Source organism: Schistocerca nitens, chromosome 7 (assembly GCF_023898315.1).
Source record: "Schistocerca nitens isolate TAMUIC-IGC-003100 chromosome 7, iqSchNite1.1, whole genome shotgun sequence".
Taxonomy (NCBI): domain Eukaryota; kingdom Metazoa; phylum Arthropoda; class Insecta; order Orthoptera; family Acrididae; genus Schistocerca; species Schistocerca nitens.
Window position 1 is genome coordinate 361235958 of NC_064620.1, and position 144179 is coordinate 361380136.

General features: G+C 41.9%; 1 protein-coding gene and 1 non-coding gene across 2 annotated transcripts; one reads left to right on the forward strand and one right to left on the reverse strand.

The window, feature by feature from the left end:
* Positions 1-26901: 26901 nt before the first annotated feature.
* LOC126195372 (odorant receptor Or2-like) lies at positions 26902-115771 on the reverse strand. Its single transcript, XM_049933946.1, has 7 exons — positions 115723-115771; positions 96823-97179; positions 80956-81419; positions 65442-65541; positions 59026-59130; positions 42400-42561; positions 26902-27034 (listed from the first exon to the last, which is right to left on the reverse strand). The coding sequence occupies exons 2-7, from the start codon at positions 97156-97158 to the stop codon at positions 26978-26980; spliced, it is 1224 nt and encodes a 407-aa protein (XP_049789903.1). The 5' UTR covers positions 97159-97179; positions 115723-115771; the 3' UTR covers positions 26902-26977.
* On the forward strand, positions 71602-71676 carry Trnas-cga (transfer RNA serine (anticodon CGA)). Its single transcript has one exon. It is a non-coding gene; the product is annotated as a tRNA-Ser (tRNA).
* Positions 115772-144179: the final 28408 nt, after the last annotated feature.

The following is a 144179-nucleotide window of genomic DNA, read 5'->3' on the forward strand; positions in this document are numbered from 1 at the left end:
TATTATTTGCTATCATTTATTATTATTTATTATTATTGAACTGCTTCCACTAGAAAATTCCCTCCAAATTCAAATTCCAACATGATAATGGCTGCAAAACCACATTTTTGTTTATTATTCATTATCATTTATTATCATTTATTAACATTCATCATCATTCATTGTCATTTATTATCATTCATTATTATTTATTATTATTTATTTGTCATTTGTTATTATTTATTATTATTGAGCTGCCCCCACTAGAAAATTCCCTCCAAATTTCCTACACGATAATGGCTGCAAAACCTTACTTTTGTTTATTATTATTCATTATCATTTATTAACATTCATTATCAATCACTCTCATTTATGATCATTCATTATCATTTATTATCATTCATTATCATTTATTATTATAGGCCTACCTCCACTAGAAAATTGCGCCAAATTCAAATTCCAACATGATATTCTCTCGAAAACTGTACTTCTATGTATTATTATCATTTATTATTTATTCAAGATGTCCTATTTTCTCGGTGAGAAAGCCATTCTCCTTACATCCATAACAAAAATCTATCACAAGTTCAAATCCCCAACACCATAATTGATCACATGTACGAGCTTTCTCCATCACTTATCTTTTTTCACTGGTAGCCTATCATAATCGCGTCAAATAATAAACTGCACTTATAGTAACGTAATTCACATCCTTTGATTTTACAGGGACTGAAAACATTATTTCAGGCAGTATGGTCATCACTTGTTCTCGAACACAGTCAGCACACACACCTTTGATATCGCAGTGCAGTCACCACGACGTCCGCACTCCAACTGAATCAGTTCAAATCCTCGCCACCCCCTGGCCAGCGCGCAGAGACACTACCTACGCCTGTCACGTGAGGCGGCCGGGCACTAGCGCGGGGGGAGAGCGCAGCCATCGCTCCCACATCGTAAACATGTTTTCGCTGGACACGCTGGAACTTGTCGAGTTTGATGTCACAGCGGCCCCTTGTCCGCTCACCACATGTATTCGTCGCATCCACACGTTGCCCGCCAACATTGTCTCCCTGGTACCTGAATCGCACAACGGTCGGCCGTTTCCCTGCAATACTTTCGGCGCCACGTTCAAGCCTGTCGATGCCGACCGCTCACCGTCCACCACGTGTCCCTGTGCGAGCGAGACGCAGTGCTACACTTTTGTCGGCTAAGTTTGCTCGACAGTGGAATCCGCCATGACTATATAACAGCACGTTTGGACTGCACTAGAACGCCCGCTAATTGACTCGGTCTCGCGCGCGCGTAATAACTGTACAATCGCTGCGCCGCCGTCCCGCTTACGTCACACACCCTCCATACACGCGACGGACATAGCCTTCTGTAAATACCTGGAAAATGACTCTTTATTTCAGACATTACGGTCATGCAGGTGTGTTCCAACTGACTTCTCCATGCTCACTCAGCGAAACTCCAGAGCGCAGCTGACGTACGTGTGGCCGGCTGTGCCCGCTCCATCAGCAGCTCCCTGGTCAGCTGACGTCAAGCACACCCCCACGGAGAGCGCGCCAGGTAGGCGGGGAGCGGCGCCTCAGGGCCCAGCCACAAACGGTCGGCCGCGCCCGCGAGCACTTAACGTGGACACGAGTGTACCTGTCGACTGCGTGCCGGACAAAGGATACGTATGGCGCCAGAGTTTCACCGACATTGGAATCCACCATGACCGTATAACAGCGCGTTTGCTCATCGCCAGAACGCTCAGTAATTCACTCTCACCTCCCCGCTACATTAAACAATTCAATTTACAATTTCATATACGTATGGAGACGTGCTCAATTCCCTAATTTCAACTACTTTTTGAGGATAAGACCGCCACCTCCTCCTCCTCCTAGGGACCAGCGCCAAGTTTCAAATCTCCCAGTAAACAAAGCTCACTTGCTCTTCCGCCACCAAACTAAGAAAATTCTTTCAAACTAAGCCACCAGCACTCAACCTCTTCCTTCACGTTTCTGGCAAACGGACTCACCCTGCACTAGGTCCATGGACCGAGGAACGAATTTACTTTATTTAGGAATGGAGTATATCTATCACACCGACATGTCCCACATCATACAGACATGGAAAACACTCCTACATAACTCATTCATGATGTTCTAGACACACACTTGCTAATTGAAAACAGTTAAAAATAGCTCATAGCACAGCCTACAGGCATGCAAACCGCTCATAAATAATGCAAAACATTTACCTCCAAATAGCCAAACAACTGCTAATTTTCGAAAATAATTTCAGTTCATAGGCTGATGCAAGGAGGAATAAGTGTACTTTATTTATTTGCAACATATCTTTTTGAAACTTTTACTTCTCATAGGTTTCGATATGTAAGGCTGACATAAGGCAGTTTCTGAACTCCAGTAGTGCACTACACTTGGCAACGCAACCACACCCATCAAGATATTCATTCCAATCCAGACCTGTAACTCCTCTACAGATAACTTTGTCCAGTTACTTCTCTACTCACTCACATTCTGACCAGATTTCCGTTATTGCTCAAAAACAGCTCAGACTGCGCTGTGCTGCTCGGGGAAGTAAGGAAGGGCTGCACTCTATTTATTTGTAGCCCTTTTATTTAGTCGTGGAGTATATTTGTCACAAAACACCCGCACTGATCCCACTGTGGTCATCTGACACAGGCCACAAACACGTAAACAACTACTAGTTTCACCACACAATACCAAACAGCTCTTAAATAATGCAGTACACAATATCAACAGACGAGCTTTGTACTCTTAAAGTCTCCAAATAAAGCACCGCACATTTCACAGACATGCTCACAAAATAGTGCAACATATGCGCCCAAACACCACCAGCTGCCAAACCGACCAAAAGTCTCTGCTCCCCCCCCCCCCCCCCCCCCCCTCAAACATGACCTCAACACAGTCGCATTCGCACCTATCACCGAAGAAATTGATATCGCCTATGCGCCTTAGATTACGCTCCAAGGCAGGCCTCGCGCGCGTGCAGACGGTGGGGAAGGGGATTCCAGTGTCTCCAGCCAAGTTCAGCTTCCGAGCGCTCGTGACAGCCGAAACATGTGAAAGCTGCCTTCTTCTTCTTATGTGTACCGCCGGCGTCTCAAGTCTGGACCTGCCTTCACGTCTATTCTCAGAATAGCTGATAGCTCGTTGACACACTCGATTAACGCAGCCGGGAAAACATTTACTACTTGCATGCAACCGAGATGGTGATGGAAAACCAATCACTCGGATTTGCGCTGCAGGTGCGTGTAATTATTGAGAACACTCTATTTATTTTTTCGAACAACTTATTTAACCATACAGTGTATCTATCACGCTATCACAATACACCAATCCCAGATGTGCCCTGAGCCATGTTGCACAGCCCACAGACCCGCACCCAATCATAATTTCAGTAAACAATATAACAAACTGCTACTAAATAATAAATCACACAGATGTGTTGGTACGCTCAGTACTCGTAAAGTATCCTAATAACGCATAACAGAGCCCGCAGATAGGCTCGCAAAATAACTCAGTAGACGTGCGCAGGTACCCCCACTCTTCACCCTGCCCACAGGATCATGAAGTCACCAACCGTCTGATTTCAGACCCCGCACAGCCCCTGCTCGGCTTCCGCAAGCGTGAGTTGGCGCGGTCAACGCGCTCGTCAGCGGTCAAAGCGCACACATACGTCCGTCCAGGACCGCGATTCCGAGCCGCGACCACCGAATGTGGGTGAAAGTCAACCTTATATCAACGTAGCATAATTCCAAAGCGCAGCCTCCATACGCTGGACACATCATAGCAGCACATGTCTTTACCTCCTGTGACATGTAGCACACTACACATTGCTCCTCACACGAAATTACACGGCCCTTTAACCAAACATAACTACACATCCCTGTTGTTGCCTCGTCGCGTGACCGGCCATCTATAAACCTTCTCAATATTATTCTCACTTTACAACATTTCTTTTTTTAAATAAGATCTAATTTACACCTCCCACCGCACCTAACCTCACACCCGTCCCACCATCAACATAGGCAAACGTACTCAACCCTATCTTGACACTCATATATTACCCCACAAAGCATGCCTATCAATCAATTTACCATTCTCATCCTCTCTTTTCAAATTACGAACCTAGCCTCTATCTAAACACCAATCAACTCATCTTTCTCGCACTTTCAACAGTTAAATTAATTTTACACACATGCAGAAATACCAAACGCAATTAAAGAGTCAAACTTTTATACAGAGCACCAAGCACATACGGCAATATTCAAAGCCTGGTCCATATTTACCACCTCCACCTTCAATTAAATATTATTACCATTGCCGCAACATTCTGCCAGCGCTCGATTTGCACCTATTGTTGCGCTCTTAACTGTTGTCACTAGTGGTCGAATATCACAATCTATAGATTGCATAAATTTCCACATAAAAAAGGATCTCGCCCGCCGTTTGGAGACTCCTATATCAGAAAACATAGCATCATTTAACTATCACTTGCTCTTATCTAATAACTCATCCATCAGGTCTGGGGGCAAGGTCATCCCTTTCTTTCTTTCTTTCTTTCTTTCTTTCAGCAGCAGACAGCTATTTTTTTTACAGTGGTAGCTAAACTGCGCCATCAACTTAACATCACCAATCGCGAAACATATCTTGAAATACGTAAACACACTAACTCAATTACACAGCGGTCCCGCTGAGGATATGACCTTCAATATTACAGTTCTTAATCCAATAACCACCGAAAGAAGTACTAAATGCTCAAACTAATCCCATAGCGCCTTACAAAGGGAGTGTCCGAGCGCCGCCGGCGGCATGTCAAAGCCACATAACTGTCCATCTAAACAGCCGTCCACTCAGCCCCAAGACCAGAATGCTGAAGTGGGCTATCCCTATACCTGCTCTCCAGCTATTGTCTAACGACATACAGTGCACAAATGGATTCCTGAATAGCGCATATCTCTATCTCCCCCTTGTGTCTCCAACAGGACATGTAAACAGTGTCTCCCCCAGCCAGCGAACCCGACGTCATTCCCCCTGCGCTGATAATTTCCACTTGCATATATAAAACCATATTCCATCCTACCAAAACTCAATAATAAAAAAGCATTCTCCCTTTCTAAGCTTAGACGAGTATGCATTTATCTTCACCCATCTGATCTCTGCAATTTAAGTCGGAGAGATACATAGCTGTTACCTTATGCAACCGGTCTACAAACAGAACGATCTCAGTTACTACAACAGGACCTTGTTTTGACCATTCGCCGGAAATGCGCGCAATGTTGTATGCCTCAAACTAGGTACAAGTACAACAGACACTCAAAACCGTATCATCTTTATCCTCTACCATCAAAGAGTGAAAAAGTCACGAAGACACCAATGCGATCCACTTCCAGTGCGGACAAACGGAATTCACAATACTCCCCCCGAATAAGTCAGTGTGCAACCATCCAAGAATTCCTAACAGCTCACCAAATCCAACACCTCAAACTGCAACTGCCTATATGAACAAGATCATATTAAATAAACTTACAGGCTGCACAGTGCCCTTTAAAGTTTGATCACCCATACTCTAAGTGAATGAGAAGCTGCCTCTGGCCCTTGTTAAAACAGTGTTTTCTAACACGCTTTTGCACACTGCCGGGCATTTCGTCTTTCTGCCGCGACTTGGAAGTCATTGTCTGATTCTAAACAGACATTAACATGGACTGATGCACGGTCTCTCACAGGAAACTATACCTGGGCAGAATGGGGGTACCTGCGCATTTCTGTTGAGTTATTTTGCGAGCAGATCTGCAGGCTCTGCTATGCGTTATTAGGATAGTTTACGAGTACTGAGCGTACCTACACGTCTGTGTGATGTATTATTTAGGAGCAGTTTCCTATAGTGTGTACTGAAATTATGATTGGGTGCGTGTCTGTGGGCTGTGCAACATGGCTCAAGGAGGAGGAGGAGGAGGGAATTAGTGTTTAACGTCCTGTCGACATCGAGGTCATTAGAGACGGAGCGCAAGCTCGGGTGAGGGAAGGATGGGGAAGGAAATCGGCCATGCCCTTTCAAAGGAACCATCCCGGCATTTGCCTGAAGCGATTTAGGGAAATCACGGAAAACCTAAATCAGGATGGCCGGAGACAGGATTCAACCGTCGTCCTCCCGAATGCGAGTCCAGTGAATATGGCTCAGGGCACATCTGGGATTGGTGTTTTGTGATAGCGTGATAGATACACTGTATGGTTAAATAAGTTGTTCGAAAAAATAAATAGAGTGTTCTCAATGATTACACGCGCCTGCAGCGCAGATCAGATTGATTGGTTTTCCGTCACCATCTCGGTTGCATGCAACTAGTAAATGTATTCCCGGCCGCGTTAATCGAGTGTGTCAACGAGCTATGAGCTATTCTGAGAATATACGTGAAGGCAGGTCCAGATATACGTGAGAAGAACAATGCAGCTTTCACATGTGTCGCCTGTCACGAGCGCTCCGAAGCTGAACTTAGCTGGAGACTCTGGAATTCCCTTCCCCGCCGACCGCATGCGCGCGAGTCCTAACTTGAGCGTAATCTAAGGCGCATAGTCGATATCAATTTCTCCGGTGATAGGTGAGAATGCGACTGTGTTGAGGTCATGTTTGGGGGGGGGGGGGGGGGGAAAGCTGAGACCTTTGGTCGGTTTGGCAGCCGGCGGTGTTTGGGCGCATATGTTGCACTATTTTGTCAGCATGTCTGTGAAATATGCGGTGCTTTATTTGGAGACTTAAGAGTACGGAGCTCGTCTGCTGATACTGTGTACTGCATTATTTAAGAGCTGTTTGGTATTGTGTGGTGAAACTAGGAGTTGTTTAGGTGTTTGTGGCCTGTGTCAGATGACCACAGTGGGATCAGTGCGGGTGTTTTGTGACAAATATACTCCACGACTAAATAAAAGGGCTACAAATAAATAGAATGCAGCCCTTCCTTGCTTCCCCGAGCAGCACAGCGCAGTCTGAGCTGTTTTTGCGCAATAACGGCAATCTGGTCAGAATGTGAGTGAGTAGAGAACTAACAGGACAAATATATCTGTAGAGGAGTTACAGGTCTGGATTGGAATGAATATCTTGATGGGTATGGTTGCGTTGCCAAGTGTAGTGCACTACTGGAGTTCAGAAACTGCCTTATGTCAGCCTTACATATCGAAACCTATGAGAAGTAAAAGTTTCAAAAAGATATGTTGCAACTAAGTAAAGTACACTCATTCCACCTTGCATCAGCCTATGAACTGAAATTATTTCCGAAAATTAGCAGTTGATTGGCTATTTGGAGGTAAATGTTTTGCATTATTTATGAGCGGTTTGCATGCCTGTAGGCTGTGCTATGAGCTATTTTTAACTGTTTTCAATTAGCAAGTGTGTGTCTAGAACATCATGAATGAGTTATGTAGGAGTGTTTTCCATGTCTGTATGATGTGGGACATGTCGGTGTGATAGATATACTCCATTCCTAAATAAAGTAAGTTCGTTCCTCGGTCCATGGACCTAGTGCAGGGTGAGTCCGTTTGCCAGAAACGTGAAGGAAGAGGTTGAGTGCTGGTGGCTTAGTTTGAAAGAATTTTCTTAGTTTGGTGGCGGAAGAGCAAGTGAGCTTTGTTTACTGGGAGATTTGAAACTTGGCGCTGGTCCCTAGGAGGAGGAGGAGGTGGCGGTCTTATCCTCAAAAAGTAGTTGAAATTAGGGAATAGAACACGTTTCCATACGTATATGAAATTGTAAATTGAATTATTTAATATAGCGGGGTGGTGAGAGTGAATTAGCGAGCGTTCTGGCGATGAGCAAACGCGCTGTTATACGGTCATGGTGGATTCCACTGTCGGTGAAACTCTGGCGCCATACGTATCCTTTGTCCGGCACGCAGTCGACAGGTACACTCGTGTCCACGTTAAGTGCTCGCGGGCGCGGCCGACCGTTTGTGGCTGGGCCCTGAGGCGCCGCTCCCCGCCTACCTGGCGCGCTCTCCGTGGGGGTGTGCTTGACGTCAGCTGACCAGGGAGCTGCTGATGGAGCGGGCACAGCCGGCCACAGGTACGTCAGCTGCGCTCTGGAGTTTCGCTGAGTGAGCATGGAGAAGTCAGTTGGAACACACCTGCATGACCGTAATGTCTGAAATAAAGAGTCATTTTCCAGGTATTTACAGAAGGCTATGTCCGTCGCGTGTAAGGACGGTGTGTGACGTAAGCGGGACGGCGGCGCAGCGATTGTACAGTTATTACGCGTGCGCGAGAGCAAGTCAATTAGCAATCGTTCTAGTGGGTTACAAACGAGCTGTTATATAGTCATGGCGGATTCCACTGTTGGGCAAACTTAGCCGACAAAAGTGTAGCACTGCGTTCTCGCTCGCACAGGGACACGTGGTAAACGGTGAGCGGTCGGCATCGACAGGTTTGAACTTGGCGCCGAAAGTATTGCAGGGAAACAGGCGACCGTTGTGCGATTCAGCTACGAGGGAGACAACGTTGGCGGGAAACGTGTGGAGGCGACGAATACATGTGGTGAGCGGACAAGGGGCCGCTGTGACATCAAACTCGACAAGTTCCAGCGTGTCCAGCGAAAACATGTTTACGATGTGGGAGCAATCGCTGGGCTCTCCCCCAGCGCTAGTGGCCGGCCGCCTCACGTGACATGCGTAGGCAGTGTCTCCGCGTGCTGGCCAGGGGGTGGTGAGGATTTGAACTGAAACAGTTGGAGTGCGGACGTCATGGTGACAGCACTGCGATATCAAAGATGTGTGGGCTGACTGTGTTTGAGAACAAGTGATGTCTGTAGTGCTTGAAATAAAGTCTTCAGTCCCTTCCCCCCTGCAAAATCAAAGGACGTGAAATATGTTACTGTAAGTGCAGTTTATTATTTGACGCGATTATGATAGGCTACCAGTGAAAAAAGATAAGTGATGGAGAAAGCTCGTACATGTGATCAATTATGGAGTTGGGGATTTGAACTTGTGATAGATTTTTGTTATGGATGTAAGGAGAATGGCTTTCTCACAGAGAAAATAGGACATCTTGAATAAATAATAAATGATAATAATACATAGCAGTACAGTTTTCGACAGAATATTGTGTTGGAATTTGAATTTGGCGCAATTTTCTAGTGGAGGTAGGCCTATAATAATAAATGATAATGAATGATAATAAATGATAATGAATGATCATAAATGAGAGTGAATGATAATGAATGTTAATAAATGATCATGAATAATAATAAACAAAAGTAAAATTTTGCAACCAATTTTGCGTAGAAATTTGAATTTGGAGGGAATATTCTAGTGGGGGCAGCTCAATAATAATAAATAATAACAAATGACAATAAATAATAATAAATGATAATGAATGATAATAAATGACAATGAATGATGATGAATGTTAATAAATGATAATGAATGATAATGAATAATAAACAAAAATGCGATTTTGCAGCCATAATAATGTTGGAATTTGAATTTGGAGGGAATTTTCTAGTGGAAGCAGGTCAATAATAATAAATAATAATAAAAGATAGCAAATAATAATAAATGATAATAAATAATAATAAATGATAATGAATGTTAATAAATGATAATCAATAATAATGAATAATAATAATAAAGATAAGCATGGTTTTGCATTCATTATCATGTTGGAATTCAAACTTGCCGCCATTTTTTCTTCTGGAGGCTTAGGTTAGTAGACGTAGCACAATTGGCCTATTTTCCCGCCAAAATTCAAACTTCCCGCCACTTTTTCTTGAGGTTAGGTTAGTGGACAGAGTACAATTGGACTATCCTCCCGCCAAAATCCGCCATCTTGGATGACGTCATGTACTGTTGCCAAGTCTACATTCCGCCATCTTGGATGAAGTCATTGCCGCCATCTTCAATAAATTTGGCAACAATGGAGAGTGGGGTTGTTTCCTCTTTGTTCCACTACTTACATTGACCCATATTGTTTCTACAGGCATGCGGTTGTTGGTTGAGGATGAGATTATTTCAGAGTTAATTTTTTACATAAATGATGGATATAATTCTGATTTTTGTATATCAGGTTGTATGAAAATTTGTCTCTGCACTAATTTCAATCATGTAACGTCACCACATACTTGTAGAAACAAAAATGGTTCGGGATTATTCTTCCGATAAAGGGGTAATCCCATACACATTTTTAGAAAAGTTTCTCTTTTTAAATAGTTGTGGTCACAGAATGGGCATTACAATCAGCCTTGTGTCATACCATGGTTCTACAAATACTGTCAAATAGCCCTCAGATGAGGTTAAATTTCCAAAATGTAAGAATGCCTCTTGTGAGACGGAAATATCATTATTATATGTTCGTTTACAAATAAGAATTTGCCACCAAAGCGTTTTAAAACGAATAATACGAACATAGTTTCGGAAATACCCCTCTAAAGAAGTCTCAATACCACAATTAACAAAACGTGTTACAAATTATTTATCTAATTCTGTCAATATTTATCATAAAGCCAAATTGAACTAAAACCTAGAAGAGACGAAACTCACAGTGTACCACCACTGAGGTATAATATATTGAAATGCATAATAACAGGTGGAATAAAAGTTAAAAATCTAATATTTTGTGCCATATCTTGCTGTGGCATGGTCCCCTACCCTTATTTTGAGCTAACTATGACTCATACCACACATAAAACACAACCTACTTTTGTTACAACCAATAAAAAAATATGACAATTCTTCCTCTCTTGTGAGGATCATTTTGCCCACAATTATAAAGTATTTGTATACCTCCTGTGAGGTTAAGACAACACCATAAAAGAAAAATTCTTATCCTAACACGAAACTGTTTTAAAGTCATACATCCTAAAATAATGTCAGACCACTGTCTCTGAATACCCTTCAATAACATATTGGGAACATCTCATTACGTAGTTAATGTCAGTCACAGATCTTTCTGAGACAAAAATATCAAACACTTGTGATGATTGCTGTGACATGTTTACATAAAATGCACTTTATCCACCTAACTACAAAATTGGTGATACTAGTTTAAAGAGCTCCATGTGACTGACCTACATTCACAAAAACAAGAGAACAAGTATGTAAACAGTAGCCAAACACTTAACCTTGTGATGGCTATGTAGTCCATGTAACAGAGGCAGAAAAAAAACATAAATGAGACAGAAAATGTTACTAGAATTCTCTCTGGAGGTAACCACATGAAAAATGACAACAATGCAAACTAATCAACACTTGAAACACAAGAAAACCAAAAATACAATATACAACAATTAAATATGCGCAAAGTATGATCACATGACTATTCCCATGACGTAGGCATGACATAAAACATGACACTCAGAAATACACTGAAATTTTTTTTGAAGAGAAATCCGACACAAATAACAACATAGGACAAATCTTGAGTGTACTATTTGGAGGGTAGACTACAAGGAACCACTTCTCCTAGTTTCATAGTATTTATAATGGCGATCCCCTGCAGTTGCCCTCTCGTCCACAGTCTCCCCACAGTTTTTGTGAGCACACTTTGCACAGTTTGTGAAGTCTCAGGCTGTCTTGTCTACCTCTGACAAGCAAATCGAAATACAACGGTATTTTGTTATGCTGTTTCAGAACTTTTGCTTTAACTCAAGCCGGCAGTAATACTTGTGTGACGTACGTAGAACCTGTAATGCCTCTATATCTCTGGATTATATTCACCACCCTACAGTTGCCAGTGTACAGTCTAACGTTACCGAATTGTCTAGCTAGTGGCATTTATTGGGATGCACCCACCTTAATCGCTGCATGACCCTAGCTGATGCTGTGGCACGCCTATGGTGTACAGGCAGTCCATCAGTCCATTAGTCCGTGTTCCCGAGCGTGCAGATGCCTGGTATGACTCTACTAGTTGAAAGAGTTGTACTGGGTCACGCAGAATGTGCAGGTGGCGCAGTTGGATCTGTTGACATATAGCTTTAGTTGGTGGCCGCGCCATCCATATCGAGTGTACGCCGCCTATTGTAGCGTGGAGCCAGCATCGGGACGCGCAGCACAAGTGGACAGCACCCAGTGATGTGTGGCACTGGAGGCACGTCGTTTGCGTTTGTCGCGGTGGCAGCCGCTCCCACTCGTTGCTTCCTCCACGACAGCGGCAGGAGGGCGTGATTTCAGCGGCCGGCTGGCGGGAGCCCTCTCTACCATAAGGCAGGCTCAATCAGCTGCGCGTACAGGTGTGTGTGTGTGTGTGTGTGTGTGTGTGTGTGTGTGTGTGTGTGCGTGGTGGGGGCGGTCGCGCTCACTCGTACCTCCCTTTGGGACAGCGGCTGGGGGCGTCGTTTCACCGGCCGGCCGGCAGGAGCACTTTCTCCTGCAGCCAAGCTAATCAGCTGTGCGTGTTAGATGTGGGGGGGGGGGGGCTGTTCCCTCCCTTTCTAGAGCACCCAGCGCTGCCGTGTCATCAAGTGTGGCTAGGAGGGCAGCTCGGCACAGATGGCCTTGAGAGTACACTGCTGTGCTTTTGTCCGTGTGTTTGCCAGTTCTCACCCTCGGACAGCTGGCTGAGGTCTCGCCACCAGTACGAACTTCTGTCAAGGCGTTGTCTGCCTCGTGATTCTATTTTCAACAGAGTACACCAAATATTAGTTTCATATTTTTGTACAACTTCCCTACCAATGAAAGGAAGCTTGATCTGTCAAGTATGAAACAAAGGGATTCCAACACTATTACATTAACCTATGAGCATTCGATACTATTTGCCAAGTTAACTGAAAATGGGGCAATTGATTTACAAAAGAGCTACTCTGCTAACCTATTAGTATACGAATCAAAAGTTGCCATAATAACTTTATAATTGGTACTTGATTTTCTTAACATATTACGTTTTGTAAGATGGTAATCTGTTCTTATTTTAATGTGACATTTCTGACAGTCAATTTTTTTAAATTTTCTTATACAGGACAGTCTTTTCTTTCAAAGGATAAATAGACAATGGGTGTATGGTTCATTGTTTGTTGTTGGACAAGGGGTTGGTTGGAAGGTTCCCACCTTTATGTTATCCCCTCATCAGTTATGCTCTTCCAGTTATGTTGGTTAATCATTTAATTTTGTCCAAACTACACTAACTCTGACCGTGCATGCAACTATCTACTTTAGTGTTGTTAGATGCTTTAGAGTCGTCTGAGTGACGAACTCTCGCTTTCTTTTACACTCTTGTTAATGCATTTCTGCAACTCAGGGATTATTTGCAACAATATAAAAGGAACCCAAGTAACCTGCACTCGGATTTCGGTCATCAATCAGTTTCATGTGTGTTTGTTCATTCACTCTTACTCAAAAACTGTCTATTCATTCAGCTTGAGTATGAAATTTTGTTACAGTCACACTGCACAGTTATAATAAAAATGAAAACTGTTACCAATACCGTTACCACTTACCGCTTCTTTTCCTGTTCATTTGGCTTTGAACCCTCATTCTTCTTTTTTTTTTTTTTTTTTTTTTTTTTTTTTTTTTTTTTTTTTTACCTGTGCATCACAAAAGCTCGGGCTGCCCCTAGTATCTGGGTCCCCTAAAATGACTTGCATGATCTTCATTGTCATGTGCTCCATTACAGCTCATGAAACGTCTCTGTACAATGTGTCTGGTGCATTTCGCTATACCAAGACAATAACGCGTTCCTTTATTGGCGCGAATTACTTCACCCCTACCCATCGATACGTGCTTGGCAGCTGCTTTCCCGTCAATCAGAAATATGCATCGAGGCCTGCCTCAATCACCCCTGCACATTGCACAGACCTGACAGAGAAACACAACATTTTAGCCATATTGTTTACAAAGTTGCTCCACTAAACTTCTTTAACGACAGGTGTGTAGAAGATTACTGTCTACACTTAACATCTATACAAGATATTGCGACAAGAAAAAGGATATAATATATCAGTTTGTTGTTAGATTACTTTTAGCATTAAGAGTTACAATCTATGTTTCCCATAGCTTAAGTTATACTTTCCACGGCTTTAAGTTTGAGATTTGGTGTAGACTTCCTTGTGCGAGGGGTTTCCAATACAAATGGATTTTAATGAGCGATTCTGCATGCACGAAATGGTCCGTCAAGGATGTAAAAGAATTTGCTGCAGAGGTAGCTCGGTTTCTCGGAGAGGCGGTGGAAGCGGACAAATACTTTATCCCCTGTCCGTAGTTTTAGTAGACGCGGAGGACATTTCTTATGCCGCTTCTTTCTTAATTTGCTTTAGAGCATTCTCAACTACTTCTGAGTGTCTTAATTTTGCAATTCTTGGAAAGTCTACCGTCTCTCTGGTTTTGTCTGGCACTGGCTCAGTTTTTAATACCGTTATTGGGCTAATTCCCGTGGATCCATGAGGCGAAGTGTTGAGTACATCTTGGAATTGCTGAAGGTAAAGACGTCAATTTCTGTGTCTTTTATGGCAGTAAATCCTACAGATCTTCCCCGGTTCTTTAATGGCCCAGCTGAGGGATTTGCACGAGCACTATATCTTGATATAAAAATAGGGATTGATACCTTGCCTGAGTAGGAGTGATGTCCACTCTCTGGACCGAAATTATAGCCCTTTATCGGAAATTACTTTTTTTCAATATATCCGACCACAGCGAGAAAACCGCGTACAAAACCGGCGCCGACAGGTTTCAGCCGTGTTGCGGCTCGCGTTGGTGCTGTTTGTAGGTTTGGAGGCCAGACGGCATCGTTGATTGGTGCCACTCGCTTTTGCAAGCGTTGCCTGTCCGCTAGTGGCCGCAGCGGCGGTTGTCGATATGTAGTAACTGTCGCCCAATCTTTGGGGTGACGTCGTTGTTTTCCTGGATCGTTTTAGTGCGCCAGTTTGGTTGGGGTCTCAGGAGGAGCCAGGTCCGCGCAGTGATAGAACGCACCGGAACGCTGGCGGCACGCATGGACTGCTGGATGGAGGGCCTGTGGTCGCGAGGGTGCATGACCTCACTGTAAACCGAATCCAGAAAGTTTAATTGAGTGCATTTCAATTCAAGTAGATAAACCTCCACCATTGTGATATCTCGCGATTCTCCGGTGACTTGGGTTCGTGTTGCTGTTCGTAGTGTCGCCGAGAAGAAGAGGTGCTAGTGGAGTGCTTGGGGAAGGCGGATCTGATTAGCTTTCCTCGATTTCCTGTTATTATTTACTGTGTTCAGCTTCTTACAATTTGTTGAGTTCAACCAACGGCATTTTTCCTGCTTGGTGGCAACTAACGCCCCAGTTATCTGGCCTGGGTGTTAGTGTATGTAACGGCAGTGTACGTTTCCTCGCCTAGCCGCTGCTGTCCGTTAAGGCGTGTAGTTTTGACAGAGTTCTTCATTGTAGGCCGGTTTGTGATTTTTCTACTCTGGTGGTAGTGATTCCTTTCTCGTTCCGGGCGCTCTAAGCACAGTATTCTGGTGACGTAATGCAGACCGCAGGTTTCGGCTTTGGTGTATTGTTCCATCGTCGCATTTGATTTATCGGATGTCAGGTTGCTTCGGCAAGATCATCATTAGTCATTCGTTAGACTGCCACTAGTATGAGCTACCATCTTGTGAAGTGAATGCAACTCTTGGCTGCCTATCTCATGGCTCGCGAAAGTATTTGTTGCCGGACCTTCTCACAGGTCTATTCCTGGAGCACCATCTGTGACTGGTCCTTGTGTTTTATTAACGTATTATTTATTGCAATACCTTTTAATGCCTACATTAAAGGTTATGTATGTCTAGTTAATAGTTCTGGTCGCCTTCTGGAATTAATCTAGCAGTGTAGTGTTCAGTGGATGTTAATGGTTGTATTACAAAGTCTACTATCATTTTATTTCACCCATCTGGTGATCAGTTGCTTGATTTTTTTTAATTAACCTGTACTATCGTATTTGCTGTTTTACAGTAGATTTCTAAAGTTTTTATGTAATTGCCGTTCCTGGTGTGCAAGGCCATCAGCTATGATTGTGGTCATTGGACCTAAAATTCTAATTTTTTATTTGTATTTTGGCAGTAAGCCTTAAAACCTTATTTACTGCCATTCCTGGCGAATGATGCTTTCTGCTGTGTTTGTGGCGACTTTCCTTTAATATTGCAATACCTGTAATTTGTAAGTTGCAGCAAGTTTTAGACAATTTTTAATTCGTTGCCATTCCTGGCGTGTGAGGCCTTCTGCCCAGATCACATTAGCTCGTTTTTGAAACATTTTCTGCTGTATCTGTCTTTTATGGTGATTTGCTAAACTGTAACCCATTGAAAGCACTGTTATTTACACAGTTGTTTAATCGTTCATTAATAATGTGTGGTGTTTTTTTATTTATTGTTCAGTCTGGAATTACTGTTTTAAAATAAATGTGTGTAACTGCAAAAGGGAACCTATAGTAACTGATTGCGGCCCCATCCACAATCATAACCGAATCCTGCCTTCCCTTGACTACCAGGTTTCATCTGTTAGCAGAGCGTGGTTACGATTGTAATATTGCCATTTCAGGTACTATTGATTTGATTTGTTAAACTCTGTTAGTGGTGTATGATATCTGCCTTTGGTATTGTGTTCTGTTTTAGCTGATCAACTCGGTAATGGTGGTCAGGCAGTGCCCCAGGACCGTCCTATTGAGGAAGGACCACCTCACTTATGAGCTGGTGATAAGGTGCCAGTCTATTGAGGGTAGTGGTCCAGACTTAGCAGCCCACTTGCATGCTACCGTTCTTCAGCCAGTTGACGTCACACTGTATGTTGTTGGTGTTTGTTTAAAGCTGTTACGAGTCTTGAGGACAACATCGGCTTTCTAGAGGACACTCCACCTAGTGGCAGTCAGTTAGACTGGGTGCGGGCAGAATTTATATATTTAACCAACCGGATACCTGATTTAAGTGCCTTAAGGTTAGAGGATAGTGATAAGTAATCAACCGCTGAATTGGGGTACTTGGTTAATAAATTGCAGTTTCAGGCTACATGTGCAGAGCTTGATGGGAAGAGGATGGGGGCGCAGGATTTGTTATCTTCCGGGCGGTGCGCTAGCGAGCAAGGGGTTAGCCGGGGCGTTTTCTAAATTGCCTAATCCCCTGGTGCATCTGTTTCGAGACATCACAGAATTGGCTGTTGAATGACTCAAGCAAATTGAAGGGATGTTATGGTTTTTGGTTCGCTTTGAGCAACATGCTGGTGCGTTTGTTGTTTCACATCAGGTAATTTTGTCTCTATTGTATCCTTTAGCTAGAGGCCGATTGAGGACTCAGGTATCCAGAGCCATGGCAGAAGGGTTTTCACTGCAGCAGTTGAGGGAGCTTGTGATCAGCGAAAGATGGACCAAGGGAGTTCGTAAACAGCTCGAGTGTCGTTATAATTGGCAGATGCAGCATGATAGGGAGGAGTTGCATCAATACGTGGAAAGGGTTAAGACGGCCTGTTTGGCTTTGTTAGTCGACTTGCAGGAACGGGAGCTAGTTTCAATTATCCTGAGGGGAATGCCAGCGGCGGATAAGCCACATTTTGTTTTCTGCTTGGGAAGAAATTCGTGCCGCCATTGTAGCGATATCGGCGTTGCCGCTCTCGGACAATAGACTCCGTGAAGTTAAGGTTCGGCCCGTGGGCGTCTCTAAGGGGAACTCTGAATTACCAACATCAGCTGAGGCTGCTACAGAAAAAATCACAGCGTTGTTTCAGATGTAATCGAACAGGGCATTTAATTCGTACTTGCATTCAGCCGTGGACACCCAGAGTCAATAAAAGGTGCCCGGCTGGGCAGTGACTCTGAGGTCGAGCTTTTAAACCCTGGTGTGCCCGTGTCTCTGCTCGATAATCAAGCCCCCCCCCCCACCCTCTCCCTCCTGCCGCGAGTATGTGGCGACCCTATTTGTGCCCTTTTGGATTCTGGTAGCTGCTTTTCATTGTTCAGCTTGGAATGGTTTTTTGAATTTGGTCATCTTGCAAGACTTAGGCCGGTCCCTACTACAGTGCAATGATTTCGGGTTGCCAATGGGCAGGTGTTGCCTCTGCATGGTTTGGTTCGAGGGAGTCTGGGGATTTCTTGTGGCCCTTGTCTTTGGCCTTGGTTAAGGAGCTACCGGTCGATTTGATTTTGAGATGTGATTTCATCGGTAAAACTGGTCACGTCTTGGATTATTCGGGGTACACCATTTTCTTTATGTTCTCTTCTGCTCAGAAATTTGGGTTCTGTGAGTGTACTAGACGTAAGGTGCATCGAGATGCGAGAGTGCTGGTTGTTGATGCTAAGATTAGGAAGTTCGATCTCACCCATCTTTCTTCCCAGCAGGCATCAGAACTAAGGTGTCTGTCGGAGAGGTTCCCAGAGGTTCTCAGCGACAGACTGGGAGTTACTAACGTTTTTGACTACGATATTCGTGTGTCGACCATATTTCCGTCAGGCAGTACCCATTTCATCTCTCACCACCTAAGATGAAAATACTAAAGGAAAAGATCTCCAAAATGCTTGAGCAGGGAGTTATTGGGCCGTCTACATCCGCTTATGCCTCCGCTATATTCCTCGTCCCTAAGGTCCAGAGTGGGACTTTCGGCCCGTGGTTGACTACCGTCGCTTAAATAAGAAGATTATCCTCGAGTTGGTTCCTTTACCTGATCTTCTTAACACTTTTACTTGGTTTCCCTGGGCTAATTGGTTTACTGTGCTCGAACTGAATCAAGCCTATTATCAGATTCCCTTATCCAAAGAAAGTAAACACGTTACAGCATTTTGTACTAACTGGAATCAGTTTGCGTTTAATAGGGTCCCCTTTAGTTTGGCTACTGGCGCAGTCGTCCTTACTCGTTTGCTGGATAATATTCTTGGAGACTTGAAATTAGTCTGTGTTTATAGTTACCTGGACGATTTGGTAATTTATAGTCTTTCGTTTCAAGAGCATTTGGAACGTATCCAGCAAGTTGTTGCCATCTTTCAGGGGCCGGTTTGACTGTCAAACCCAATAAGGTGACATTAGCGAGGCAGCAGGTATCCTTCTTCTAGGTCACCCAGTATCAGGCGAAAGTATTCGCACTGACCAGGAGCGGAATAAGGCCTTGAGAGCTCTTCTGGCGCCCATTGATAAACGAGGGTTTGCCAAGTTCATAGGGACGGCCAATTATTATAGGCGTTTTGTCACGAATTTTGCTAATTTGGCGGCTCCTTTAAATGAACTGCGCCGAAAAGGGTTGCATTTTGAGTGGGGACCTGGTCAAGAGGCCGCGTTTGAGCACATTAAGGCGACTATAGCCAAGCCTCCGGTTCTCAGAGTGCCTGATTTTAACAAGAAATTTATTGTCCAAAGGGACGCATCTAATGCGGGAATTTCGACAGTCCTCCTCCAGGAGTTCGGGGGTCAAAGGCAGCCGTCAGCATATGTGTTTCGTCGGTTAACCAATGCCGAGCTTAAATATTCTGTTTACGAATACGACGCATAGGCCGTCTAGTTTGCGCTGGATAAGTACTGGTTTTATCTCGAACATAGAATATTTCAGCTAGAGACTGATAATCAAGCCTTAAGCTGGGTGGTAGCCAGGCCGCGGAAAACGGACCGTATCGTGAGGTGAGTGGTACGCATTTCGCCGCTTCAGTTCGAGGTTAAGCACATTAGAGGCACTGGAAGTGAGTTCGCGGACGTCCTCAGCCGTATGTTCACTGAACAACCATCTAGTGAGGGCACCCAAGAAGCTTCGCAAGGCAATCTTAGTTGTGTCATGCTAGGTGGTATTCCTCATTTGTTTAGTGACATTACCGACCATCAGGATCAGGACCCCACTTGGGGACCCTTTAAGAAACGACTTTCGGTGGGCGAGCATTTGGTTGAATACATTATCAGGAAAGGCATTTTGTGTAAAAGGGTGGGACGTACCAAGGAGATTAACATCTGTCTACCAGGCACCCTTGTATTCCCCGTTTTCCATTATTTTCACAACTCGTTGATTGGCGGTCATTTAGAAACCTATAAGACGTTGTAGAAGATTAAGGAGCATCGGCCGTCTATTGACCGAGACGCTAGAAAAATTGTTTCTCGGTGTCAGGTGTGTCATGTGACCAAACTTAATAACTCTCTTCAACAGTGGTTCCTTAGTTCTGAGCGTGAATCTTGCCCCATGGACAAACTCTATATCGATTATGTGGGACCCTTACCTCACACCAAAAGCGTCCATCGGTATGTGTTAGTTATTTCTTACCCCTTATCGAGGTTTACCTGGTTTCTCACGAGTCGCAATGTGAGTGCTGCCATCACCATTGCGCATTTAACTAACGTATTTAGTGCTTTTGGGCCTCCTAAGAAAATCTTTAGTGATAGTGCGCAGGCCTTTCTTTCGGCTCCCTTTAAGGCCTTCTATTTTCAAAGCGGTGTTAAGCGTGTAACTACCACTGTATTATCCGCAGCGTCCTTTGCGGAAAGGGTCAATCGTAACCTTAAATTTGCACTGATTACCTTTCATCAGACGTCTCCCAGGAAGTGGGATTCTAGTCTGCCCTGGCTTATCTCTGCCTTCAAAACCGCCAGCCATGAGGCTACGATAGTTACTCTGGTTTCCTTGATGTTTGCTAATCTTTAATTCCCCCTTTCGAACTTATGGGGGATTCAGGATCTAATTCCTGTGGAGATAAACCCTCAGGTCATCAAAGAAAACTGCAATCGTGCGAGACGCAATATTCTCAGGGCCCACAAGAGACAAGATGGTCGTTATAACAGTAACCGACGAGCCTTCAGTGGTAAGCCGGGAGATCAGGTGTATCTCCGTAATTTTCCCGGGAGGGAGGTGTGTGTTGGCAACCTTGGTAAGTTAACTCCCAATTTCCTGGGCCCGTGTACGATTATGCGGATTTTAGGCCCAGTTAACGTTCTGGTGAACGACAACCTTAATCACATTAAGTTTACTTATATCGCTAGTTGGGTCTCCTAACACACCCCCAACAATTTAAAATTACCTAATCTATAACCCCTCCAGAATTGCACAATAAACACGAACAACAAGAACAACGCCGTATCTCAGCATCGCTGGGCATGAACCAAATTGTGCGTGGCTGAAAGAAATGTTAGATTAGTACATCCTAAGTATCTAAGATCTGGCTACTTTAGCAGAAGGTTACCGGAATTCGGAATATCCTGATACATGGTCGACCACATGCAATACACCTGTGTTGAATATTATAGAATTCATATTCGCAGGCTATGAAGGGGTTGCTTATTTTTGCCAACAGGAATTTCTTTTATTCTTATTGTTCCGGCCTGCTGTGATACATCTTGGACACATTCTTATTTTTGGTGATGTAACCTTCTCTGGCTATTTTGCCCGTTATTTGATTAAGGTTTAAGCCTACCTAAGTATTCAGAACAATCTTTATGCCGATTGAATTTATTATTTCCGGTTGTTCCGTTTCAAAAATGATTCAAATGGCTCTGAGCACTATGGGACTTAATTTCTGAGGTCATCAGTCCCCTACAACCTAGGTCTACTTAAACCTAACCAACCTAAGGACATCACACACATCCATGCCCGAGGCAGGATTCGAACCTGCGACCGTAGCGGTTCGCGCGGTTCCAGACTGTAGCGCCTAGAACCGCTCGGCCACCCCGGCCGGCTGTTCCTTTTCACCTACTGATATTATAAGATCACAACAGAAAACGCAATAATATTTTGGGGGCAGTCAGAGAAAACTACGTGTTGTGAACTAATTTTGTGCCAAGAACTTCAGATTTTGGGAGCGTATTCATCAAATGCTACTAATATGACACTCTTTTCCGACATGTTGAGAAATAAATTAGCGATAATGGAAATTGGCTTCAAATGACAAAATCTTTATTTTCAATTAATCTTTTTGCATTTAACAGATGGACAAACATTCATGGTATTTCTATAAGGGATCCCATGTTTTTCTCACTTGAGAATTACAAGCCGCGTTGCCTTTAATCTGGACGGGAAGATCTGGGGAGCACGTGGTCACTGCTCTATTTTAAAACACAGATATTCCCATGTACTAAATCCATACGGACAAGCGAATGTCGACAGAATTTTTAGTCAGAAGGAATGTATACAAATCGTGGCTGGCATCTAGCCTGATTTGGTTTTGCCGTATTTTTAGCGTGAAGCGCTTGGAAGCCAATCGACTCATCTTGCAAAATACACACTCGATACAGTTTATCTATCATTAAAAAATGTTCGCCACAAACAAAAATAAGAAGACAAACTGTAACCCTGAGGGTTTGGGTTGAGATTTTAATTTATATACCGCGTAGTCGCGCCTAATGGAAATTACATTATTCTGCACCCGCTTAATTGAACTAAGAATTATAACAGGTACTCAAATGGTACCGAGACCAAATATTTGAGTTCAACAAATAAGTAACATATTCAAATACCTTTTATCCCGTGTTGGACGTAGCCATTCTGAGGGAACGTCTGCTCTCTTACATGTCTTCAAACAACCCTCCCATTAACCGTCGTGCTGACCTCTCCCCGAGCAGCCCGAGGTGGTGGGGGAGGCCCAAGACCAACCTCTGCTAGGAAAATGTTTAGCTTTACACATCTTTGGGCAAACCCTCATGTTACTGCTCTCTGTCTTCCACTGACACTTTTTAGGTTGGTGGAACGTTAGGAAACCCACCACTTTTCTTGTTCGTCTGCTGCTACATTCAAATCACTCACACATGACCACACACTTTAAGGAAGGGCGAGAAAACGGAAATAAGGACAGAGGAGGTGGACATAAGAACGAAAAAGAAAATACGTCAACCCATATTGTTTGTACAGGCATGCGATTGTTGGTTGGGGCTGAGATTATTTCACAGTTCACTACTTGCACAAAAGATCGATTTAATTCGCATTTTTGTATATCAGATAGTATGAAAATTTGTTTTACCAGTAATTTTAATCATGTAACAACTCTTATTGTGACGTTACAATAAATATGACTAGACGAATAAAGGATTTAACTACACAAACACAACAATGACATTATATGGATCTTTCAATGGAATCATACGGAATGATTCAATTGCGTATGTGATTAGGTGTGGTAAAAGGATTTTAACTTACTATTCACAACACAAAATATTAACTGACATTTTTTAAGCTGGAATATTTAAATTTAATTTTTCAATGTCCACTTTTTTTGTATACAGGGTGTTACAAAAAGGTACGGCCAAACGTTCAGGAAACATTGCTCACACACAAATAAAGAAAAGATGTTATGTGGACACGTGTCCGGAAACGCTTAATTTCCATGTTAGAGCTCATTTTAGTTTCGTCAGTATGTTCTTCCACCTACGCTCAATGGAGCACATTATCATGATTTCATACGGGATACTCTACCTGTGCTGCTAGAACATGTGCCTTTACAAGTACGACACAACATGAGGTTCATGCACGATGGAGCTCCTGCACATTTCAGTCGAAGCGTTCGAATGCTTCTCAACAACAGATTCGGTGACCGATGGATTGATAGAGGCGGACCAGTTCCATAGCCTCCACGCTCTCCTGACCACAACCCTCTTGACTTTCATTTATGGGGGCATTTGAAAGCTCTTGTCTGCGCAACCCCGGTACCAAATGTAGATAGATACTCTTCGTGCTCGTATTGTGGATGGCTGTGATACAATACGCCATTCTCTAGGGCTGCATCAGCGCATCAGGGATTCCATGCGACGGAGTGTGGATGCATGTATCCTCGCTAACGGAGGACATTTTGAACATTTCCTGTAACAAAGTGTTTGAAGTCACGCTGGTACGTTCTGTTGCTGTGTGTTTCCATTCCATGATTAATGTGATTTGAAGAGAAATAATAAAATGAGCTGAAACATGGAAAGTAAGCGTTTCCGGACACATGTCCACATAACATATTTTCCTTCTTTATGTGTGAGGAATGTTTCCTGAACGTTTGGCCGTACCTTTTTGTAACACCCTGTATAAATGAAAGCAAAACAAAATGAATATTATCGATAGCGTTGAAAAGCTAGTAAGTCAACTTAGTAGTTATAGTAAGGGCAACGCAGAACTGTTCACGAAGTTGTTGTACCTGGAAAACAATCTCACAGTATTCAAAAAGATAAATATGATCAAAATTTTTTATTATTTTTGGAAAATAAATATAAATTTATTCTTCCATACTGTTACACAGAAACCTTTTCGGAAGACCAAGATAAATTAGAGAAAATTACTGGATTAAATTTTGTATGTCATGGTAACAAACAAAATATGCTAATATATCGTTACATTTTTTTTAATGTGTACTTTGTCACAGAAATGTCATAGACCATCTACTCTGATGGTAGGTTTCGAGTATGTCATAGATCCCATGAAGCCGTATCCAAGTTGTCAACAATGCACGGTGCAAGATGTCAGTGACTCCATAATCGTGTGGTCTGTGTTTACATGCAATTGAGAGGGTCCTCTGGTCCAATTACACCTATAATTGATCAATGATTGGTTACTTGCATACCTTTTGCAGCCATTCATGAACTCCATGTTCCCAAACAATGATTAAACTTATATGGATGACATTATTCAAGTCACCGAGCCCCAATTGTTCCCAATTAGTTTGAAGTACTTTCTGGACAGTTCGATAGAATGATTTGGGCACCCAGTTCGCCTGGCATAAACCCAATCGAACATTTATGTGCCATAACGAGGAGGTTAGTTCGTGCACAGCATCCGGCACCGGCAACACCTTTCAGCTCTGGACGATTACAGCGGAAGCATGACTCAGTGTTTCTGCAAGAAACTTCCAGCGACTTTTTGAGTAGATGTCATGTAGAGTTGCTGCGCTGCTCAGGGCAAAAGGACGTCCGACATAATATTAGCGGGTTTTTCATGTAATGTCTTCTTCTTCTCGACAGATAGAAAGAGTGTTGTCGACGAATGCCAGGTGATGCAAGTGTTTTCTAAAGCTACTGTGATTCAGTTTTATTTGTGCTTTGGTTGTCTACAATGACACCGTGTGTTTCATATAGCAATGCGTTGACAGGATCACGAAACGTACCACTCTGTCATGTTTTCCTTTGTCGTTAGTTCGTCTGCACCATTCCTCGTTCCTATTAATTCGTGTCGTCGTTTTAAGTTGTTGCATGAAGTCTGTGTGCCGTACCTCCGGATGACATGGCATTCCTGAAGCTGTGCCCCGTCCAGCCAGTTAGTCAACATCCTCGTTGCCGCGCATGCCGCTGTGGTCTTTAACCCCGACAAATGCGACTTACGCTGACTTTGTAGCCTACTGACTTGCTGCATAATTTCGTAAACGAGTGGGTTGTTGTGTAAAATGGTTAGTCAACATCATAACTGCTGTTCAGGAGTCGAATAGGATAATAACATTTCCCACGATGCAGTTTCATGCATACTTCATTGCTTCTAAAATGGGTACTACCTCTGCCATACCGCTTCCACAGGTAATTAATAAGATTCCCAGGATGGCTTTTTCCAGTCTACAAACGCACATCCGGAGCCATTTCCGTTCTTGGTACCACCTGTATCAAGTATTTTCGCTTATGCTATGTGTCTTAAACATCCTCGTATCGCCATCACATGTATCTTAGGTATCATCCTGCATCACGCTGTCTCATCTGATTTGGGCGAGAGATTTATGATAACCGTTAACGTAACACGGTAGAGTTGCAGTGAGCGCCACTCTGAGCTGATTTTCTTCTACTTCACAGTAATCCGGGCCATATGTCGGGACCTGTTCGTTGATCCAATAGTATCCGGTGAAATAGTCGAATCGGATATTGCGTATATCCACCGATCTCGTGAACTGAATAGGTTGTAGCAAGAACTTCGATGCGAGATACCACTGTGTCTAATGTAAGAGCACATTTGTTGGTCTCGATCTCACAGCATCGCACAGATGTGGAGCGTTTTATACTGTATTTTTTCCGGCCGGGGTGGCCGAGCGGTTCTAGGCGCTACAGTCTGGAACCGCGCTACCGCTACGGTCGCAGGTTCGAATCCTGCCTCGGACATGGATGTGTGTGATGTCCTTAGGTTAGTTAGGTTTAAGTAGTTCTAAGTTCTAGGGGACCGATGACCTCAGAAGCTGAGTCCCACAGTGCTCAGAGCCATTTGAACCATACTGTATTCTGTCCAGTTGAAGTAGGGTGGAATTGCTTCCTAATCCTTAGAAGATTCCTGCACAGTCCTGCCGTAGATTTATAACTGCTCGGTAAATGGTTAGAGTCAGATGGGGGTAAGCCCCGAGGCAATACCCAGAACGCCTCATAGGATATTTACTGCTCTTTCGCTTTCTTGTGCTCATCTTCCAATATGTGTGCAACACGTCAGTTCATTGCCTACTTCCACGCGTAGGTAATTGACAGATATCTTGATTCGAAACGCTTATGGGCCTAGATTATTTTATTGAAGCCTCGAAATCTGCGTCTAGTGGATAAACAGATACAACGCTTTCTAGGACATATATCAGTTATTTAGCATACTAGACTGGAAATTCTTGATCAGTTGATTTGACGTCTGAATGCACTGGTTTAAACTCTCTCCGGTTGCGTATATTCAGAGGACATCAGTAAATTTCAAAATTTTAGTACTATCCCCACAGCAACAGTTGTCATGAGACTCTGTGCAAGCATTCCTTGCACTACAATATTCCACAGAACCTCTTAATGTTTAAAAAGACAGTGCATCGGACACAATGCCCAGATTATATTTTAGTTCTTCGATTAACTCTACCGTTCGCAAACTGTGTTTAATTTCGTCGATGATTTGTCCATGGACAAGTCGCCCAGTCTCTGAGCTACGTTATATAACATATTTGAAGAAACTTCTGGACTTTCATTTGGATGTGCTTGTGTGTGTGTGCGTGTGTGTGTGTGTGTGTGTGTGTGTGTGTGTGTGTGTGTTTATGAATAGGAATTCGTTCATTGACATTAACATTATGATGCAATTGCTAAAACATTTTATTGATCAATGTGACTCGTAACACAGCTGATTCATTGTAATCCTAGAGCGAGACAAGTAGTTAATTCCGTCGGGAGAGGCAACGCAACCAGAAGTAGGCACTTCTAATCATCCTTGAAATTACGAAGAATGGTGAAGAATGAATATGAGACATTCAAAACCTGTAAGAAAAGAAAAGACGTGTCAGGAGCAACATATTTTATAATTCTGATTAGTTACAAAATGCAGTGGATATGTAGATCTCACACATTACGCTACTACACAATGTTTAATATAGATATTTAGCAGATACTTCTTAATTAAACTTCATGGTATCAGATAATGCATATGAAAAATTAACTGTACTTCTATTACTGTAAAAGGGATACAATCATCTTAACGTCGATGCATTTTCGAATGCTTATTACCTAACACCACAACATCTGTAAATGTTCACCATAAAATTTCTATTAGGCTGTAATTATTTGACATTCTTGCCTCTTGTTTTTCTGTACCTTATAAATTTAAGTAGATCTCAAAATGCCTGTGACAGATTATATTGCTGTAATACAGTTCGGACTATCAGCATTTCGTATTTCGTCGATACATTAGGTATAGTTGGGTGTTAAAGGTACATAAAAGTTGCATTTTAACACCGCCACAACATGCAAGCTATATCATCGATCAAAGACTACTAAAGCCACTCTCTAAATATTACGGGATGTCAGAGATAAGAGCTTACTTGAAGTACGATCCTAGCATTTTCCTGAAATGATTTTGCTCAGTTGCTAAATAAAGATGTACGTTTAGAGTTTCGAGCTTTCTGTTCCTCAGCAAGCATCCGATAAGCAATCACCGTCGTCTCAATTGGTATTAATTTGTACTCATCGAAAAAATGAAAAGGAATTTATGTATGCCTGGTATGACAATACTAACACGAAGTTGTTCGTGGGACCAAACACCGTTGTTTATATATGCCTGTTTTATGAAGAAAAATTCGAAGGGTAGGAATTTGAACAGGTTACCTTCCTGATCAAAAGCCGTGAATGTGTGGATTGAAAAGATTTTACTGGTATACAATTTTTCCGTTACGTAAATCTGCATTCATTGTCTTATTCACAGCCATATTCTATCCTTTGCTACGTGAAGGACATATCGCACAATCATCGATCACACACTCCTGTGTAACGCATGCACACACTAAGATACCCAACTAATGCGTACAAAACTTTTCAGTTTGTGTCTGGGACTATTATTACCAGGAGTAAATGAGAATCTCCCCGCCTCATAAAATGTATTTAGTACAATATGGATACCGTCTATACCATGCTTAGCCCGAATCTCGTGGTCGTGCGGTAGCGTTCTCGCTTCCCCCGCCCGGGTTCCCGGGTTCGATTCCCGGCGGGGTCAGGGATTTTCTCTGCCTCGTGATGGCTGGGTGTTTTGTGATGTCCTTAGGGTAGTTAGGTTTAAGTAGTTCTAAGTTCTAGGGGACTGATGACCATAGCTGTTAAGTCCCATAGTGCTCAGAGCCATTTTAACCCATTATACCATGCTTAACCAGCTAGGATATCTAGCCTGGAGAAAACCAAAACTCTTCAGTGGGCCTGATCTGAAACAACTCACTCAGCTCCTTGGAGCAGAGAATGAAGACAGAGGAAAGGAAAAGGAAGAGCCGTCGATTGTCACTCATTACACTAGACATGGCCTGCGAGTCATCGGCATCATAAATGCTGCAGTCTGACCTTGGGACAAACTACCTTGCACTCTCCACACAATGAAACGCCCTTTAGATACTTAGAAGAATCTGAAACATTTCTTCCTTACGTCCTCAAAACGGGTACCCAGATATTAACGTGCATGGCCAGTTTTCCCTCCGTCAGTAGTAAAGCAGACGCACCCAACGTCTCCCATCGGGCCTTCTTGCTCTTTCCGTCTATCAATCAGTTCCGTCATTGTCTTATCCCCTATCTTCATAACATCATAATTTCTTAAGATCCTTTCTTTCTCAGCATTCGGTCCCTTGTTCCACGCAGATCTCACCCTGATGAAGAAGAAACACCAAACCAAAACATTATCAGTGTAGAGTAATGAAATTTCTGGAATACATTTGTATAGGTAACATATTTAAGCAAGACGGGTTAATTGAAGTGTGAGATAAACCATTTCAAATGTGACATGTACCAACATTTCATCTTTGAAATGGTTCATCTCGCACTTACCGTTGTAACTGACAGAATGTTAAGTGCAAGCATACAAACTTGCATCCATTGCGTTGTATGTCTGCAGTATGCCAATTTGCGCGATGGAGTTCTATGTCTGTTGCACTTGATCGGTCAATACAGGAACACTAAATGCTGTTTATGGACGATGCTGGAGTTGCGCTCAAATGACGTTCCATAGGTGCCCGGTTGTAGCCAAATCAGGCGATCCACACTCTGTAGAGCATGTTGGATTGCAACAGCGGAATGTGAGAGAGAATTATACTCTTGTAAAACACCCCCTAGAATGTGGTACATGATTGCCAGAACAACAGGTCGAAGCGATCTAAAATTTTCCTGTCAGGGTTCATGGAAAAACCACGAAAGTGCTTCTCTCATTCGAAATTACATCCCCGGCCATAACTCAGATGTAGGTTCTGTGTGTCTCGCACACAGACATTTTGGTTGCAGGTAATCAGCTGGCCTCATTCTAAGCAATATTTGTCCCTCACTGGCTCTGAGGCAAATCCAGCTTTCGGCAGAAAACACAACAGTCCTCCACCCTGCTTCCGATGAGGTCAGTGGCATGCAGGCTACAGGGAGTTTAACTCGATGCGTACTTGAAGTACCTGATTTCGAACAGTTCTTTCTGTCACGTGGTGCCCACTGCTCCTCAGATTGCTGCTGCAGATGCTGTAAGATGAGGTCTTCTTGCGACTGTATACTCTGATGACAATCGCAGCCAACAGCAATGTACATTGGCTACATGCCGGGCAAGTATTTTGAAGTATAGCAGAAGGAACATCCAGCTTCTTGTAGCACTATAATACGACCTCGTTCAAGCTCATGGAGGTGCTGATAATGGTGTGTGTGTCACCTTAAAGGCATTCTTGGCTATAATCAACTCAACACGTCCAAGGTCACTAACATTCACGACCTTTATAGCGTGTACTTGAAGCAAACCTAATTTGCATCCTCATAGTGCAGCTACTAGCGCCACTATTACGGTACTGGCGCGAAATCCGAACAGACGTCATCTTTCAGATGCAGAAAGACGCCTACGAACATTCGCATACGTCGCACAACTCCTCTTTACTGCGGCGATTTTTTTTCCGTCAGTGCAGTTTACAACTACCACAGCGTGTCTTGTCTCAACTCTTGTAGTCATCAACGAATGTAAGGAAAGTCTCTTTCTACCAATTACGAAATGAAGCACTGAAAAACAGGTATAATGCCTAGTGTAAGAGAAGACCTGTGTAAGTAGGCTGTTCATGTGTTTATATGTTGGTAGCAGTATGCAGCGCTCAGCCTTAAATCTCTGACTGCGCTGTGCGCACTCTCTAAGAGACTCTGTTGCTAGTCGTACTAGCTGTTGTTAGTTAATCGCCAGTAGTGATGGAAGATTGAGGTGAACAGCCAGCAGTGATGGAGGTAGGGAGTGAATAGCCAGCGGTGATGGAGGTTAGAGGTTTGAAGTGTCAGCGCGAGCGGACGATCTGGACGTGTGTCAGTCATGAATAAGTCTGTTTTGTCGATGATTATATATTTCTTCGAACTGGATGTCGCGGACGATTAAATATATTTTTTGAACAGGATGTCACATTATTGAGGTAAAAATACATTGTTAGCTTTGCAACAAAATCTTTCCTTTACTAACTACATTCCTATTAGTAGTTATAGGCTTCAGTAGTTAGAACTTTTTATTTAGCTCGCTTATTGACGCTTACTGTATTGCAGTAGTTCGTGCAATGAAGATTTTTGTGAGGTAAGTGACTTATGAAATGTATAGGTTATTGATAGGATTTGTTCTTATTCAGAGCTATTCTTTTGCTTTAATTATTTGAAGTTAGGTTATCATTTTTGAGCAGTCGGATTGCGTTGCGCTGCGATGTTGTGGGTCAGTGCTAAGATGATAAGTAAAGAGAAGTAAGCTCAGTAAACGAAATCCTGCAAATGTCATAGATTTACGTTTTGTGTTTTTACCCGTTTCTAAATTTACTAAAGACTCACTTTCTGTTTTTCGATATATAAGTATTGACGGTGTGGATGCACTGCCGAAAAGCGCAATGGGACATGTTTCAGTCACTTATGCATTGTTGTTGCTATTAATTCAAAAGCAAAAACAAATAAACCACAAGCTTCAAAAGTTAAACACAATGGGACAAAATCTTCAAAAGTTAGACACAAACATTGCAACGACTTCTAAAATTAGACACAATTGAAAAACCACTTGAACAAACACGTGAAGATTTAACCAATGAGACATCCGAAATCGAATCCAAAAATCAAAAGTATTCTAAAGATGTAAAAATGCAAATTTGTGAACGTTTTCAGCCCATCATTTTGCGATTTTCGATATATAAGTATTGACGGTGTGGATGCACTGCCGAAAAGCGCAATGGGACATGTTTCAGTCACTCATGCATTGTTATTGCTATTAATTCAAAAGCAAAAACAAATAAACCACAAGCTTCAAAAGTTAAACACAATGGGTCAATATCTTCAAAAGTTAGACACAAACATTGCAACGACTTCTAAAATTAGACACAATTGAAAAACCACTTGAACAAACACGTGAAGATTTAACCAATGAGACATCCGAAATCGAATCCAAAAATCAAAAATATTCTAAAGATGTAAAAATGCAAATTTGTGAACGTTTTCAGCCCATCATTTTGCGATATGAAGACGCATTACAGAATCATGAAGCTGACATGAAAGAAGTGCAGATTATTGTACATGATTATCACGACACCTTGCAGGCTAAAACTGACTCAGTTCCATCTACCGACACGGTTACGTAAAATATAAAAGATCAGTAAAACTTAAAGGATGCAGTAGATACGATTACTAAACAAATGGACTCACTAAAACTTGATTCAGGAAAACACATGGAGGATATCAGCACATTATCGGAAAAAGTAGCCGTACTTTCGGATCAGCTAACTAATTTATCTACGAAGGTAGATAATGATTTGAATGTTACAAGACCGGTAGCCTTTACAACAAAAAAGAACAAGAGGAAATTAGGAAACTCAAACAAAATCAGATTAATACGGAACACAAAAGAGAAATGCGGGAAGTACAAGATTTTCGGATCAGCTAACTAATTTATCTACGAAGGTAGATAATGATTTGAATGTTAAAAGACCGGTAGCCTTTACAACAAAAAAGAATAAGAGGAAATTAGGAAACTCAAACAAAATCAGATTAATACGGAACACAGAAGAGAAATGCGGGAAGTACAAGATAGGTGGCACACGTGATACAAGAGTTACATACTTCAGAGGATAGTCGCGCTCCGACACGAGGATTTAGAAATACGGAAAAGTCAGAAAGCAGTAACACAGGCTATTTCGGAGATTTTAAAAGTAGTTGGCAAGGTGCAGTGAGCCTTGAGAAGAAACCGCTGACACGACGTAAGACTTGCAACTCGGAGTCACGACGACTTTGACTATAAACTCTTTACCACTACACATAAATTTAAAACATTTAAGAAATCTGGTAATGATATACACCCACAGGTTTGGCTTCATTAATTTTCTTACTGTTTGCTCCTAACTGGTCATCAAAAAAAACATTTCAACAAAATATTATACCACATTTCTCGTGTAAAATCGTTTATTGAGAAATAATTTGTGCTCACTTAGTCATTGTTATCAAGTTTTTCACTTCACATTACTTTTACGCCATATCACATTTCGCATGCAGCGATATTTTGAAGTCAGCTATCTAGTTAACAACCTATGTAATTTATTAAGACAGTAATTTTACGAGATCACTTTCATAGGGAACAGAAAACACAGTCGTATTGTGTGTGCATTTTTGCTTGTTAGTTGCACGATTACGTCACGACTATTAAGTCCACGTTCTTGGAACATATACTGCTAATGAGATTTTACTGCAACATTTTGGTTTACTTGGAAAAAAAACATTTTTTATTTAAAGTTCTTTCTGACCGATTACAGATGACACAGTACTCGCTTTGTTTGAAGGCTGCACGATTATTGTATGACGCTACTTAGGAGTGACACAATCTTCATTATTACTTATGTGCTGTGTCTGTTTTATGTCTGCAAAGCTTTACTGCGTTTTTCTGAAAAGTAAAACATGTTTCAGTAGCGACTTCTGTGGCATAGCCACAGTGAGACAGTTATTTTCGTGACATAGCAATACGTTACAGTACAGTACTTTCAAGGTCACAGCAGTGGGTGTAATAACTACGATATCTATCTATACATATAGCACTTTACTTTTGTATATGACAAGGTAAGTACATGGACTTCTGGAGAACTTTGCTTATAGACGACGATAACTACGACACTTGGCACATTTTTACTGTTAGTCAATGACAGCAATTATCTTATAGCAAGAACTATAGTTTAGCGGCTATATGTACGCATTTGAGTGATTACCTATTGTACTTGGAACATTTTAAAGAAATATTTTTGAACTACTGTAATACAGAGAAGCTTTTCGGCGATACATTTCATTCGGTAGTTTTAATCTGTAACGTCTGAGGGTATAATTACATTACCCCTAATGGGGTTACCCTTACTTTGTGTACTATGCGTGTGGCAAGCACTAGGTGCCCTAGCTAATATGGTATTAGTTTATACAATTCTACACATTTGTACCATATTGGTGGTCTCGCGGTTCTAGGCGCGCAGTCAGGAACCGTGCGACAGCTACGGTCGCAGGTTCGAATCCTGCCTCGGGCATGGATGTGTGTGATGTCCTTAGGTTAGTTAGGTTTAAGTAGTTCTAAGTTCTAGGGGACTAATGACCACAGCAGTTGAGTCCCATAGTGCTCAGAGCCATTTGTACCATATTTCTCTAACACAGAATTACACAGCTAAGTGATCATTTAACTGAGAGAGACAAACATTTTCTATTCTACGTCGGCGACACGTATTTACGTAATGACACAGCTGAATTACTCACGTTTATGAATTTGAATAGACGTTCCCTTATCTGCATTGCTGTCTTTACTGTAATAGTTTTCCTGCTTGTGCTTTCTCATATTTAGGTATAAGTTATTGCATTTGCTGCTGAAATTTGTCAGGCATTGTACTACTGAATTTCACTTTGTACTACTCTGATAAGCCAGATTTACCACTGATTTTTTTGTTTGCTGCATATTGCCTTATATTAGTTGTAATGTTACATTTGCTTTGCTAATTTAGATATACTGCTGCTTGCTTTGCCACTTCGCATTACTTTGTCATTCTTGTTTGTGTTAATGTTTGTACTGCTGCATTGCCTCGTTTTCTAGTTTATGTATCTGAGCTGAGTAGATTTGATTTAGCTTAATAGGGGGTATGCTATATAAGAAAATGAGTTGTGATGAGTTGGGAAGAAATACACTGAGAAGCTATAGAAAAAGGTTTGGCCAAAGAGCATTGTACAATGAGGAACAATTATTCTGAAAGAGGAAATGAACAGATGTAAGTAGGGAATAGTGACAACAGGTTTAGGTAGGACTTTCTTGGGAACAAATGATGAGGTAAGAAAGATACGAAAGTATAAATACAGAAAAATAGGATTTTTTTGTGGGAACAAATGTTGAAATAAGAAGAAAGATCTGTTGAAAAAGGAAGTTTTGATTAGAAATGAAGTACCACAAGTACTGCAGTACTAAAAGTTACACTGAGACCAAACACTGTCCTTTCCTTTTGTGTTATTCCACTACGAGTCTATGTGTACCCTCATGTGTCTGTGTTCTTCCTGTGTCTGTGTTCTTCCTGTCTCTGTGTGTTTACCTGATAAGATTAATTTGGTAGAATTTTTTTTCTTCTAAGACTAATCTGTATTCACTATGATGAGTAATAGTTGTCCTCAAATCTAATTTGCATTCGTCATATATTTTTTACTTTGGAAGGACTTTTAAAGGTTATTTATTGTGCTATGTTTTCTTTTAATTCTCATATGTCAAGTTAATATTTCGATGGATACTCTCATTTTTATTTATTTTCTTATGTCACTAGTCCTGTAATACACATGTATATGTTTATTTCTATTCTTTTGTAAAGCAAATGTTATCTGTTTTATCAGGTTCTTGACTGTAACGATGTTTTCTGCACCTTTGTAGTTGTATTCTTATGTTGTGAAATTGTAATTTTATAGACACCAGTTCATCAAATTAAGTAAATAGTAGCGATTCATTTTACTGCACATACTGTTAGTGACACTATATGTAAAAATCTCAGAGGCTATATCACTGTGTTAATGCTTGCATGTGTGTTGGTAATTCGGCATTGCATGTGCTTGATCATTGTCCTGAAAAATGATGTTCAGGTCCTGCACAAAGTTTCATCACTTCTGTCTCTAAGCTGGTCGTAGGTTCCAAAAATTAATAGCATAGAGAAAGAAGTGGTAACTCTTTCTGCAGGATCTGAACATCATTTTGCAGGACAATGCTCAAGCACGTACAATGCAAACTGTCCCTGATTTGTTTGACTCATGGGGCTGCTAAGTTCTATACCACCTACTGCACTCCCCAGACTTAAGCCCTCGATAGTTGAACTCGTTTTCTAAACTAAAGGACACACTTCACGACTCTCGCTTCAGAACTGCTACAAATTCGTCAGGCAATAGACCGCACCGCTCAAACTGTCAACCCAACTGTCACTGCTAAGAGTATCCTACGACTTCCACATCGCTGGCAACGGGTTACACACAATGCTGACGACTACTTTGAAGGTCAGGAAAACTTTGAAACACGTATCTATTTTTTACGAGCCGTAAATAAATAGTTGCCACTATTAAAGTTCCAACCCTCATATTTTTTATATATTATGCACTTTAGTTTTACTCGTCTGGAAATTCTCAGTGTTTCTGAGTGTTTCTGATTCACTCTCCTTGTCGACTCCTCTTTTTTCTTGTATCACGTAATAATTCCTCCCCTCGTAGATGCACTCAATGTAATATTTTCACCTATCCGCTCTCTCCTCTGCATTAAACAGCCGAATTCCCATTTTACTCATAGGTTTATAAACCTTAGTTTTAATTTTATCGAAGATTGTTTCGACTTTTCTCTCAGAATTCCCGACAATTAATTCATTTTCGATTTCTTCTCATTTTAATATTACCACTTCGCCTTAGTTTCCCTGCACTTCCTATTTCTTTCACTCCCAAGCCGCTTGTATTTCTGCATTCCAGAATTTCCCTGAATATTCTTGTATTTCCTTCTTTCGTCAATCAGCTAAAGTATTTCTTTCTTATCCATGGTTCTTTAGTAGTTACCTTCCATGTACCTACGTGTTACTCTGTTCTTTCTGAAACTGAACCTTCTAGATATGTCCATTCCTCTTCAATTGAACTGCCTACTGAGCTGTTCATTACAGCTTTATCTATAGCCTCGGAGAAATTCAGGTGTACCTCTTCATACCTAAGTACTTTAGTATTCCACATTTGTGCGAATTGTTTCTTCTAGACCCGTGGTCTATGGGCAGTAACCAAAAGGTTCTCGGCTCCGTGTTCGAACCTCGCTACTGCTTATATTTTCAATGAAAATTACCAGCAATGGCGGTCAATGACTTCCGTTATAAGAACTCATCCTAGTTCCATTAACGGCCTTGTCAAAGAGATTGGAAGATCGGACAAAGGTTCAGGACACTATCTTGCACTTAGGGTGATAAACTGCCCCTGAAGGCAGAAGAATCAATGTGGTGTCACCGCCAGACACCACACTTGCTAGGTGGTACCCTTTAAATCGGCCACGGTCCGTTAGTATACGTCGGACCCGCGTGTCGCCGCTATCAATGATAGCAGACCGAGCGTCACCACACAACAGGTCTAGTCTAGAGAGTCTCCCTAGCACTCGCCCCTGTTGTACAGCCGACTTTGCTAGCGATGGTTCACTGACTACATACGCTCTCATTTGCAGAGACGACAGTAGCATAGCCTTCAGCTACGTCATTTGCTACGACCTAGCAAGGCGCCATATTCAGTTACTATTCTGAACAGATAATATTGTGAATCATGTACCGTCAAGAGCGACGTTCATCATTAATGGATTAAAGTTAAGTATCAAAGTAATTGCGTCCGCTTTCTGAATTCTAATTCCTTGTAATGTTCCACACCTCAAGTCAGTATAGTTCTTCCCTCCTCACGCTAGCCTGCGTGAGCTAAAACGCGTGCGTTTCGGCCTCCTCTAGTAAAACGGTGTTGGCTCTTCTGCCAACACAACAATCAGCAATTATTAACGGCATGTGGATGCAGAAGGCAATGGGAAATCTGTATTAAAGATACATATTCAGTATAAAAAGAACATGTGGCCTGTAATTGAAAGACGTGTAATGATGATCTCTCCATTGGCAATACATTCCAGATTAATCCGCTAACGGATTTCCGGGAGAGGACTCCGAAGTTGGAGGTGACCACGGGAAAGGAAAACATTTTACGAGTTTGGGCACTGAATGTCGGAAATTTGAACGTGTTAGGTATAGTTGAAGTGGAAAGAAAATAAGAATTTCTGGTCAGGCAAGTATAGGATAATATCAACATAAGCAAAAAATTGTATAACGGAGTAAGACTTGCTATAAATAGGAAGGGAAGACAGAGAGTGAGTTACGGTGAACAGTTCTGTAATATGCTTGGTCTCACATGAATCGACAACAAACCAACACCGAAAACAATAGCTGAGGTATACATTCCGATGTCCCAAGCAGAAGATGAAGAGACAGAGAAAGTATATACGATATTCAACAGGTATTTCGTTAAATGAAAATCTAATAATCAAGGTGGACTGAAAAGCGACTGTAGGGGAGAGAGAGTAGCAGGAAATTATTATCCAGATGATGATGATGATGATGATGTTTGGTTTGTGGGGCGCTCAACTGCGCGGTTATTAGCGCCCGTGCAAATTCCCAACATTTTCGCAGTCCAGTCTCGCCAATGTCATGAAAGATGATGAAATTATGAGGACAACACAAACACCCAGTCGTCCCAAGGTGGGTGAAAACCCCTGACCCCGCCGGGAATCAAACCTGGGATCCAGGATTACCAGAGGATACGGGCTTGGTAGTATGAAGGAGTTAGGAGAAAGACAAATTAAATTCTGCAATAAATATCGGTTAGTAATAGCGAATAGTCTGTTCAAGACTTAAGTGTATGTGGAAAAGGTCGGGGGATACAAGAAGACTTCAGTTAGATTACATCATGATAATGCAGAGATTCCGAATTAAGAAATTGGATTTTAACCCTTATCCAGGAGCAGATATAGACTCAGATTAAAATTTAATAATGATGAAGAGTAGGCTGTAGTTTAAGAGACTGATCGGGATGAATCAATCCGCAAGAAAGTAGTATACGGAAATACCAAACAATGAAGAGACACGAAGTTCTCTGAGGCTATAGCTCCTACGACAGTGAAGAGTTGAGCAGACAGCTCACTTGAACAGAAAAGGACATCTCTAAAACAGGCAATGAAAAATGTTGGACAGGAACCCGTAGATACAAGCAACGTAACTGCAAAGAAAATATCTATAAAAGAAGAAATACTTTAGAAGATGAAAGAAGGAATTACAAAAGCGTTCACGGAAATTCGGCAATCCAGAAATACAAGTGCTTAAGAGCGAAATAAATAAGAAGTTCAAGGAAGCTAAGCGAAAAGGCTGCATGTAGAATGTGAAAAAATCAAAAAAGGAATGATTGTTGGTAGGATGGATGCAGTACATAGAAAACTAAAAATGACCTTCTACGAAATTAAAAGTAAAGACTGTGATTTTAACAGTGCAATAGGTATTCTACTGTTAAATGTAAAGGAGAGAGCGGATAATTGCAATTAGTGCACTGAAAACCTCTGTGAGCGAAAGACTTGATCGAAGAAGAAAAAGGGTCGACAGGGAAGAGATAGAAGTCCCGTTTTAAAACCAGACTTTAAAAGAACTTTGGGGGACTTAGGATCAAATAAGGCAGAAGGAACAAAAACCATTCCATAGAAATTTATAAAATTACGGGGGGAAGTGGCAACAAGTCGAGTTTTCACGTTGGTATGTAAGATGCTTGAGACTGGTGACATACCATCAGACTTTCGGAAAAAACGTATTCCACACAATGCCAAAGATAGTAAGAGCCGACAATGAGGGTATTATCACACAATCTGCTTAACAGTTCTCGCATCCATATTGCTGACAGGAGTAATGTACAGAAGAACAGAAAGAAAATTGAGGATCCTTTAGATGACAATCAGTTTGGCTCTGGCAAAGGTAAAGGTACAAGAGAAGCAGTTCTCATGTTGCGATTGATAATAGAAGCAAGATTGAAGAAAAATCAAGACACGTTCACAGATTTAATTGGTGTGGAAAAAGAGTCCGACAGTGTAAAGTGGATCAAGGCCTTCGAAATGAAAAGAAAAAAAGAGGTAATCTATAGGAAAAATGTGAGTAATTACGATATGTACAAAAACGAAGAGGGAAAATTAAGACTGGAAGACCAAGAACGAAGTGCACGGATTACTGTTCTACCCATACATTGAGGAAGCAATAACGCAAATAAAAGACAAATTTCAAGAGCGGGATTAATATTAAGGGGAAAAGATATCGACAGTAACATTCGTTGTTGACATTGCTATCCTCAGTTCAAGACAGGAAAAATTAACGGTCCTTCTGAATGGAATGAACAGTCTAATGAGTAACTAAATATGAAATGAGAGTATGTCGAAGAAAGGCCAAAGTAATGACAAGCAACAGAAACGAGAAGAGTGAGAACAAATTAGAATTGCGGATGATGAACTGGACGTAGTTAAGAAATTCTGCGACTAGGCACCAAACTAACCCATGATGGAAGTATGGTGCATCGGCCGGGAAAGGTCCCAGTTCTCTCCAGGCGCTGATTAGCGCACCACCTGTGCCGGGAGTCGCATCGCGTTGGTATCGTTGATATAAACAGCCTCGGATGCAGTAATAAGTTACTCGGGATACGCGTAACCATGAAATCGTTTTCGAGTGAAGTGTTAATTTTGGGATGACGTTAATGATCTATCTTTAGTTTGCGTATGTCGTATTTTCACGTACCGCCGCAGGACAGACATTCTACCATTATTAGCATGACGTTTGACGAACATTATCATCAAACTATGTCGAGCATTCACTTAAACATTTAATTTGAACAGTTATAGTTGCATGAGCGCATTAGACTCTGAACTGCTCTGGTAGTTGGATTGTGTGGATACTTTTTTATCTGTGACTTTCAGAATATTGTGAACATTTTAGAGAGAATGGTTTTTGATTATGAATCCTAGACAATCTCCTGATTCCTCAGAGCTATAAGCTGTAGCTATAAATGTATTTCTCAGATGAAGTGGGCACTAGGAATTCTAATTACAGGCTTCACGTTTTGCTAATCACTTTCTGGTTGCCAATATTGTAGTTAGAGAGCCAGTGTTGAGAACAGCATTAAATAAATAATAGGAACATCTAACAATTATTCCACCCGCCGCCCCACAGAAGGAGCAACGAGGACATAAAAAGTAGACTCTCATTGGCAGTAACGGGCTTCCTGGCCAAGGGAAGTCTGCTGGTATCAAACAGAGATTTTAATCTGGGAAGGATATTTCGGAGAATGTATATCTAGAGCACGGCTTTATATGGCAGTGAGGTATGGGCTTTGGGAAGTGTAGAACAGAAGAAACTAAAAGCTTTTGAGATGTGGTGATTCAAAAGAACGTTGAAAATTCTGTGGATTGATATGGTAAGGAATGATGAGGCTGTTCGCAGAATCGGTGAGGACAGGAGTACATGGAAATAACTGAACAGAAAAAGGGACAGAGCGATAGGACATATATTAAGACATAAGACAATAACTTCCTTTGTACTAGACGGAGCTGTAGTGGATGAAAAGTGTAGAAGAAAACAGAGATTGGGCTACACCCAGCATGTAACTGAGGACCTTGGTTGCAAGTGCTACTCTCAGACAGAAAGGTTGACACAGGAGAGTAATTTGGCGCGTCTACATTAAATCAGTAATAAGTCTCTTAAACTTCAGCCTACTCTTCATCTTACCAAATTATGGTCAGAGTCTGTATCTGCCCCTGGGTACGCCTTAACATCTGACTTCGAATTTTCTGCCGGATAATGATGTAATTTATCTCCATTTTAACTCTCGCTCTTTTCCATGTATATTTCCTCGTCTTGTGATTCTTGAACAGAGTATTCGCTATTATCATCTAAAATTTATTGCAGAACTCACTTGGTCTTTCTCCCCTCTCGTTCCTATTACCAAGTATATATTCTCGGGTAATCTTTTCTTCTTGTTCACTCCCCAAGAACCACATTCCAATTCCCCATGACTATTATATTTTCACTACCCTTTAGTACTGTATTACCCGTCCAATATCCTCATATACTTTCTCCATCTCTTCATCGCCTGCTTGAAACATCGGCATGCATACTCGGTATGTATAAATGAACTTCTATTGTTGGTGTTGGTTTGCCGTCGATACTGAGAACAAATTTATCCTGAATTGCTCAGAGTAAATTCCTCTCTGTCATACCTTCCTATTTATACTCACCTTATGCTATTTTTGGCTCCTGTTGATAATACTCTATACTCCTCTGACCAGACGCCCTGATTCGTAGAGTGTTAGGCTTTCGTTATTTACTCCGTCTTATTCTCATGGTCACCCTCTTGGCAGTCCCCTCCCAAGGATGAGAATGGGGAACTAGTCCAGAATTTTTTGCCAATGGAGAGATCATCATGGCACTTTTTCTATTACATATTATGATATTTTACCAATTTCTCATGTCACTTAATATTTTTTAAGTTTATGTAATGCCTCATTTATAAAATTATTAAATAAGGAAATAAATTAGTATAAGAAGGCAGAACATAGTGCGCGTTGTTCAGGGCTACGTTCTCAATCGCATGTGCGACAGAATGGCGGAATATTGGTCTAATGTTTTTAGGGTTACAAGTTCACATGCTAATTAAATTATAATTTTATTCGAAGATCGATTATGATTTTGTCACGAGAGCGTTTCATTTGAAGAAACATGCATTAAACAGTTGTGGGAGTACCAAGGATTTCCGGGAGTGGTAATTCCTTCATTTCACTCAACCATCTCAACGTGAAGGAGATTACGTGAAGAAATCTACCCGAACGTATGATAGCAGAGCAGACGAATGTCAGCTGCGATAGCAGCGCAGGGTGGACCCAAACCGTGTTGTCATCGTGGAAAGAGTTTTCTCTTATGTTTCATTTATTAGCGGCAGAGTTGGGGTCAGTATCTGGTCAACCAGCAGCTTGTGGAAACATCAGCGCACAGACGGACGTTGCTCTCCTTTGGCATTACAGCTAACCTGTGCAGATGATTGTAAAACCTTATGCTTGAAGAATTCCTCACCGACACGAAGGACTCCCTGCAGAGGGCAAAGAATCCACCGGCAGTGATGCGTAGCGGCCTCTGGGCTCGGAGCATCAGAAGCAGCAGCGACCGTTTGATGCCCGTGGAGCATTCCTGCACTGACGGCACTGCGCCGTAGGCCGACGAAGCCACGTTTTCGCTCTGCAATAAACGACTAGTATCACCAATAAATCAGTGAACGACATCGGCTTTTCATTATGTAAATTTCGTACGTGACAAAATACTGTTTTAATGAAAGAGCTGGAGGTTTGGAAATTTGTGGTGATGTCTTATGGAACCAGACTGCTGAGGTCATCGGTCTCTAAGCTTACATACTACTTAATCTACCTTAAACTAACTTACGCTAAGGACAACACACACACTCATGCCCGAGGGAGGACTGGAAACTCCGACGGGGGGAGCCGCGCGGACCGTGACAAGACGCCACAAACTACGCGGGTACACCGTGCGGCAATCAAAGAGATGTTTCTGTTTTAAAAGACAGTAGAATTCAAAAGTGATGTATGAAAAGCTTCATTAACGCCAGTTAAAAGCTGCCATTTACGCACATGCAACCCATTGCATCATTTCAGACTGGCACTAGCGTTAGCATTTGCTTTTCAATACTGCCGACAACGAGGAAATGCTCAACCGTAGTCCTATGTAAGGGAATGTGTGCGTGCGTGCGTGTGTGTGTATGTGTGTGTGTGTGTGTGTGTGTGTGTGTGTGTGTGTGAGCTTGCTTGGAGTTTATGAGCGCTCAGCGACAACGTTATCAGTGTCCTTACAAATATTCCAAGAAACGAATGTGGTGAGAATTGCTAAAAATGTAATCACACAGTCGGTATTTAACCAACAAAATGAACTCACTGACTCACTTCCACCTCACTCGTGTGGAACCAGTCAGCCACTCTTACACGCGTTGAGACAGTGGAGAATGGGTGAAAGGCGCTATACCTGGGATTAAAACATTAGTGAAACGATAGAGCAGCTTCAATAACAGATAAAATAGCGGCTCACCTGGATGACCACATACCAAAAACGGGGGTGCGACAGTGATTCCTTTAACACATTAACAACATTTCCCTTAACTTTCAGGATAGAAGTCTGACACATCAGAAAAATTTAAAACCCTCACCATATTCATCTGAATGTCACTTAAGGTAGACGAGAGGCCTGCTGGCCAGTTTGCCGCAGCTCTCTGTTCTGAAAAGAAAACGTAATCTGATAGACTGTGGCGAACAGTGAACTGTACACCACAAGCACCACGCGCTGCAGGTTCCTTGCCCAAGCCAAGTGTCGTGGGGCTGTGGCCCGAGGCCCAAGAGAAAGACAGGCCGTTGCGTTCACGTCACACCACGTGACCTTGCAGATCTTTCTAGTGCCAGCGAGTAACTAGTTCACACGAGTTTATTAATTTTTAATTGACCGCTTAAATGCATACAAATTCGCCATAGCACACGACAAAATTAAGACCTTTAGTGAGTATCTTTTCTATTAAATATTGATTGCCCATGGCCCTGCATTGAGCCGAGCTTTCCCGATGTGTGGCGTATAAGCCTACTAGTGTGACGTCACAGGGTCGTTGCAGGGCCCGTATATATCGTTGGCCCCAGATGTGGCCTATGAGAAGACGAATAAGTGTGACCTCATTCAGCCTGCGCGGCTGGGAGGAGGCCACGGGCGCGGTATAGACTTTACTAGACTCACGTTATTGTATGTTACTTCCAGTCACATTTTCTCCCATCGACGCATGACTATGTACAGTCGTGGACAAAACGAGCGAGAATCCTCGACTTTTCGTTATACTGATCAGCACAGCTTTAAAGTCTGCTACACAGCATAACAGGCAAGGCGATGAAGTGCCACCAACATACTATGCGCAGGCGTGAAATTGAAAATCCATCTGAACATTATCAGACTGTTAGCAATCATGTGTAAGACTATATTAATGCTGATTGGTGTGTTAAACACAACAGGTAAATATAAGATATAAATGAAATAAGAAACGCTAGTTAGTATGAACTGTACAATTAAAAATGAATTTCCGCTTACCGAGATAACATAAGTGTTTTAGCAAGACAGATGATTACGAATTAGCAAAATATTATGGGCATTCGGCCACAAAACGGTCTGTGTCAACGTTCAGACCAGTCATACTGAATTACCGTTGCTGGCATACCATGAAAGCGTGCTAATTTAGCAATGCATGAAAATTCAAAACGAAATTCAATTAAAAATCGTTCAGTGCCACACTTAAGTCAATTTATTTATTGACAGAGGCGGAAAAAGTAGGCAGTAACAAGTATGAAATACTACAAGCTTTTCATGTTTACATCCACAGGGCGCCGGTACACAATAAAGGTAGCAGTAAAACGTATTGTGGGCGCGAGATTTACTGATAGTCTCTCTGCCTCCATCGAGATTAGAATCGAAAACAAACCTGACCTCCCTTGCAGTAGCAAACAGCTTTCACTACGCTAGCAGACAACCCAGGCAAACAGCCCCACACATGAATAAGCCGGCAATTTCGCAATGAAAATGGCCAAATGATCTGCAGTTTCTGTTGCATAGAGCTTTCTGGACTCAAAAACATGTGACAGCTTATGTGACAATCATTCGGGATGTTTATCGAAATAAAAACATATTGTTATTAGCGAGTACATTTAGTAGGATAATTCTGCACCACCCCAGGAAAAAAACGGCGACATACCCGCCAAACGTATTCTACAATGTCTCCAGTTCTCCATTAGACTCGCCACAGCCAGAAAACGTTCATTAGCGAACTGTTTCTTAAGCTAGCTAGCAAAGGGAATGTTCGCACTTCTAAAACGCGGTGGCATTAATACTGGGATCTGAATTACCAAGTATATAGGCAAATGGATCTTATTTCACATTCCTGTAAACGTGATTTGGATCGAAAGCGTAGCTAGGATTAATATATTGATGTATCGACTGCAAATAGAACATTACGAATAAAGAGTAGGGCGAATTATTTATGCGACCCTCATCTTGAGTAAGTGTTGTAACTATTTTCGTTCTTACGATTTCGTCACCTTACTCGGTAAAAATGGAACCCTACTAGTCTCATTTTTGACTGTCTATTTGTCTACCCAACTCTTAAAACCCGTTTACCTCGAGTACAGGTAGACCTAATAAGCGGAAATGTATTGCACTTCCTGACGTATACGGTCCCTTGGTAGTATTAAATATTCATTTTTATAAGTACAGTTCATGCTAATTAGCGTTTCTTCTTTCACTTAATCTTATATTTACGTGTTGTTTAACACACTAATGAGCATTAATACAATCTTACACGTGACTGAAAACAGTCTGACAAAGTTCGGATAATTTTTCAATTTCACGCCTGTGCATAGTATGTTGGTAGCACTTCGTCGCCTTGCCTTGTATGCTGTGTGGCAGATTTTAAAGCTGTGTGGATTAGCATAACGAAAAGGTGTGGGGTCTCGCTCGTTTTGTCCACGACTGTACCTCAACAGCGAGGCGGTAGCACGTCGGATTATGACACACTGACGCCTCTAAAGATCTCGACACGCCTCCTTGGATGTTACATCCAGCCTTTCATTCCTGGGAATATCAACGTGCGCTTAAATTCAGCAAAAAGTCTCCTCCTTGCCCAGTCATTGTATTCGGAGGAGGGTGTCCTGAATATTCTGGATTACTTTCTCTGCTGGACCCTAGCCTTGCGAAGAGTGAACGGCAATTAGGCAATCAGAACAGTCGTGGAATTTAGCACCCATAAAACCTATAGTTCCGAGTCAAATACCGTAAACTAGTGAGGAAATCGGAGGATAGGGAAAACAGTAGAGCAACGAACGGGGTCCCCCTATTTACACCCATCCGCAAATGCAGTTACATAGTTGCGGTGCCCAGTCAAAATGTCATAGAACAATCTTCTTACACACAATCACTTTTATCAAAAATACAAGAACCATACACATGTAACTATAATAATTAGCACAGGTTAAGTACAAAGCTATGCACAAATGGTTATCATTACGGAACTGTATCTAATGTCAAATCCTGGGAGAGCTGTCTGGTGTCTGGTACACGTCAAGCAAACACAAAATCTCTTTCAAAGTACAAATATTGAAAACCAAGAAAGTAAAATAGCGAATACAAAGACATGTTACAGGAAGAAGACGTGCCGATCTGACGATGTAATTGAGTTTCGAAGGAATGCAAGAACTGATGAAAAGAATAGAAAACCAGAAATGAGAACCATGCATTTAGGCTCAAGTAAGATTCTAAGTTCGAATACGTAAATTATTATTATTTTTTATTTTTATCCTTTCTATGCTTATAGTTAGTAGCTCTGACTAACATGTCCTATTAATTGTGAGTCATATCGACTAAAATTCAAATTTTAACTGATCTGTGCAAAGATAGGAGACTGAAAGCAAAATATAAAACCAGAAATCATCAACAAAGGGAATTGTCCACCTATGTGTGCTCCTTCACCCTTTCACCAACACTAGTTTTTGTAATAACTCTCATCAGGACTACAGTCACCCATGTTAATACTACTTTATAAGTCCACTATCTTCGTTTTTAATACTTCACTTCCTTCATCAAATTACATCGTACCTGTAGAATACTGTTTTCTTACTGCACTGTAGGTTTCAGTCTTCCAATGTTACACGATTCTTTTTTTCTTACGGCGGTTGTGTGTTTTATCGATTTTATAATGTCTTGTTCTTATTTTCACCAATGATGACATGATGATGTTTGAGCTTCCTCTTTGACTGATTGGGCTGTCAGTTGTTAGAGGTGCGGAAGGTCCACGTCGACCGTGGGAATACGTGATCTCACAAGACCATCTCATAAGATGATTCCTTTTTCTTTGCGTTCGTAATTTTTAAGGCAAGGTTTGTATGAAAGAAAAGTTTCGGGAAGTCGCCTAGAAAATTAGAAATTTTTCTATAGGTTTCTCACGATTTTCGTTATTCACGATTGAAGCGATCGATATGAATAATTCTTTTTTGTTTTGTTCATTATTGTGTTGGACTTGAAGCATCCGGTCTGTGTTTCTCAGTACACTGCGCCTATACTTGCACTGTACTCGACAACACATTGCAATTTCATTACATTCTCGCCCGTCTTCGTGACTGTCTTTCCCGTGTCACGCATTTCTGTAGTGTTACAGGTAGTCAGCATCAACACTTCTCCCTTGTCGCACCACTTGATGGCAAGCATTGTGTCACTCGGCATAAAGTCAAATTCTCCTCGTTTCAGTTGCGCCTGTTGCTGCGTACAGTACCGCGTGCTGCTGTTCTTTGGTCGTGAAGCCAGAGTAACAAGTCTGCACTTTTATACCAACTGTCGACATACATGGTATGTGCCCGTTCACAGTATGGTTTCATTAGTGTTCCTACTGTTCCGTGAGAATTTCTAATATTATGGACTTCAATTTCTATTGGTGTGCCTGTGTATGTAATGAAATGCAAGGCGTATCCAGTTTTTTAGTCGTATAACACGAAAATACTTCGTTTCGAAAGAATGAATTGTTTGAAAGGTAAGCGACCTTTTGAACAATTACAGACTTTCATCGACACAGAGATTTTTGTGTGCATTAAATGCACTGCGGAATGCCATACAAGCTGTATCAACTATTTTCCTAACTTTAAACAAATTGTCATCTTCAAGAGTGGCAGAGTTGTCACTAAAATGCAACATTCTCAAAAGTAACATAAAACGGTCATGGGAAATAAATGCACCGAAAATTGGAGTGCTTACAAGTACATCTCTAGACAAATATTTCCTTCCTCTCAACTTTTTAACCATGGGACACGAGAAGCCAAATACCAGTGAAGCAATATAGTGGCTCAAAACCATTATCTTCCCGGGTGGACCATCGAGAATGAACGTATTTGCCATGGTGAAAGTGTAAAATCGCTTTCCTACAAGTGCTATAAATTTCATCAGATTTTCTGACTGAAATAGCGTGCAAAAGGATAGACACTTAAATCAGGCGGTAGTTGGCAATTATGCCCTGAAGATAAGTCATCAAATGCATGAACTACTGGACTTTCGCCCATTAAATTTGTCACTAAGGCTTGGCCTCTTTATGGATCGATTCGTCTTCACTTTCAGAATCTGAAGAACTCTCCCAATGAGTTCTACTAGGTGAAGGACAGGGACGCGTGCTACTACCAAACTTTCCTGAAGAATCGACATCATTGCTATAGTCATTGAAGATGCCACACTCACGGTCAGTGTCACTCCTTGCGAGTACCTCCAGTATTTCTTCGTCAATGCAACCACTCCGACGTGCCATTTGTTTGTGGAACACAAAGTGACAGCACTCTAATAGTAATGATGAGTAGTCAGAAAGCTGAACGACACTAAAGAAGCAGAATGCAAACGATCACAAGAACCAACTAGCATGAATGTCGAACAGAAACTGTAAAATCCGGCGGATATACCGCTGAGCGACTATAGACGTCCGCAGGACCACAGGTAGAGGAACCAGCTGATGGTAAATGACGTCATTAGGACTGAGGTACCAGGCAGGCTACGACGGTGAATGCAGTCTGCAGCGCCCATGGGAAATACTACTGCAGTGGCTAACGGCGTCCGTAGCCCCTACGGAAAGACGGAGCGCGACCGGATTTCACTTCTGCAGAACTCATAGGGTTAAACAAAATACATTAGAAAAATTTACAATCAGAGAAAATTACTATATTGCGGTATTTAGAAAAATATTCATTGAAAATAAGGCTAAATGATGTCGTACAAACAAAGGTATCACAGACAGGGACCATACTGCAAACGAAACGTCAAGAAGACAAAAAATCTGTCTCAAACTAAGCAACAAAACAAAATAATGACTGCAAAAATATGGTAAAGGTAGGTGAGCCGACTCAAATGGTGTAATTCAGTTGTGAAGGAATGCAAGAACCACTGAAAAGAATAGAAAACCAGAAATGAAAACCATGCATTTAGGACAAAGTAAGAGCCTAAGTTCAAGAACGTTAATTATTACTTATTTTTTATTTTTATTAAATTTCTTATTCTTATCCGTTTTTGTTTGTAATATATAGTTGTGACTAACATGTACTATTATTACTCGTGTGTCATATCCACCAAAAACCTAATTTCAAATAATGTAACCAAATATATAACGCAGAAAAGAAAATATAAAACCAGAAGTCACCAACAAACTAAGCTGTTGACCTGTGTATGCTCCTTCACGCTTCTACCCACACTGCTTTTATTACTAACACCTTTCAAGAGCACGATCACGTTTATTAACAGTACTTTACACATGCATGATCTTCGTTTTGATTACTTCTCGTCTTTATTATACTACATCGTAACGGTATGTTACGCTGTACTTCTTCGTTTAACAGTGGATGTGTGTTTTATCCATGTAATCGAGTAATGTCTTCTTCTAACGTGACATGGTCATCTTTGACCTTCCTCTTTGACGGATTGAGCTGACAGTTGTTAGAGGTGAGGAAGGTCCACGTCGACCAGAAGATACGTGATCTAGCAAGCCCATTCTTGTTCTTGTGTTATACGTGCGTTACTTATGCTGTGTTTTACCTCAAAGTTTTTAGAAGTCTATGGAAAGCGCAGGAAATAGTGGTACCTATAACGGCACAAACGACTAGGTGACTTACGTAGTTTCGTGTATACGTGAGTGCACTGTATGTGGTTTTTACTATTTCTCTGATTACTGGACGTTTATCGTATCAAACTAGTTGACTCGGGAACTTTGACATGTTAAGAGATTATGTAACTTCAACATTGTACGATATGAGATAATTTCTCTATTTTAGAAATAGTTTTACGTGCATTACACGTCATGAGGTTATATAAGCAGTTATTTTTACAGCTACTTTGACTTCATACTTATGTTCTTAAAAGCCTTGGCACTACCGCTTTTCTGCGTAGTAAAACCCCTGATTTCATTATGTGAGATTATTTTCTGGTCTTTCATGACGAGTACTTTAACCTTCGTGTTCAGTAGTCTATTATTTTTTTATTATTTGTTATTACATTTATTTATTGGTGTGTGGTACTTAGCTGTCACTAACATTATTACTCGTGTATCATATATCTCAAATAATTTAACCAAATATATAAAAAAAGAAAAGGTATAAAATCAGAAGTTATAAACAAAGTATACTCTCGAGCTATGTATGCTAGATTCTATTTGGAGGGGCACAGAGAAGAGTGAACAATAGTCAACCTCTAAAGTAGGTATCACTACATAAAACAATCCGAGATTTACTGTAAATAAAAACCTTGTGAGTCGTTCTAAATAAGTGTTTTAAAAGAATATGAACTGATCCTTAACAAAACATGAGTTTTCGAACAAATGAATAAGAAGTACTGAACAATAATAATAATAATAATTATTATTATTATTATAACAAGACAGTATGTAAACCAATATGCGTTAAATCGTAGAACCACCGCATAGAAATGGAAGATGAGATAAGAACTATAACTTAAGAAATTAGCGGAACATTTATGGTGTGCTAGATTAGACAATGTTCAGGGACAACTCATACCACAAACACCAATAAAAGAAAAAGAAACTCCCGACAATAGGCCACAAGGGTACATGACATTGAAGATGAAAATATCATAATGATAAAAAGATTGGCAGAGAGAAGAGATTATTACAGTTGTGTTCAAAATTAAAGCAACAAACAGAAATTTTGCAAGGTTTCGTTTATTTAGCCACACAACTGTAGAAACAGATGATAGTAAAGTAGGAACAATGCGAAGAATACAAAACGTAAGCAACTGTAACATCTATAGCGGTAGACAAAAATTTTCTACGTTTTTCTTCCAACTTAAAGGATTTGCACACACTTGCCGACAATTGTTTAATGTGCTCAGTGTGGGGTGTGATCACCTCTTGCAGCAATACAAGCGTGACAACGACGGGACACTCTGTGTATAATGTCATCAATTTCACGTTGAGGCAATAACACCCATTCTTCCTGCAGAGTTACTCGGAAATCTTGAGGATTGGTTGGTGGATGCTCATGTGATGCCGTCAGTCCGTAGTGCATCCCAGACTCAATATGCGTTATGGGACACAAATCGGAAGAGCGAACAGGCTATGCCATGCGTGCAATATCTTACTTTTCCAAAAACAACATCAACCACCCGTGCACTATGAAGTCGAGCATTATCGTCCATCAGTACGAAGTCTGGGCCCACAGCTCCTCGCAACAACCGCACATTAGCTGTTAATACCTCGTCACGATACCTGCCAGCAGTTAAATCTTGCCGATTCACGTGCACCGTTTGATGAAGAGTTGTTCAAGTGGTCAGCACAACCCTTGCCCCAATATTAAAGATCCTTCTCGATATCGGTCTCGTTTCACAATGTTTGGCTCCCGAAATCGTGTTCCACGTTCGCTCCAGATGTGAATTCGTCGAGAGTCTCTCATTCTCCAGGCCAATTCAGTACACATCTATGAAAAGAACATTGGCCCACTGTTCGACCGTCCAGGTGGCATATTGACGATTCCACTCTAGACGTTCCCTCCTGTGAGGACGCGTCGGAGGTGCAAATACAGTAAGTCTCCGATAATAAAGACCGCTCTGCTGAAGCCTTCTGTTCACCGTTTGCCTCGATACAACACGTCCAGTGGATGCTACGAGGTTAGATCGCAGTTGCTGCGCAATAATAATGCGGTACCATTGTATCCTTACATCCAAAGAACGGTATTATCTTTCTGCTATCACACGTGGTCAGTACTGTCCTGATATTCGGGATACAGTTTCGGCCTTGTCCTGGTTCAGTTCTTCCTAGGCCAACCATCACAGAGATTCTGGTAGGTGTCATCTCTGTGCCATACTGCACAGTTAGTGACTGTGTATGTAGCGACTCTGGATGTGTGACTACCCGAAAAATACTACACCGTTTGATGTGTGCCATGACGCCATCGAGCCGGCCGGAGTGGCCGAGCGGTTCTAGGCGCTTCAGTCTGGAACCGCGCGACCGCTACGGTCGCAGGTTCGAATCCTGCCTCGGGCATGGATGTGTGTGATGTCCTTGGGTTAGTGAGGTTTAAGTAGTTCTAGGGGACTGATGACCGCAGATGTTAAGTCCCATAGTGCTCAGACCCATTTGAACCATTTGACGCCATCGCTGACATGGATGTCCGTTGACCGGAATGCCATCTTCCGTGCAGAACACTATCGAACGGTTATCGTGACTTAGTCGCAGGACGGGTGCTTTAATTTCGGACACCAATGTGAAATCTAAAAACTGGAGCGACGTACAGACAGCATGCAGACCCGTATCACTGGATCCATTTGGAAGCCAAGCAAAACCATAAGAATGAATGATCTATCGGTTGGGAATAGAACTTATTGTCCGCTAACTGCTACGCTACATATACAATAATTGACAATTAAGTATCAGTACGTCAAATAAATCTTAGATGTATACAGAAATCTTATGATGATTCTCAAGAACTACTTGCAAATGAAAGAAAGCCTTTGATGCGGAATTGGCGTAATTGTCAGCGTACTTTATGTCTGTCGAGTAATTCATTTCCAAAAGCTTTGAAGTATCCAGATGCACTGTGTTTATTTGTAACGTTGTAGATCACACTCAGACTGCCACACACACTTGAACGCCCTGGCTCCAGAAATACTCAGAGCAGGGCGAGGTCAGCCTAGCGAAGAACTCAGACAGCAGTCTGCGGAGATGGATATCAGCGCAGGTGAACGGTTCAGGACACCTCAAGGGCGGGCTCGACGCGGCCAGTCGCACACGCAACTGCAACAGCCAAAAGGTTAAGCTGTTCTTATTAATGCAGTGAATGGGCATGCGACTATTCAGTGACAAACGTTTGTGCCTCGTCCATTTATTTTACAGTTTTTATATTTTTGACATCTCGTTCTAAACTTTCTACTAAAAATTTATTTTATGACGATAGATGATGCATAACAGATCAGATTTCTTTTCTAAACTTGATGATTTTGTCGATTTGTAAAGGCGCCTGAAGATGGTGCCAATGAGGCACAGAATGTAAAAAAACTACTAAAGAAAATTACGGCTGTTGGTATCTATTTTCTTCAAATGTCAGCCTGCTTAGCTGGGTGGTAACGTGCTTGCCTCCCACACAAGCGAGCCAGGGTTCAATTTCCGGCGGGGCAGCGGATTTTTTCCGCTCGTGGACTGGGTATTACGTTGTCCTCATCATCATTTATCCTCATCACCGGCGCTCAAGTCGCCCACTGTGGCGTCGAATTAAATAACACTTGCACTTAGCCGCCGAACTTCCCCGAATGGGGCCTCCTGGCCAACGATGCCATACGCTCATTTCCATTTTTTCCTTCAGATCTTCGAGTGGCCGCAGTCTCATTCCATTTACTCACGCAAGCCGGATTTACAGAAACTTTCTCGGCCGCTTTTGTATATTTCATCTTGCTGGTGATCAGTCTGGTACAGATTTCCAACCAATCGTACTCCAGGAGCGTTTCAGTTGTGGAAATATCACATCAAGTGCTTATCACGAAATCAGTGGCATCCGCCGTTGTTTAAAGTGTGTCATGTCCATTTGAAAAACTGTATTCCTTGGCGCCACTCACATGGTTCGTGACTGTACGAGGTTACTGGTACCTCCTCAGGACCGCAGAAGCGCTGTCGTGGCCTTGCTGGAGAGGTTCAAACGCAAGTGGGCTGTCAGCCAGACTCAAGTAGAACGGACGCGTTTTCACGAAGGAAGCGTCCATTCTGTGTTGAGGTGCGTGGAGTTGGGTTTTAGCGGCCTATGCTTAGAGATCGGCAGACAGTGTTGACGATTTCCTGGAGAGACACCAGGAAAAGTAATTCTGATTAATTCTGGGGGAAGCCACGTGCAAGACCCTCACGGGAATGGGGTGCGCTCTGACTTCGGCGAACACGGACAGCATGTTGTGGCTTGTTGTGGCTACTACTCGTGGTGCTATGCTAAATGAATATTGAGCGTTGCACGTGATGAATGCTAAACAGAATACTGTCTCATAAAACAATGTGGTTCATATAAGAATCTGCAGTGTGCACGATTGCGCTAAGCATAAATGTAATTTAAAATCTTGTTACAACTCTAGACCAGTTCCATATTCTTCTGTTGATTCACTATATACCCTTAAGTGAATCTGGGGTTGCTTCATGTGTATTGTGAATTCCTATATTCTCTCACATGTATTAATTTTTCATGTATGTTCAAATGGTTCAAATGACTCTGAGCACTATGGGACTCAACTGCTGTGGTCATCAGTCCCCTAGAACTTAGAACTACTTAAACCTAACTAACCTAAGGACATCACACACATCCGTGCCCGAGGCAGGATTCGAACCTGCGACCGTAGCAGTGGCACGGTTCCGGACTGCGCGCCTAGAACCACGAGACCACCGCGGCCGGCTTTTCATGTATGTAACTGTCGTACTGGTCACTTAGACATAAGTGACAGTTGGTGTCTTAAAGATTGGCGGTATTAGTAGTAGCTAGGGAAGGACTGGTTGGTAGTGATTTTACTCAATTTTCTGTAACAGATAAGTACGTATTTTATAGTGACTATCGCCATACATATTGAATGCCGAACACTATATACTGCAAAATATGTGGGCAAACCTCGTGGGGGCGCGTTTAATATTTTTCTACACTCCTGGAAATGGAAAAAAGAACACATTGACACCGGTGTGTCAGACCCACCATACTTGCTCCGGACACTGCGAGGGGGCTGTACAAGCAATGATCACACGCACGGCACAGCGGACACACCAGGAACCGCGGTGTTAGCCGTCGAATGGCGCTAGCTGCGCAGCATTTGTGCACCGCCGCCGTCAGTGTCAGCCAGTTTGCCGTGGCATACGGAGCTCCATCGCAGTCTTTTGGTAGCATGCCGCGACAGCGTGGACGTGAACCGTATGTGCAGTTGACGGACTTTGAGCGAGGGCGTATAGTGGGCATGCGGGAGGCCGGGTGGACGTACCGCCGAATTGCTCAACACGTGGGGCGTGAGGTCTCCACAGTACATCGATGTTGTCGCCAGTGGTCGGCGGAAGGTGCACGTGCCCGTCGACCTGGGACCGGACCGCAGCGACGCACGGATGCACGCCAAGACCGTAGGATCCTACGCAGTGCCGTAGGGGACCGCACCGCCACTTCCCAGCAAATTAGGGACACTGTTGCTCCTGGGGTATCGGCGAGGACCATTCGCAACCGTCTCCATGAAGCTGGGCTACGGTCCCGCACACCGTTAGGCCGTCTTCCTCTCACGCCCCAACATCGTGCAGCCCGCCTCCAGTGGTGTCGCGACAGGCGTGAATGGAGGGACGAATGGAGACGTGTCGTCTTCAGCGATGAGAGTCGCTTCTGCCTTGGTGCCAATGATGGTCGTATGCGTGTTTGGCGCCGTGCAAGTGAGCGCCACAATCAGGACTGCATACGACCGAGGCACACAGGGCCAACACCCGGCATCATGGTGTGGGGAGCGATCTCCTACATTTGCCGTACAACACTGGTGATCGTCGAGGGGACACTGAATAGTGCACGGTACATCCAAACCGTCATCGAACCCATCGTTCTACCATTCCTAGACCGGCAAGGGAACTTGCTGTTCCAACAGGACAATGCACATCCGCATGTATCCCGTGCCACCCAACATGCTCTAGAAGGTGTAAGTCAACTACCCTGGCCAGCAAGATCTCCGGATCTGTCCCCCATTGAGCATGTTTGGGACTGGATGAAGCGTCGTCTCACGCGGTCTGCACGTCCAGCACGAACGCTGGTCCAACTGAGGCGCCAGGTGGAAATGGCATGGCAAGCCGTTCCACAGGACTACATCCAGCATCTCTACGATCGTCTCCATGGGAGAATAGCAGCCTGCATTGCTGCGAAAGGTGGATATACACTGTACTAGTGCCGACATTGTGCATGCTCTGTTGCCTGTGTCTATGTGCCTGTGGTTCTGTCAGTGTGATCATGTGATGTATCTGACCCCAGGAATGTGTCAATAAAGTTTCCCCTTCCTGGGACAATGAATTCACGGTGTTCTTATTTCAATTTCCAGGAGTGTATTAATGACTGTTATTATTTCAGGAACAAATTTTGTGTCGTTCAAGCACTGCCGCAGTTGTTCGGCTGTCAAGAAACCTTTTCTTTATATTAGTGTTTTCCATCTTACTGAATTGATATTTGCGTGGTAAGTAAAGCAGCTGTACAAATACTGAACCGCCCCATGTGGCCGAGAGGTTCTAGGGGCTTCAGTCCTGAACCGCGAAGCTGCTACGGTCGCAGGTTCGAATCCTGCCTCGGGCATGGATGTGTGTGATGTCGTTATGTCAGTTAGGTTTAAGTAGTGCTAAGTTCTACGGGACTGATGACCTCAGATGCTAAGTCCCATAGTGCTCAGAGCCATTTGGACAATTTGAACAAATATTGATCTCAGGTCTTCACAATCTTCAGCAAGAATTCCACTCCAGCTTAATCACATGCCGCACAAGTCTACAATACTACTTGGTATCTGAACACCTCCACGATGTAACTACTCATATCACGGTTATTTTTAATTTGTACGTGTCGTGATCATATTTCGCAAGAAATTGGGTTTAAAGCTATCGTATTTGTTGTTTGTCCGCTAGGTTTCTTAAAAATGCCAAGTATTGGATCCTGGCACCACTGTATCGTGAGGAGTAGTACAGGTCGAAGGGCGCCTCTTTCTAAAACATTGTATCTTAATATTCACACTATCATTCAAGATTTTCTTAGGCTCACTGCAGTCTAAGGTGGGAGTATTTTACGTAGAGAAGAAGGTGCCGCAACAGTATGCGTGCCATTAGTTGTGCCTAGAGAAGGCGGCGTTGACCCATTAACGTCGACAGGTGCGCATCCGTTGCAGTTCTCCAACATCTGTCCAATAATTTTGACGAAGTTGTACGACTTGTGACGAGCATGCGGAGATAGTCTCGTTCAGTACTAGCGTTTTGTGCAATAGTGTCTGCTCGTCGCTTCCTATCTGATGTCTAAAATCTGTAGTCTGTGACATTAATATCAATAATAACAGGTTTGCATGTGTCTTTTCTTCTATGTAGTCTAGCTAATGTAAAAAAAAAATGTTTCCTCTCTGAGCAAATGTTGAAATGTGCATGTATGTTTTGAAAAGTAGAGAAGCATTGAGTACTGGCTTAGGTAACGAGAAATAAGCTCTGATATTCTGACGACATGCAGAATTAAATATTTAATGCCTATGGAAATAGCATCTCGATCTGTCTGCATATGGTGTATAAAATAATAAAACTCCACATACTATCATAAATTAATAACGACGGAAGGAAATGAGGTCCTGGTTTTCAATATATTGCATGTAGTACATGCATGAACTACTTTGTATGTTGCATTGAATATTTAACAGCTTTTAGCCTTCCGCTTCCAGTATCATGCTGTGTAATACGCAGTCAATTCAACTCTGTACACATAAATACGAAATGGCAAACAGTTAACTAAAAGAATGATCGTTTAACAAAACCCTAATTTCCTGTCGTGCATGTTATTGTAACAGGTCAGTGAGGTAGCGCAACAACAAGTCCCAAAAAGCATCCAGCAGCCCAGCATACGTAACTTTACCTTACTCAGTTCGTGTAACCTAATTACCAATCACAGAATTTCTGGTGATTATCATTGTGCCTCAATTATGGTCAGTAGACGTCAATTTAATCACCAGAGTGACTCTCATTTCTATAGATAATTTACTTGAAACGAAACAATGTTTCCAACCAGCCTTTACGGTATACTGAAACTGATTGTATACAAAGAATTATGGGCCTCTCGGCAAAATAAAACAGAATTGAGTTTAACTAAGACTACATAGAAACATGCAAAAACAAATTATACAACGTACAGCTCCAAGTGTTTGGTTCACAAGCAGACATAAAACCATTAAAGGAATACCCATTTGCAGATCTCTAAGAAAATTAAGTTTTACAGTTCAGGAGAGGTTACAGCTAGAATTTAATACCAGATCACTTAATCTGTTCAACTGTTTAGTGCTGCTTTTATGGTTGACTCCCTGTTTGAAACCTAATTAATGTGGCGCTGATTCTCTATGCTGCCAAAATTGAGTATCTAATTTGTGTTAAATAAGTGTATGAATAAAAACAAATCAAAAATATAATAATATATAATTAAGAAGGGCCTACTTTTTTTAGAAGCCCCACTTATCAATCTAGCGTTGAATTTCCTGCTAACTTATAAGTCCTCTCTTCTCTTTCTTCCACGCTTCGTTGTATCTCGAATGTTTGTGGATGACAATCGTTTGTTAGTCAATGGACACCTTCAACTGATTGACCCACTTGGGGCTATTCGTCAGGGACGTGTTGGAGAAGGATAATAGGCTTCAACCTATCTGTTTTCCCTATAACACACATAACAACACAGAGTGAACATGACTCTAGAGAAGCAGTAGTCACAGCCACTGACGCTATATAGCGTCACATCTACCTGTAAGAATTAAAAGTGATGTCATCTGAAGAACTTCAACCAATCTAGGATGAAAAAGAAGAAATATATTCTATTATGCGGAAAATTCATCTAGGAAATTATTCCATTTCTGTCTTTATCGTTGCTGAAAACTGTTACATACCTCCGAAATGAGGTCGTCCCCGAACCAGCAGTATACGAAGAGGTCAAAAAGTGTGTTGAGCAGGTAGCTGCTTGTTTTACCAAGTTCTCGCACACCCTTAGCCCTCTGAAAGAAATGCAAATTCTTTATTACCAACTGCATTTCCTAAGTCAACAACAACACAGACTCATCGCTACACTGTTCAGACGTTCGTTAGTCAGCCACATGACACATACATTCTTGACACATTATTACAGATATGACGACCTTTCAAGATATCATTCCTGCAGCTATTCGTCATTGTTCATCTCCTGAGTATTGGATCAACAACAAAGCAATGCACTTCGGTGATATGAAACTGAAACCTAAAGCACTCAATTTTTTTTATTCTTCTTAAGAGTGCAGATCAGCTGTTATAACTGACAAATTATTTACTCATTCAGAAACAGTACTGGGGTCGTAATTTACTGCATCTTGAACAATCCAACTAAGTGCATTGAAATGTAAGGTTGCCATGTTACTGGAAACTGTTTCATTTCAAATATATTTTACTATGTTAGAAAAATTGCAAAAATGGTAGTTCTAAAATTTATAGTGTAACATTAAAAGAAAAATGTCCAGAATCTATTAGCGTACTGGTAGTGGAAGACAACGTGAAAGGAAAAGGTGAATATTTATGAGATGCTTGACACAGGTCACAGGTAAAAACAGGTTTCAGCATAATGCAGAACCTTTAATCCTTGAAGCTGGTACTCCTCTACGAACAAATGGTTCAGTATACGAATCTAGGAATAATAATAAATATAAGAGTGGCGGCATTTAATCAGTAGTTCACAAACATTTCGCTTAAAAATCCTAAGTGAAATGTTTGTGAATTACTGAGTTAATGATCGTCAAAGTAGTAAAGTAAAATTCATATGCGTTGGGTGTCAATGAAAAGTACAGCTGGAAACACTAAAGCATGTTAGTATATGTACAGTCATACAAGGTTCCTCAAGTGTCAAGAGAACCAGCTATGTTTCATACACGGTTAAAAATATTTATCAGTTCAGTTTCGATTTTCTTTGAAACATTTAGTGTAAATTTTGAAATTTCTGTATGTTCATATACAAGTGTGGACAGCATATGGAAGTTACTTCATTGTAACGCTATAAAGAACGTAAATTAGCAACATTTTCTAACATATTATAAATTTTAATAAACTTTGTATGTATTCTTCTGTGAACATTGAAAATTTCATTTTAGACTGTACAACGTTCTCCTGCAGATAATCATGTCTAGGATCTTGATACATCAATAAAGGTCGCTCAACAACCAACTGAACCCACTATGACGTAGCTGTACTTAGAGAGGTACAGTGGGAATTAAATACTCCACTGACACGTGGGAGATAGTCAAGAACACAAATGAAAGTTACAAATTATACACAATTTTCTGAAATGTGGTGTTCGAAAATTTTCCTCCTATGTTGGGTGTACTGATGTGATAGTGACAGCAGAACGACAAGGTTACGTGGGTAAATGAGTGTTGCAGCCATTCTAAGTCAGTGTGCATGGGACTGATGTTCCACAAAATAAGAGTAAAGGAAAAGCAGGAGAAAACTGTCAAGTTGTGGCTGATAATAATTTCGTGATTTCACTTTAGCCATCCTGTGAAGTAGTACGGCTACAGGGGCTTTGGAGCACTTTTCAAGCACCTGCCGCTAGTCAGCTCTGGAGTCAATCAAATCCAACGCGATTGTGGTTGGAAGTTTAAAAATGAAAGATGGCAGTGGTGGCATATTAAAAATTGCCAGACGGCATTGGCAGGAAAATGAAAAGATACAATACGGCGAGGCTAGCCCAGCTGTGAAAATGGGATACCAACAAAAATTCGGTGTGACAGAATTACCCAACTCATGGAAGTCGACACTATGGCATCTCGTTGAAAGCTATTAACACGATATGGATTTCACATCATGTTGAAAAGCACTTGAATGCTCGGAATTATTTATCAAAAACGGTGAAGGCTGTAATGTGATGTGCTTCGACATCTATGTTTTTTATCCAAATACGTAAGTCTCAGCTTCATTGCTTAGAATGATGCTATTTTCGAAAGTAGTTGAATGACTTGAATTATTTATGAAACATTCATCACATACCCACCCACCCGCAAATCCACACACACACACACACACACACACACACACACACACACACACACACGCACGCACACACACACACTCACAACCACATGCACTCATGCACACATATGCACGCGTACAATGGTTATGTGACTTAGAATGTTTAATCCACATTTAAATATCTGTTAAAATATGTAAAGAGGGTAACAGTATTTCCACATCTAAAGATATGTGAAAAACATAAGTAAGCATCCACACACAATATTTCTGTCATGTGACACATAGTTACCACAATATCTTACTTCAAACCTGAAATTGAGCTGGAGTTCTGCTGCAGCCTATCCTTGTATGGAGCAATTTGTTGCAATTTTCCTCTATTGTTGTGCTATTTGCTATAATTTTGCTGTAACATAACTCAGTATGGATCAGTTCATTACAATTTGGTAGGTGCTTATTTGTAACTGAGAGTACCATTTGTGATACAGTAAGTGATACAGAATGGGGCAATCTGTAGCAATTTTCTGGTAAGAGGTTGATGTGTGTGGAAAAATATTATATAGCCTCCACTATGCAGCAGCAGAGAAAGTATTTTGCACTGCAAGGTAGAGTTTTTATACTAGTATGGGGTCACTGTAGTGTATGGCGGAATTTGATATCAGTTTAGCTGAACTAAAACGACTTTTAAGGAGTAATGCAGATAGTACAGAAGTGAGAATCACATTCTTTCTTTGATAAGAAAATCAAAAATTCTGACAAGAGTACTTTAAACAACAAGTTAGATCAGCAGTAGTGTCATGTGACTTTTGTAATGTTGTAGAAAAAAGTTTATGTCTTTTCGTAAATAATGCTGATAAATTTAGGTTACTTCAGAGTGAGGCACAATAATATAGAACTACACTCACTGAAAAGTGCTCATTAACCTGCAAATTATATCAGTAGTTATGCTGTGTGTTGCATTATATAATAGAAATACTTTTATTTTTTTATAAATGACACAGGTTATTATTTATTGAACTGTATTACAAAGATAAAAGTAGTCTTCATAAAAATGCAGCTTAACCTAAAAGCTATGTCAGTGGCAGTGTGATACATATATCTCTAACGTTATGGGTTTTTGATTGAATTTTCTCATGTTGAGAATCTAGAAGGAGTGGCTTGTTTCATTTGGTAGAAAGATAAAATAAAATAAAACAAACTTTCTACATAAAGAATCGCAGAAATGCTTCTTTATTTTCGACAACTGATTTCAACATACTTTAAAGACCATACAGAAAATGAGAGCAAAGTCTGTCAAAAGTAGTAGTCGAAAATAAGGAATTTATGTTATCTTGCCTGCAGAAGGGTTTTTTGTGTTTTTGTTTCACCAAGAACGCATTTTTCCATAATTTGACAAATACTATAAATAAATTTTGGTTTCTGTAAGTCTGGTACAGTTATCGAACTATGCTCATGGAAAAGTGCAGTTTAACTTTTCTAGTGCTACTAGGGTCAATATCACCTTATAACCATATTGGTAATACATATCTCTCTTGGTTTCAAACCTATATGATTTACTTCCTCTGAGTCAACTGCATCCAATATTGTATTGCACTGTTTAATATTTAGAGCACACTAATATTTCTTCATGTCTTTTAGCACTGAATACCGCTTGCAGTCAGTATGAGCCAAATGTAAATGAGCTGTTAGTTTAAACAGCTGTAATTTATTTTTCTAGGTCAGTTCATTAAAATACTGTCAATATATTCCAAGTAAAATACTCGGGCTGTCATTCACCTGAGGAAACACAGTGAAACAAAAAAATCCTAGTACTAAGAGGGTTAAATAGTAGCTTGCGACAGTAGGCTAATATGCAAGCCGCGTGTACTTCAGTTTTGAGCGTTATATATCAATTCAGTTGCAAAAATAGGGTAATATCTGTTTTGTGCGCAATGTATTTATATATTTTGATATATAATACACATAATTTTATTTTGGTTCTAAACAGAATATTTGTGCCAGAATGAGATTTTCACACTGCAGCGGAGTGTGCGCTGATATGAAACTTCCTGGCAGATTAAAACTGTGTGCCCGACCGAGACTCGAACTCGGGACCTTTGCCTTTCGCGGGCAAGTGCTCTACCAACTGAGCTACCGAAGCACGACTCACGCCCGGTACTCACAGCCTTACTTCTGGCAGTACCTCGTCTCCTACCTTCCAAACTTTACAGAAGCTCTCCTGCGAACCATGCAGAACTAGCACTCCTGAAAGAAAGGATATTGCGGAGACATGGCTTAGCCACAGCCGGGGGGATGTTTCCAGAATGAGAAACATCCCAAAGGCTGTGGCTAAGCCATGTCTCCGCAATATCCTTTCTTTCAGGAGTGCTAGTTCTGCAAGGTTCGCAGGAGAGCTTCTGTAAAGTTTGGAAGGTAGGAGACGAGGTACTGGCAGAAGTAAGGCTGTGAGTACCGGGCGTCAGTCGTGCTTCGGTAGCTCAGTTGGTAGAGCACTTGCCCGTGAAAGGCAAAGGTCACGAGTTCTAGTCTCGGTCGGGCACACAGTTTTAATCTGCCAGGAAGTTTCATATGAGCGCACACTCCGCTGCAGAGTGAAAATCTCATTCTGCAAACATCCCCCAGGCTGTGGCTAAGCCATGTCTCCGCAATATCCTTTCTTTCAGGAGTGCTAGTTCTGCAAGGTTCGCTGGAGAGCTTTTGTAAAATTTGGAAGGTAGGAGACGAGGTATTGGCAGAAGTAAGGCTTTTAGTACCGGGCGTTAGTCGTGCTTCGGTAGCTCAGTTGGTAGAGCACTTGCTCGCGAAAGGCAAAGGTCCCGAGTTCGAGTCTCGGTCGGCAACACAGTTTTAATCTGCCAGGAAGTTTCAGAATGTTTGTGATCATAGATTTGTAGTTATAATTGTGTTATATAATAATAAGCTGCATGTTTTCTGTACTTGATACTATGATTCTTTTTGATATATAAACTTAGTTTAGTGCAAAGAACTATCCTCTCTTTATGGAAACCTGTCCATCATTGATTTCGTGTGCATTGTGTTGTGCTTACTATCTGTAATGTCTGCATTATGAAGTTATTTTTGCGTATTTCGTAAATGTGCATTTTAAGTGATACTATGTATTAAATCTCGTCAAAATGCCATATTTCTAGCATCGTTTGTTGTGCGAAAGTGTACGAAAATTTATTTTCAGCTCATAAACCAGATTCCAGACGTGTGTCAAGATCGAGAGCATAGATCGAAATGCCGATTTTTTACGTATTTTGATAAACATTACACTCAGTTTAGGTACAGAAATAGCATGGTGACACTTAATTTGAGAGTTCACAGTGATGTTCTAGGCAATATGTGAAACATGGTAATAACTGCGTGACTCTTAACATAAGCGTTGTGTTTCCTGCTAACATATTTGTTACTTCATACTTTAGACATGGACGTACGGTAAACTACGTCCTCGACATAAACGTTCTGTTGGTGATGAAGCTTGGATGGTTTTAAAATTGTGCACTACTTTAAACTTAGCACAATTGGGCTAGTTCCAATGATAGAATTTTTTAAAGTTCCTCACCTCCACCTTCCTGAATATTTTTGATTTTCCCACTACCACTATCTTACAATTATGAATTTCAATCTTTGATTTCGGCAACTGCAACATCGACTAGCAATGTCCAAAATGCTACAGCGATTCTATTCTCGTAATTTCTTCATAATTCAACAACTGCTATATCATGGTCTCCATCTTCACCCAAAAATGATTAACATAGTGTAGATGAGCTCATAACTTTTTCCTGTCAATTTATACAGTACATGCTGCGACCATCCATTCTTCCAATATGTGCAGACCGAGTATTATGTCATGATATTTCTTGTTGTAAAAGTGATTGATTAATTATGCTCAGTTAGGCAATAGAGATATAAAAGAAATTGAAACATGGATGATGGTGAGGCTTTCAGGAGAAGCCAGTATGAAAAAGCAGTGACGATAGTTAACAAATGCGATATGAGTCTGTGGCACACTAAAATCTTACACCCATATTAACTCCCACTGTCTGACGCAAATATATCTGCATCCATTCCCGTGGCATTGTAAGAAAAAAATTCTGTCGCCGCATTTGAATAACAGAACACGGGGAATATTTAAGAACAGCATTTTTCCGTTGTAGGGAAGCATACTTCGGCTCATTGTTCTGTCGAGGTCATTGGAGACGATTCTCAGTAGCGTCAGATGAAACAACAGACTTTTTTCTGAAACTTACCGGGAAATGTATAACGATAGACGACGGTACATTATATACACTGAACTGAGTGATACGTGATTTACCTTTGCAGCCTGAAACAGAAGTAAGCAGATTGATGTCCCATTGGCGAGGCATTGTCCCAGTAACATCCTGCCTAAACACTGCTCCAGTACCTCAACATTCCTGCCAACACGTGAAGTGAACAATTAACCTTACAAGCATGCTCTTATTAACGAATACTATGCGAGTGAGAGATTTAACGTTAATCTGTAATGGTAAAATGACTAATAAACGTAATGTTATAAAACCATTCAAGCCGAAGTATCAGATTCTGACGAAATATACTTTTTCATAGATTACTGCTTATATTGAGAGGAGAAAACAGAGGAAGAGGATACGACGAACGTACGAAGAAATTTAATAAATTATTCAATAGCCTTGCAAATAATGAAGACTGCCGCGCGGTGCAGCCGCGTGGTCTCAGGCGCCTTGCAACGGTTTGCGTGGCTCCACCCATCGGAGGTTCGAGTCCTCTCTCGGGCATGGGTGTGTGTGTTCTTCTTACCGTAAGTTAGTTTAAGTTAGATTAAGTAGTGTGTAAGTCTAGGGACCGATGACCTCAGAAGTTTGGTCCCATAGCAACTTACCACAAAATTCCAAAAAATGCCATCTAAGGCCTATGATTTTATGCAGTAAGGACAGACGAGGCCGCTTATAAGAAGACAATGAAACCCTCGTACCAGACTGAGAATATCAGACCGATGAGAGTTGCAGTATCTGATAACGAATATGTTTTTAACATGTCTGTGGAAACATTGGATAGTGACATGAAGAGAGGGGCTACGTAACGCACATGCGCATCTCCGGATAACGAAGCAAATACAATGATAGCTGAGTTGACAGAAAGGTCGGGTAATCCCTCACAATGTCTCGTAACCAACGCTAATTCTTAAAAACAATTATCACTGTCCACGCTTTCCACCGAAAAGCAGCTCACTGTCGCTATCTAGCGTTCCCGCACTTGCGTGTTCGCACGCCACCTGTTAGTAGACAATCCAGTGAGTGAGTTTGCTGGGGGTGGGTACAGGATCTTGCCATATGGCTTCGAAATGCGTTGATTTCTGCCCGTTGAGCTATTCAGTTACGCCAGAGTATTCAGCTATGTTTGGCTTTATGTTTGTTTCGTGTTTAAGCTTAAAATTGTTTTACACAGATTTTTTGCGGAGCGGGAGGGGAAGGGGGAAATTAATTACAATTTAAAACTGAATAAATAGGTCTTTACTAGTATGTTATTCAATTCACTTTAGACAAATGTGTGATCGTTAGCTGCTCGAATTTCATGTTACCCCGTAGATGATGGTGTATGGTAAGTGCGATGTTTCCATATATAGTAATCCAGTTGGCAGACAAAATACTGTTATTCATGCTGGGTGTTGGTATTTTACTTACCTAATAGTCTCTAATTGGGAAGTTATTTTTACTACCTTTCGTACTTTCTAGGTACCACGGGAGCATTCTAATTCATTTTAAGTTTGACGTTCGCTATTTATCGAAAAATGGTTGATGAGTGCAGGGTAGTCCCATTCCTTTTTGCTGATCAGAACCCAACTCGATTTTGTGAGATGTATACACTTTTTATTTTAGTAATGTTTTCTTGACTTACACGATTATTTGTCTATCAGCTTACACAGATTGCACCTGATGATGCATCTGAAATGGTGTGAAACCGGTGTGGCTGTAAATAGAAGATATCTTTTCAGCATAATATATGCAGTCTGTAGCTAACCTGATTCCAGAGTCTGCTACACTGAGAATAGTGTTACACGTTCAGAAAATCTCAGGTGTAGAAGAATGAATTTCCAAGTGGGTATATTTTGGGGCTATGTTTTAAGATAACTTCATCGTCTACTAGGTTCTTCTGATCACTGAGTAAGTGATTAAAGATTTTTATGGCTTATTACGTAACTGTTTTCTATTTCACGCCAAGGCTGAATGGAGCATTGTGCAAGTGAATATCCTTGGCATTTTATCCACAAATTCGGATTTTATTCACAATGCACAAGTGGTGGAGCCTAGACCTTTAAGAAAATCTGTAACATTCGACGTGCAGCTCAGTTTTTTATCAACATAAAAAAATCACTTATGAATTTCAAGAAAATATTGTTTATATATATAACCTTTGAAGATGCATCGAACTTGAAGGTCATGATTGCGTTATTAATAAAGCAACTAGTTCATCCGTTTTGCTATGTGATGATAGATCCGTTGTATATTTGAAAAAAACAAGAGCAGACCATCGATTTCTGTAGTACGGCTGCAGTGATTATATACGGTTCTAAACATGATCTCTACTTCGTCCTTGTCTACACTTCCTGGTTTATGAAAGTGATGTTGTTGTTGTGGCCTTCAGTCGAAAGACTGGTTTAACGCAACTGTCCATGCTACTCTATCCTGTGCAAGCCTCTTTATCTCCGAGTAACTGGAACCTACATTCTTCTGAATCTGCTTACTGTGTTCATCTCTTGGTCTCCCTCTACGATTTTTACGCTACATGCTAGTGCTAGTGCTAAACTGGTGAACACTTGATCCCTCAGAATACGTCCTACCAACCGATCCCTTCTTCTAGTGACGTTGTGCTACAAGTTTCTCTTCTTCCCAATTCTATTCAATACCTCTTCATTAGTTACATCATCTATCCATCTAATCTTAAGCGTTCTTTTGTAGCACCACATTTCGAAAGCTTCCATTCTCTGTCTAAACTATTTGTAGTCCATGTTTCACTTCTATACATGGATACACTTCATACCAGTTCTTTCAGATAAGACTTCCCGACACTTAACTGTATATTCGACGTTAACAAGTTTCTCTTCTTGGGAAACACTTTTCTTGTCATCGCCAGTCTACATTTTATGTTCTCTCTACTTCGACCATCATCAGTTATTTTGCTCCCCAAATAACAAAACTGATTTAGTACTATAAGTGTCTTGTTCCCTAACCTAATTCCATCAGGATCACCTGGCATAGTTAGACCTCGTTCCATTATTCTCGTTTTGCTGTTTTTGATGTTCATCTTATACCCTCCTTTCACCGACACTTTCCATTCCGTTCAACTGCCCTTCCATGTCCTTTGTTTTCTCTGACATAATTAGAAAGTTATCGGCTAACCTCAAAGTTTTTATTTCTTCTTGTTGGACATTAATTCCTACTCCAATTTTTCTTTTGTTTCTTTTACTGCTTGCTCAATATAAAGACTGAACAACAGTGGATAGGCTACAGTTCTGTCTCACTTCCTTCTCAACCACTGCTTCCCTTTGCTACTCCATTGACCCTTACAACTGCCGTCTGGTTTCCGTACAAATTGTAAATAGCCTTTCTCTCCGTGTGTTTTACTCCTGCGACCTATAGAATTCGAAAGAAGTTATTCCAGTCAACACTGTCAAAACATTTCTCTAAAACTACAAATGCTATTGACGTAGGTTTGCATTTCCTTATTCTATCTTCTATGAGAAGTAATGCGGTAAATATTGTCTCTCGTGTTCCTACATTTCTCCTGAACATAAAGTGATCTTCCCCGAGGTCAGTTTCAATCAGTTTTTCCATTCATGTGTAAAGAATTTGTGTTAGGAATTTGCAACCGTGACTTATTAAGCTGATGATTTGGTAATTTTCACACCTATCAGCACCTGCCTTCTTTGGAATTGGTACTATTATATTCTTAATGAAGTCTCATACATCTTGCTCACCAGATGGATTTTTTGTCGTGGCTGGCTCTCCCAAGGCAGACAGTAGTTCTAACGGAATTTTGTCTACTTTGTGGTCTTGTTTCGACTTAGGTCATTCAGCGCCATGTCAAATTCTTCAAACAAGATTATATCTCCCATGTCCATTGCGTCTTCATCTACGTCTTGATCTACTTCTCCCTTCTCTATACTCCTACTACCTTTCTGCTTTCCCTTGATTGCTTGGAACTGGTTTTCCATGTAAGATCTTGATATTCACATAAGTGGCTCTCTTTTCTCCAAAGGTCTCTTTAATTTTCCTGTAGTCGGCATCCATCCTACCCCTTGTGTATACTTCTGCATGCTCACATTTGTTCTCTAGCCGTTCCTACTTACCCATTTTGCACTCCCTGCCGATCTCATTTTTCAGACGTTTGTATTCCCTTTCCTGCTTATTTTACTGCATTTATATATTTTCTCCTTTCATCTATGAAATTCAATGTCTCTTGTGCTACCCAAGGATTTCTACTAGTCATCGTCTTTTTAAGTACTTGATTTTCTGCTGCCTTCAGTATTGCATCTCTCAAAGCTACCCGTTTTTCTTCTACTGTATTCCTTTCCCCTGTTCTTGTCAATCGTACCCTAATGCTCCATCTGAGATTTTCAAGAACCCCTTGTTCTTTTAGTTTACCCGGCCCCATCTTGTTAAACTCCTACCTTTTTGCAGTTTCTTCAGTTTAATCCACAGTTCATAACTAATAAACTGGGCTCGTAGATCTCGTCTACCATTCGAAATGTCTTACAATTATAACCTGGTTCCTAAATCTCTGTGTTACCATTATATAATCTATCTGAAACCTGTCAGTATCTCCAGGCTTCTTCCATGTATACAACCTCCTTTTATGATTCTTGAACCACGTGTTAGCTGTGATCGAATTATAGTCTGCACCGAATTCTACCATGCGGCTTCCTCTTTAATTCTTTTCCCCCAGTCCATATTCTCCTACGACTTTTAATTCTCTTCCTTTTACTGCTGACGAATTCCAGCCACTCATGACTATTAAATTTTCGTATTTCTTCACTATCTGAATAATTTCTTTTACCTCATCATACATTTCTTCAGTTTCTTCACCATTTGCGCAGCTAGTTGGCATATGAACTACTACTGTGACGAGTGTGGGTTTCGTGTCTATCTTGGCTAAAATAATGTGTTAATATGCTGTTCGTAGTAGCTTATCCGCATTCCTATTTCTTCTTCATTATTAAACTTACTCCTGCATTACCCCTATTTGCTTTTTTATTTATAATCTTGTTTTAACTTCGAACTCCCAACCAAATTTTTTGACATGTTACAGAAAATAGTAGCTGATAATATTTTCTAATTAATATTTTGTGTAACATAATTTGTGAATACAAGAATGGCATGTCTTAGTAAATACTCTTCTGGAGTTGAAATTAAGGCTCACTAAAAATTTTGCTATTTGATAGTTGTTTTACAGTTCTTGTGTGCATAATCCCTCCCAGTATCATCAAGAAAGAAGTAAGTGTGAGACTGGTAATTATTAGTATTTGCCTTAGTACCTTTTGTATAAATCTGTCAGATGATAATAGTATATTTCGACACATCAGAAAATAAAAACTGTGGCTGTGGTGTGCTAAGTTTGTGCCTCATTATATTTCATATATTAAGTGATTTATATGAGATAGTATAAACATCTTGGGGATTTTTGCTTCTGAAATTTAATGACGTACATAATGTATTGGCAAAGGAATGAATCAATTTTGGTTACGTGTATGTATGAAACAGTGGCGTCTATTCGTTACGTGTCCTATAGCTTTATACCTTGAACTGTTCACTCTAATACTTGCGAATGAGGAATGATTTTTTTAAATATGGTGGCTATGTGGTTGCCATCAATTTTTACTTAATTGTTTTCTCTGAAATCGATAATACCATGTTACTTAACTGAATTTCTCGTTTCCTCTTAAACATTGCCTATGTAGGTTCATCATCACTGTTTTAACTATTAATGTGCGTCATTATACACTTGAATTTTCTTACGATGGCCCTATATGTCTTGCAATATGAAAATGGGTCTACTCTCTTGCTAGTCTCGACCTTTCCATACACTGTTTTTATCTTTGCATATGATTTGTTAGTTCATTTCGCACTTACGACTTTTTCTTGTTTTGTTTGTGCTATACTCTTGAGTAGAAGAACTCTTGTTAAACATCGATGTAAGTTCTTCTGAGGTTTTCACTCTCCAACGGAGTGTGCGCTGATATGAAATTTTTCTCAGATTAAAACTGTGTGCCGGACCGAGACTCGAACTCGGGACCTTTGCCTTTCGGGGCCAAATGTCCCGAGTTCGAGTCTCCGTCCGGCACACAGTTTTAATGAGCCAGGAAGATTCATATCAGCGCACACTCCGCTGCAGAGTGAAAACTTCATTCTGGAGACATCCCCCAGGCTGTGGATAAGCCATGTTTCCGCAGTATACTTTCTTCCAGGAGTGCTAGTTCTGCTTCGGTAGCTCAGTTGGTAGAGCACTTGCCCCCGAAAGGCAAAGGTCCCGAGTTCGAGTCTCGGTCCGGAACACAGTTTTAATCTGCCAGGAAGTTTCAGTGTAAGGCTTCACTGCATCAAGTACAATTTCAAAAGGTAAGAAGATAGCAGAAAATGTTTAACAGTATAAAACTATAATTCACGGTAATGAATAGCGATTTATTACTTATGATCTCACGCCAACTAGATGTTAAGTTATTACCAGTTTAAAGGCAGAAAGGGTGTAACATTTGCCGTTCGGGGCTTCTATAACGTTTACAGACTGAATCTCTTTTTCTTATCATAATGAAGTACTGAATAATACTCAGACCTAACTCTGGTTAAGCAGTATGGCGCGATTAACCTTCGACTTTACATTGCTGGAAAGCATAGCAAAAAAATCATACTCAGATAACGTAGTTTGGAGCAATTTTAATCCGATGTATTACATAAACTGTTTATTTTCCTAATACGCAAGAGTATAACTACAAAGAGCACTAGACAGTGATATTAGTTTCGTAAACAGAGATCAATGGGATTGTTGCTCTGTTGGCTCCAACCAGTAGCAGAACAAGATCTGGGACGTCACGAAAACATACCTGTATCTGTTTCTTTGAGTTAACTCATAAACACCGCAAACTCTTACACAAATTCTAATGGTATTTAACCACATAGTTTTGCGTTTACTAGCTTAGCAAACAAATGATCGTTAAATTCCTCCTGTTTTAAATTCTGCAAATAGCTTTTCTGTGGCAAGATGCATAATGTGGAAATCATCTCAATTAGAAACACTGTAGTCATCCTTTTAAGCAGATCCAGACAGGAAAGTAAGTGTATGAAAGGTTTGTTCGAAGATCCTCCAGTAAGCATTTCAGTATATGAGCACATTCCATTGTATTTGCAGTAAATGCTGATATATTGTATCCTTTAGTCATATCCTGATTTTCCGTATAATTTATACACTGACGGAAGAAAATACAGCAGCAAAAATTAATTAAAGTAAAGTAACGAAAACTCGGGAATACATTTTTGTAGGTAACATATTTAAGTAACTAACACTGCAAGATCACAGATTATCGTAAGCGCGTTGTAACCCATTGGAAATTCAAATGCTGTTACCAGAATGTTGAATGCAAATATGCAGACGTGCATGCTTTGTGTTGTTTGGGTGCCAGACTTTAGCTTTTGGGATGGAGTTCCATGCACTCGGTCAGCCAAGATAGAGCTGTTTGTGAATGACGCTGGAGTTGTCGCCCGATCGTGTTCCACTTGTGCTCTACTGGAGACCGGCCTGGTGATCGAACTGGCCAAGGAAACACGTCGAGACCCTGCAGATCACGTTGGGCTACAACAGCGGTATGTTGACGAGAGCTATCCTGTTGTAAAACACCCCCTGGAATGCTGCCCATGAATGACTACGCAACAGATCGAATCACCTGACTTAGGTACAAATTTGCATTTAGGGTTAGTGGTATAACCACGAGAATGCTCCGATGTCAGACGAAATGAATCCCAGGTTATAGCTTTAGGTGTACGTCGTGTGTGTATAGCACGCCGATAGGTTGGTTGAAGGTCCTCAAGTGGCCCTCTTCTGACCCACACACGGCCATCGTTGGCACCGAAATAGAATAAGCCATCATCAGAAAAGACCTCCACACTGCCTTGCGATGGGCTGTTGCTTGACATCACTGAAGTCGCAAACGCCAGTGATTTGGCGCCAGTGGAATGTAAGCTACAGGGCGTCTGGCTCGCAGGTGTCCTCGAAGTAACCGGTTTGTATCACTGTAGTAGAAACTGCTGCTCAAGCTGCTATTGGCGATGCAGTAAGATGCGCCAGAGCAATACGCAGAAGACGATGGTCTTCCCTCTCGGTAGTGCCATGTAGTCGTCCTGGAACCCGGTCTTCTTACGACCATACACTCTCACGATCACCGCTGCCAGTAATCACGTACAGACAGTGGCTACAATCCTGCCAAGTCTTTTTTGTAGTACCGCAGAAGGAATATCCAGCTCCGTGTAGCCTTATTACACGACCTTGTTCAGACTGTGTGAGGTGTTGAAAGCGTCGTCCACGTAGCCTTAAACGCATTTTTGACTAACATCAACTCACCATGTCCAATCTCAAAGGTAACTTACGCTCAAGGACGTTACAGCATGAGTGTAAAGAATACATAAGTTGCTTCCCCGTAGGGGCTCTACTAGCGCCCCTCTTACGCGCTGGCGCGAAATGTGAATAGACATCACCTTTCAGATGTGGAAACACGCCTACCAACTTTTGTTTTGGTCACACAACTCCTTCTTGGTGCTGCGATTTCTTTCCGTGAGTGTATATCTTCTATCACAGTAAACGGCTTAGGGTCCATCATTTTCTGCAAGTACTCAAACATATGGACACTTTCCATTTTGTTTACTATAAGTGCAGGTATCTTACATTCCCAAGTAGCATACAGATTTTTCCATGTATTGTGTTTAAGGCCACTTGTAAGCCTTCTTGCATATATTCAAATTCTTTCCTTCCCAGTGACAGTTTAAATTTTTTTATGGTAACTGTTTTAGTCAAATCCTCCAGCTTTCCTTTATAGGACTTAGAACTCTTTCATTTCCATTTTTCGTTTGTATACATGACACATTAACTGCACTTAAAGGAGTATCTTCAGTGGTAGGGAATGGTTTAAGCCTGTTTTATATATTGCTTCTTTTTCTTATGACTTGCAGAACAACATTGTTCTTGGAAACGAATCCTAATTCATCAGTACCGATGTCTGATGGTATTAAGGAAAACAGTGTTGTGAATGTTGAACAATATGTTCATATACCTTCAACATAACATTCACGCTGCACTTGTTCGCGTCTGCTTTAAGAATTTCTACACAACTTCCAGGTTGGCAGGCAAATATAGCTTTCCCTCTCAGTTTTGCATTGCTTCAGGGTTAAGTGGTACAACAGCACACCTTCATATACTCTCATTGCAGCAGTAGACACATTGCGGAATAATCCTAAACACAGTGCAGCAGATGTTCAGTAAGCCGTAGTTTTCACTACATAGAAGTAACTAGGACACCACGTAAGAATTGTTTGTTGGAACTAAGTACACTTAGACAGTCTTCCTCTGGGTCAAACATACCATTAGTTCTGTTCTTGCAAACAGTAATCTGCAGTCTTCAAGCACGGAAGAAATAAATTTTTCCTATAGGCACGTATTAGACACGTATTAGGGCACCTTATGTAGTGATAAGATGGCTGCCGACATCACCGTTCCCACATGGGCTTGTAAATCGTGTATTAATTTGTTATACTTTAGTATTCTACAACTGAGTCCGCCTCCAGAGCCGAGTGATTAACCGATAGAACCTCATACAGGGGACTTCCATTCCCTTTACTGACAAGCAGTTTTCCTTTGAGAGAATACTGTACTGACTCGCAATGCCAAATGAGATTCTAGCAGATTAAGAAGTAGCTGCTCCTAGGCCAGAATGTCGATAACAGCTATACTCATGTGTGATGATCCCATGCCTCTCCATGTTGTTGTTGTTGTTGTTGTGGTCTTCAGTCTTGAGACTGGTTTGATGCAGCTCTCCATGCTACTCTATCCTGTGCAAGCTTCTTCATCTCCCAATACGTACTGCAGCCTACATCCTTCTGAATCTGCTTAGTGTATTCATCTCTTGGTCTCCCTCTACGATTTTTACCCTCCACTCTGCCCTCCAATACTAAATTGGTGATCCCTTGATGCCTCAGAACATGTCCTACCAACCGATCCCTTCTTCTTGTCAAGTTGTGCCACAAACTTCTCTTCTCCCCAATCCTAATCAATACTTCATCATTAGTTACGTGATCTACCCATCTAATCTTCAGCATTCTTCTGTAGCACCACATTTCAAAGGCTTCTATTCTCCATATAACATTCAATTATGAATAGGATGATTCCATCCACTGAAGATGAGTGGAGAAACACTGTCAAACGTTTTGCGGTTTATTGGAATTACCTGCACTGTATCGGGGCCTGTGATGGGCAACGCCTAGTGATTCCATACCCAAAGATCATTGGCAGCATGTATTTTGGTTTCAGAGGAACTTTTAGCATTGTTCCGATGGTCATTATTGATAATAACTATTATTTCTAAAACGCTAATAGAAGCTGTCAGGGTCACGTTTCAGACGGTGGAGTTTTCCGAGAAATTTTGGTCTACAAAGGAATGACAAAAAATGAGTAGGCATTACCGCCTCCTGAACCTCTTCTTAGAAGCAATCAGGTAACACCGTAGGGATCAGCGTTCGATGATGCAATTCTACCACAGGTACACTTTATGAAACGGTTTTCAGACTATCAAGAGTGAGTGTCTGTAGGAGACAGAAAACTACCGACACTTTCATGCTCGCAAAGAAGTGGACAACAGTTTTCAGCTGTTGGCATCAGTATTTCATACATTTAGAAAACCACTGTCGCTATCTGTGGAAAATGCAGAAACTGTTATTACAACATTTGTCTATCATCACAGCTTCTTCCGAAAAAAAATTCACTGCTAAAGCACTGTACTCGTATCAAGGAACATTTCAAGGGCTTATTTCAATAGTGGTACAAGTCCATATTTGTTCATATTGAGACAGAGAGTCCTAAAGTGAAATGAACGCTGAAAAATCTGCAGTTGAGATACCAGAAATATTCAAGCATATGGCTTCTTGCTAGAGATGAATCTTTCTTTCTGTTTCTTTAGATAATTAATTTCCGAAGCATTATAGGCAGAAAAGTGGAGGTAATGGACTTTTACCAGTATTGAAATAAGCCCTTCATTTGGAAACGACAGGAACGTTTGAAATGTTGTTCGTGGATCAAGGAGATTTTGTAAATCCACAATCCTAGTGGCATGGAGAATTTGCAACGCAGCCGTAAGAGCTCAGCCTTAGAAGAAAAGGAAGTATGGGATGATTTCACGTCACATGGAAGACATGTGCCTTCGCAAGATCACAACTGACGAGTACACAGGAAGAGAAAATACGAATTTTTATTTGCCTAGTGCGGCGTGCAACAATGCCGCAAGCGCCATGTAGCCACGTCACCGTGTATCGTTGAGTTGCCCCATGTAGTATCAATAACAGCTGCATATCACAATTTGCGCAAATAGTGCCTAGGTGGAAATGCAGCTCAAGGGAGGAAAAAGATTACACAGATGTTGACTGGATTACAATTAAACCTTCCAGACAATCAAGACAGATAAACGCTTATGAACTATGCTCTGTCTGCCTATAGTCAGTTATTTACCTGAAGTGTACAGAATGCAAATGTGGGTGCTTGGCGGAAACAGTATCATGAGGGAAGAATATGAACTGCTCAAGCATACAAGATCTCGGCATTTACTGAGAATATAACGGAAAGTGATCATACGTTGGAGTACTCACACAAAACGAAGGAGCGGGGCACATTCACTGCATAAGAAGACTTATGAGAAATTCATTTATAACCGTCCTTTCCGTTTCGAGCTGCAAAAAAAGGGTGGTTACATTACATCTAAGTGTGGTAGTCCGACTATTGAGCATCTGTCAATAGAATAGGCCCTTACAGAGTCTAAAACTGACGTAATAACTACATTTAATTATGCATATGTGCAGACTGAAGTGTCGAATTAAGATTTGTAACGATGCAAGGATTCCACCAGGGTATCCTGCTGGCTAGGCAGTGCACTAACCACTACGCCACCCTGGCACAGTGGCTGCCAACAGCTACGCGGACCACCCTAGCACACCTCCCTCCTGAGTCAAATTTAAAATTCACGCCTCAACCGACTTGGGATTCCCCCTAAACTCTAATAGCACGCTACACTCTCCAGTTGTACTGGAGTAGCACAAAATCGACGGAAAACTTGATATTGTGAAAATCTTTCAGGAACGACATAGTTTCACTTTTTTACTACATTTAATATTCGTGCCTTGCTATTATGATAAACCTTAAGTTCCCCACACAGTTTCAAGTAGAATATGGCGAAAAGTGCCTGAATTTATGAGTTTATATAATCTTGGCAAATAACTCAGAAAATTTTTGTTTCTTTAAAGCGATATTACACTTTCGACACAAAGACTGAAAAGTCATTCGTGGTCATAGAGAGAATTTTAGAACATTGTTCAAAGATATTATTATCCCTGAAGCCCATCGTAGCAGAGCATATCTTTGAATTGAAAATTGTAATTCTTTTTTCTTTAACCTGCTTTGGAGATTATGAGTCACTGTATGAGACAGGAAAATATTATAGTAGCACTTATTTTGAGAGTCTATTTGGCTTTGCACGAGAGTGAGTGATGACATCGTACTGGGGCCATGTCTGAAAGTTGGATGCGTACAGAGAGCAGGACTGCCGATTTTGGACAGTATACAGTGAGTGGCTTTTTAGTTTATAATGGCCTGTAAAGAATAGGACTGCGATTTTCCATAATTATACTACTAATCTCTTAGCTCAATATATTGTAAACTGTACAACATACTACCATTTGAAACTTCCAAGCAGATTAAAACTGTGTGCAGTCCAAGATAGGAAGTCGTGACCTAAGCCTTTTGCAGGCAATTGCTCTACCGACTTAGCTACCCACGCACTTCTCGAGAAGCCGTTCTCACAGCTTCACTTACGCAAATATCTTATTTCCAACATCCCAAACTTTACAGTAGAGGATGAAAGGATATTGTGAACACGTGGCTTAGCCATAGACTGTGGGACGGTTTTAAAATAAAATTTCCAGTATGCAGCGGAGTGTGCGCTGATACGAAAATCGGCAAGAGGGAAGGGTGCTGAGTCTCTATCTGACACACAGTTTTATTTACCAGGAAGTTCCTAATTAGTCTACATTCCACCACTGATTAAAAATTTCATTCTGAATACTACCATTTGCTTCTTTCGTCTGCTGGACGACATAGTAATGATTCAGTTTTTCTATAAATATTCGCAACATTTCCAGGGGTGTTTATACACTGTTAGAATTGGAAATGGTATGTACCAAGGCAGAAAAGCAATGTAATGCTGCCAATTGTTGTTCTAAGCAAAATAGCTTGGTTTCAGTAGATATCAACTAGTTATTTTTAATATGTACGGGGCGTGCTGAAAAGTAATGATTACGAATTTTTATGTTAAATATCTTAAAGCTTTTTGAATAAAAATCTTCATTAACATTCTACGACTTTATTTTTCATATCTACATGTTTATTTCTGAACATAGTCACCATGGTGAACAAAGCATTTCTCCAAACAGGAGACCAGATTGTTGATATATTCACTGTAGACTGTTTGACACTGTTAAAAGAGTCACAGCCTCACCTCTGCTTCCACCAGTTCATCACTATCAAAGCGAAGTCCCCGGAGATGTTCTTTTAGTTATGGAAACAGATGAAAATCGGATGGGGCCAAGTTGTGACTCTATGGAGGATGATCAATGACGGGGTTCACACTGCGCCAGATTGCTGCACATTCCGCAGCTCTCGTGTGTAGTCTGGGACTGACAAACTGAGAAGAGCATGCTCCATGTGTGGGCGGTTCGAAACAGCACTGTGCTTCTCACTCAGCGACAGAGATACGTTACACACCCCATGTTGGACACTACAGTTGGGAACTTCCTGACGGCATGGGGGTTACAATTTGCGTCAGCGAAGGAGGAAAGTTGACCGATTAATGCATGGCCTGTAATATGTGAACCGCTACTGAGAACAAAGTGAATAATTCGGGTTCATTACATTTCAGCACGCTGTCGTATAACAACTCCTTCCTCTATACTCTCCATACTGCTGATTAATAATTTATATGTTTGACATATGGACCCTCTATACACGTCTTTCTCAGACATAATATATCAAACTCTGAAATTATGTGAGCCCAGTGGAAGATCAGTACTTTCTTTTTTAATTCTCTAACATTCTGATGAACTTTCTGAGCGGAGTAGCTTGCCCATTACGAGGCTGATAGCGACAATGTTTTGACGAACATCGTCACAGACGATGAAACATGGGTTCATCACTTGGACCCGGAAACAAAAGATTACTCTGTTTAATGTCCCTCGTGGTGTACTGTGCTATCCTCAGGAAACTGATGAAATTATTTCAGCGGATCCGTCGCTATAAAAATGCAGGCGAACTTCTGCGTTACAACGACAGGCTTCACACAAGTTTTCCACACGCGAATACAGCTCACAAAATTTCATTGGACTGGCCTCCCTGATCCGTCCTATAACCCAGATCTCGGAACTTCCGACTTCCACCTGTTTGGCCAAATAAAGGATGCATTACACGGGAAGCAGTAGTGAAGAATTGGGAAGTTACTGATGAAGCAAGAGGCTGGCTCCGACATCAACCAGTGGGTTAGTACTAAGCCACCATACAGACCCTCCTACTGAGGAGGTCACAATGAACTGAGATTAAGCAATGAAATAAGGTTTTTATAGCCAAAGAGTGAGGAATAGTGTGGTGTATTGGAATCCTGAATAGAACCAACACGCTTTCAGAAGAAAATTGTTGCATTACTTATTGAGCGCCCGTCGGTTTTTCAAACGGAATCTACATATGTTATCACTAATGCAAGTAGCGAAATGCATAAACTTGTGTCAGCGATCACAGCTGAGGCTTCTGCTGCGGTATGGTGGGACACAAAGCAGTAAATTTCGAGGGCTATTCGGAAGGTGAGGTCAGATCAGTCGTGAAATGGAAACCACAGTGAAAATAAAAAAATGTTTCATCTGCAAACAATTTGCTGCACCTTCCAGCTATTTCTATAGATAGTCGCCGCTTAGACTTGTAGCGTTGTACCAACTTTCCAATACCCTCGTTATGGACGGCAGTCACCACTTCTCGACGCAGGTCTTAAGCTCGTGGCCTGTGCCAAATTGTTGTTGTATTCATAGCCAGTGTACTGTATTGTGACTGATCAAACATTTTCCATCGAAAGCGGCAGAGGGGGTGCCCTCATTGTACCTGCAGTGTGTTCCCAAAAACTATCAGGAAGAAGAAAATTCACGACAGGTACGTTATGTGGCGTTGCATTAACACAGGCGACAGCTCGCAGCGAGTAAAATGGTTAAAATGGCTGCGAGCACTATGGGACTTAACATCTGAGGTCATCAGTCCCCTATAACTTAGAACTACTTAAACCTAACCAACCTAAGGACGTCACACACATCCATGCCCGAGGCAGGATTCGAACCTGTGACCGTAGCAGTCACGCGGTTCCAGACTGAAGCGCCTAGAACCACTTGGCCACTCCCGCCGGCTACAGTTTATCAAAACCTAAGCGTATGATCTACACGAATTCCTGAAATGTCCCCCTTTAGGGTTGCTAATTGTTCTAGTTATTTGTTTATTAATACCTTATGATTGACTGATGATGAAGGATGCACTTTCGAAGCTGATAGTAAACGTCTTGGCTTACATCTTCTGAGCGCTGTGTTTCTTTGGTCGAAGACGATTTCGTGTGTGAGATGCAGTCGTTTAGGTTGCAAAGCTTTCTGCTCAACAGATAGAGTTGGTTGCGCAGTTGAACGATCAGGCTGATGTTGAAGGAGTCGGCAGCCCTGTTGGCTGTAACCACATAGAAGACGAGGTAGGCAGTGTACAACCACGTGGCGGCGAAGGCGAACGGCTGACATGCGTCATACGGCAGCGCCATTACGAATGGAAACCCTTCAGCGCTGACGGGAATGGAGACAAACGCCGCTGAGGTAAACAGGCCCGAACACAGATAGGCCGACACGAAGCGGCGGTGCGAGCGGCTTCTGAGGTGCAGGAGCCGCAACTCGTCGGCCCTCAGGAACTCATCAAAGCCGAAGCGCATCTGGAAACAGAAAGTAACGTCTGCATAGCAAAAATGATCACACAAACAAGTTAATATTTATTAAAGTTCCAGTTACTGTTAGCAGTCACACTTTACAATAAGGTGGTAGCGATATGCTCATATACAGATGGCGGTAGTGTCGCGTAAACAAGATATGAAATCTCTTTTACTCAGGTGAGTCACGTGAAATTGTTTACGACTTTATTATAGCCGCTCGACGGGAATTAACAAATTATGAAAGCGGAGCGTTAGTTGGTGCTAGACGCATGCCGTATTTCATATGGGAAATCGGTAGGGAATTAATTTTGCGAGATCCACAGTAACAATAGCGTACTGAGAACAAATTTCGGGCCTTGCCTCTCATCGTGGAGGGTGCAGTGGTCCATGCCCTCCACGTAACGACCGACGGGGGTGACGTTTGTGTACAGATGTCACTGAGATTACATTAGATTAGATTAGATTAATTATTCATTCCATAGACCCATAAAAGTGGGAATGCTCCTGGGTGTGGAACAAGTCAGATAAACACATTACAAAAATGTAACTAGAAAAACTTGAGTTTCATTAATTTTAATGATCCTCAGTCAATAAAGAGTAAAATTATGTACATGAATTAAATTTAAACTTCTAATATTTACAGGTTTAATAGTTACATCTGCTTTCATTAAATCCAACATTCAGACATTTGCTGGTTTCTTGGCTATTACAACCAAGTATTGTCAAAAATTTAAGTAAATTATTCATTTCGGTGATCCTCAGTTAAGAACAGTCAGATTATGTACAAAATCTAAAATTAAACTTCCAGTATTTACAGACTTAAGACTTATATTTGCTTGTTATAATCCATCATTCACACAGTAGATAGTTACTTGGCTGTTACAAGTAAGTATTGTAAAAAATTAAAGTATAATAAATTTTCATTAAAATGGTCTAGTGCACTTGTTGAGAAACCCATGGATGGAATAGAAGGAGTTGGCCACAAAAAATTCTTTTAAATTATGTCTAAATTATGCCTTGTCTGAAACTAAACTCTTAATGGTTGCTATAACTTATTGGGCAAGAGTAAGTGATTTTAAATCTTTATGTATATTGTTTTTATTCCTAGTATTGATACTTTGTACTAAGCAGTTACTTGGAAAAGGAGATGTATTATTTACAACAGACTTCATTAAGGAATAAATATACTGAGAAACTGTGGTTAATATGCCCAATTCTTTGAATAGGTTTCGACATGATGTTCTTGGATTTACACTACTCATTACTCTTATTATACGCTTCTGTACTTTAAAAATGTTTTCTCTGTTTGTGGAGTTACCCCAAAATACGATACCATATAACATAATGGAGTGAAAATAAGCAAAATATGCCAGTTTTTTTGTATTTATATCTCCTATGTCGGATATCATTCGCATTGCAAACACAGACTTGGTTTAGGCGCTATAGCAGCTTTACTATATGGTTAAATGATGATGGCGTCCTCTTGAGTAAAATATTCCGGAGGTAAAATAGTCCCCCATTCGGATCTCCGGGCGGGGACTACTCAGGAGGACGTTGTTATCAGGAGAAAGAAAACTGGCGTTCTACGGATCGGAGCGTGGAATGTCAGATCCCTTAATCGGGCAGGTAGGTAAGAAAATTTAAAAAGGGAAATGGATAGGTTAAAGTTAGATATAGTGGGAATTAGTGAAGTTCAGTGGCAGGTGGGACAAGACTTTTGGTCACGTGACCACAGGATTATAAACACAAAATCAAATAGGGGTAATGCAGGAGCAGGTTTAAATATGAATAGTAAAATAGGAATGCGAGTAAGCTACTACAAACAGCATAGTGAACGCATTATTGTGGCCAAGATAGATACAAAGCCCTCGCCTACCAGAGTAGTACAAGTTTATATGCCAACTGGCTCTGCAGATGACGAAGAAATTGAAGAAATGTATGATGAAAAAAAAAAGAAATTATTCAGATAGTGAAGGGAGACGAAAATTTAATAGTCATGGGTGACTGGAATTCGTCAGTAGGAAAAGGGAGAGACGGAACCGTAGTAGGTGAATATGGATTGGGGGTAAGAAATGAAAGAGGAAGCCGCATGGTACAATTTTGTGCAGAGCATAACTTAATCATAGCTAACACTTGGTTCAAGAATCGTGAAAGAAGGTTGTATACATGGAACAAGCCTGCAGATACTAAAAGGTATCAGATAGACTATATAATGGTAAGACAGAGATTTAGGAACCAGGTTTTAAATTGTAAGACATTTCCAGGGGCAGATGTGGACTCTGACCACAATCTATTGGTTATGAACTATAGATTAAACTGAATAAACTGCAAAAAGGTGTGAATTTAAGGAGATGGGACCTGGATAAACTGGAAGAACCTGAGGTTGTAGCGAGTTTCAGGTAGAGCATAAGGGAACAATTGACAAGAATGGGGGAAAGAAATACAGTAGAAGAAGAATGGGTAGCTTTGAGGGATGAAGTAGTGAAGGCAGCAGAGGATCAAGTAGGTAAAAAGACGAGGGCTAGTAGAAATCCTTGGGTAACAGAAGAAATATTGAATTTAATTGATGAAAGGAGAAAATATAAAAAATGCCGTAAATGAAGTAGGCAAAAAGGAATTCAAACGTCTCAAAAATGAGATCGACAGGAAGTGCAAAATGGCTAAGCAGGGATGGCTAGAGGACAAATGTAAGGATATAGAGGCTTATCTCACTAGGGGTCAAATAGACACTGCCTACAGGAAAATTAAAGAGACCTTTGAAGAAAAGAGAAACACTTGTATGAATATCAAGAGCTCAGATGGAAACCCAGTTCTAAGCAAGGAAGGGAAAGCAGAAAGGTGGAAGGAGTATATAGAGGGCCTATACAAGGGCGATGTACTTGAGGACAATATTATGGAAATGGAAGAGGATGTAGACGAAGATGAAATGGGAGATATGATACTGCGTGAAGAGTTCGACAGAGCACTGAAAGACCTGAGTCGTAACAAGGCCCCGGGAGTCGACAACATTCCATTAGAACTACTGACAGCCTTGGGAGAGTCAGTCCTGACAAAACTCTACCATCTGGGGAGCAAGATGTATGAGACAGGCGTAATACCTCAGACATGAAGAAGAATATAATAATTCCAATCCCAAAGAAAGCAGGTGTTAACAGATACGAAAATTACCGAACTATCAGTTTAATAAGTCACAGCTGCAAAATACTAACGCGAATTCTTTACAGACGAATGGAAAAACTAGTAGAAGCCGACCTCGGCGAAGATCAGTTTGGGTTCCGTAGAAATATCGGAACACGTGAGGCAATACTGACCCTACGACTTATCATAGAAGCTAGATTAAGGAAAGGCAAACCTATGTATCTAGCATTTGTAGGCTTAGAGAAAGCTTTTGACTATGTTGAGTGGAATACTCTCTTTCAAATTCTGAAGGTGGGAGGGGTAAAATACCAGGAGCGGAAAGCTATTTACAATTTGTACCGAAACCAGATGGCAGCTATAAGAGTCGAGGGACATGAAAGGGAAGCAGTGGTTGGGAAGGGAGAGAGACAGGGTTGTAGCCTCTCCCCGATGTTATTCAATCTGTATATTGAGCAAGCAGTAAAGGAAACAAAAGAAAAATTCGGAATAGGTAGTAAAATCCATGGAGAAGAAATAAAAACTTTGAGGTTCGCCGATGACATTGTAATTCTGTCAGAGACAGCAAAGGACTTGGAAAAGCAGTTGAGCAGAATGGACAGTGTCTTGAAAGGAACATATAAGATGAACATCAACAAAAGCAAAACGAGGATAATGGAGTGTAGTCAATTAAGTCGGGTGATGCTGAGGGAATTAGATTAGGAAATGAGACACTTAAAGTAGTAAAGGAGTTTTGCTATTTGGGGAGCAAAATAACTGATGATGGTCGAAGTAGAGAGGATATAGAATGTAGACTGGCAATGGCGAGGAAAGCGTTTCTGAAGAAGAGAAGTTTGTTAACATCGAGTATAGATTTAAGTGTCAGGAAGTCGTTTCTGAAAGTATTTGTATGGAGTGTAGCCATGTAGACATGTGTGGAAGTGAAACATGGACGAGAAATAGTTTAGACGAGAAGAGAATAGAAGCTTTAGAAATGTGTTGCTACAGAAGAATGCTGAAGATTAGATGGGTAGATCACATAACGAACGAGGAAGTGTTGAATAGGATTGGGGAGAAGAGAAGTTTGTGGCACAACTTCACTAGAAGAAGGGATCGGTTGGTATGACAAGTTCTGAGGCATCAAGGGATCGCCAGTTTAGTATTGGAGGGCAGTGTGGAGGGTAAAAATCGTAGAGGGAGACCAAGAGATGAATACACTAAGCCGTTCAGAAGGATGTAGGTTGCAGTAGGTTCTGGGAGATGAAGAAGCTTGCACAGGATAGAGTAACATGGAGAGCTGCATCAAACCAGTCTCAGGACTGAAGACTACAACAACAACAACAGCGGTTCGTTAGTATGTTGCTCCCAACTGAATTTATTATCAAGTTTGAATCCCAAGAATTTTACACTCTCAACTTCTCCTATTTCCATGTCATCATATTTTATACACATACCAGAAGGAAATCTCTTGGAAGTTCTGAACTGCATGTAGTGTGTCTTTTCAAAGTTTAATGACAGTGAGTTGGCTATGAACCACTTATTAATATCTGTAAAAATTTGATTAGCTGCCCTTTCTAAATTTATATTTGGCAAAAATGCAACACTGCATTAAATAAACGCAGAAAGCAGTGTGGAGCTTGCGACGAATGTATTGTAATATTCTGGCTTTGTAGCCATGATATGCAGGTAAACGAAACTCTTATTAGAACAGTTGAGAAAGCAGCAGTGGCAAGATGACGTAATGTGGTGTGAGGTGGAATAAATCATCTACTACAAAGCCTACCCTGGGATCGTGACCACATCAAAATGGCTCTAAGCACTATGGGACTTAACATCTGAGGTCATCAGTCCCCTAAAACTTAGAACTACTTAAACCTAACTAACCTAAAGACATCACACACACCGATGCCCGAGGCCGGATTCGAACCTGCGATCGTAGCAGTCGCGCGGTTTCGGACTGAAACGCCAAGAACCGCTCGGCCACCGTGGCCGGCTGTGACCACATCGGTTGGACCCTAGACTACTGGAAAACCGTGGCCTGTCCAGATGAGCCCGATTTCAACAGGTCACTGATGGTGCAAAGTTTCGAGTGTGGCACAGACTCCACCGACCACGGACCCAAGTTGTTAACAACACAGGCTGGTGTTGGCTCCAAGATGGGTGTACTGCGTTTGCGTGGAATGGAGTGTGTTCTATGGTCCAACTGAACCGATCATTGATCGGAAGTGGTTATGTTCGGCTACTTGGAGACTTTTGCCGCCATTCACGCAATTTAAGTTTGCATGTCGCTGTGCCATATTTGTTCGTGGAAGGTTTGAAGAGAATTCTGGGCAGCTCAAGTGAATGATTTGGTCGACCAGATCAGTCGATCTGAAGCCCATCGAACGTTTAGTGGACGTAAAATAGATATCAGTTCGTGAACAGCATCCTGCGCCGGTAAAACTTTCGCATTTACGGACGGCTGTACAGGAAGCATGGCTCAACAATGCTGAAGGAGCCTACCAACGATTTGTTGAGGTCATGCCACATCGAGTTGCTGCACTACGCCGGCTAAAAGAAGGTACACTTAGAAGGCCAATGGAACAACTATTAATAAATGAAAAGCGTAAAATTGTGGATTTTCTACGGTATTAGTTTATTTCGTTAACAGCTTTTCTGCTTACAGGGCCATCAATCGACTTTAACTGATGCTTGTCGTTGAAGAGAATAGGATATATGTGAGTAATTATTGAAAATGTGTTATACGTAGAGTATGAGGTTCAGACGACGAGTAAAAGTTACATTTGACACTTCATCTGTAACATAATTGATGAATCTTATTGCCACTTTAAAGCTGTATGCCAGACACGAACTCGAACCTTCCACCTTTTGTGGGTAAGGTAGGACATTACATAATTGCGTAATTAATGCTGTGAGGTCAGATCGTGAGTCGTACCAGATTGACTGATGTGGCACATCACTTGACTGCAAAGGTAAATGTCGTGGGTTAGAGTCCCAATCCGGTAAACGGTTTTAATCTTCCAGGACAGCGTACATTCAGTCCCAGAATAACAGTTCATTCTGGGAAGAATCTCCATGCTGTGTCTAAGCCATGTTTCTGCAGTATCCTTTACTCCAGGGTTCAAGTGCTGCAAGTCTCGCAGGACAGCTTCAGTGAATTTGGGCCGGCCGTGGTGGCCGTGTGGTTTTAGGCACTCCAGCCCGGAGCCGCACTGCTGCTACGGTCGCAGGTTCGAATGCTGCCTCGAGCATGGGTGTGTGTGATGTCCTTAGATTACTTAGGTTTAAGTAGTTCTAACTTCTGGACTGATGACCACAGCAGCCCCATAGTGCTCAGAGGCATTTGAACCCGTCAGTGAATTTGGATGGAGGAAGCTGAGTTACTGGTGGAATTAAAGCATTGAGGACGGGTCGTGCGTCGTGTTTCGGTACCTCAATTTGCAAAGAATTTGTGAACGAGATGAAAAGTTCCCAGATTAAAGACCTGGTCTGGCATACAGTTTTATTCTGCCACGAAGTTACGTACCTGTACACACTGCGCTGCTGAAATGAAAAATTCATTTTGAGAAAGACGAAGTTAAACACGAAATAAATGTGAAGAGAATAATGTAGGATAGCGTTAGAAATAAACGTTCAAAACAAACACACACACACAGTGTTTTTTCAACATTCAGTCATAAGGCTCCTTGGCATGTACTTAGAGCTTAATTTTATCATTATACGGTACATCAGATTGACGCTGTCAGAGATGACACCCACTCTGTGTTTGCACCTCACCATGTGTAGTTCCTTTTCCAATTTTGTTCACTGGAGTTGTTTCTGCCAAGAGTGAGGAAATCGGCCTTGCCAACTCGTGCTATGTAAACCGGCTCCTTTATGAAATCACACATCAGCGACTCGGCAAATGCTTGTTCGACTCACAAGCTGTTGTAATGGAGATGTTTTACTGACAGGATTGCCCTAAATTAGTGACTGTGTTACATCATGTAGTATTTCATCGGGCTTGGAAATGAATCTTCCGGTCACAGTGTAGCAGTTAAATCACGTGAGCTTCTCCACAATTACGTAACAGTGGCGACACGTCCAAAGGTATTAAAAAAAAAGGGAAACACGTAACTTTGACTTGAAATTGAGATCACGTTGAAATAATTATATGTGAATCACTTACTTACACACGCGCAGAAACACACGCACACACACACACACACACACCTCTGAGCAGCTAATGACTGGATGACCAAGTTAGATAGACCCTCACGTTGTACAAATGTTACTTCCTCATGTTAGTGGTGTGGTGTTTAGTAACATACCCAGATAGCTGCTGACAGATGATACATGACAGTCCTACTAATGGTATGTCAGTATCTCACCATCTCTTTTTCTTTCTCTATAATACCCAGACACATCAAGTACAAACAAAATATTACATTACAGATGCCATGGGAAGAGAAAAGCTCAGTCGGTTATCCTCTAGAGATAAAATAATTATAAAAAAGATTACATTTCAAAGATGCCTTAGATACACACTTGATTAAGTGCGCACATTTACTTGCACGATGCACTGTAACTACGATGACGGGTATTCAGAGTTTGCATTCTACAATTTTTTACAAAACACATTCATTTCGACGGAGGTCATAGACTCCAATCAACAATTCAACAGATATTATTTCATCATAATGTCAGTAACTTATGAAAACTCTTGAAGCTATCACAGAGCTTGCAGCTCCACAACTTCATTCAGATTATTCTAGTGAGTGAAACTGACATGTGCTAGCTATTCATTGGAGGCTTTCTTCCAGCCATAGACTTGAAGTGAATTTCAGTCCTCTTCCATACTGGTATGTATGTCATCTCTCAATAATGATTCACCACCTCTCTTTTCTAGTGCTAGCTAAACGAAAGGGTTCTTTTTATAGGCTCTGTCGGAATTTGCTAGTCTGTTGGTGGGATATTTCTATTTAAGAACATTGGTAGCCCTTAGAATTTTCCGATAATTTTGAAGGCCTCGTGCGATGTAACACGTTTTAGGAAGTTTAATTTTAAACCATACATGATACTCATATAAGCACTGTCGTTCCCAGGTATCTTACACTGTTAAGTATTAAATCTTCTCTATCGATAGTGAGCTGTGAAACACCTATCATCCTCACTTTTAGCTAACGCGTCAAATCTTATGATTTATACAGCATCAGTTGTGTTCTCTATTGATTCCCTAAAAATGATACTGAAACTCTACCTCCCATCTCTGCCATCATTTTCTTACGTGATTCGGTCTCATTTCAATAGTCACCCTCCTCGTCATATTCATCTCTTTTATTCTTCTCCTCCAATGTCTGATTCTACTGTCATCAATTGATTCCTTTCTTTCGGTTTATTTCCATCACTTTGATGTGTCTTCTTTAGCAATATCTGTAAGATGTTCCGTCTTCTGCTTTCATAAATACATAGTTTTACTTGTGCCCATTTCCTGCATTGAGACTTCCATTTTTAAATGCAGAGGAGGTAGCGCATAGATGCAATTAGTACATTGAAGGCCTCAATGAGGAGAATGTCTTGTCAGATGAAGAGATAGGAGAAGAAACACGAGTCGATACGGAAGAGATTGAGGATCCTATATTAGAATCGGAATTTAAAAGAGCAGAAGAGATAGACAACATCCTATCAGAATTTCTAAAATCATCGGAGCAAGTGGGAACAAAACGGCTATTCACGTACGCGTGTAGAATATATGAGACTGACATACGCCATCAGACTTTCGGGAAAACATCATCCACATAATACCGACGATTGCAAGAGCCGAAAAGTGCGATAATTGTCGCACAATCAGCTTAAAAGCTCATGAATCCAAGTTGCTGACAAGGATGATATACGTAAGAGCGGAAAAGAAACTTGAGGATGTTCTGGGTGACTATCGGTGTGGCTTTAAGAAAGGTAAAGACGACGGAGAGGTGATTCTGACTTGAAGTTGATAATGGCAGCAAGACCAAAGAGAAATCAAGACACGTTAACCGGTTTTGTCTACCACGATAAAACCGTCCCACAATGTCAAATGCCGCAAGAATGACGAAATTCAGAGGCAAGTCCGGCTACGCTACAACTAGGAAGGACGAGTCATACAAGAACATGTACAAGAGGCACGATGGAACAATGAGAGTGGAAGAGAGAAATGGAAGTGCTCGGATTAAAAAGGGTGTAAGACAGGGGTTTACTCTTTCACCCCTACTCTTCAGTCTCTACATCGAAGATGGAAAAGGAAAGTTGGAAAGTAGAATTAAAATTCAAGGTTAAATGACACCAACGATAAGGTTTGCTAATGATATTGCTATCGTCAGTGAAAGTGAAGAAGAATTACAGGATCTGCTGAATGCAACGGACAGTGTAATGAGTACAAAATATGGATTGGAAGTAAGTAGAAGAAAGATGAAAGTAATGAGAGGCAGCAGCAGTGACAACAGCGTAAAACTTAACATCAGGATTAGTGATCACGAAGTACATCTGCATCTACCTCTACATGGATATGCTGCAAATCACATTTAAGTGACACAGAGGGTTCATCGAACCAGCTTCACAATTCTCTATTTTTCGAATCTCGTATCTTCCCATGCGAACTCTGATTTCGCTTAGTTTATCGTGGTGATCGTTTCTCCCTATGTAGGTCGGTGTCAACAAAATATTTTCGTATTCGGAAGTGTTGGTGATTGGAATTTCGTGAGAAGATTCCGTCGCAACGAAAAACGCCTTTCTTTTAATGATATCCAGCCCAAATCCTGTATCATTTCAGTGACACTGCCTCCCATCTTTGGATAGAATACAAAACGTGCTGTCCTACTTCGAGCATTTTCGATGTACCCCGTCACTCCTATCTGGTAATTATCCCACACCGTACAACAATATTCTAAAAGAGGACGGACAAGCGTGTGTAGGCAGTCTCCTTAGTAGACCTACTACATTTTCTAAGTGTTCTGCCAATAAAACGCCGTCTTTGGTTAACCTTACCCACAACATTTTCTATGTGTTCCTTCCAAATTAAGTTATTCGTAATCGTTATTCCTGGGTATTTAGTTGAATTTACGGGCTTTAGATTTGACTGATTTATCGTGTAACCGAAGTTTAACAAATTCCTTTTAGCACTAATGTGGATGACCTCGCACGTCTCGTTATTTAGGGCCAACTGCCAATTTTCGTACCGTTCAGATATCTTTTCTAAATCGTTCAGCAATTTGTTTTGATCTTGTGATGACTTTGTTAGTCGATAAACGACAGCGTAATCTGCTAACAACCTAAGATGGCTGCTCAGATTGTCTTCCAAATCGTTTATATAGATAAGGCACAGCAAATTGCCTATAACACTACCTTGGGGAACGCCAGAAATCACTTCTGTTTCACTCGATGACTTTCCGTCATTTACTACGAACTGTGAATTCTCTGACAGGAAATCACATATCCAGTCACGCAACTGAGACGATATTCCATAAGAACGCAATTTCACCACAAGCCACTTCAGTAGGACAGTGTCAAAAGCCATCCGGAAAACCATACGAATAAAGAGCTAGTTGTGTTTCACAAGAACCATGTTTTCTATACCCATGTTGACTGTGTGACATTAGACATTTTTCTTCGAGGTAATTCATAATATTCGAACACAATATATGTTCCAAAATCCTGCTGCATATCGACGTCAATGGTTTGGGCCTGTAATTAAGAGGATTACTCCTAGTAATTTTCTTGAATATTGGTGTGACCTGTGCAACTTTCCAGCCTTTTGGTACGAATCTTTCGTCGAGCGAACGGTTGTATATGATTATTAGGTATACCTAACGCATCAGCATACTCTGAATGCAACCTAATTGGTTTACAGTCAGGACCAGATGACTTGCTTTTATTAGGTGATTTAAGTTGCTTCACTACTGCGAAGATATTTACTTCTACATTGCTCATGTTGGCAGCTGATCTTGCTTAGAATTCTGGTATATTTACTTCGTACTTTTTATGGCTCTGAGCACTATGGGACTCAACTGCTGAGGTCATTAGTCCCCTAGAACTTAGAACTAGTTAAACCTAACTAACCTAACGACATCACAAACATCCATGCCCGAGGCAGGATTCGAACCTGCGACCGTAGCGGTCTTGCGGTTCCAGACTGCAGCGTCTTTAACCGCACGGCCACTTCGGCCGGCTCGTATTTTTTATGAAGGCATTTCGGAAGTCTGTGTTTAGCAACTCTGCTTTGGCAGCACTGTCTAAAATAGTATTTCCATTGCTATCGCGCAGAGAAGGCATTGATTGTTTCTTCCCGCTACATACGACCAGAGTCTGTTTGGAGTTTTTGACAGGTTTCGAGACAAAGTTTCGTTGTGGAAACTGTTATAAGTATCTCGCATTGAAGTCCGCACTAAATTTCTAATTTCTGTAACAGATCACCAATCATGGGGACATTGCATCTGTTTCAATTTGGCATTTTTGTTTCGTTGTTTCTGTAACAGTGTTCTGACCCATTTTGTGTACCAAGGAAGATAAGCTCAGTCGTTTGTTAATTTATTTAGTATAAATCTTTCAATTGCTGCCGCCACTATATCTTTGAATTCAAGCCACATCTGATCTACTATTATATTATTAATTTGGAAGGAGTGGAGATTGTCTGTCAGGAAGGTCTCAAGTGATTTTTTATCTTCTTTTTTGAATAGATATAGTTTTTGTTTACTTTTGGAGGATTTGGGGGTTACAGTATTCAATCTCGCTACGACAACACTGTGTTCACTAATCCCTGTAAGCGTTTTAAAGCTCGTTACTAACTCATTATTATTTGTTGCTAAGAGGTCAAGTGTGCTTTCACAACGGTTTACTTTTCGCGTGGGCTCATGAACTAATTGCTCGCCGTAATTTTCAGAGAATGCGTTTAGCACAATTTCGGATGATATTTTACGCGTACCTCCGGAATTCAAAATGAATTTTCGTCTATCGAGATTAAATTAAAGTCACCACCACCTGTAATCGTATGAGTCGGGTACGTGTCTGAAATCAAACTCAAGTTTTCTTTGAATCTATCAGTAACTGTATCATCTGAATTGGGAGTTCGGTGAAACGATCAAATTATTATTTTATCCCGGTTGCCAACAATGCCTCTGCCCATACTAACTCAGAGGAAGTGTCTACTTCAATTTCGAGACAATGTAAACTATTTCTGACTTCAACAAACATGCCACCGCCAACAGTGCTTAGCCTATCCTTTCGGAACAACGTTAGGTCCTTCGCAAAAATTTTGCCTGAGCTTATCTCCATCTTTAGCCAGGTTTCAGAGCCTATAACTATTTGAGCATCAGTGCTTTCTATTAGTAACAGATGAAGTTAAGGTGTTGTGCTACCTAGGCAGAAATATAACAAATGACGGGTGGAGCATGGAGGACACAAAAAGCAGACTACACAGGCAGAAAAGGGCGGTCATGGCGCAGGGCATCTACTAGTATCAAACATGGGACATTATTTGAAGAAGAAATGTCTGAGAATGTACGTTTGGAGCACCGTGAACCATTCTACGGTTGTTGAACATGGACTGTGGGAAAACCGGAACAGAAGAGAATCGAAATATTTCAGACATAGGGCCAATGAAGAATGTTCAATCTTAGGTGGCCTGACAGCGTAACGAGTGAGAAGATTCTCCAAAGAATCGGGAAGGAATGGCAAATGTGGAAAACACTGACAAGAAGAAAGGACAAAATGATAGGACGCTGCGGGCTGAATCGAACCAGTCAAAAGACTGATGACAAGAAAAGGTCCAACCGAAATGGTCTCGAGCCCAGGGTAGGCAAAACTGAAAATTTGTGGTAAAGTGTTATGGGACCAAACTGCGGAGGTCATCTGTCCCTAACCTTACGCATTACTTAATCTAACTTAAACTAACTTACGCTAATGACAACACACACACCCATGCCCGAGGGTCTCCGACGAGGTGAGCCGCGCGGACCGTGACAAGACGCCCCTGACCGCGCGGCAACTCCGTGCGGCCCAAGGATAGGCATTGCAGGCCATTTCCTGCTGGTAGCAAAGGCGCTTGAGTCAGTCATCTAATGTCTCAGCCGATTAACTCCAGTATCCCCTTACATTCCTTACGGATACGTTCGCTGTACGTCCCACATTGAGTTATACGTTTATTTAACGCAATGTTGCTTGTCTTTTAAAACTGACATCTGAACGCAAATACCGTTGCTCTTGGTCGTTAGGTGAAGAACGTCGCGCACTGCGTTGTCAGTGGTGACAACATGTTTTGCTGTGTCTGATGATCACACGCCATTTCATGCCTGTTATAATGGCCAGGGTACAATCATACATCACCATGGTTTAGGTCATAATTATATTTGAATAAAAGTGTCATTTCTATTAGTCCCATTGCATAGCCTCCTTACTGTGCTATGGTAGCTGTTGCTTTGTATGGTCCAAGCTTTATGGAGCTACGTTACTTGGCAATGACTCATCATGTGAAATATACTACTTTCGTCCTTTAGTTTTTTGAAAATAGTGGTATTCACACAGAACAAAACGAAACGGAACGATTCGGAATTTAATTCACACACTGTTAAAAATATGTAACAGAACAAAACTGGTCAGAATTCAATTCACAATGTCCGTTAAAAAATGGAACCGTTCAGTATTGCATTCACACAGTGTATATGGAAAACCGAACAGATTGGAACGGTGTGAAATATCAGTCACTAAGCCTGTTAAACAAAAGCTAAGCGGAATATAACGAGTCAGAATTTCATTCGCACAGATATCTTAATAATGGAAAGAAAGTTACAGGTCGCAATCTAATTCACACGGACCGTGTAAAATACCCTTTGGAACGGAACGGATCGGAATCTCACCCACACAGACCGCTTAAAAATGAAATGAGCCAGAAATTTAGAAAAAAGCATAGAACGCAATCGGTGGGAATACAGACTTAAAAAAACGGATGGGAGTTTCATTTACAAATACAGTAAAAGAAACTGACGTAATGGAATGGGGCAGAATTTCGTTAATCATCTGAAAAACGCAACTGATTGCAATTTTTGGAAATGTCATTCATGAGCTTTCAAAAACTGAAATACAATGGTACGCCTCAGAATTTTAATCACACTGACCTTTAAAGTGAAACGCGTCGGAATTTCATTCAAACAGACCATGAAACACGGAGAGGAATGTTGAAATTTCAACCACACAGCTACTGTTAAATAAAGGAAAGGATGGGAATTCCATTTACACAGATTGTTAAAATGGAACGGATCGGAATGCCTTCCCCTTGAAATATAGATCCAGGATTGCACCAGAGAGCATAATGCCCTAACAATATCGACATGCCCTTAAAAATTAGTCTCTATAAATTTCAGAAAGTCTGATAAGCGAAGACACACATAACTAAGCACTTGAGATTCATGATAACATTTCTCGCCTGTGGAATATTTACTCCCGGTAGTCATCCCGTCACCTAATACAGGCCGGCCTTGGTGGCCGAGCGGTTCTAGGCGCTTCAGTCCGGAACCGCGCGACTGCTACGGTCGCAGTCTCGAATCCTGCCTCGGGCATGGATGTGTGTGATGTCCTTAGGTTATTTAAATTTAAGTAGTTTTAAGTTGTGGGGGACTTATGACCTCAGATGTTAAGTCCCATAGTCCTCAGAGCCATTTGAACCATTTGAATCTAATACAGGACTGCCATGGAATAATATTATCACATTGCCTATTGAAATTGTTATACATTGACAGCTACATAGTGATGACATTACTAATAAGTTTGATGGCGTCATTGAGTACGAGGTGTGGCTTGTGACGTCTTAAATTTGGCCCTTACATGTTTGCGACCTGCACTAGCACTTGCAGTTTTCAAGGTTATTTGAGTTGAAACTACGCTGTCGTCCTCTTAGGCACACTTGTGCATTAATCTCAGTGGTACATGGAAGCGGGAGCCTGATGCTGAAAGCCAAGACAACAATATACTGAGTCATCCATCAGCCAACGAAAATTAACGTCACTATCAATTTTCTTCCACCACAGATATCGACATAATCTCTGGTACCATATTGAGTAGTGTGGCTTCTTGACATCTTCACGATCAGTTCGGCCAATTTACTAAAGTAACACATAGCATGCAGGTAGCTCTTCGCGATAGCAATGGGGGAAGTCGTTGAAATCTTGACATTGGATAAGAATATGGTGTCACAAGAGATCTGTGAAAGCGCAGTCTTTCTCGAGATGTTTCCGTGTATGAAGAACAATTAGGATGGCTTGATCAGGACACACTATCCCAGTCTACTAACCTCCATAGCAAGCCTTTGGAACTCAACCTCCCATGCTGCTAAGTGCCTGAGGCGGATCATCCAGGAACATGACGTGATGAGGATGCACACCGTGAGAGTAAAAACCTCGAGATCTGTCGTTCCGTTCCGCCAAAGGAGGACAAACTGGGAGCAGATGAACAGCAGGAAGGCCACCGTGGAGAACGCGTTGACCAGGTAGTGGACGCGGCATGACCAGGGACCAGCGTGAGGGTGGCGCATCAGCCCTGTCCAGTGCAGAACGTTCAGCATGAAGTCCACGTCGCTGGCCGCTTCTGCAGCAGCCGCTGATGGCTGCCCCGATGAAACCACCAGCATATCGATGTCAGCGATTTCTCTCTGCAAAATGAAAGGTATTGTGTTTTTCAGTTTAACAGGTACTATGGAGTTATCGTGATTCCAGCTGGCCGGGTTCTTCGAAATAGGCGACATTTTGACGAACTCATCCAGATGGAAAATTGAGGACTTTATATTACTACAATTCTCTGTGAAAATTAGAGAGGTCATATTTTTAAAGATGTTTCGACATCCTCCATGTTGTGTCAGCTGACGTTGCCTATGTATAGCAGATTCACAGCAGTAAATGTAAATGGATTTTTCTTATAGGCGCGTCAAGATTGGAGATAGTTGTAAATCACATTCTGAAAAAAGACCTATAATTTTAACAAGTGGTCTCTTACTACCAGGACTCATTCTAATGCACATCTACAACTAAATTTGTGTTTTTCCCATATTTTGCTGCAGATCTGAAGATGGTCATTATAGACGGAAACCGGTAGTTTGATGACAGAGGTTTGTGACCATAGACGGGAAGTAAATGAAACTTAATCTATCTAAATCACTACATCGGAGACGTCATCCTTTTTTTTTATTGTTCAGGCTCTATGCCTAGCGTTCAGAGGATGTACCACCACCTTATATAATAGTATGTGATACAGTCATATCGCCAACAATTTTACATTTCATATCAACACATCTACCATGGACAAAGACACAAATATTATCATCACGAGGATGTACCACCACTTTATTACATACTATTATATACAGTTATATCGCCAACAGTTTTACATTTCATATCAACACCTCTACCACGGACAAAGACACAAATATTATCATCATGAGAAAGTTTACAAGACCTACAGGTCCTAACACACAATGGTTTATCAATAAAGAAATTTATCTATGTTTCTCCAACACCACGAACTTGAGACATAGTGACCATGAACGCCTGATATCCAAGAACATCACGAGCAGGTATCTGCTCCAAAGACGTTGCAGTAGACTTAGTAGTAGTATCAATACGAATTATTGCAACAGTCGCCCAACATTGACCGACTGTATTGTCAGTAACAGAAAAAATAAAATCAAAGTGACCTCCTCGAAAAACAGTCTGTCCTTTCAACACGTCAACCAAAACGGACGAACTGACGTTCATGTAATACTCAGTCTCCACATCCGAAATAGACTTGTAAATCCCAGGCTTCCATCGGAAGACACGATGTATCCTGCGACGAGGCATGCTGCCGACTATGCGCCAGCTACCGGAAACACGAAATTTGTAGACGACACGTCATCCAAGGTCACGGACTTAGAAAAAGGATAACTCAGTGACTACAAATAGCTGCTCGCCAGATGGCGGGTGGCGTTGCGCCTAGAGCTCCCCAGCGCGACGCCGGAATAAGCGCACTGCCGCTGCTCGAAATGTTTCTAAGTCCGTGACATTGGATGACGTGTTGTCTATAAATTGCATGTTTCCAGTCCTTGGAGCAGATACCCCCTCGTGATGTTCTCGGTTATCGGACGTTCATGGTCACTATGTCTCAAGTTCGTGGTGTTGGAGAAACATCGATAAATTTCTTTATTGATAAACCATTGTGTGTTAGGACCCGTAGGTCTTGTAAACTTTCTCATGATGATAATGTTCGTGTCTTCGTCCGTGGAAGGGGTGTTGATATGAAATGTATAATTGTTGGCGATGTGACTTTATATAATAGTTATATGGTTTGCCAAGGACCTTGGGAGATACGAAATTGTGCGTTACAGGACAGTTTACTTACGATTCTCTTGTAACCGACAAGCATTTACTGAATAATGTCATTTTCCCTTGACCACAAATAACTGCTAGTAAACTGCAGAAGTCCTTGCCCCTTCCAAAAAATGGTTCAAATGGCTCTGAGCACTATGGGACTTAACAGCTGTGGTCATCAGTCCCCTAGAACTTAGAACTACTTAAACCTAACCAACCTAAGGACATCACACACATCCATGCCCGAGGCAGGATTCGAACCTGCGACCGTAGCAGTCGCGCGGTTCCGGACTGGGCGCCTAGAACCGCTAGACCACCACGGCCGGCTGCCCCTTCCAGAAAGATGTATAACTATCCTACAAAGTAAAGTTTTGTTCTACACACTTCCAGGTAAATCAGTGTATGTTGACCGTAGGAAGCTGATACGGACTGTAATACCTGCATTATTTAATACATCAAATAACCAATCACGGCTGTATCTTTAGGGAAAACCACACAGACGAGATGATATAACTTCAACACCAATAAAATTGTTTAACAACACATGAGACATTAATTCCGCAATTGCTTGTAAACCTGAGCCGCAAACGGCGAGAATCTTAAAAAATTTCGCTTTTCAAGCAAAAGTAATTACATTTAGAAAAATATTAGTATACTATAAAGTCTATTGAGGGGTAAGAAACCTCACGAAATTGGATACCATAAAAAAATTTCAGTTGTCAAGGAAAGTGCCTATGACGATAACAACAGAATTATACACTTACCATGCACGAAATATGTTTATATTCTCTTACTTTTAGCATAATAAGTTCCACATACAAACATATTCGAAAGTATTTCTTCATGAATGAGTTGTAACTTCTGTCACTGAATCAGTGCGATTCGGCAGTTCTTACAAGTATTTCACGGTAATCCATATCTCTCTGAACGCAAAAATAAGACAACTATTCCATTAATTAAATAGAAATTAATTAAAAATAAAATTATCCTCGAGACGCAAGTGAATATCTGCTTTCTCACCGCTTGGAGCGCTGGTGCCGCTCCAGCTGTCTAACGGTAACAAAAATGGCTGAAATGGCTCTAAGCACTTAACATCTGAGGTCATCAGTCCCGTAGACTTAGAATTACTTAAACCTAGCTAACCTAAGGACATCACACACATCCATGCCTGAGGCAGGATTTGAACCTGCGACCGTAGCGGTCACGCCTTCCAAACTGAAGCGCCTAGAACCGCTCGCTCACAATGGCTGGCTCAAACGGTAACAACTTTCGCACCACAGTGTTTTGTGACAGCATTTATTTGGGTGTAATATTTCGTAACTTGAATACCAACGAATTAATTAGTTTTAGAATTCTCATCCAATCAGAAAATAGTAAATTATCCTTATTTCAACAATTAATCTCCTTCCCTTTAAATAAATTACTGGAGATAATTTGTCTCCTTTTTAACATAAGAAATATGAAATAATTCCTCTCTTTGGAAATTGACAAATCTAAACAAATGTTCCTATTTTTGGTGCGAATTAATATATTAGCTTTTTATAACGTTGTAGACTTTTCTTTATCTGGCCTTTGACTTCCTTTTACCCCTTTACTTTATTTGTAGATTATTCGTATGCTATAAAACTGAAATTTACTTCTAAAATATGCTAAAATATTAATTATTGAGCAAATAAGATTCGGGATACTGTTTTTATTCGTAAAGGAGAATCTGTTCTGTTTTTATTGCCTGTTTTCTTTCATTTACAGCTCAAGTCAGGTTTCATTTCAATTGCTGGGAAATGAAACCAACCCCTCTAAACGAAAAAGTAAAAAAACAAAATCAAAAATTAAACAAAGGGCCTGGGTGGGCTTTATAGGAAAAGCTACTAAATTCGAGACTTCATGTGCAAATCTCATACTAACTTAGATTGGTTCTCGGTATATCACATACAACCGCAGAACGTCCATTCTCCTGATTACAAAGAAAACACAGTACGTGTATCAATTTAGAGTTTCCAAACATTAACTAAAATATATCAACGCTCACACTGGAGTCGCAAAATAATCCCTAACACAATATCGGAAAGTCACTATTTTAAGTGCTTGCTTCCACCTTCAAATCAATTAATACCACAATGTAGAGCTACTATTTTCTTAGTCCACGTTTTATGCACCTTCAAATTCAAATAAAGGCTTCACGTGACAACGTCAATCATAGCCCGCAAAAGAGTGGAAAATCTCCAATATGACTGAGATACAGATCTCCTGCAAATGAGTGGTTTTCAAGCTACACTTCGTTCACTAACTGTTTCGATATAAAATCACCAACCATGAGAAACCAGTCCTAACCTGCAACATACTGTAGCCATTACTGCTCCTCACCCGCCCGCATAGGCCATGAAGACACAATGGTACCGACCGGCAGCCGTGTCATATTCAGCCCGCAGACGTCACTGGATGTGGACGTGGAGGGGCTTGTGGTCAGCTCTCCGCTTTCCCGGCCGTAAGTCAGTTTACGAGGCCGGAGCCGCTACTTCTCAGTCTAGTAGCTCCTCAGTTTGCCTCACAAGGGCTGAGTGCACCCCCTTGCCAACAGCTCTGTGCAGACCGGATGGCCTCCCATCCAAGTACTAGCCCAGCCAGACAGCACTTAACTTCGGAGCCGACCGGTGTGGCCGAGTGGTTCTAGGCGCTTCAGTCTAGAACCGCGCGACTGCTACGGTCGCAGGTACGAATCCTGCCTCGGGTATGGATGTGTGTGACGTCCTTAGGTTAGTTATGTTTAACTAGTTTTAAGTTCTAGGGCACTGATGACCTCCGATGTTAAGTCCCATAGTGCTCAGACCCATTTGAACTTAACTTCGGTGACTGAGGGGAACTGGTGTTACCACTGCTGCAAGGCAGTTGGCGCATTACTGCTACTGGACTGTGTAACTAATAGAACTTTTCTCCCTCTGCTTCCCCATCTTTCACTTAAGAGCGGTTATCAGTTTAAATTTTGTAAGTAAACAGCTTCACTCTGAATCCTCACAATTAACAATTAATGTCCGCGTACACAAAGCTATTTTTTGTACAATCTTCTCGCTACTAAATTCTTAAGAGTCCATTTTCAGATATTCTTACAGGGAAAGAGAGCGTTAAATGCTGATGATACCACGAACACATCCTCCCACGCCTATACCAAGTCCACCGGAGTTGAGCACCTCTGAAACTAGGACCATGAATTAGCCTCACCGGCCTGATTGGTAACACATATTCGTAGAATAGACTGAGCCGTCGAAGTTCATGATCACCAAATGACTCCACATGAAACTATTCACGTGGGAGACGAGGTTTATAGAGAATCTCTGCGGGTATCTTTGATTGAGTTTCAATAATATCAATGTTCAAATTCACTTTACGCAGAAAAGTATAGATGACGCAGTCAACTACAACTCATAATGTTGCGTATCCCCACTAACGTTATGTTTTAAGAGAATAAAGACCCATAGGTATCCACGTGTTCAAGATTCACAATTTCCAGCAAAGAAATGTAACAAAATTATTTGGTTACACCGGATGTAGCGTACGGCTTAACCTGCGATACGTGGACACGAAGAATTGTCTTATTTAACGGGTCTCTCACCAGCAAGGTGACCGGGGCGACGATGCGCAAGATTTATACAGGACCGACGAACCGGGGCAATAGCTTAATCCGTCGCCAGACTTACTGCAACAAATTTCTTTACCCAAACCTGGTCGCCCAACCTCATTGTGATCGGTTGTCTGCCAGCATTATAACGCCTTCTCATTTGCTCTTGACCCTTCCGCATATACTTCCTCGCACGCTTCCAATCTGCACGGATTTGTGCACAGTCCACGCTTTCTGGTGACAAATCACTAAGTGACCACGAATTTGCCAGGGGCGAATTATGTTTAAAAGCAAACATTAACCTCGTGGGGGTGGCCTTATGGGCCTCATGGGTAGCAGTACTGAAGGCATACCCAAACCATGACAATCAACTATCGCAGCGAGCCTGATCATTATGGTGGAACGCAATCAGTGCTGCCCTCAAGTTCAGGTTCAACCGTTCTGCCATACACGGGTTCGCATAATATGGTATGGTGTTAGTATGAGCCACTCCCGCTTCGTAACAAAAGTTACGGGAAGCAGTGGACTTAAAGAACGTTCCATTGTAAACCTCGTGGGGGTGGCCTTATGGGCCTCATGGGTAGCAGTACTGAAGGCATACCCAAACCATGACAATCAACTATCGCAGCGAGCCTGATCATTATGGTGGAACGCAATCAGTGCTGCCCTCAAGTTCAGGTTCAACCGTTCTGCCGTACACGGGTTCGCATAATATGGTATGGTGTTAGTATGAGCCACTCCCGCTTCGTAACAAAAGTTGCGGGAAGCAGTGGACTTAAAGAACGTTCCATTGTCAGAAACCAACACACGACAGGTTCCAAACACCCAAACATACTCTGTAAGCACCTTGTGGAGGTTTGCGAGGTTACATTGCGGGCAGGCATCAGCTACCATAAACGCGTGAACGCATCCACGCAAACAAAGATATAACGATCTTTCGAACGCGGAAGGGGTCCTATATAATCAATACACAACCTCTCCATAGGCTCCCTCGCCTCTTCCGAAGCTTAGAACCCGTGCTTGGCGTTCACCACTGGCTTGCTAAACCCACACGCTTTACACTCTGATACCATTTGCTTAATCTCCTGCTCCATGCCTTTCCAAGTAAAATGCTCTTGAATTTTCACGCAAGTCATAAAAATCCCCAAGTGTCCACCAACTGGTGTTTCATGATAGTATTTGAAGACCGTAGGGATCAAAGTTTGAAGCAGCACTACCTTGGGGTCACTCTTCCCACGCGTGACACAACACAAAACGTTCCCCTTTCGGCAACAGCGCCTAACAACCTCCCCCAGCTGTACTCTCTGTTGAAGCTTGTGCAGTACGCAATCTTCTTCCTGCTGCAGAGCGACATCTTCGAACAGCAATGGCAACCCGCTCCAAATGGTACAACTGTTCTCATTGGACTGTCGCGACAGAACCCTATCACCCAGAACCACACAGTTGCAGTTATCCTGACCGCTGGCCTCTCCGAAACCTCCCTATTCTTCCTGATGTTCCTCGCACTCCGGCAACACTCGGCTTAAGTTGTCAGCCAAAATATTCTCCGAGCCCCTAATATGCTTAACCCTGAATTTGAACGGCGAAATTCGTATCGCCCACCTCGCTATTCTGCCTGTTCGCCTCGGTCTTGCAAGCACCCAACTCAGCTCTTTATTGTCGGTTTCCAATAGATATGGTTGGTGTTCCAGATGTAATTTAATTTTTTCGAGCCGAACAGAACTGCTAAGGCCTCAAGTCAAACAGATAACTAATCAGATTTTAGAATTTGGTTACACAGGTTTTGTCCTTTTACTTATTACTTGTTTCCTTGTCCTACTTCCCAATGCCTATTCCCCCCTTCAACCTATCTAACTCAACATACGGCATTAGTAATTCTACCTCATGGATGCAAATCTTTCTTCCCTGTTCCTTGATTGTCTTATCTCGACTGTATAATGTTTGATTCCATGGGGGAGTCTTATCTGATATTTTACTGGCCTCCTCCCTACAATCGCCCCAATGAAAGCCCAACCAATAGTCATTGCGTGTTTCCCCCATACTCACTGTCCACATTTATCGTCCCTGATGGTACTTTTACAATAACTTGAAAAACAGTAACGCACACTTGGACTGCAACAAAGTAAGAATTAGTGAATACTTATCTTCCGATGAACGTAAATCTAAGGTCGCTGGAAACACGAAATGAATGAGGACAGAAAAACCTTTATGTCCCTTGAGAACAGTCTGAAACTGGTAGGATCAGAAAATTACTGAAATGCCGTGCAGTGCATCCAAACAACACGTAACGACTCGTCCACAGTCCATTTGAATACTCATATTACTACAATTAAGACTGTATACCGACGGTAATTACATCACTTATCTGCACTGCTCTGCAGGGTCCATCGACATATATGTTTGTTCTCTCGGACGCTTGTTGCACTCGTCCTCCGAAATCCTGCATGAATCTGCGTACGGCCCTCGAGATCCCACCGATCCCGTATTTTCACGGTAATCGCAAGACAACAGTCAACACGAGCAACAACATCGCCGGAGTTTCGGTGGCCTACGATCCGGTAGCTGTCGTTTACTACTCTTACTGGTGGATATTTCCCCTTCGTACACGAGACACTGCACGATATTATCATAAATAACGAACGTGTAAATAACATTTTAGAATGAAAATCTCTACTTCCTTTTACGCCAAATATAGAAGGCAATATCTGTACCAGCTACGTGCTGATTCGCATATATGATGATTATCAGCATATACAGGATACTCTGCAAGCCAAAAAACGGTGTGCGGTGCACATTGCTTCTGTTATCACTAGCTTATCCGCCCTACCGTGTTCCATTCGCGAAATGTCCATGTGAAGGACGATAGTCTGTAAGCCTCTGTTTTACCTCTAATACCTCGAATTTTCTCGCCGGGGTAATGTGGGAAGAAGTAATTTGTTGTACGACTCTTCAGAGAAAGTGCTGTCTCCAAACATCAATAGTAAACCTCTCCGTGACGCACCACGCCTCTCTTGTAACGTCTGCAAGCGGGATTTACTGAACATCCCTGTGACGCTCTCATGGCGACTTTACAGGGTGGTCCATTGATTGTGACCGGGCCAAATCTCTTACGAAATAAGCATCAAACTAAAAAAGCACAAAAAACCAAACTCGTCTAGCTCGAAGGGGGAAACCAGATGGCGCTATGGTTGGCCCGCTAGATGGAGCTGCCATAGGCAAACGGATATCAACCGCTTTTTTTTTTTAATAGGAACCCCCATTTTTATTACATATTTGTGTAGTACGTAAAGAAATATGAATGTTTTAGTTGCACCACTTTTTTCGCTTTGTGATAGATGACACTGTAATAGTCACAAAGTATAAGTACGTGCTATCACGTAACATTTCGCCAGTGCGGACGATATTTGCTTCGTGACACATTACCCGTGTTAAAATGGACCGTTTACCAATTGCGGAAAAGGCCGATATCGTGTTGATGTATGGCTAATGTGATCAAAATGCCCAACGGGCGTGTGCTATGTATGCTGCTCGATATCCTGGACGACATCATCCAAGTGTCCGGACCGTTCGCTGGATAGTTACGTTATTTAAGGAAACAGGAATTGTTCAGCCACCTGTGAAACGTCAACCACGACCTGCAACAATTGATGATGCCCAAGTAGGTGTTTTAGCTGCTGTCGCGGCTAATTGGCACGTAAGTAGCAGACAAAGTGCGCGAGAATCGGGAATCTCAAAACATCGGTGTTGAAAATGCTACATCAACAGCGATTGCACCAGTACCATATTTCTATGCACCAGGAATTGTATGGCGACGACTTTGAACATCGTGTACAGTTCTGTCACTGGGCACAAAAGAAATTACGGGCCGCTGACAGATTTTTTGCATGCGTTCTATTTAGCGAAGAAGCGTCATTTACCAACAGCGGTAAAGTAAACCGGCATAATATGCACTATTGGGCAATGGAAAATCCACGATGGCTGCGACAAGTGGAACATCAGCGACCTTGACGGGTTAATGTATGGTGCGGCATTATGGGAGGAAGGGTAATTGGCCCCCAAATTATCGATGCCAATCTGAATGGTGCAATGTATGCTGATTTCCTACGTAATGTTCTACCGATGTTACTACAAGATGTTTCACTGCATGACAGAATGGCGATGTACTTCCAACATGATGGAGTCCGGCACATAGCTCGCATGCGGTTGAGGCGGTATTGAACAGCATATTTCATGGCAGGTGGATTGCTCGTCAAAGCACAATATCATGGCCAGCAAGTTCACCGGAGCCGGCCGGAGTGGCCGAGCGGTTCTAGGCCCTTCACTCTGGCACTTGTGACCGCTACCGTCGCAGGTTCGAATCCTGCCTCGGGTATGGTTGTGTGTGATGTCCTTAGGTTTAAGTAATACTAAGTTCTAGGGGACTGATGACCTCGGATGTTAAGTCCCATAGTGCTCACAGCCATTTTTGAACGTTCACCGGATGTGACGTCCCCGGATTTCTTTCTCTTGGGAAAGTTGAAGGATATTTGCTATCGTGATCCACAGACAACGCCTGACAACATGCGTCAGCGCATTGTCAATGCATGTGCGAACATTACGGAAGGCGAACTATTCGCTGTTGAGCGAATTTCGTTACACGTATAGCCAAATGCATTGAGGTTGACTGACATAATTTTGAGCATTTATTGCATTAATGTGCTATTTACAGGTAATCACGCAGTAACAGCATGCGTTCTCAGAAATGATAAGTTCACAAATGTACATGTATGACATTGGGACAAACGAAATAAGATCTTCAAACGTACATACGTTCTGTATTTTAATTTTAAAATCCAACCCGTTACCAACTATTCGTCTAAAATTGTGAACCATATGTTTGTTACTATTACAGCGCCCTCTGTCACAAAACAAAAAAAGTGGTGCAACTAAAACATTCATATTTCTTTATGTACTGCACGAATATGTAATAAAAAATGGGAGTTCCTATTTAAAAAACGCAATTTATATCCGTTTGACCTATGGCAGCACCATCTAGCGGGCCAAGCATAGCGCCATCTGGTTTCCCCCTTCAAGCTAGACAAGTTTCATTCTTTGTAGTTTTTTCGTGTGACGCTTATTTCGTGAGCTATTTGGCACGGTCACGATCAATGGACCACCCTGTATATCTCGTGTCGAAAAGCGACACTCTTCTTTGAATCTTCTCTATCTCTTCTATCAGTTCTACCTGGTAGGGATCCCAGATTGATGTTGATCATTACTCCTAGATAGTTTGAGGTACACATTGTTTCCAACGATTTGTCATCAATAGTGTAGTAGAGAAGTAGCGGGTTTCCTTTCCTGTGTTTTATGCAATACAGGGCGTATAAAAAGAATCATCCGATATGGCACGTCTATGTTTCTGAAACTAATACTCGTATTCAATGGATTTTGTCTTTTGATGAAAGGGAAACTCAAAAAGATTTTTTTTCTCATACGTTTTCATAGGTGTTCAATATCTCCCCCATGAGATACATGGCACATTACAATTCGGTTATTCAGATTGTTCGCACACTCCAGCGAGCATATGTTGATATACGATTTCCACAGTTGCTGTTAAGCGATGTCTCAGTTTATTCATTGTTGTTGGTAACGGAGGCAGATAAACAGTCTTTCCTAAGCCCCCACAAGTAATAGTAACACAGAGTTAGGTCCGGTGACCTTGGAGACCAGCAATGTAAGACTGAATCATTTGGCCCATTGCGATCGATCCATCGTTCATTCATCCTTTGATTTAAGAATTTGCGCGCTTCCAGACGCCAGTGTGGCAGTCCTCCACGCTGTTGGTAAGTGAAGTCGTTCGAATCAATCTCCAGCTGTGGGAAAAGAAAGTTCTCGAGCATACTGAGATATGTGCTTCCTGTAACAGTGTTCCCTGCAAAGAAAAATGGACCATATACCTTTTCCCGGGAAACTGCACAAACCATTAAATTTTGGAGAGTCCCTCACATGTTATACATTATGTGGTTGTTCCGTGCCCCATATTCTCTCAAGATGGCGGTTCACCTTTCTATTTAAATAGGATGTGGCCACGTCACTAAACACTAAGCGTGGTAGAAAACTGTCATCCTCCATCTTGCCAAGAACAAAATTACAGACTATCACACGTTGTTTTTTGTCACCTTCACGAAGAGCTAGCAGTAGCTGAATTTTGTATGGTTTTATGTGTAAACGCCGACGCAACTCACTCCAGACGGACATTCGGCTTACGTTGAGCTGTCGAGGTGCATGGCGAACGGGTTTGAGCGGACTCCCTGGGAAAGTACGGCTAATGCCTTCGACGTCTGTGTCAGACACTCGGTGACAGCCCGGCGACTTGCCTTTTCACCAACAACCTGTTTCCCGGAATTGTTCATGAGATCGTCTAATGCTCTTTGCTGTAGGAGGATCCACACCATACCTAGTACGAAAGTCACGCTGAACAGTTGTTACTGACCCGCACTGCGCAAAACGTAGAACACAAAACGCTTTATGTTGACCCAACATCGTTTTTACTAGAACTGAATTGGGTGGACACTGCTACTGCCCCGAGGGAACCAAATAAAACTCGAGCGTTTGCTCTTTCCACCAGTATGTTGTTCACGCACATATCTCAGATAACTTAAGAGTTATATTTTTTTAAAATTGGGATGATGCTTTTCGATACACTATGTATCTTAAATTTATTTACGCTCAAGATAAACTGCCAGACCCTGCACCATTCATTAATCCCCTACAGGTGATTCTGCAAATCGCTACTGCTTTCTGCCGTTGCAACTTTCTTATAGGCAACCACGACATACGGGAAGAGTCTTAAAGAGCTTCTGATGCTTTCTACTAGACCATTTAAATCCACTGTAAACAGTAACGGCCCTATCACACTTCGGTGGGGTACTACAGAAATTATCTTTATGTCTGTCGACTTTGTTACGTTAGGAGCGATAAGCTGGGGTTCTATCTGCTAGCGAGGGTAGAATCGATCCACAAATCTGGTCCGATACTCACTAAGCGGCAGTACGGGAAAGTGTCAAATGTCTTTCTGAAGTCAAGGAAGCGGCGTCAACCTGAGCGCCGTTGTCTGCAGCGTTGTGCTACTGATGGAGGAGCAGACAGAGCTGAGGTTCGCAAGGTCTCTGTGGAAGCTTTGTCAATTTTTATAGAGAAGGTATTAGTTCTTAAATGACGTCGTAATTCTTGAGCCTGAAACATGTTCCATAATTATACAACAGATTGACGTCAATGATATAGGCCTATAATTATGTGCATCTGTCCTATGATCATTCTTGAAAACAGCAATCATCTACGCTTTATTCCAATTGCTAGGTACCTTTCGTTGTTCCAACGATCTATGAAAAATTGCTACTAGAAGAGGAGCAAGGTTTTTCGCATAAGCTTTGTAGAATCTTGTGGATATCTCATCTGGTTATGACGGCTTTACACTATTAGCGGACTGTAGCTTCCCTTATATTCCGCGATCGGTTATCTCATTATCAGTCATTTCGACATTACTACGATGATTAGAAGGAGGAACAGTGTGGCCAACTTCCGCGGTGAAACAGTTTCGTAAGACCAAATTTAGTATATCGGCCTTCTCTCCGTTACCTTCGCTTTCGGTGCTGGTATGGTGATTGAGTGAATGAATAGAGAATTTCGAAACACTTACTGAATTTATATAAGACGACTACCCCTTAGGGTTTTTATGCATAGCGTTGCGAAAACTTTACTTGCATAGCCACTGATCACTTCTCTTATTGCTCTCTTTACGCTCGTTTTAGCTTAGTTCCGCTTTTCTTTGTCATTTGGATATCCAAGCCTGAGTATACTTCACATTGACCTTTGTTACACGCCGTCTTCATCGTCTGCAGTTTTAATTTCTGTCGTCGTAGAATGAGGTTAAAAGTCTCGAAACACAACAGTGTTACGTCACTCATTGTGTCCGAGATTAGGTAAAAGCGGTGCACAATATGTCAATGTTGTACAAGTGCTCCTGTGATAAAAAAAAAAATCATACGAGAGCGGAGAGTGCATTGAGACGACCGTATGTTCTAGTTAACCATGAAGAAGAATTCAGATGTGTCACCTATGCCTTCGTCCTCTCTTAGGGCTGACTGCACCAATCAAAAGTTAATTGCGTTCAAGTCAGCATTTAACCCTGATTAACTCGACATCCGGCGGCACCAACCTCGATCAAAGTTAATCGAGGAATTTGATCGCAATTAAAGTTAACAGAGCACGAAGGGTCGATTATCGTGGTTAACGTATTGTAAACCCGTAACATGGCAGGGCGTTTTGACGTTTTAGATGCCATAGAAGACGAAGAAACGCTATAACTTCAACATACAAATCGTCGCAACCGTGCTGGTATACTTGTGGAAAGGGGAAATAATTTCGAAGAATACGGTGACCGGAAATTTGAAGAGAGGTTTCGTCTTTCAAATGAAACAGTGTGGTGGTGATTGGATCAAATCCGATAGGTTAGATTTTCCAACTTACCGAAGTAATCCGGTCTCGCCCATGAACATACTTCTAATGGCATTAAGGGCATACGCATCTGGAGTATTTAATACAGTAATTGGTGACAGTGCTAATGTACATTCTACAACGGCACAAAGAATTATAAGTGAAGTGTCGGGAATCATAGAAACAATGTCGCGTCGATACATAAAGTTTCCTCCTCGAGCGGAAGTACGCTCTGTGATCGATGGTTTCAACACACTGGCTGCATTTCCTGGAGTCAATAGTACAGTGGATCGCACTCACATAGGGATTCAGTCACCTGGGGGACAGAATGCAGAACCTTTCCGCAATAGGAAATCATATTTCTCCTTTAATTGTCAAACAATCAGCGACCACAATTTAATAGTACGGGAGATTGTGGCTCGGTGGACTGGCTCTGTGCACGATAGTACAATATTTCGTAATTGCGCTCGGAGGGCACAGTTTCAAAATGGTGAAATACACTACTGGCCATTAAAATTGGTACACCAAGAAGAAATACAGATGATAAACGGGTATTCATTGGACAAATATATTATACTAGACTGACATATGATTACATTTTCACGCAATTTGGGTGCATAGATCCTGAGAAATCAGTACCCAGAACAACCACCTCTGGCGGTAATAACGGCCTTGATACGTCTGGACATTGAGTGAAACAGGGCTTGGATGGCGGTGTACAGGTACAGCTGCCCATGCAGCTTCAACACGATACCACAGTTCATCAAAAGTAGTGACTGGCGTATTGTGACGAGCCAGTTGCTCGGCTACCATTGACCAGACGTTTTCAATTGGTGAGAGATCTGGAGAATGTGCTCGCCAGGGCAGCAGTCGAACATTTTCTGTATCCGGAAAGGCCCGTACAGGACCTGCAACCTGCGGTCGTGCATTATCCTGCTGAAATGTAGGGTTTCGCAGGGATCGAATGAAGGGTAGAGCCACGGGTCATAACACATATGAAATGTAACGTCCACTGTTCAAAGTGCCGTCAATGGCGAACAAGAGGTGACTGAGACGTGTAACCAATGGCACCCCATACCATCATGCCGGGTGATGACGCCAAACACGGTTGCGACCATCATGATGCTGTAAAGAGAACCTGGATTCATCCGAAAAAATGACATTTTGCCATTAGTGCACCCAGGTTCGTCGTTGAGTACACCATCGCAGGCCCTCCTGTCTGTGATGCAGCGTCAAGGGTAACCGCAGCCTTGGTCTATGAGCTGATAATCCATGCTGCTGCTAACGTCGTCGAACTGTTCGTGCAGATGGTTGTTGTCTTGCAAACGTCCCCATCTGTTGACTCAGTGGCTGCACGATCCGTTTCAGCCATGCGGATAAGATGCCTGTCATGTCGACTGCTAGTGATACGAGGCCGTTGGGATCCAGCACGGCGTTCCGTATTACCCTCCTGAACCCACCGATTCCATATTCTGCTAACAGTCATTGGATTTCGACCACCGCGAACAGAAATGTCGCGATACGATAAACCGCAGTTGCGACAGGCTACAATCCGACCTTTATCAAAGTCGGAAACGTGACGGTACGCATTTCTCCTCCTTACACGAGGCAGCACAACAACGTTTCACCAGGCAACGCCGGTCTACTGCTGTTTGTGTATGAGAAATCGGTTGGAAACTTTCCTCACGTTAGCGCTTTGTAGGTGTCGCCACCGACGCCAATCTTATGTGAATGCTCTGAAAAGCTAATCACTTGCATATCACAGCATCTTCTTCCTGTCGGTTAAATTTCCCGTCTGTAGCACGTCATCTTCGTGGTGTAGCAGATTTTATGGCCGGTAGTGTACCAGTCGGTCACTTACTAGGAGATAGTGGCTACGCATGCAGACCTAATTTTTTGACACCACTTCCAAATCCACAGAGTGCGACAGAGCACCGATATAATAGGTCTCACATTACAACAAGGATTACTATGGAGAGACAATATGGTTTGTGGATGAAGGAAATCTATGGGAATGAGGCGTAATCCCGAAAAGACAATTGCAATTACAATGAGTACGGCTTTCTTGCATAATATTGCAAGGAGCACAATTAAGGAACCACCACCAGAAGATACGGAAATTATGGGTCTGCTGAGGCTATTACGTAGCGACAGTGGCCCCGATATCGACGATAATGAGCCAATGCGGACGAGGAGTTCGTAGCAATTGATGAACATTTTCACTGAGGTAAATTGTTACTTAATACATGTAAAATATGGAATTATTTTTATTTGAAATTATTATAGTGCACTAACAACAAAACGTTTTTTTAAAAAATTTACATTACATTCTGTAGAATTCTTCCACTTCCAAAATTTTAATTTTTCTTTTAGTGCCAAAATGTTGAGATTTTTTTATTCTCATTTCTTTCATATGTTCTCTCTTTATCATTTCCAGCTGCTGCTGGAGTACTTCCACCTTCTTCTGTATCACACTGTCCAGTGCAGAGGAGGATGTTGGTTTAGGTCTCGGTGGCATCCTTCTCCGATTACATGTTTCTTGTGTTGCTGCACTTGAAGGTTTGGAGAAGGGTTGTTGAACATTGTCCATTACAACCTGACCTGGGATCAGGCTTTCGCCAGCTTCAGCGGCAATTACAGTCCCATTACTGTTAGTGGTACTGCTGGCATCTCCCACTGCTGCCTTTTCAACTACATCTACATTTGGATCCTTTATTACGCTGTACTGTGCATCCGAATCAAAGGTATTTTCCAGTGGTTTCAATGATGAGCCAACTATTTCCCGTAGTCTTGCCTCGTGTTGACTCTTTTTAGGTACTGGTACTGCCTTCCCTTCTCCTGTTTTATAGATTTGAACCTTCTTCAGCCAAATCCTTCCGCAACCAGCTACTCAAATTCTCGCAACATATTTTAAGCCTTTCAGGCCTTCATTTTGTTACACCAGAAATTGATATATTTTGTAGTAGCTGATATCATTTTTGTTGTGTGTATCTTAAATTTTTATTCAATATTAATCTAAATACCATGAAAAATGAATGGTGTTTCAATTTACATTAGTAACAGATATTTATTGATTTATGATTCAAATAAAAGTTAATCTTACCTGGACTTGAATTAAATTCTGTTACTATATTTTCCCAAGCATCCAGTTTTTCCCTAACTGTGCAACCGTCCATTTTTGTACGCTCTGATATACTTGAATTGGAGGCAACCAACTCCAAAAGTATGTCTACTTCGAATATGGAAGAATTCGGCGTCGTTTTCTCGTTCTCCATAGTGCAGTAACAACGCTCACGTTACGTCAACAATATGAAAAGCGCTCGTAAGTACCACAGTCCAAGGCGGTTAGAACAACCTTGCCACAGGCAGACAGCGAATATCGTTATCTTTGCACGCACTCGTATATGGGCGCTTTCCTTTCTAACACGCGGAGTTAACCGCGGTCAAAATCCCGATTACCTAACAGCGTTTTGGTGATAGGCGTTTAGCGATGGTGCAGCATAGAGACAACTTAATAGCGATTACGTTTTAACCGTGATCACGGGACTCTCGGTTATCTTGCTTTTTAATCGGTGTTGGTGCAGTCGGTGAAGTGAAGATATTAGGGAAGCATTAAACACGTATTTTGCTATGGCACTCTTAATTCATTAACTGTTACGAATTGTCGATGTCCTAGGTGCGTTTGAAATAGTTCAGAAGAGTATTTCAAACCCATATGCAAACATCCAGACTTTTTCTGTCCTCACGTTCTTCAGGTGAATGCTGGAGCCACTTTCTGCAGTTGACCAATTCCTTAGCCGGCCGGAGTGGCCGAGCGGTTCCAGGCGCTACAGTCTGGAGCTGCGCGACCGCTACGGTCGCAGGTTCGAATCCTGCCTCGGGCATGGATGTGTGCGATGTCCTTAGGTTAGTTGGGTTTAAGTAGTTCTAAGTTCTAGGGGACTGATGACCTCAGGAGTGAAGTCCCATAGTGCTCAGAGACATTTCAACCAATCCCTTCTCAGTGTTTTCCTAACTCATCTAGTACTATGAGTGAGTATGAGACTGTAGATGGTAACAACGAGATTATTACGAGGTTAGGGATGGCTGAATGGCTACGGCAAGAACCAAGTGATAAGGAATTAAAAAAGCTGGACCAGATGACGTTCGGAACCGATTTCGACAGCCACGTTGCTTCCTAGGAGCGACTGCTCATAACAGTGCCTGGACGATGTCACTATAGTTCAACCTGTGAAAAGAAGGGTTCTGACTGGCGATACGCGACGTGGAATGTAGACAGGTGTGTGTGGACTAGGGAGGTGCTTTGAATACTGTGTTATCGACTGTAAAGTCGTAACAGGAATGTTTGGTAGATTTTGCCCATTGTTCTGTTATTATTTCATTGACTTCAATTGAATTATCTTCTTCAAATCCCGATTTTTTTTCGCATACAACTGCAACTCCGTAATCACTGGGTCACGAATCTGGGTGTAAGTGCCAAATCTCCCTTCCCTATGAACTAATATTGTGCGATGGCCAAAGCTCTACTGTACCACTTTTTATAGCACGAAACTCCACAAAAACACTTGCCACCGACTCGTCTCTTGAAACTTTTTGCAGACGTTAGCTAGGGTGGCCAACTAGAAATAATTCCTTTCAAAAAAAAAGTGTTTTTTCTTAGGTTACTTCATTGCCACACGCGTCCTGAATCTAAGCTTTACGTTATAGTGAAACATACGTGCAGTTCAACTGCGGACCGTACGTGTAAAGTGTTGGGAAAAGTTACCTGAGCACCGCTGCCGCAGCCGCCACTACACAGACGCAGGGCCAGTTCCCCGAGGAGACAGCCGATTAACAGTGCGCCGCTCCGTGACGTTGATCTGTTTAAGACACCCAGCTGCAGATGGCGCTTTCATTCTGAATCGTTAATTGTACTTTAATCAACCGAATGTCCAGCGGAGTCTATTCATATTTTAAGTGGGCGTTTTTCTTAAATCTCTGAAAATTGGGAACTGCTTCTCTGATGGTTTACTTACGAAATGTGTGGGTTGCAATTAGCCTCTCCGTAATAATGTCAGAGACTTCCTTCCTTTCATCTTCCAATCTTTAATGAGTGAATGCATTATTCAGTGAATTTATCGTTTATTCTCTCCAGGTCTGGGCAATTATTTCCGTGACTGAATGCTTATCATCACACTATTACTTAATGAAGCTTTGAAAATTTTCTCCTACCTGTTCGTTACTTTTGTCTAGATCCTTGTCTTCTCACTCGTAATCGGAAAAGGAATGCATAAAAAGGTACAGTATCTGTCACTCACCAGCTATTTTGCTTGTTGATCGTAACGTTTTTTGTTTTCTTAAATTGTAGTAAGGTCTTATGGGACCGAACTGTGGAGGTCCTTAAATTTACGCACTACTTAATCTAACACACGCTAAAGAGAACACACAGACCCATCCCCGAGGGAGGACTCGAACCACTTCCGACAGGGAGAGCCGCGCTGACCGTGACAAGACGCCCTCTGACCGCGCGGCTACCCCGCGCAGTCGATCGCTACAGATTAAACATGATTTTTCCCAGCGAACAGCACCTTCCAACTGAAATATATTTAGTTTTGTAGTGTGTCAGTAGCTCCAGTTGATCTAAAAGAGATTTGCCACTCCATTTTTCCTGCATGCACAAGCTGTGACTTCTTCCCCTCTCATCAAAATGAAAGTGAATCAAATGTATAATGATTCTGTAAGGATTGTAAGGCTTCTCCCTCTCCTTCTTTTCAAAGTTTGACGAGTACAACAAATGAAAGTTATATCAAGCGTAGGAAGTCAAATGTAATTCGACTAAACTAGAAGAGATATGGTAGAGACGTAACACAGTGAAAAAGTCAAATTTGCTTTAGAATCATGTTATTGCCTATGTCATTTTTGCACATATCTTACGCAACCAGGTACTTGTTTCAGTCTAAAAGTACTTATGGATGAGCGCAATACATTTCAATTGACAAATACGAATGAGCATTAAACGGATCTGTATCATAGCGTCCATACACTTACCGTAGCCAGAAATACCTCATAATATTGTTAAAAACCTGGTGATGTGTGGGTGTAATAGCCTAAAAAATTACCATATTCAACTCAATACATCGAATATTTACATAGTTTGTGACAAGTGAGAAAACTGAATGTATGTGGAAATATGTTAAAGATTTTATTGACTATTCCATATTCACGAAGACCATTTCATTTGGGGACTATGCAAGGAATATTACTGTGTCTCATTTTCTCTGTAATTATCTATTGCGTATTCTTTTTCATTGACATATTCCGGGTCTTAGAGGATCTTCTACTATGAATTAATTGGAACGAAAAGTACCTCTAATGCAATCTATAGAACGACCGGGAGAGGGTGTGAATATGCAGAAGTATAACTCACGTAAAATTAATTGCCTTTAAATTGAAAGTGAACTAACTTCTCTTGCTCCATTGTTTCCTTTTAATTCTACAGTCAGACCTTATTTTCAGATTACTCAATTACTTTTAGTGGCCTTACGTTGGAAATTTTACTAAAGGTTCCTATTGAAAAAAACGCAGTTGATATCCGTTTGACCTATGGCAGCGCCATCTAGCGGGCCAATCATAGGGCCATCTGGTTTCCCCCTTCAAGCTAGACAACTTTCGCTCTTTGTAGTTTTTTCGTTTGACGCTTATTTCGTGAGATATTTAGCCCCGATCACGATCAATGGATCATATGATGTTCTTAAGCTGTAATACCAAGACATGTGCAACAACCTTGTGAAAGTGATGTACTGACGAAGAAAACTATTACTACCACTACTCGCACTACGGTGGCCATCATTCATTGCAGTCCCTTTCAGCCATAGTGCCAGTAGCGTCAGTGTCGTCGTAACTGCCGTCTGCTTCACGTCTGCTGTGCAGCGAGCTACCTTAATTTAAGTATTAACTGTATTTTTCTTACTTGTCACTTCTTCTTCCGTGTGTTTTTGCTTTTAGGAAGCTTTAATTGTCGAGTGCTATTAATAGTTCCATAGATTTCGGGTTTGTTTTGAATACAGTCAGAGAGAGTCCCTTTAGTCAATCATAGTGCCAGTAGTGCTAGTGTTTGTTTTCAATACAGTCCAGAGACAGGTAGTTCTATTTTCATTGTTTTCTACAAGAAGTGGCTAGCAACCCCTGTTTAGTCAATAAACAGCCGCCTTTAGTGAATTAGCAGTCTAGTTAAAGGTTGATTAACTCTCTTCAGTAAATTGATTCCTTAGGATGGATAGGATGTGTGACTGCTGTGTACGGACGCAGGAGGAGCTGGCCACTGTTCGCGAACAGCTGAGCGTGTTGATGGCCGAGGTCAGCCGTCTTCAGGCTGCTGCCTCGGAGTGTAGCGGCAGTGGGGAGTCTGGTGCGTCCTTGTTGTCGAGACATCTTCGCGGGTACCGGGCGCGGTTGGGCCACCCTCTCCTCAAGGGGAGTGGCGGGTTCAACGCCGTTCGCGGCGCACGAGGCGGAGGGTCAATGTGGAGGCTGGCCGTGTGGCATCGTCCGCTCTGCCTGTGAGTGGACATGTGGCTGCTCCTTCAGCAAGGTCCGAGCAGGCACACGGGGGGAGCGGTTTATTAGTTATTGGGAGCTCCAACGTTAGGCGGGTGATGGAGCCCCTTAGGGAAATAGCGGGAAGGTCGGGGAAGAAGGCCAGTGTTCACTCTGTCTGCTTGCCGGGGGGTCTCATCCGAGATGTGGAGGAGGCCCAGCCGGCGGCGATAGAGAGCACTGGGTGCACCCGACTGCAAATTGTTGCTCATGTCGGCACCAGTGGCTCCTGCCGTCTGGGTTCAGAGGTCATCCTCAGTTCGTACAGGCGGTTGGCGGAATTGGTGAAGGCGGAAAGCCTCGCTCGCGGGGTGGAATCAGAGCTAACTATTTGTAGTATCGTTCCCAGAACCGATCGCGGTCCTCTGGTTTGGAGCCGAGTGGAAGGCTTAAACCAGAGGCTCAGACGATTCTGCGGAGATCTGTGGTGCAAATTTCTCGACCTCCGCTATCGGGTGGAGAAATGTAGGGTCCCCCTGAATAGGTCAGGCGTGCACTACACGCCGGAAGTGGCTACAGGGGTAGCGGAGTACGTGTGGAGTGCACATGGGGGTTTTTTAGGTTAGAGAATCCCCTCCCTAGGCCCGACAAGACGCCTCCTGAGTCGCGGCAAGGTAGGAGTAGGCAAAATGCAACAGGGAATAACAATATTAATGTGCTAATAGTAAACTGCAGGAGCGTCTATAGAAAGGTCCCAGAACTGCTCTCATTAATAACGGTCACAACGCCCATATAGTACTAGGGACAGAAAGTTGGCTGAAACCAGACGTAAACAGTAATGAAATCCTAAACTCAGATTGGAATGTATACCGCAGAGACAGGCTGGACAGTGAAGGGGGAGGCGTGTTTATAGCGATAAGAAGTGCAATAGTATCGAAGGAAATTGACGGAGATCCGAAATGTGAAATGATTTGGGTGAAGGTCACGGTTAAAGCAGGCTCAGACATGGTAATTGGATGTCTCTATAGGCCCCCTGGCTCAGCAGCTGTTGTGGCTGAGCACCTGAAGGATAATTTGGAAAATATTTCGAGTAGATTTCCCCACCATGTTATAGTTCTTGGTGGAGATTTTAATTTGCCGGATATAGACTGGGAGACTCAAACGTTCATAACGGGTGGCAGGGACAAAGAATCCAGTGAAATTTTTTTAAGTGCTTTATCTGAAAACTACCTTGAGCAGTTAAACAGAGAACCGACTCGTGGCGATAACATATTAGACCTTCTGGTGACAAACAGACCCGAACTATTTGAAAAAGTTAACGCAGAACAGGGAATCAGCGATCATAAAGCGGTTACGGCATCGATGATTTCAGCCGTAAATAGAAATATTAAAAAGGGTAGGAAGATTTTTCTGTTTAGAAAAAGTGAAAAAAAGCAGATTTCAGAGTACCTGTTGGATCACCACAAAAGTTTTGTCTCAAGTACAGATAGTGTTGAGGATCAGTGGACAAAGTTCAAAACCATCGTACATTATGCGTTAGATGAGTATGTGCCAAGCAAGATCGTAAGAGATGGAAAAGAGCCACCGTGGTACAACAACCGAGTTAGAAAACTGCTGCGGAAGCAAAGGGAACTTCACAGCAAACATAAACATAGCCAAAGCCTTGCAGACAAACAAAAATTACGCGAAGCGAAATGTAGTGTGATGAGGGCTATGCGAGAGGCGTTCAATGAATTCGAAAGTAAAGTTCTATGTACTGACTTCGCAGAAAATCCTAAGAAATTTTGATGTCAAAGCGGTAGGGGGATCAAAACAAAATGTCCAGACACTCTGTGACCAAAATGGTACAGAAACAGAGGATGACAGACTAAAGGCCGAAATACTAAATGTCTTTTTCCAAAGTTGTTTCACAGAGGAAGACTGCACTGTAGTTCTTTCTCTAGATTGTCGCACAGATGACAAAATGGTAGATATCGAAATAGACGACAGAGGGATAGAGAAACAATTAAAATCGCCCAAAAGAGGAAAGGCCGCTGGACCTGATGGGATACCAGTTCGATTTTACACAGAGTACGCGAAGGAACTTGCCCCCCTTCTTTCAGCGGTGTACCGTAGGTCTGTAGAAGAGCGTAGCGTTCCAAAGGATTGGAAAAGGGCACAGGTCATCCCCGTTTTCAAGAAGGGACGTCGAACAGATGTGCAGAACTATAGACCTATATCTCTAACGTCGATCAGTTGTAGAATAATGACTTTTCTGGAGACTAGAAATCTACTCTGTAGGAATCAGCATGGGTTTCGAAAAAGACGGTCATGTGAAACCCAGCTCGCGCTATTCGTCCACGAGACTCAGAGGGCCATAGACACGGGTTCACAGGTAGATGCCGTGTTTCTTGACTTCCGCAAGGCGTTCGATACAGTTCCCCACAGTCGTTTAATGAACAAACTAAGAGCATATGGACTATACCAATTGTGTGATTGGATTGAGGAGTTCCTAGATAACAGGACGCAGCATGTCATTCTCAATGAAGAGAAGTCTTCCGAAGTAAGAGTGATTTCAGGTGTGCCGCAGGGGAGTGTCATAGGACCGTTGCTATTCAGAATATACATAAATGACCTGGTGGATGACATCGGAAGTTCACTGAGGCTATTTGCAGATGATGCTGTGGTGTATCGAGAGGTTGTAACAATGGAAAACTGTACTGAAATGCAGGAGGATCTGCAGCGAATTGACGCATGGTGCAGGGAATGGCAATTGAATCTCAATGTAGACAAGTGGAATGTGCTGCGAATACACAGAAAGATAGATCCTTTATCATTTAGCTACAAAATAGCAGGTCAGCAACTGGAAGCAGTTAATACCATAAATTATCTGGGAGTACGCATTAGGAGTGATTTAAAATGGAATGATCATATAATGTTGATCGTCGGTAAAGCAGATGCCAGACTGAGATTCATTGGAAGAATCTTAAGGAAATGCAATTCGAAAACAAAGGAAGTAGGTTACAGTACACTTGTTCGCCCACTGCTTGAATACTGCTCAGCAGTGTGGGATCTGTACCAGATAGGGTTGATAGAATATATAGAGAAGATCAAACGGAGAGCAGCGCGCTTCGTTACAGGATCATTTAGTAATCGCGAAAGCGTTACGGAGATGATAGATAAACTCCAGTGGAAGACTCTGCAGGAGAGACGCTCAGTAGCTCGGTACGGGCTTTTGTCAAAGTTTCGAGAACATACCTTCACCGAAGAGTCAAGCAGTATATTGCTCCCTCCTACGTATATCTCGCGAAGAGACCATGAGGATAAAATCAGAGAGTTTAGAGCCCACACAGAGGCATACCGACTATCCTTCTTTCCACGAACAATACGAGACTGGAATAGAAGGGAGAACCGATACAGGTACTCAAGGTACCCTCCGCCACACACCGCCAGTGTGGATGTAGATGTAGATGTAGATGTAGATGTAGATGTGAATGAACTGCACGGAATGTCTTCTGGTGCATCTGTAGCCGGAGAAATTCCTGTAATTGTTTGAAATTCCCTAAATCCTAAACAATATCATCCACATTATTTACATAAAAATGAAAAAGTCAAAAGGATGACTTAAGCAATATATAAAGGAAAAATAACCAAAACCTTTTAAAATACCTGTCCCTGTGCGAAAAGATATAAAAAATTTACGCAGATAGCAAGTTAAATATGTAAAAATAATACGGCCTGATGAGAAGTAATGTCTCCCAATTTCGTACGTGAAACCACTTAAAGATTTTTAAACAAAATAAATGTTGTTGACATTCAACGTCTTCTTCAGATTTACTTACTTGTTACGGGACATTGTCACTCTGGATACAAAGACATTTCCCCAAATAGCCGACTAGTTTTTTGATACCGTCACAGTAGAATGTTTGACTTTGTTGATGCAACCGCGACTTCCCGTCTACTTGCACTGCTTTATCACTATCAAACTGAAGCCCTTTGGATGTGTTCTTTCAAGTTTCGACACAAATTAACATCAGATTGGTACAAGTCCTGACTGTACACAGGATGATCGAAGACAGTGAACTCAGGGGGTCGGCTTGTTTCAGATGTCATGCTGAAGGACTGGCTGCCTCGTGTGTGGACGGACTTCGGATTCGGAAATCGATTACAGCATATTACTTCTCACTCACCGGCGTACGTACACTACACCCCGCCATATTACACGCTGTAATTCGGATCCCTCTAGCGGTAGAGAGATCCAAATATGTAGATATGAAGAATAAAGATGTAGAGTGTTAATAACATTTGATTCACTTAGAAAGCTTTAAGAGTTTTCACATTAAAATACGGAGGTATTACTTTTCAGCACGCTCTTTTTATTAAGACAAAATAATGCACTGTTCACATGGCAAAAGAACATAAAGAAATTAACACACACAGACATAACTATGATAAATAAATAAAATTAATTAAGAAAAATTAAGTGGTCATTAACGAAATATTAAAATATCTTGGTCTTGAGCTGTTGTCTTTGGGAATTAGGAAGTCTGGTTTTTTTTTCCCGTGTAAGTCTTGTATACAGATACAAATGGGCACGTTAAACAGATTATATTCTTGAGTTCAGTTTTGGTAAATGTTCGTCTTAGCCCGTAACTCAGTCTATAAAGATGGAGAAAACCTTTAACTGTTACAGGCCACACACGGTGCATATTATTTGACCAGAAGAGGCAAATAGAGTTAAAACTGACACTGAGACAGGCATTGCCACTGATGCAGGGAGGACAGAGGAGGACGTTCCCTTGTAGAGGTATATCAAAACTGTAGAAATTCTCAGTTTTACGGAGTGTCTGAGGGCTGTGGACTGCGGTTCTTGGACGATGGAAAATCCAGAGCACAACAGCTTCCTGAGGACTAAGTGTCCCTCAGTCTGACTACATATGCCGTTAAATACACTCCTGGAAATTGAAATAAGAACACCGTGAATTCATTGTCCCAGGAAGGGGAAACTTTATTGACACATTCCTGGGGTCAGATACATCACATGATCACACTGACAGAACCACAGGCACATAGACACAGGCAACAGAGCATGCACAATGTCGGCACTAGTACAGTGTATATCCACCTTTCGCAGCAATGCAGGCTGCTATTCTCCCATGAAGACGATCGTAGAGATGCTGGATGTAGTCCTGTGGAACGGCTTGCCATGCCATTTCCACCTGGCGCCTCAGTTGGACCAGCGTTCGTGCTGGACGTGCAGACCGCGTGAGACGACGCTTCATCCAGTCCCAAACATGCTCAATGGGGGACAGATCCGGAGATCTTGCTGGCCAGGGTAGTTGACTTACACCTTCTAGAGCACGTTGGGTGGCACGGGATACATGCGGACGTGCATTGTCCTGTTGGAACAGCAAGTTCCCTTGCCGGTCTAGGAATGGTAGAACGATGGGTTCGATGACGGTTTGGATGTACCGTGCACTATTCAGTGTCCCCTCGACGATCACCAGTGGTGTACGGCCAGTGTAGGAGATCGCTCCCCACACCATGATGCCGGGTGTTGGCCCTGTGTGCCTCGGTCGTATGCAGTCCTGATTGTGGCGCTCACCTGCACGGCGCCAAACACGCATACGGCCATCATTGGCACCAAGGCAGAAGCGACTCTCATCGCTGAAGACGACACGTCTCCATTCGTCCCTCCATTCACGCCTATCGCGACACCACTGGAGGCAGGCTGCACGATGTTGGGGCGTGAGCGGAAGACGGCCTAACGGTGTGCGGGACCGTAGCCCAGCTTCATGGAGACGGTTGCGAATGGTCCTTGCCGATACCCCAGGAGCAACAGTGTCCCTAATTTGCTGGGAAGTGGCGGTGCGGTCCCCTACGGCACTGCGTAGGATCCTACGGTCTTGGCGTGCATCCGTGCGTCGCTGCGGTCCGGTCCCTGGTCGACGGGCACGTGCACCTTCCGCCGACCACTGGTGACAACATCGATGTACTGTGGAGACCTCACGCCCCACGTGTTGAGCAATTCGGCGGTACGTCCACCCGGCCTCCCGCATGCCCACTATACGCCCTCGCTCAAAGTCCGTCAACTGCACATACGGTTCACGTCCACGCTGTCGCGGCATGCTACCAGTGTTAAAGACAGCGGTGGAGCTCCGTATGCCACGGCAAACTGGCTGAGACTGACGGCGGCGGTGCACAAATGCTGCGCAGCTAGCGCCATTCGACGGCCAACACCGCGGTTCCTGGTGTGTCCGCTGTGCCGTGCGTGTGATCATTGCTTGTACAGCCCTCTCGCAGTGTCCGGAGCAAGTATGGTGGGTCTGACACACCGGTATCAATGTGTTCTTTTTTCCATTTCCAGGAGTGTATGTGAGCAATGTTTAAGCAGTTTTGCAATTGTTAATTTTTTTTCTGAGACATCAGTCTTCAAACTGGTTTGATGCGGCCCGCCACAGAGTCCTCTTCTGCCTCTCCTGTGACAACCTCTTCATCTCAGAGTAGCACTTTCAACCTACGTGCTCAATTATTTGTTGGGTGTATTTCAATATCTGCCTTGCTCTACAGTTTTTACCCTCCACAGCTCCCTCTGGTAGCATGGAAATTATTGCCTGATGGCTTTATAGATGTCCTACCACTTTATCCCTTGCTCTTGTCAGTGTTTTCCATAAACTCCTTTTTTATGCGATTCAGCGAAGAATCTCCCCATTCCTTACCTTATCAGTTCACCTAACTTTGAACATTCTTATGTAGCACGAAATGTCTTACGCTTCGATTCCATTCTTTGCCGGTTTCCCTACAATCCGTGTCCCTACCATTCAATGCTGTGCTCCAACCGTACTTTCTTTGAAATTTCTTCCTCAAATTATGACCTATGTTCGATAGTAGTAGATTTTGTTTGGCCATAATTGCCCTTTTTGCCAGTGCTAGTCTGCCTTTGATGTCCTCCTTGCTTCGTTCATCATGGATATTTTTTGCTGCCTATACAGCAGACTTCCGTAACCTTATCTACTTCCCTATCCTGGGATTTTCTCACTTTTCCCATTTCTGATACTTCTCACTACTTTCGCCTTCTTCGATTTACTCTCAATCTATATTCTGTTTTCGTTAGACTTTTACTTCCATTCAGCAGGTCCTGTAATACTGTTTCACATTCAATGAGGATAGCAATGTCATCATAGAATCATACCACTGATATCCTTTCACCTCGAATTTTCATTTAACTCTTGAACTTTTCCTTTATTTCCGCCATTGCTTCTCCTACGCAAAGATTGGACAGTGGGGGAGAAAGGCTACATCCTCGTTTTACACACGTTTTAATCCAAGCATTTCGTTCTTGGTACTCCACTATTATTGTTCCCTCTTGGCTTTTGTGATTTGTATTTATGTATTACTGAGATTGCCGACCGCGGTGGTCTCGCGGTTCTAGGCGCGCAGTCAGGAACCGTGCAACTGCTACGGTCGCAGGTTCGAATCCTGCCTAGGGCATGGATGTGTGTGATGTCCTTAGGTTAGTTCGGTTTAAGTAGTTCTAAGTTCTAGGGGACTGATGACCACAGCAGTTGAGTCCCATAGTGCTCAGAGCCATTTGAGCCATTTATTACTGAGATTCCCTGACAATTTTGTTACGTCTTTCTTTCATCGAATAACTAAAGTATCTGTTCTGTTATCTATGATTCCTTCGCAGTTACCATAATTGTACCTTTCCAACTTCAATGAGTAGTTTTTGTTTTTAGATTCCCCTTCCTCTTAAACTGCACAACCCACTGAGCTCTTCCTTATAGTGGTATCTACAGCTTCAGAAAACTTGTAGCGTATCTGTTCATTCCTTAGTATTTAGGTACCATACTTCTTTGGGCATTGACTCTTCCTGACAAGTGTCTTAAACTTCAACCCACTCTTCATCGCTACTAAACTGTGATCTGTTTCTGTATCTGTTCCTGGGTATGCCTTACATTTCAGTATCTAGTTTCGGAATCTCGGCCTGACCACTATCTAATCTTCCCGTATCTCTCGGCCTTTCCCAAGAGTACTTCTGCTCTTGTGATTCCTGATCAGAGTAATCGGTAACACTAGTTGATATTTATTTCAGAACTCAATTAGTCTTTCTCCTTTCTCATTCCTAGTGCACAGCCAATGTTCCGCCTCCACCCTTTCTTCCACCGCTTCCCCTTCAACTGCATTTCAATCCCCAATGACTATTGGATTTTCATCTCCCCTTACGTACTGAATTACCCGTTCAGTATACTCATGTACTTTACATCTTTTTCTTAAGCTTGGGAAGCTGTCGTATATACCTGAACTATCGTTGTTGCTGTTGGTTTGGTGCCGATTCTGATGAGAAAAACCCTATACTGAACTGTTCACAGTGATACATTCCCTGCCCTTCATAACGAATCCTACTCCTGTTACACAATTTTCTGCTGCTGTTGATATACCATAAATCCTTCTCCTCTTTCCATTTTACTTCATTGATCACCACTACATCTAGATTGAGCCCTATCGTCTCCCTTTTCTGACTATCTAGTATCCCTATCACGTTCAGGCTTCTGACATTCCACGTTCCGACGGGTAGAACATTACGCTATCGGTGATTATCAGATATTTTTCTCATGGTCACCTCCTGCTTGGCATCCCCTCCCGGAGTATCGAATGGGGGTGTAGTCTGGAATCTTTTGCCAGTGGAGAGATCATTTTGAATTTTGCATTGAGTTATGCCTTCACGTCGTGGCTCCAGGATGTGCAAAGCCTTTGTCGTGGCGAACCATTGTACATCCCTGCGAACTCCAGCACATCTTTTCTGTGCCCGAGACAGGATTCGAACCAGCGACCGTAGAAGTCGCGCGGTTCCGAACTGAAGCACCTAGAACCGCTCGGCCACAACGGCCGGCTCACGTGTCGGTGGCGGCCTCAATCAAGCTCCTCATCAGGAAAGTCAGGTTGTACTCGGCAGCATGCTATATTTCCAACTACTAAACATCATGATGGTACAACGAGAAAAATCTCATTACCCCGGGCCCCAGTCAATAGACTGGGATCGTCGTGAGCATCGGATTCCGAGGGCTCATGGACATCAAGAGAAGAATCGGAGCTTTTCAAACTCCCACAAGACCATACGCGAACACTACATCAGCTCACTCAACGGGAACACACTGATGAAGACAGAAAAGATGAAACAACTCACAGGCACTCTCGAAAAATTTCAAATCAAAATACGTGGACTGCAAAAAACACCATTCACAGACGAAGACAATTTCAACAAGAAGAACTTTAGAGTATACAAAGGAAAACCATCGAGACAACTGAAAAACCTACGGCTTTTTGGCACAGGATTTGCAGTACACAGGACCATGATGGAGTGCATAATCGACTTTTCGTCACCAAACGATAGAATCAGCAGATTCACAGTGAAATCAGCCAACAAGTCCTACACAATAATCAATGCACATGCACCGACTAATGACTAAAACAGTAAAGAACCGGACGAAATTGATGACTTCTGGACAACAATGGAAGAAACTAACAGCAAAACGTTTCCTGCATATAGAGTCAAAATAATACTGGGAGACTTCAGCGCTAAACTCGGAAAGAAAAGGAATACAGACATAGCACAGGAAAGCATACTCCACACAAAGACACAAACAAAAATGGATAACACCTGATAGACTTTTGCAAAAGCCACGACCTCGCCATAATGTCAACAAAATTCAAGAAACCAACACGGAAACTTGCGACATGGAAATTCCCCATCAGAAACAAGAACTACAAATCGACCATGTAATATTCCAGAGGGACTCGCAAAAAGAAATTTAGAACATAGACACACGTAAAGGCTACTTCGACTCAGGCACCACCTAATACAGATCAGGATTGGTTTTTTGCCCAAGAAAAAGCACCAGAAGAACAAAATTGTTATACCAGATCCAGAATACCTTACTTTAAACCAAACACAAATATTAGACAAAATTAAAATGGAGGAAACGACAGACTGGACACAACTTTCAGGAAGAATCCGAGAGGCTATGAAACTAGCACAAGCACCACACAGAAGGAAACACAGTTGGTGGAACTACACATGTGACGAAGCTCTTGACCAACAAATCAGTGTATGGAAAAATTTTTATAGTCATAAATCCCCAGGGAATTGGATGAACGTCCTGAAAATCGCAGTGAAAAACTACAGTATGATAAACGGCGACTGACGGAGATCGAATCGGACTTCAGGAAGTTTCTTGTAAACTTCTGAAGAACGTTGAGAGAAAATATGACTGGATATCAACCACCCAACGTGTGCTTCAGAAGACCGGATGGAATCCTAGAAACCAACACCAAAAACAATTGTGACATTCTGGCGAAGTACTTTGAAAAAATCCTCAACACGGACCATCCTATGGAAGAACTGATGACAGAAACGAGCACGTACAATCCAGATAGTGAACCTCCATTCTAGAAGAAGTTAAAGAAATAACCAAGTTAAAGAATCGTAGATCATCAGGAGAAGACAGCATCATCGCAGAAATCTGTAAGTTACAAGACCCAGAGCTCACCTAAGACATCGACAGGATCTTGGAAGATATCTAGGAGACCATGAAAATTCCTGATGACTGAAAACTGCCCTGATTCACCTACTACACATGCTCGCCCCATCTGCAACATCCTATTGGACCCACATTTAATGCCATTTAGTGTAGTGTGGAACACTGGTCAGTGCAGGTAAGTATTGAGGAGGAGGAGAAGTTCTGTCGAGGGCAAAGTGTAGCTGACACACAACATTTAATCCGTTGTAGATGAAATTACCGTTCCCGTGATCTACACACAAGGAACATATTCCAGTGGATGAAACTTGACCTGAGACGAGTCCTGTATTCATTGTGAATCATAGGGACCCTGAAATGACACATCAAACGCCGAAAATTATCCGACTAGTTCGTCCCATTCTCCCACGAACCCCTATGCGAACTATCTGTTGCTACTCCAGAATATTTTAAACATGTCACGTCTTTGTCTAGGATTGTGAAACATGGTTTAACGTTTCAAACTGATAAGCTGTAAATGGATTAATAATTATGGTTCGGAGACAAAGTGAAAAGACGCAGTTTCTGCATAAAATCACTGAACAGTAGTGACCAGGATGACACATCTTGGGTATAAGATGAGGCAATTTTTAATCTGGATGGGCTTATCAGTAAGTCTTCTGATATTATTCGGGCACAAAGCCGCGGGTAAGGGTAGCTGAGAGACCGTCAAATAGTGTTTTATAGAACAGTCCTCTGGATTTGATGAGCCATACATTTTGCAGAGCATAAAATGTGTCCATTGTTCTTTCAGTTAGATTTAACCACAGTTACTGATACTATCGACCGTTTAATTTTGTTTAATTCTGAAATCTATAACTACTGAAATTATGGAATGCGTCTTTCGCCATATCTCATGGACTATACGAAGCAACTGTGCTTCTAATCAAGAGCATAAAATACCTCTATAATGGTAAGTACCACTGATTGCAATGTCGTCTGAAGTTGGTAAGAGGATTTAATGATATTTGGCCCAATGATTTGTCAATAACGCGAAGCGAAATCTGACTAAACGACTTCAGCAGTATCGTTCAGGGATTGAGTTTCATTAATATATTAGAAATCATTTCTCAAGCAGGGCATCTATTCTTGCTAAACACAAGAAACGGGAAGTAGTGGTGGAATGCAACTAGAAGAAATGACTAACAAACAATACTCCATCAAGAAGGATATTTATTAACATGAGATATTCCCTCCTAGATATTTAGCATTCATTTACGAAACAAAAATCGTCTTAATATTATGGTGCCTTACGAGGACTGACTTCTTAAACAGCTGTTCGGATATTATGCGGTCAGAAAAGGGTCGCGTAGTCGGAATTCCTAGGAACTGCGTGCTATTGCGTCAAATCCGGCTTGTTATAGTTCATTCTGGCCAAGATAATACATAGATCACAGTGGAGAAATCCTAACTTGGCTGCATAATGAAAGCAAGTCGCCTTTCGGAAAGCGAAGTTAATATATGATAAAATCTACACACACAAAAGTTAGCAGCCTAATTACCTTGATAACTAAGTTTAAATACTGCACAGATTACCTTCACTATAAAACGAAAAATGTAACTGGAATCGCAACCATAATGTTTTCTCTTAAGCGCGCTCCGAAGCAGCACGTGCTACTCATCATACTGTAAGATCACGGAACGATCTTAAGCTCCACAGACGCCGTGCAACACCCCTCAGTGTGAGAACAGGCCAACAGTCGTCAAGAACGACGATCCCATGGCTTCAAACACTTGTCTCAAGCCGATGGATGCTAAAAAAATTACAGCGTCCGTTACTCATGTGTCCCACCAATTTACCCAACAAAATTCAAACAAGGGCAGCGGCCGAACTGATGACTAACAGCAAGACGAACTTTTAAAAAAATCAGCACATACTGTGGTCTCTGCTCTACAAATAACACGATCCATATTGGAAAATTATATTTCGAAGGGTGTTCCAATGCTTCTACATAGAGAAACAAGGAAGCTATATTGATTCTCAGATGGTCCATGCACTTCAAAGTAACCACACTTTCATACATTATAGAGAAAACCGTGATAAGGTTACGGTTTAGGGTAACATTGGATGCCGATATGAAGTATAATGGAAATAAAATCAGTTATATTAGTCCCTTATCGGTTATTCTCCTAGACATTACTACGTGATACGCAAATAACGGAAATACGGTGTGGATCTATAGAAATATAATCTTTCCTGATATTTCATCAGCAGTTACTAAAACAGACGCCTTTCAACAACAAAAATTGACCAATGAATGTCAGTGACTAGCTGTACGCAGCCGTGATAACAAACCATTCCACAACTGCAGGGACATCATATAAGTTTGATATGGTTTCTGTAAGACGGCGCTGCAGTCCATACCTCACATGTCTGCCGAGATCGTTTAATCATTATGTTCCTTAATTTATCCGTGAGGTTGTCTTAAGAATGAAGTCTTCTTCACTGAGACTCCACAAACTGATGAGATGACAACTGGTATGTGGGAAGAGGCCATTCCTCAAGAAATACTTCAGAACGTAATGAGGATCTTCTGTGTACGTCTTCAGCAATCCATTGTCCCTGAAGAGTGCAATTTTTGTGTAGTAGTTTTTAATGAAAAATATTTTGTTTGGTATCTCATTAATGGTAATGTGAGTAAAAGTATTACCTATACGTCTTCTTGGTGTACATATTCTCTGAACCTCACAATATCAAGACGAAAATTTTCTACTTTCGTGGGACCCCCTGCACTTTTTCGCTACTTCATTATAATACAACGTATTAGTTAAAAACTATCCCAACTACGTGAGCAGCTACATAGGGCCTAAGACGCACTACTAATGAACTGTTCGATCGAGTCTTAATCATGAAGGAATCGTACATTTCTTTTTCAGCAGTATTATCAAAGGTTATTAGTACAAGTGACACTGAAGAAGACAAACGCTATGGGTCAGGGCTATTTTAGTGCATAAAAGACACAGAAACGAAAGTCTGTATAAGAATTTGTAATAAAAAGCTTTAAACCTCCATATCTCTTAATTACATTTTTTGCAATAAATGACCCATTATCTAAAAAAGTACTGATGGTAGAGACATGAAATTCTCACACCATGCCAAGTGTGAGATTCAACACATATGGAACTATAATAATTTAAATATACTGAGTCGTTTGATTTTATGTTCATTTATTTACAAAAATTGAGTGTTAGGGAAAAAAGATAACACGCCGCACAATACAATTTTAGTAATAATTCTAGTTCATTGTATCTAGAATGGTGCATTCAATAATTATGGAAAATTGTAAGTTGGTGTCTCAAGCATGAGAGAAGAGTTTTCCCCCAAGTCAGACCAGTTATGGCTGTCAAGGCTAGTAATATACAGCAAAGCTCCAAGATGGTTACACTCCCGATCACGTGGTCACAACGTTACTTCTGGTGGAGCTATTACAAGTCTCCTTTCATAGGTACAGCATTAAATCTCCCACACATATGTACGCTTTGTTACCCAGTTCATTACGATGTCATTTCTGTAACAGAATCGTGAATAACCAGGCTGAGTGCTATCTTATTTATTTTGGGTCCAATGGTTTTTGTTTGTAGTTATATTCTCATATCAGTGCTGACTACTTAATTTTTTCCCTCTTATTGGCATGAACAATCGATGAAAACAACGGGACACTTTTGGAACTCTGTACGACTCATGAGCTGATTTCTCCTTACCGAGTACAGCAATTGAAAGCTGTAGTGGAATTCAGACGACTACGCAGCATCCTTTAAGCTAAAGTTGACTGGCTAATTCTCTTTGGAATAGATTTGGTTATAACTTCAACTGCAATCAATGGGATTCGAACCACTGTTTCTCTGAAAACCTAAAATTATATGTCTTGTTGATACGAGTGCTGTATTAATTTTCACTTGTTATGTCCGTGTGCTGGTGCCATTCATTCAATTAAATCTCAATAATGACGTGCTAAAGTCAGACTTTGACAAGGAAACGTGTGTGTGTGTGTGTGTGTGTGTGTGTGTGTGTTTGAAAAGCATCAGTTACTCTGAGGTAGAGATATGTGAGCCCTGATTATATAATGACAAGCAAGAACAAAAATCTGTTGTCCATATAAAGACGAAGAATGCCATTTGATCCAAAATAATACCTCTGAAATCATCACACAGCACAAACTTTCATATAACAAAACAATGTATAAATGAGTGCAACCTGTATCTCAATATACTCCAGAGTATGTGAGTAAGGAACTAATGAAACAGGCACGAAGAAATGGCACCAGCTTCACATTTGTAGCGACTGCAAATACTTCGGGACATGGTTTTTAGTTTCCTTGCAGTTTACTTCGTTCTAAATGCATGATTATCAGCTCTATTTACAACAAACTCATCGACATTTTCTTCTTGAACAAAATCATTTCATACGTCATTTGCATTGCAATTCACTGGGCTACGAAATGTTCCTGTTCCATTTCAAATGTTTTATTTAATTTAACAATTGTGTCCCTCACATCCACACTCTGTGTCCTGTTTTTAAGTATTCAGTTTTCAATTCTTTGTTAGAAACCTCAGTTTTGTGGTCTACTACCGATTACTGTTTCTGATGTTAGCCTTGCACCTTTTCTCAGACTTTAAATAACCATTTTAAACATCGATTTTACTTATCAACTTATTATCCATTTTACTTTATACATCACCATTAGTGATTTCTTATCTCCTCTGTGTTTCAGTTTTTTTATCACTGAATTCACAGTCCACTTTTCTGATCATATATACGATCTTTTCACGTGTTAACGCTCTCCCTGTGGAAGAACTATAAAAGTTTTTCGAACCCAGATTGATCTCCTGTCTTGTTGACCAACTGAAATTCATATTTGATCATAACGACATAGTTAAACACTCAAAGAAAACAGCTTTACACTACTTAGCCACTGCACTACAGCCGGTATACAGAACTCATGGATTCCAAATGGGCATATGTCTAATTAAAAGTTTCCTTATTCCAGTCTATGATTACAATACAAATTCCTTTGACGATGACTGGTCTCAGTTAGTAATGACCATCTCCAGATCTGTTCTACACCATGTTCTAAGATGATTATTACGCAGCTGGTGAATATCTCTACTTTTCTGTATCCTGACCTCCCAATTTGCTTTCCAAGCAATCACCGAGTCTCACTAATGTTATTTGTTAAAAACTTTCAACCAGAAGAACATCTGTTTGGAATTCCAAAACAGTGTCGATCCCCCTTGCAAAAATGTTCCATGTTTTGTAACTAATTTCAATCCGAAACTCTAAAAAACATACTGACAGCGCTGGTAAAGTACTAATTCAGCTTGTCCCAGCTCAGATTCCCCATGTATGAGAAATCTAATTAAAGTTTCCATACTCAAGAAAATTTAGCCCACTCTTTTAGATGTTAAATGATTACTGTCTTTTTACGTATTTCACTCAGCATTAATATTGGTAGTAGATGGATTTTGCACTTGAATTTTTTGTCAATTGCCGTTCGGGTGTTGATTGTCCGCCCATACTTTGCTGCAAATGTTATTTTCATAGCTGAGATGATCTTGCATGTTGAAACATACAGTACCGCAGCTCGTGGTGAAGTAGCTAGCGCTGCTTATTCTGGATCACGGGGTCCCGGTGTCTATTTCCGGCCGGGTTGGTGATTTTCTCGGCCCGAGCACAGAGTGTTTGTGTTGTCATTATAATCTCATCATCATCTCATCATCATTCGGTTAGTGGCGAGACTGTAAATGGAAAGTTTGGAAATTGTACGGCGCTGATGACCACGATGTTGAGCGGCCACAAGTAAAAATCATCATCCTACAGATAAGACTCTAACAAAAAAAGGACATCAAAAGAAATTTTTATTCACTAATACTATACTGAACAAAAATTAGAAAGTACACTTAATTTCACAGTGGCGCTGAAGACTAAGAGTACCTGAACTATGACTGAAACGTAATGTCTGCCACACACTGACTCATGTAGTCATTGCTACATTTGCAGTAAATAAATTCTCAACAATCACATACATTGTTTTATATTATTGAGAATGCCACATTAGTAATATCGTGACCATAAATTAACATTTACCAGGAAGTTACATACATTATGAGCTTCTACAAATTATATGAACTAATCTCCTATTGTTAAAATTTAGAATATATTACAAATTTTTTTTGTGAAAATGATCATATGTCGTTATGTAACAATGTTTTTAATTAATTTTCTCATCATAAAATTATTACTTTGCTTATTTCAATACTAACATACTTTCCGTGTAAGCGTGCAATGTGGATTTTTATTGCACACATATTTCTCGATTTGAATAACTGCTCAGGTCTGATTAAAGAGCTACTGATGAGACGTTATTATAGAACGTTCAATGCAAAACAGAATTTGTATAATAAAAGTAATTAGCCATAATACATTACGTAATCGAGGAATAAAATTAGAAATAAATTCACCATGAATGTGTAAATGCAGATAGACATAACAGAAGTTACAGTAAATGTTCAAGAAACAGAAGAAAAATAAAACACCACAGCGGCATCATGTATGTCACTAGTCCTTATGTGGATCATTTCAGAAAGAACTGTCCCACAATTCCACTTTAGAAGGTCCACTGACAGCGTTATACAAAACACAAAATTTACAAGCAGCTACAAATCAGTCCATCAGCTTACTGAAACGACTCCAAAAGATGAAATCAGATGCATTAAATATGTACAGCAGTGGCATAGCCAGGCAGCTACAAAGAAGAGAGCATCATCATCACAAAGTCATTGATTTCAGTACATGGAAACATTTGTGAGTCTGTCAATGAAATAATATAGTCAATACATAGAACTCAGAGTTTTCCACAATACCTGTCATCATGAAGGCACACATATTACGTTTCACTATCGCGACTATTCATAAAATATTCTAAATTCACTTAAAATATTTTTATCACAGAATCTGACATCATGAATAACTCATCTTACCTTCAAAGCTAAGCATGTTGATCACATGCCAGAAAATATCTGGGTAGGGAGAGCGGCTGTACCTTAGCGACACTATGTACTAATAACCTTCACATTACTGCCCTCAAAATAGTTAATATTTTAAGCTGTTGGTAGCAAAGTCATGTACTGCTGCTATATTTTTAAGTAAAACATCGTAATGTGGACTCAATCACAAAATCACAGATTTAGTTTTCCTTCACTTACACGTTCGCAAAATTCACAATCTCCTCTAGGTCTTCACAAAGCACATGGTTTCCTTATGATTCAAGGTTTCTAGTTCCTATCCGGTTTACCTCAGACAATACGCCATGCATCAGTTAATAAAGGTCCAAACACCTCATTACTGGACACAGCTCTCTTGCTACAGTCTTTCAAACCAATCATACATCATAAACGTTACTCACATAGGGCACAGTCATCACATTTAGGTACTGAATTCACCAATCGTTACAATAACCTCTGCAATAGGTTCAGTGTAAGACAAAAAAAAATGACGCAGCACGAAGGAAATATACGAACGGGACTGAAATCGGTAGATGTGATGTACATATGTTCCCACGCCCGGGTTCCCGGGTTCGATTACCGGCGGGGTCAGGGATTTTCTCTGCCTCGTGATGACTGGGTGTTGTGTGCTGTCGTTAGGTTAGTTAGTTTTAAGTAGTTCTAAGTTCTAGGGGACTGATGACCATAGATGTTAAGTCCCATAGTGCTCAGAGCCATTTGAACCATTTTTTGATGTACATATGTAAAGACAAACAAATGATTAAAAGTTGAGAAAAATTTGATACTTTGTTCAAAAGAAAGAGTTTCACAAAATGAGGAAGACAATAACGTGCTGGTCCACCTCTTCAAATTACTCCAGTAATTATTCGGTTTGGAATTGATTTACAGGGTTCTTTGATGTCCTCCTGAGGGACGTCGTGACAAATTCTGTCAAATTGACGTGTTACATAGTGAAAATAGGAAGATGGTCGGAGGACCCTGCCACATCATGCTCCAATCATTCACAATTGGGGAGAGATCCGGTGACATTTCTAGACAAAACATGGATCGTAAAGCACAAATACGGGCAATAGAAACTCTTGCTGAAATTTAAGCTAATGATGGCTTGCCATGAAAGGTAACAACAGGGATGGGGTGGGTATAATATCGTCGGTGTACCACTATGCTCTAAGATGCCGCGGCTGAAAATCACAGAGGTGCTACTATGAAACGAATGGCACCCCAGACTGTTGCTTGTCAGGCCGTATAGCCGGGGACCACCAGATTTGTTTCCCACCGCCATTTGGAGAGTATCCCGACACGGCTTCACTCATCATTGGGACTCTGTTTGAAGCGGGACTGATCACTGAAGACAATTCTTCTCCAGTTAATTCCAGGCCGAAGATATCTCTGTAGACGCTCTCGACAATGGTGGAATACTAACCAGACTGTCGCCTGCAATATGGCCCGGCACACTGTAGTGACGATCTGAGGTGCCATTTCTATTCATAGAAGGATTCCTTCCTGATTGCCGGCCGAAGTGGCCGTGCGGTTAAAGGCGCTGCAGTCTGGAACCGCAAGACCGCTACGGTCGCAGGTTCGAATCCTGCCTCGGGCATGGATGTTTGTAATGTCCTTAGGTTAGTTAGGTTTAACTAGTTCTAAGTTCTAGGGGACTAATGACCTCAGCAGTTGAGTCCCATAGTGCTCAGAGCCATTTGAACCTTCCTGATTACTGCCAATTGCACTCACTAACTGACAGTTGAGAAATCGTCTGACATTACCATTGCCTGAAGAAACAAACACCTCACCATTCATAAACATCATCAGTACATCAACACAGCCATCAAACATTACATTGGCCTCACCTAGATGGAGTGAGTAAGAAATACATAAATCAACATTAAAACTCTTTGCAAATTCTAATTTATTGCACCACCACAGTTGGCACAGAACTACTTACAACACAAGTATATCACTGAAAAAGTTTATTCCTCATTAGATTATATTTTCCAATCCCTTCCTGACATGTCAATACAAAACCAGACACAATGAGCTTTTGAACTAAGCGAACACTTCAAAACGTGCCATTCCCTAAGCACATTCAACAGTATACCAAATCTTCTGCATATTCGGAGCACGAACTTGGACACAGACCTATTCTCAATGCATATCTCGCACTACCAGCATGTCCCTCAGAGTGATAGCAGAATACACTCATATACACTCCTGGAAATGGAAAAAAGAACACATTGACACCGGTGTGTCAGACCCACCATACTTGCTCCGGACACTGCGAGAGGGCTGTACAAGCAATGATCACACGCACGGCACAGCGGACACACCAGGAACCGCGGTGTTGGCCGTCGAATGGCGCTAGCTGCGCAGCATTTGTGCACCGCCGCCGTCAGTGTCAGCCAGTTTGCCGTGGCATACGGAGCTCCATCGCAGTCTTTAACACGGGTAGCATGCCGCGACAGCGTGGACGTGAACCATATGTGCAGTTGACGGACTTTGAGCGAGGGCGTATAGTGGGCATGCGGGAGGCCGGGTGTACGTACCGCCGAATTGCTCAACACGTGGGGCGTGAGGTCTCCACAGTAAATCGATGTTGTCACCAGTGGTCGGCGGAAGGTGCACGTGCCCGTCGACCTGGGACCGGACCGCAGCGACGCACGGATGCACGCCAAGACCGTAGGATCCTACGCAGTGCCGTAGGGGACCGCACCGCCACTTCCCAGCAAATTAGTGACACTGTTGCTCCTGGGGTATCGGCGAGGACCATTCGCAACCGTCTCCATGAAGCTGGGCTACGGTCCCGCACACCGTTAGGCCGTCTTCCGCTCACGCCCCAACATCGTGCAGCCCACCTCCAGTGGTGTCGCGACAGGCGTGAATGGAGGGACGAATGGAGACGTGTCGTCTTCAGCGATGAGAGTCGCTTCTGCCTTGGTGCCAATGATGGTCGTATGCGTGTTTGGCGCCGTGCAGGTGAGCGCCACAATCAGGACTGCATACGACCGAGGCACACAGGGCCAACACCCAGCATCATGGTGTGGGGAGCAATCTCCTACACTGGCCGTACACCACTGGTGATCGTCGAGGGGACACTGAATAGTGCACGGTACATCCAAACCGTCATCGAACCCATCGTTCTACCATTCCTAGACCGGCAAGGGAACTTGCTGTTCCAACAGGACAATGCACGTCCGCATGTATCCCGTGCCACCCAACGTGCTCTAGAAGGTGTAAGTCAACTACCCTGGCCAGTAAGATCTCCGGATCTGTCCCCCATTGAGCATGTTTGGGACTGGATGAAGCGTCGTCTCACGCGGTCTGCACGTCCAGCACGAACACTGGTCCAACTGAGGCGCCAGGTGGAAATGGCATGGCAAGCCGTTCCACAGGACTACATCCAGCATCTCTACGATCGTCTCCATGGGAGAATAGCAGCCCGCATTGCTGCGAAAGGTGGATATACACTGTACTAGTGCCGACATTGTGCATGCTCTGTTGCCTGTGTCTATGTGCCTGTGGTTCTGTCAGTGTGATCATGTGATGTATCTGACCCCAGGAATGTGTCAATAAAGTTTCCCCTTCCTGGGACAATGAATTCACGGTGTTCTTATTTCAATTTCCAGGAATATATATATACACTCCTGGAAGTTGAATTTCCAGGAGTATATATATACCAAGGCAGAAGCGACTCTCATCGCTGAAGACGACACGACTCCATTCGTCCCTCCATTCACGCCTGTCGCGACACCACTGGAGGCGGGCTGCACGATGTTGGGGCGTGAGCGGAAGACGGCCTAACGGTGTGCGGGACCGTAGCCCAGCTTCATGGAGACGGTTGCGAATGGTCCTCGCCGATACCCCAGGAGCAACAGTGTCACTAACTTGCTGGGAAGTGGCGGTGCGGTCCCCTACGGCACTGCGTAGGATCCTACGGTCTTGGCGTGCATCCGTGCGTCGCTGCGGTCCGGTCCCAGGTCGACGGGCACGTGCACCTTCCGCCGACCACTGGTGACAACATCGATGTACTGTGGAGACCTCACGCCCCACGTGTTGAGCAATTCGGCGGTACGTCCACCCGGCCTCCCGCATGCCCACTATACGCCCTCGCTCAAAGTCCGTCAACTGCACATACGGTTCACGTCCACGCTGTCGCGGCATGCTACCCGTGTTAAAGACTGCGATGGAGCTCCGTATGCCACGGCAAACTGGCTGACACTGACGGCGGCGGTGCACAAATGCTGCGCAGCTAGCGCCATTCGACGGCCAACACCGCGGTTCCTGGTGTGTCCGCTGTGCCGTGCGTGTGATCATTGCTTGTACAGCCCTCTCGCAGTGTCCGGAGCAAGTATGGTGGGTCTGACACACCGATGTCAATGTGTTCTTTTTTCCATTTCCAGGAGTATATATATATATATATATATATATATATATATATATATATATATATATATATATATATATATATATATAAGAGAAAGGAAACAGCACAGATAAAAGATGAAATATGTACTATTTCGTCTAGGGCAGTTTGTGATGGACAAACACGCTGAATACGAAGACAGTACACCCACTGAAAATTAGTTGGCATATTAACCTACGTCTCAAATTTTTCGAAACTTTGTTGCTAGCTACTTCTACAGTCTTATCCATTCCTGCCTGTGCTTTAGTTTTCATTGTCATTGGAGCACTAAAGAAAATAACACAAAAATATAAAGAAAAATCTTAACACAAATCTGTTAACTTCACAGTTACAAAATAAATAGACAAACTCAAAACCAGAAAATTGCTGAAATAAAAATTTTGAATTTACACAAGGCAGCGCGCAAGCAACAAAAATGCTATGAAACAATTGCTGACCAATTACTGTTACATAAAAAATTTTGCAAATGCTGTAACATGATGAAGTATTTATAACTACGAAATCATCCAACAAAACGAAATCCTGCCTGACAGGTCGACAGGAGAAAATTGTTTAAATCTCAGTATTTGTAGTTCTTATTGTTCTGGTGAAACACGTACGGAAATGTGCGAAGTTTCATCAGTAGTACCATTCTGATTGAGAAAAAAACAGGCATATGTTCGTTACTTTTCCTACAAATCATGAAAAATTAAATTCTCTGCTTTAATATAATATTCTCTGACATCTCTTAACAATTAGTACAATAGCGTTCTCGCAGGCAACAGACAACTTATCTCGTCTTGCCGCTGCAACTGCGTTAATTTTCTGAATCCAACAACGTGTTAAAATAATTCGAAACAAATACTGCGATCCATGCAGAGTGCAAATACATGCTCACAACTATCGCTGCAAGTACTGCCACTTTTTCTCTATAGATACTGAATAATCGGGAAGAGTTTGGTCAACAAGCCTCAAGCAGTGTAAAAAATGAAAGAAACCAATAAAAACTTTTAGTTTCCTGTATTCTGAAAATTGACAATTGAAACACCGAAAAACTTTACTCGGACATTTCCTTTTATTGGCAGACTGATTAACAACAATTTAAATTATTCCACAATGTCAATAATCAATAACAACGTATCTGGTAGCAACAAAGATACGAATAATACTCTCGATGTATGCATTCACAAACCTGACAAAATCCCTCCAGTGCACAGGCAAGCGACAACTACTTGCACCAAAACGGCAAATTACCAGAAATCCTCTATTAATACCAAAGTCTCCTTCGGCTCCAGTATCGTCATCACGGCGGGCTACGACCGCATCTGTCGCGTGCCTTCTCTCCACCACAGGCTGCGTCTTACTATTCAACAATTGTTCGCTCGGTACCACTCACCACAGTAATAACTCAGACTCAGAATTTGTGTATGCTCACAACAATACAATCAGGGGCCAACTTTTCGAAAAAATAATAACGTCCAACTTGCAAGGTTTCTGTCTGTGCCTTTATAGTAAATTCTTAAGTTAGGAATGCTGAGATGGGTAGGATGTGTGCAAGCTGCGTGCAGACGTAGGAAGAGCTAGCCGCAGTTCATGAACAGCTGAATACGCTTTTGGTGACGATTAGTCTTCCCTAGGCCTAGGGGTGTAGCGGTGGCGCAGATACTGCCGTGCTGCATGAGACACATCTCCCTGTGTACCTGACGCATTTGTATGAGTGGCATGTGGTAACATGTTCGGTCGCTCGAGGCAAAGGACTGATATGAAGGCTCTCCCATACACACTCTGATTGCGCAGGTGTTCTGGCCGCTCCTTCGGCAGCATCCGAAAAGGCACACGCGGGAGAGGTTTATTCGTTGTCTGGAGCTCCGTAGTTCGGCGTGTCATGGAGCCCCTTAAGTAGATAGCATTCAGGACTGGAGAGGAAGCATGTGTGCGTTCGATATGTCTGCCGGGGGACCTCGTCACAGATGCGAAGTACGCCTCGCCTGCAGGTTCACGTCGGCATCAGTGACGCCTGTCACTTGGGTTGTGAGACCATACTCTGGTCAGACAGTAGGCTGGTGTGAAGAATACTGGCCTTGTGGATGGGATGCAAGTAGAGCTCGCAATTTGCAGTATTGCTCCCAAAATCGATCAAAGTCCTTAGCCGTCTGGAGGGTAGCAACCGAAGACTTTGTAAGTAGGCTGTTTAGGTTTTTTTATTGGTAACGCCACCTCAGTATGAAAATCACCGGCTGTGCTGTGTGCAGTCTGTGGCTGCTTTGCATTGTTGTAATACTCAACCATTGTAGTGTTAGGCAGCTGGCTGTGAACAGCGCGTAGCGCTGGGCAGTTGGAGGTGAGCCGCCAGCAGTGGTGGATGTGGGGAGAGAGATGGCGGAGTTTTGTAATTTGTCATGATATCAAGGCAAATACATTGTTTGTTCTCTATTAATATCTTTCATTTGCTAACTATCCCTATCAGTAGTTAGTGCCTTCCATAGTTTGAATCTTTTATTTAGCTGGCAGTAGTGGCGCTCGCTGTATTGCAGTAGCTTGAGCAGCAAAGATTTTTGTGAGGTGAGTGATTTGCGAAAGGTATAGTTTAATGTTAGTCAGGGCCATTCTCTTGTAGAGATTATTGAAAGTCAGATTGCGTTGCGCTAACAAAATATTGTGTGTTGAAAGTCAGATCGCGTTGCGCTAAAAAAATATTGTGTGCCAGGTTAAGCACAGTCGTGTAAAAATGTTCAAAGGGGAAGTTTCATATGGCGACCCTGCCAGGATTCGAACCTGGAATCTTCTGATTTTTTTCTTGTAGTTTGTGTAATTAGTGTAGATTTTGTTTATTGCTAGCGCGTAATTGTAGAGAATTTCCATTGTAGTTGTAGTTTTTTCATTGTTGTACAGTAAAACAGTTGTGGCATGCATGTAGATTTGCACCAAGTATTTCGCAGCTGCAATTAACTAGATATTATTTTCAGTGTTATGTTAATGTGTTCTCTTATTTTTGATCTTCAAATTGTGCTTTTCTGTGTTGTCGTGTGAAATACTGTGACAATAATGGCGTGTGAAAAACGTAATACTAGGCTCCAAAGTAAATTGAGAAATGACAGCGAAGACGAAAGCAGTGTGTTAGCGCCACCGAGTAATGAATTAACTGATGTTCAAAGTAATAATTTGGTAGCTGTGCATAGGGAAATGGAGCGGGCTGCAAACAATGGCGTAGACAGTGAAACAATCAGTGAGCAGGGAAGCATTATCGATCGGTCGGTCGGCAACAGCTCGGCTCAGGAATCCGAAATGACACGAGACGATCTCACAAATACTGTAGATTCAGGTTTTGGGTCCTCACCGTTTTCTCAAATAAGTCAAGACACATTTTCTGCTTGTCAAAATGTGAATGTTGCCGGTGCAACTTCACTGCCGAAAAGCACTGAGGAACGTGTTTCAGACACCAGTGCATTGTTATTACAATTAATGCAACAAATGGGACAAAAGCTTGAAAAATTAGACACAATGGAACAAAATCTTCAAAAGTTAGACACAACGCTTGAACAAAATCAGAGTCAAACACAGCAACAGTTAGACGCAATGGAACAAAAGCTTCAAAAGTTAGACTCAGTGGAAAATAAGCTTGAACAAACACGTGAAGATTTAACTACCGAGTTACATAATATTGAATCGAAATGTCAAAAAGTCTGTAATGATGTAAAAACACAAATTTGTGAGCATTTTCAACCTATTTTTTCGCGGCATGAAAATGCATTA

Coding starts and splice junctions, on each gene's coding strand:
- LOC126195372 (XM_049933946.1), bottom strand. CDS start 97,158: ATGCTGGTGGTTTCATCGGGGCAGCCATCAGCGGCTGCTGCAGAAGCG. Junction 59,131..65,441: donor TTCTGTTTCAGGCTGCAAAG/GTAAATCACGTA, acceptor CATTTCTTTCAG/AGGGCTAAGGGTGTGCGAGA. Junction 42,562..59,025: donor GGGACGACCTCATTTCGGAG/GTATGTAACAGT, acceptor CGTTTATTGCAG/AGCGAAAACGTGGCTTCGTC.